Here is a 127003-nt window from a genome sequence, read left to right as displayed (position 1 = left end):
TGTGTTCAAGAAATAAAAAATAAATACAATCTTAAAAACAAAACTAATTTTTAATCTCAATATGATTTTTGCATTATTTAAAATTTGTGAATTAAAAATTATAATTCCGTGTTCAAATATAATAAAAAATTTGAAAAAAAAAATCATTAGGTTGGGGGTCAAAAAATTATTTCATTCAGATTAAGTGATAGTAAGAGTTAATATTTTGTATTGAAATATAATAGTTTAAAATAAATAAAATATGGAAACAAATTATCAAAGAAAATATTTTTAGAATTATTTTGTGTACATCAAAAATTTATATTGTTAATTTTGTGTTTAAATATAGTCTTTACATTAAGACAAAAATTGGAAAAAAAATAATTTTAGATAAGGTGGTAAACGTGAAAAACAGATAAAAAAAAAGTTCTCGATTTGATTTATCTTTATTATAATTAAAAAATTTGTATATTAATGGTATGAACTTACGGAGATATAAGGTTGATTAGATGATTTAGAAAGAAAAAAAGAAGAATAAAAATTTAAGAATTAAATTTCTTCTTACTAAAAAAATTAACAATTAATATTTATCAATAAAAAATTAATAACAAGTTTTGCACTTTGATTGAAGCTGTGGTGACTATAGTTTAAGTCAGCTGCAAGCCTCCACAACGTTTCTTCGGAGTTGTCAACAGCGCGAGCACACGTTGCCAACGACCACCAAATCTCTATGATCAATCAGGTAGCAGCATTCATCAAAATCAAACAACGGGGAGTTGGTGAATTGGTGACCATGACCCTTAAATATATATTGTTATGTTGTCCTTCACACAACATTCTACACCCACGTCCCATTTGTTATCTAAGATGTTATCCAAACACCAATTTCATTGAGATGGAAAATTTTGGCCACTCCATCAAAACAAGATCATAAGCTAACATGTACTCCAGACAATATTAAACAACCATTTAGAACTTAGAATTTTTATCAAAATCAAAACGTAAGACATTTGTGACTCCTTGATAGGCTACTTCACTAAACTTTACAAAATCAAATTGAGAAAAGAGGATTACTCCACCATCATATAAACTATTTTTGTTTTATCACTCATCGACGTGGGATCCTTAACATTAATATAACCAAAAACAATTGTAGTATGCTTCACAAAGCTATGTTCCATTAAACAATTAATCTTCCTCATCCAAAGAGCCAAATTTTCACTGCAGCCCCACCATTAAAAGAACCAGAGCCAGCTGACAGAATTCCCTAGCTGCTCTAATGCACTCAATAGGAAACCCACATCAATCAGAGAAGGAAACACTTTTAACCCCAGTTTTAGTGCATCCAAACTAAATCTAATAAATAATAGAATTCCTCAACAACCACAAATTCCAAACAACGAAATGCCACAACACCATCCATAAATTTAGAGTGATGAGGTCAAAAATAATTGCTGAGAGCACTGCAGAAAGCACACTTAGAGTGATGGAGATATATGTAATAGCCTTTTTATTAAGTTGGTAATCTAAGATTAGTTGTCAAGATAAAGCAAGTGTTTTGTTCGGTGCCCAGCTTCTCCAAAGGCTTCTGAAAATCGAGTGAGGAATATTGTGTGGACTTAAAATAATAACATATTTGGAGATTAAGAACATATTTAAAGTATAAAGTAATTATAATGTTAATATTTCTTGTTCAACAACAACATTCATATGTTAGTTGCCTTTACCAATATAAAATATCTGTGCAAGGAGAATGAAATGTTTCCAAACGAATTTGTATCAGAACCTGTTATCTTTGTTCATTCATATTTCCCCTTTCTATTCATCAAACAATTTCTATCAATTTTCTTTCAAGGCTCTAAATGCAGAATATTTTCCAGCACTAAAACTTACAGTTGCCCGCTTGTTTGTGAACAAAATTCGATTCTGAAGGGCTCATATATTTTTCTTTGTAATATTTGAAGATTCAAAATCAAAACACTAAATCACACAACTACGACTATGCTTAGTTTTCAGTTGCGAGAGACCCAACATTTGTTCAAAAAGTAAAACTGAGAAATCTTTTAGTTTGGTTTTCAGTTAAATTTTATCGTAAACTGAGTTTAGCTTCAGCTTTGTCTTGAAACTCAATTTGAAATGAAAGAAAAGAGAGAGTTGTTTTTGCAAAATGAGATTCATTCAAAGCGTGTTTGGATCCGTGTCTTACAGCCATCAACACATGCATGTCTATCGCATAGTTTTTGTTTGACTCAACAAAGATCATTGCATTTCTGTAAAGATAGTATCCTGGATACAAGTTTGTATACAATCAAAAACCTGGGAGCTAGCATACCCAGCTAAAAGATGAGTGACCAAATTAACTTGCCTGGTCATCACATAGTTGCTTTTGTGTTTCTTTGCAATTTTGATGTAATATTGGCACCAACAATCAACATAGTCCGTGGATGCTGAAACAAACACTGTCGCAAACTCAAGTTTGGAAAGTTTAATGCAAAAAAACATGCACTGCAATTTAAAAGACCCTGTTTTGGTCTTTTGAGAAGTGGTAGTGTTTTTTCTTTGTGGTGTGTCTCAACAACTTAAACTGAGGTTAAGAAGCTCAATGACAAATTCTTGCTTCTCCGTTTCCTCACTTGGAAAGTGTGAAAGCCCGTTTTGGAGGATTAAAATGATAATCCAAATACACACTCAATATATATATTATGACGTCCTCCTTCATTCACTTATTAGTGAAAATTGCTACCATTTATGCAGCAACAAGCTTGACCGTTCGTGCTGCCTCTGCAGAAAAAAAAAAGGCCAAAGACAGAGGAAATGTAGAAATGAAGCAAGATAATGGAAAAATGAAGAAAAGTTATAGAGACATAGAGGTTGCAGGGAGGCCGAAGAGAAGCCAATGTTTAATTCCTCATTGTCTTATGTCCCACATAGCCGAGGAGAAAGAATGTGCGCAAAGGACTTGGCTATAAGTGTCAATAAAGAGAGGATGAGTTGTAGATATCCAAGTACATACTTTAGCAGAAATCCACAGTACATAAATAGTAGTTGGGTATGTTTCGTTTATTATTGTATTATTTTGGGTTTAATATAATTTACATTTTTTTCCAATAAAAAAAATAGTAGTTGGGTCATTTTAAATTGCATATATGGTAGCAGAAAATGTAATGTCTAATAGGACACACAACAACACACAACACTCATACAAGAAAGGGGAAGGAGATGCCTCAGTTTAACTAAAAATAGTGTCGGCTCAGCCGACATGTCCATTTAATGGATACATCTGCAACGTTTTAACGAGGTCTAACGGCAGGGTGTAGACACAAGATTTTTAAAATTATAGGAAGTAACCATGAAGGAAAACTTTAGGGAGCAATAACAAACTTTGGATATATTTTAGGAATCAGAAACATATTTAAATCTTAATTTTATATAGTATTTTTGAGTGAATTCTAGGATGTTTAAGTGGTTAAATTATCAATGTGTTTTCATTTTTTAATTGGTTCTTGTCACGGGTATTTTTAATTTATTAGGTCAAAGATTAATTCTATTTATTGTGATTGTTGTTTTGAGATATGTATTTGTATATATTAAAAATTAAACACGAAATTCTCTATTACATATATATCGGATAGTGTGTTTAATTGAATATTTTTTTTATCCTTTCTTTAAGTTTGGATTATATTATGGTTTTGTAATTTGGCTTTTTGACTAAAATAATATACGGCTGTATTTTGCATAATCAAAGTCAGATAAAAAGAAATGTGTTTAGTTGGCTCATTTTAAATTGCATATAGGTATGGTGGAAGAAAATGTAATGTTTAGTACATCACACACAATATGAGAAACTTCTTTATTATTTCCTTTTTCACTTTCACCATAGAGATAATTTAATTTAGTAAAAAATTAAACAGTAATTTGATATATAATATTTTATTAATCAATCATCAAATATCTTTACTGATTACCCATTGAGTTATTTGTTTTAAGACAATTACAATATAATCCTTAAATGTATTTTCAGTTATTTTGAACGTCACAATAGTCCTTCTTCTCAAATGCACTGATCTATATCATACTTAATTAATTTGACTACTACTAAAAAGGGTAAAATATATCTTAATTAATTTAATTTTAATTTCAAAAAAGATAATCTATATCCCATTTCTCACAGTAATAAGAGCTCTAATTTGATACATGGCCAATATGCGCCATGATGCAGAAGTTCTTTATATTAGATTCTGGGCCTACAAAAGTTTGAATATTAAATAAATAAAAAAAGGGGGGAAAATAGGAAGCGAGTGGAAAAGTAATAACAGAAAAGAAGTCAAATGTTTAGCAAAGATAATATATCCTTACAAACTTAATATCCTGTCATGAAACATTTTGTTGTCATTACTTGAAATAGATGTTGATACTGTGTCTGTAACAATAAACATTTTGTTGTCATTACTAAATACAGTGCCAGATGTATGATTGCTTTTGATTGCTTACTCTTTGGCTCATGAAAAGTTTGAGTTGATGACTGTAATTCTTACGAGCTCTGTTAATCCATAAAAAATGTTGAATAGGTAATGCGTGTGTGCATCAGCTGACAAAAAGAAGAGGAAAGGATTACAGTGAGAATAGAATGGAAGCTTAATAAGTTGATCTAAACGTCTTTTTCTTTGCTTCATTGATTGTAATAGCTAATTAACTTGTTGATATTTTGAGTTTCTGCAGCAGTGATTGAGCAAACAAACTTTCACTTACAATCAAAGCTTCTAAGTGCAATACTAGTGGATACTACAACCCTGAACAAGGATTAAAACAGAAAGCTCAGTTCAAACAACCATGCTCAACTACTTATGTTACTTTGGCTAAGAACCAATTGAGCATGTTAAAATAAAGGAAATATATGACAAATAATTGTTACTTGATACAAAGCATGTTAAAATTTTGAAGTTCAGTCACCACCATAGTTGTTTTCATCTTTATGATTTTGCCAACTCTTTTTACTTTTTAGCCAGTTAATTCCTCATCTCATAATATGACAGTTTCTAACTTTAAGGATTGGTACTGATCTTTGTGATAACTAAACGAAATGAATGGTTAAAAGATTGCTACTTGTTACACCATCGTGATCTATAGAACTCTCCGGAATAAAACCAAAATCACAATTAATTTCAGCAATTGGAATTGGAAAACTAAAGAGGTAAAAGTCATAAGCATAGCATATATATAATTGCACTTTTACATCTAAATTTTGATTCATCAATACATTACTACAACAACAAACTTAATATCACTCATGTATTGTGTACAGGGATATTCCAGAGTGAATAAGATAATATTGTCCCATTTTATTTCTGAATGAAGAGGGATAGACCAGCAAACAATTATGAGCGCTTCTTTGACTCTCTCAACTAGCTAGTGCTCATTTCCCATTAATATTCTTCAATTAGAGCTTCAAAAGAAGACCTGCTCAGCATGTAATTGCATTTGCATCACAATTTAAAAGCAATAGCTAGGCATAATTTTTTACAATAAAGGGTGTTTCCAACTGACAATTTCTATATTTAAAGGACCTATTTAATTTAAGAAAATAGCAACAAATAAGGAGCCTACAGTCAAGGAGTGAAGTTTCATACCGATGAAGTAATCAGAGGAAGATTATTATTTCTGGCTAAGTCCTCCCTCCTCTTGGACGCAGGACCAAGTTGTTCCCAGTCAATGGATTCGCTACTGTTGACCAGCTTTAACCCTGATGCCCACACCCTTTTATATCTTTATCAAAATTCAATCCATGAAGAAAATCCAACCCAAATCTAAATGTCATGTTGCTGAAATGACCATACACTTCACATTTTTTATCATACTTGCTGACATCATTATACCAAAATATCATGTGATCTGAAACTTAAATGTTTGCATCTTGTATCATATATATAACATTTGTCACGGTTGCCTCTATGCCATCTTTAAAGATGGAACAAGAAGTGGTACCTTCCTCGACTGTTTTCAATAGTTACTGAATTCTCTGTTGTACCAAACCTGCACTTGTCCGTGACATGGTCCCCCGGGAAGATGAAATGCTTATCAGGGCAATCCTCTTCGTCCCAATCAGGATGATCCTCATCGCCACTATGAGGATAATCCTCATTATCACAATACTTAGGATTGTTAAGGTATTGTTGGTGTAACAAGTTCTGTAAAACTAGTTGTTGAGTTATCTTTGTATCTAGAGAAATGCAGTTAAAGGCACTCAATCTGAAAGGGGTGGTGGAAGTTCCGGAGAGACACAAGTTTCCAACAATTTCTTAGATCAAGCGCTCTCAAGGATGGTGGAAGCTCTGGCAGAGACACAAGTTTCTTGCATTCATTCAAAGAAAGCTCTTCTAGAGATGGTGAAAGCTTTAGCAGAGACTTGAATTTCTTGCAACCATTCAATGCAAGCTCTTCTATGGATGGTGGAAGCTCTGGTAGAGACACGAGTTTCCAGCAACAATCTAACCGAAGCCTTGGCAGCATTTAAAAGTTTTTGATAATTGAAGGCAAGCTCTCAACTTTAGTTCCTCTTAGGTGTAACTTTTCTAAAGACACTAAGTGCCCAATTGATGATGACAATTCACTTATATTGGTCTCATAAAAATTTGTAAACAAAAGTGCTTGTTCCTTACAAGATCGATACAACATTTCAAATCTTATTTTATCAAATTAAATGAAGGGTAACCATCTTCTTGCCTTTTCTAATGTTTTGGGTTGTGAATTGCTCTTTGGGTCAGGCATTAGTTAAAGTTTTTTTATGAAAAGTTAATGTTGGGGAGTTGCTATTTGGCACTATCGCAATTGCTAATGGTATTACCCATGTGGGAGCTTTTAATTGTATTTAAAAATACCATTAGCAATTAAATTGCATTTTGGCTATTTGGCCACTATCACAATTGCTAATTGTATCGATTAGGTTTGTGTTTTTCGTTGCCTATTTGAAGGGTGAACGGAAACACGACTGGGTGGGGTGGGGTGTGCAAATCTGGACGTATGTGGCGTGGATTGACCACAGGAGTGAGGATGGCGTGAGGGTTTTCGGTGAATGGACAAAATAGGAATTTCACATAGGCTGGTAGTTTAAATAACAAATATGGTAGTGAGAATAGTTGTTTTCCTAATATTGTCATCCCCCATTTTCTCTAAGTTTATGTGACTTTTTTATGTGAAAAAATAATTTTACCTTGGATTATATAGATTCTAGATTATAGAAAAAATACTTTGGTAAGACAGAATCCAAGTATTTTAATTAACTAGAATCTTTATGAATGATACTGTCTAAGTTAAATCCAGCAATTAAGAAAAGAGAAAATAGGACATTAAAAGTTTGCAAAATCATTGACACTTGATTAAAGACGGGGACTTGAATGTGTGGCCAAGGGAAAATAAGGAATAATACCCTCAAGCCTAGTGAATACATCATGAACAAAATATCAATCGACACTTGGATGAAAATTTCATGTCATGTTAAAGAAAGTATATATCCTGTATTTGTTTAGTGGAATTCTTGTAAATTTCATCTAATGATAAATGTATATTAAAAAAAAACGCGTTGTTAACATTGTTCAATATAGAATTGAATTCTGGTCAGCAAAAAAAAAAATACAGTATTGAATTAGAAGATGAGGAGAGATATCATAACCAAAATGCTGATATCACAAGTTAAAATAGGAAAGATGAGGAGATATCATACCCCAGAACTTGTACATCTAGTTCTATACATTGTAAATTCATATATAGATTATAAAAAATACTTGAATTTATATCGTGTTTCCTTTTTCAACATAACTAGCAACAGAACTACAGTGAATTAATTCTGTTTTACCAAATTAAACACAAATTAACTATAAAAGAGCATTAGTCAGAAAACGAAGACTCTTGTAATATACTAGGCAGCAAAGGAAAGACACACTATAATATCTTTCTTCTTGGTAGACCAAACCACATTATTGCAGAGTACCATTTGTTTTTAAGATAAGAGTATGACTTTCTCAAGATTGATTTATGGTGCATTCCTTCCCATGTTGCTCAAGGGTTTAGAAGATCAATGTTCTTCATCGGATATATTATTCTCTGTGTCCGTTTGACAAATACCTAAAATTAATGTCCTCCACCATAGTACACATTCCAATGTAAAATTTATGGTTAAGATTAATTTAGCTATATATCTCGCTTACATTCAATTGTTCAAAACTAATTCTATCAAAATCAATTTTATCTAATTTTTAGTCGTAAAAAAATATAGTGTTTAAAAACTACTAAAAAAAAAAATTGTTTGAAATTGATTTCACAAAACCAAAATTGGCTTTCACAATGTTGATATATACCTTGCATGTATTTTTTTTTTTAAAACTATACTATTCTGGGAATTTTAAAAGCAAAATATACCTATTCTGTAAAAAAAAAAAAAAAAACCTCAACAGATATATTCTTTCTATGTCTTGGCACTGTGGGTTTGCGTAAATGGAGAGAGTACAAACAAAGGTAGGATACTACTAAATCAAGTGTGAAAAATAGTTTAACAATACTTTATTTCTCTTGCAAGCCCAAAAAGATTGCAATTATATATCCCAGTCCACATCAAATTTGATTACCTTTTCCTAACACACTATGAAGAATCTTGTTATAAAATATCACAAACAGAAATTGCCATTGGCTCATAATCACATGCTGCATTGCTAATTGCGTATAAAACATCCAAACACTAGTTGGTCAGGGTGCACTTCACACATGGAATGCACCATTCAACTTCAGAGAATGAGCTCAATCCCATCTCATGCATGTATCATAGAAAACAAATCAACCAATTTTCAAATAACAGCTTAACATGGCTATTTAATTTTTCTTGAGATGCCGTAAGAGAAATAGTAGACACATGGATGGAAGTAGTGAAACATGGAGTGAACTAATTAATGTGATGCCATTAATTTGGCGTTCTTTTTTATTATTTTTATTTCCCAAAAGAAAGGCACGAGTAAATAAATATCCACATGGGTCGTGGTTTGGTTCAGTTTGGCACATCACATGACACGGCACGCTCCTTGTTTGTTAAATTGTTCACTTCTCATCTTTTGCTTCCTTGTGATTCCAAATTGCCAAATTATCCAATTCGTTTCTACTTTTCATCTTTCTTTAGTAAAAGGCTTGGGACTGAAATTGTGTTAACATGTACTATTTCATAACCACTGTGCCACGGGCACAAAGTGACCAAAGTGCATCAAAATTAAAAGAAGAGAAAGAGAGCACGAAATCTTGTATAGTCATTTTTGTTACGTTGAAGTAGACAAAGAATATATGAATACTATTTTCAACATATCTTAATGTGACATAATAAAATACATTATATAAAAGAGAATGTATTGTTTTGATTCCTAGTCAATAGTAATACACGTAAAACTGTTTTCCTCTTTTGATCGTTTCCAAACAGATTGCTTAGCAACTTGCTATAGTAGCTGACCAGGACTGTTTCAAAATGGGGCAAGGTTTGCAAATAGTGTACGGTACGTGTAGATGAAAATGCATAAGAACCTTCTAGGTTTGTACTTTTTTTTAATTAAAAAAATCAACCATTGATCATCTCACTTTCCAAAGAATAAAAAAATAAAATTGATCTCAGCAGAATTTATCTTGTCTAAGGCATTTGTGGGCCTTACATTAAAGTTTGCATGAATGTTTTTCTCTACACGCAATAGACTTACATTAGATAGGTAAATGGAGAGATATGTGATATGTCTATGGTCCCCAAAAGAAAAAGAAAAAAATAGTGAGAGATATATCTCTACAACACAAGATTGTCTTCGAGTAACCTTCATCAATGTAGATGCTTACCTTCTATGTTGATCATGCTATCATGATTGCTTTTAAGCAGAAATTAACAAGCATCTACCCGTTTTTATTCACTTTGCATCTCTTTATAGTCTATGGATCTAAGAGCGTCACGACAGTTTTTAATGAATTTCAATTTTCGAATCATAAAGGATACAATGGATTTCAAGTTTTGCTATCAAATTAATTAGCAAAGAATTTTCTATTTTAAGTTTTATAACAAGTGAAACAAATTAAGAGAGATATTTTCTTAGGCGCATCCGACAAAAGCTTAACGACAAAGCCTTGTTTAGTTTGGTTCTGACACCCTCTAAAAAGTGGCACATTATCAAGGTATTTATCCTTCATTTGTTTTTATCACTAAGGATCACAACTTATTACTATTATGGAAGCAAGACGCAGTCATTTCAGAATCCTTATCTCTACTTTTATTTACAATGGCAAAAAAAGATCCACGCTATATATGGATAATTCTGAAAATGTGATCTTCCAATAAAATGAGATATCTACATTGAACCTAAGAAGGGAAAATCATGGCCTCATTGATGCCAAGTCCCAAGTGGCCATTGGTTATGGGATAGCAAGTATGGCCGCATACACCTCTGGTGTCAGATTAGAGGAGCACATGAACAATGTGATCCTGCGAAAGGCTACTATTTTAGATAATCAAAGCCATTATAATGTCAATAAGGAAAAAAACCTAACCATATAATTTTCATTTACTGGTTTTGATTTGAGAGTAAGCAGCATAATAATTAAACAGTGACAGAGACAGCTCCCTCTAATAAATTCAATTGGATATGCGGGGCACGAATTGTAAATGCTGGTCAGATTTTTCTTTTATCACAATGTCCTTCCTATATTTTTCACTTCCATATTCTCTTTTTTTATATATAAATATGATAACAAGGTATTTAAGATTTTTTATTTGACATTTAATTAATTTTTCTTCTATCAAATTAGTTTATTTTGAGATAAAATGATATATTTAATTACGACATTTTATCAAGTTAAAGATCGAACTCATTCCTTGTTTAAGGAATGCCGAAGCACTTAAAAGTATATTGCTTCTTTCTCATTTGGGAAAAAAAAAAGTAACAAAAAATAAACAACCCCACCCCAGGATAAAAGAAGCAAAATGTCTGCTGTGAATCCACTTAAGCACTTGTTGCCTTTCAAGTGTTTTCTCTAACAAGTAGCAACTGACAGTGAAGCAACAACCCCACAATCCACAAAGATTATGTAAGCTATATATAGCTCAACTAATTGACCATAATAATTACTTACGAACCCATACCAGTAATTTTGAAGAGCACGTCCAAATTGGCACAACAAAACAAAGTAAAATGACTACATCAACCAAATCTGTGCGAGGCAAGATTAAATTTTTGGCCAAACCATTTTCAGCTCTCTATCACTAGCTAACACTCCAAATCCAAAACAAGAGATGCAAACTTCCAACAAACTCGTTCCAGCATGTTGTTGTTAAAGCTCCATCATCGAAAAATCTCTGATTGTGACACCTTAACAGGGTCACCAATCTACGCCATCATTTCAACCCACACACTCCACAAAGTTTTAAGTGTACTAAAAAGAAATATCACTACTTTTTTTTCCATCCATCATTCATCGTCAATTAGCTTTCAACCTTTCATAATAGAATCCTACCTCACATAGAGGCAAGAAACCCGAAACCCCAGAAATTAAATAAAAGACAACGACATCTTCATTCATGTTTATAAATTAAAATTCAAAAGTTAGTATCTAAATCCCTGTCCTTGCTACTATTCATCCATTCAACCCACAATTACCGGCTTTTCCGCTAGTCATAATTAAACTCGTTTGAAACCATAGCAAAAAAAAAACATAAAGACACAAGACAAGTTTCACGCAATCACATTCACTAAGATGTAGTACCAATTTAATTTGACCAACCAATTCTAAGATCAATTTCAAGAAAATTTAAAAAAAAAAAAAAAAAAAAAACAAGATACATCAAAACTGCTACAATTTCATTGCTATCTATATAACCATCACCATATACAAAAATCTGGCTCCAAATCTGTCATCACATTATTACATTATCCGCTTCTCATTTTTTTACATATAATTTTTTTTTCAACATCTGGTTCGACTTCGCCTCCCCAGCCATAACTTTACCTTCTCAGATATCCACTCATATCTTTTTTTTAAAAGAAAAATAACAAAACAGTTCTCGGTGTAATATGTATTTATATTTATAATTATATATATGTAATAATATTTGTCTATTTAGTATGAAAAATAAAAAATCCACGTCAGCATAATCTCCAATCCAAGCGAACTTCGGCGGGGCCATGCACGTGCTGACTGGGCTTCCGGAATGATACGATGTGGCTGCTGACCATGAAGGCGGTTACACGCTCGGAGACTCTCACATCTTCCATCTTCAATTCCTGTAACCGAAGCACGTACTCCGGAACGTGCAGTAGGTCCCACACCACTGCTACTCCGCCGGGCTTCATCACCCTCACCAGCTCCGCCACCGCGCGCATCCTCTCTGCCGCCGCCTCCGCCGTCCGCGCGCCGTACTCCCTCCCGACGGTGTGCACGAACACGCCGGACACCACCACGTCGAAGTAGTTGTCCGGAAACGGCAGCCGCCGCGCGTCGCCCTCGCGGCACGTCACGTACTCGCCGACGCCTTCCATCTTCGCCGCGCGCAGCGTCGACAGCGTCGTCCGCTTCGTGCGGTCGAGGCCGACGACGCGGCCGGAGCTCCCTTCCTTTTTCAGCTGCGTCGCCACCGCGTTCAGGAGGATGCCGCGGCCGCAGCAGCCGAGGTCCAGCGCCAGCTTCACCGACGACCAGTCGTGCACGGCGGAGACGATGCGCTGCGCCATGTCGAAGTGCAGCGGCACCGACGAGTAGAAGAAGTTCGCCGCCGCGAAGAAGAGGCACAGCGCGGAGAGCGCCGTCACCGAGCCGGTAATTCCGGCCGCGAATCTCGCCGTGCCTCCGCCGGCGCCGGAAAAGATCCTCTCGAAAAAGTTACACACAAGATCGAAGTAAAGAAGATACAAAACAGACAACACAGAAAACAGCATCGCCTGACACAAGAGGAAAATTAGGGTCTGCCATTGCTCCATTCCGTAGATCGCGTACATCTGCGTCCAGTCTCTGTTATTATTCGTCGATTTTCCCATCCGCTTCTTCCAGAACCTTCTCTTCACGCTTCGGTTTGTTTAATTCACCGCTTCAGCGAGTCGCTGAATAAAAGAAACCGCAATAATAATTCAGTGCGAGGTTTATGAGAAAACGTGCTTCTCGTTTTCGCTTTCATTGCAAAAAAAAAAAAGTGAATCGTTTGAATGTTTGTCTTGCGAGTGAGAGAATTTGAAGAATTTGAGAATCAGTGAATCAGATCCAAATTGAAAATGAAACAAAAAAATAAACGACGAAGCAGTGACAGTCATGAGCATACCGTCGATGATTTTTCTACTGGTACAGTTGTCAGTTACTCTTTTCTTTCTTTCTTCTGTTATGAACGCGTTTTGCTTCGTCGTTTAGCGGCCTATCAAAAACGGCAAGGCTGTCCTGCGTTTCACTTCCTTCTCTCTTTCATCTTTGTCTCTGAGTATCAGTGCACGGATTTCGAGAGTGGCGAAAGAGGGAGTGGAAAATATGAATGAATGAACTGAAACGCCAATGGTTACGATGCGTCAAGAAATACTTATATAGTGTGTACGGCGCTGAGGACCCTTTGAACTTTGAAAGAGTTTACCGGTTCACCGGCTTAGCTGGTTGTTGCCAACTCGCTAGAATAGTGAGTGAGTGAGTGACTTTTTCGGTTTTGTTGCGTTTTGGTGTGTGAAAAGTGGGAAAGAAGGAACGAAACTGTTTTTTGATTGGGTCCTCTTATAACGTTGGTTTGGTCCTCTGCAGCATCACCTTCCCAGCTTGGTAACTCTTATTAATTAATGCGAATAATTTTCGGGGTCATACAATTAGACTTTTTCTCTTGTGTGTGGGGAAAGAAAGGGAAAAGAAATATAAAAATGAACCTTTCCTTAAGAAGCATCACACTTAATTGGGTGGTAAATTCGTTGTTACTTTTGGGTTCTTAACTCATGAATATTACCATTGTTTGTGTGGGCTTAATTATGGGAGAATATCAGATAAAAATAAAATAAAATTCATTAGCACGTGACTGTTACTCGCTTCTTGCAAAAACTAATTTTTCAGTCTGTAGATTGTTTTGCGACAATTTGGTGCCATGCTTGACTTTGGAATGCAAATAGAAATGCAGATTTACCTAATTAATAAGCAAGACGTTCGGCGAATGGATTTGTCTTCCTAGGAGCTAGCCCGCATTTTTTGTCTTTCTTTCCAGTGTTTTAGTTTAATAAAACTCTCAGATTATTCCCTTTATCTTATTATAATTATTGTGTAAGATAAAAAAATTATATTCAAATAATTATTATTTTAATTTTTTATGTAATATTAATTATCTTTTATCACTTATATCTTTCATAATATTACTGCTAGACAAAAAAATTATAAATGAATTGATGATTATACAATGTTAATTTTATAAATTCTCTATTTTCTTTCTTTTGTTTATTATTTTTTTCTTAATATATATAAAATAATGATAATTATTTTAGAACGAAATATATTAGGTTAATAAAAATATTCAAATTCATCATGTTCTTATTACTTCAATCCACTCGCATAATTATAATAAAATGTGTGCAAATTGCAGACTATATTCCTTCCTTCTCTCTTGTCAGCAAGAAGCTCTTTTAAGTATTTAAAATTTTAAATGGTCAATATTTCCTTAATCACTTTTTACTACCATTTTGATGGCACGATCGCTTCACAATGGTAGTTTTAATTTGTTGCGTTATTCTTGAATTAATCATTTTTTATTTTGTGTGCATATACTAATGCGGAAATTTCCAAAATAACAAAACATAATAAGACAATAATCATTGCATATTTCTTTCCAAATCGAGAGTGATTAATTTCAGATTTTAAAAACTAATATGCATGTTATTTCCGCAAGAGATTATATTTTGTATTTAAATTATGATAACTACTTTATCCCACCAAGCTAGCTTTAATGGACGCTTTGATAGTAATATAACTATTTTTGGGGCCTTAACTCGACTAGAGTGATTTGTAGTAATGTATTGGGGTAGGGTGTTTCCATTCCCCCTCCTTATTTTTTTAACTAACTACTCCACTATTTATGCCCATTAATTCATGATCTGTTTTATTGACTACGTTAATGAACGGACAGTATCAATATATATTAAATGTATTTTATTACAGAAAATATATTAAATTATTTTTTATGTTTTATAATATAAAGTAGTAATTTTTAATGATTGTTCGTATTTTTACTTTTAATAATTGCTCGTATTCTTTTCCATGAGTACGTTTTTTTTTTTTATAAAAATTAATAGAACTTTTACAAGAGTCTCGCGTAGGCTCAGCTTAGGTGGGAAACTATGAATAGGAGAAGAATCAGGTGGAGTCATTAGTGTAAATTATTAGATGGCTTAACTATTAGTGTGTTTGAGCTCGTCATAAACACACGTTCAAGGACCACAATTGTAATTTTTATTTTTTTTTAATATGTTTAGATGTACAGATGTAAAATTGTAAAATCAAGTTTGTTCTTAATTGCATATATTAGAATAAAAGTGGGAAAAAAATATTTCTTGCCGTGGATTGAAAATCTACACTAAAATTTACAATAAGCTTATTTTTTTATATAAACATTTTCAAGCATAAATTACTAAGCTCAGTTTCAACAAAAAAACAAGTTTGATAGTGTCACATGAATTTTGTTCCAATATCCAAGCAAACTCAAGAATCAAAATGTATTTTATCATGGTAAAGCTCGCCAACTTTCATGAGATACTGTTATTTGCTTCAAATTCAAAATAAGTAGTAAACACGTAACCCACTTTATAGATTTTTCTATCGCTCAAATGATCTAGGCGACAAAGATGCCTTATAGTGTCCTTTATTCAAGCTTCACACTTGGCAAATCAAACTTTTTTCTTTTTCTTATTCTCTCTCTTCTTTTTTTCGTGAGAATATTCTGTTATAAGTCGTTTAGCTGGGTAGAAACACGAGAAGTTATGTCCGTCCACATACTCATGCCTTTGAAATTTGGTGAGTAAACACAACGAGGAGTTCCATTTTTGGTGCACTAGCAATAATAAGCCATTTTTAAAAATTAATACTCAATGAACAAGATAATGTCTTACACTTTCTGGTACATTTAACGCACAAAAATTGTACAAGTAACCTGGAAAAATGAAATCCAATCCTAAAACGATTACGACCGAAATCCCATTTTTGGCCGTGCATATATTTTTTTTTTCTATGAAAAGGATTGAATTGTAAATTTTGGTACAGAGTCAATAATTGTGCCGAATGCATCATATTCATTCTTGGACAAAAAAAAAACTCTCAAGTCAAAAGCTGGGTCTAGAGTTTCTTTTTTGTTGGGTGAAAAGTTTGTTTTGACTCAAAGTTGTTGTGAAGATAATATAACATTAAAAAAAATACAGCCGTATTTAAGTGATTTTTTAAAAACCAATGCACCATGAAATAATAGGAAATGAATTAGAGAAAAAAAAAGTTATGTATTGACAATTAAGGTTTTACACCTTGATTTAATCACAATTCATTATGGATAAAAAGTTTGTTATTTTTAAAATAATTATTTTAAATCAATTTAAATAATGATATATAATTGAATGCCAATATAAAATTGATTTACATTATTTTATTTTATATGGTCGGTAAATAAACATTAAACTCAATGAATTATTATACAAATAATTATTACAAATAAAATTTAAAAGGGGTAAAATAGTGCATTAAATCATTCCCAAAAAATAGTACTTTATATATTAGTCTTGAAAAAAAAATCTTGTAGCATTTCATAAATTGAGTGTTTAAAATTTTTATGTGTTTATTCATTTTTGTAAATATTTTAAAATAACTCAAGTTGTCCAAAAACATTGATGAATAAAAATTATAGTTTAATTTTCATGCATTGTTAGTATAATGTTTGTACGCATGTTGTTCGAAATTAAGTATAACTTATAAATTAATTATTATAAAAAATAACAAATTATATAACAAACTATAATTTTAATAGCAGCCTAAAATAAATTTGCATAGTCAGTATATTTTAATTAAATTAAAAACATCATTACTTAAGGTTTATTTTGACTACAATTTAATCGTACGATGTTTAAAAATTGAAACGTGTTATTCTCAGCCTCCCTCCTTTTAATTTTTTAATAGCATATCATTTTTATAGTTTTAAATATTTTTTCTATTGATTTACATTTTTACCTAAATTAATAAATACGTGAACCATGAAAGGAAACTGTGCTATTTTTAAAATAAAAAAAATTGTGTGGAGTGTAAAAATAGAATATGAATTTGTCTTGTTCAACTGACATTAATGTAAATGAAAATGTGTCTTTCTAAATTGTTGCCTAAAATTTTGAATTTGTCTTGGTCTTAACATATTGGACGGTTGAATTTGATCATTAGGTCAAAGAGAGTGAAATTAATAGCAGTATTAGTAGTAATTTGAAAACGAAGGAAACCTTGTGGTTCAGACAACCATGTTATAACATGATTTTTGGTGCCTTTCTTTCGCCATACTCTGCGTGAGGGAAGTGGTATGCTGCTAACTTTTCTCAGAGAACCAGCAAATAAAAATTATAAAAACTCATCATTTTCATATTCATATTGGATCATCTTCATATCCTGGGGAGATCTTTATCACCTTTAGAGTCATAACTGATTCATATGGGATCATTTTCATACAGCAAATTTTATTTGTTTATTTTTAAATAAATTATATATTTAAGTTACTAAAATATATTTTAATTCAAACAATTTATGAAAATTCAAATTCAACTACCAAGCTTACTCTTGGTGGTCCTGACTATTTGTTCTAACAGTTATGAAGAGACCATTTTAAAATAAATGACGTTAATAAATATTAATTATTATTTTATTAATTTTTGCTATCAAAATGATCGAATTTTCAATCTTTTTTTTAATCACATAGTTAATTTTGTATGTCCTTCCATCGCATTATTCATCTTTTTCACACTTTTCTTATCATATCTTCTTATCTTTAATCTTATTGTAAGAACATTATTCCTATATTATAAACTATAATATACAACATGAAGAATGAGAATTTTTCTTTCAAAATAATTTAGTGCGGGGGTTTAAATTCCCGTTAGAAAAACTTTAAATTATTTTTTAAACAAAAACTTGTAGAATTTTTACCTAAAAGTACAATTTATAGATTTGAAATCCAATCAGATTATTAGCATTGTTTTTCAGTTTTTTTTTACTAATGTTAATTTATATACCTGTTTTATTTTTTCATTGCATCATCCAACACACTTATTATGACCCTTTTCTTTTTTTGAAAAAAAAAAGATAATTTTATGTAGTATTCTTATAACTAAAAATGAAAATTAAATATATAATAAAGAAACAATGAATTATACAAAAATATTATAAAAATATATTAATTTTTCTCGTATTCTCTTAACTTGAGTACTAGCCAAGAAATATGAAGAAAAAAATCGATTCCCCAATACTCAACGATCAAAAGGTGAAAACACTATGATGAGATGATTTGACAAGCGCAAAATCATGTTCGTAGATAACTAAAGCCGTACAGCATTTTTTTTTATTAGATTCTTGACCCCGCACCACACTATTAAATGTCCTAATATTCTTTCCACCTCTCACATTCTCACACTCCCTCAACGTCCATGAGTGATTATACTACCAAAAAGTTGTACTCACACTCTATTTTTGGAAGTTTAATCTTAAACCGCAACAAACTATACTGGAAGGTTAGAAGATGATTTGATGTAGTGTGACTTTGGTACCTCCTGTGTCTTTTACCTTAATATACAGTATAGTTTTTTATGGGGGAAAAAGAACATTCTTGGAGTATATGAGTAGAAGATACAATGACAGAGAGAAGAAATCTATTAGGGTTGATTTAGTAATAAGAGTTTTGATAGTATGTTCAAATCTTATTATGGTTGTTATGGGGAAAAAAAACACAGAAAGAACTAATAAAGGAAGATAAAAGATTGATATATATGACAAATACTGTTACAACACAAGATGAAGAGATGAATAGAAAGAAAAAAATGAACTGGAAGTAAGATGAAAAAAAAGGGTAAAAGAATATAATAATTCTTCATACTATGTGTTGATTAGATGGAAAGAAAATGAGGAAGTTGAAAAAAAATGATTTAAAGAAAAGGTGAAAAGAAAAAAAAATATATTTAGAAGTCAATATATTTTTTCATCTTTTTTTTATTTTTTTCTTTAATCAAACAAAAAATATATCCTATTTTATGTTTTTTCCTCTATTTTTTTCAACCAAAGAGATATCAGTTATGCATGCTACTTTACTAACGATACGTGATTTCTTAATCTCGACTTGGCCTACCTCAAATTATGTGAGAATTTATTTACATAATGAATGTGAGATAATTTTAAAAGAACAAGTTTGTGGTATGTATAAAACTGTTAGTTGTGACAGTTGAATTATATATGGAAGTTAGGCTCACACTCATGTATATACACACTTATAAATACCAAGAACTAAAATTAAATAAGTCAATAAGATAGAACTCCATGTAATAAAGTAAAACTATCATATTATTATTTAGGTATTTATAATAAAATAAAAATTATTTATTATTTAAGAAATAAATCATATTTTAAAATTAATTAGTTTATATTTGATAACATTTTTTAAAAATATTATCAGTTAAATATATTTAACATTTAAATATATAGATTTTAAATTTCCTAATTAATTCTAACTTGATTACAGTGGATTTAAAATTGCTTGTGGTTTAGGATTGTGCAGTAATTCTTTATGTAAGCCTCCTTTTTTTATTCAGTATGCAATTGATATCTTGTTTCATAGTATCGCTAGTGCTATTCTTTCATTCCACAACTTAAAAAAAATACTATGATTTATTGATAAAAGTCATTAGTGTTAAACTGTTAATATTTAAGTATGTTTGATAACTTATATTATAATCTTAATAACTGAAATAAATTTTTATGATAGATAATCTTTTGGAACTTGTAATTAAAAGTTAACATTTTATCTTTTTTAGTTAACTATTATTTGTTTATTCTATCTCTAATAATTGATTTTTTAATTAAAATACCAACTATTATAAGTAACTTTATGCTACCATTTTTAGTTTTACAGTATAAGAAAATTATTTTTAGATAATAATGTAATAAAACAAGTTATCTTAAAATTGATTTTACTTATTATATTCAAACATAAAATTTACTTTATAGATTTCGTTATGCTCTTATTAGAGAACATTGCAAGTACTCTCTAGATTCTAATATAAGTAAAATTAATTAACTTTTATGATAATTAAGAAAATTAATTAATATTATTTAATTTTACTTTTCACATTTAAAAATAGTATATTTTTTTTTTCAAAAGTGTCATATATATTGAAATTTCATATAAGAATAAGAATAAGAACGATACATTAAAAATAGAATTCCAGTTAATTAAGGAATATTTTTAAAATATTATCATTAAATAGAAAGAAGGTAGTTAAAAAAAAATTTACATTTGATTGCATTTTTTTGTTGCTTATAATTAAATCTAGAGGGAGTATCTAATTGGATGTAGAAGACTATTGAACTTGTTTAACAGCTTTGTTTTTTTCTTGACAGAAATTTAATAGCTTTGTTATGACAACATAAAAGTAATCAATAAACTTTTGTCATAAAGAAAGGATCAAATATCAAAAAATAAGAAGATTAATGGGCACTATTATTATTGTTAAAGAAATACTTATACACATAGTAATACAGGTTGTCGAACCTTAATTAGTTCAGCCTGAAAGTCACACAGATCAAATAATGCTAAGAGATAATTCGTTTAATTATACATTTAGTTTTTATAATTTTCAAATTTATTATTTTTAATCTTTATAATTATAGTTAATAAATGAATTTTTTAGTTTCTAAAATTTAATAAATAAATTTTTTAATCCTTGAAATTTATATTTTAATTCTCAGAAGATCTATGTCAAATAATTATTTTAATATTAAAGAATTTTAATGGCAGAAAGCATGTGAAAATTAAAATATAATTTGAGAGACTAAAAAATCTATTTATTAATTATAAAAATTAAAGTAAATAAATTTAGAAATCATATGAATTAAATAAGTAATTAAAACTAGTTAATTATTGAGATGTTTTCTTTACCATTAATCTAAACTTGTCTTTAATTTAAACATTGTCTCAAAACCTTGGAAAATTAACGAAACCCCCTGGTTTCTGGCTTTATTTCCAAAAATACCACTGCCGTCGACGCAGCACAATGAGGTGTGAGTTGGCCACCAACTACGCTTGACTTTTATTTCTCTATTTTTATGGGAAATAGGAATAGAAATAAAATACTATTAGCTTTAATAAAAAAAATAATAATACTGTACTAATAAAATATTAGCGATGCGTTAGATACTTATGTTATCTGTTCTTGCTCAATGCCATTGCTTTACATGTCAACGCGGTTCTTACTTTAATTAATTAATTAAACCAATTCTTATAAATGAATTTGTCCTCTTCTATTGGTCCAATTCCAATTATACTATTCACAGATTCTTCAATCATTTAACGAATTTTACATTTAATTTAATGGTCCATTTAACTTACTTGTCAGGGAAATTGGATAAAATGCAGTAAAAAAAATCTATTGAGTAATAAGAATCCACATTATTAAAGAAATGTACAAATATAAATTTCCATCCAAATCCAAATACCATATAAAACTTCTGACATGCTGACATGAAATGCATCTGTTCATGGAAACGTTCATGTCAAAGAAAACCTTAAAGACCATATGGGCAGGCAGAAGCATTGAATCTTTAGTGATTTTATTTTATGTGTGAGACCCTGATTTAGTGTTTTAAAAATAACTTTAAATTTCGATTAATTTAAATTTGAGTCAAATGAACTTACTTAAAAATAAAACTGTTCAATGGTTCAAATACCTAATTTTTTTACAAGACTCAAATCGAATTCTTCTAAAAGAAAAAACAAATTCATCTCATTTAACTAACAGACAATATAATTCATCTTCTAAAAATCAAAATCAAATACCTAATGGACGGTTGAAAAATAATTGCAAGATGATTCTAAGTTGAAAAACTAAACCCCTTCCGTTACAAAATAAATGTCGATTTTTGGAAAGAAAAAAACCTTATTCCAAAATAAGTATCTATTTGATTTTTTTTAATGCAATATTAATTATTCTTTTCACCAATATTTTTAATAAATATCAATTTAGTTTTTGAATCTAATTAATATTAATACTACTCTTTTTTATCTATTTATTTATTAGTTTGTATTGATCTGTATAAAATAACTAAGAACATACTTATTTTAGGACGAATGAGTAATTAAAAAAATAGATCTATTTAATTTTTTTTTCTTGAAAACAACATAAAATGTCATTCAAACTAGAAATAATAAATATAACAAGAAAGTCTACCCATGTAATTATTTTTCAATTATGATAATTGTTTTAACTTCTTTCTCTTAATGTCTGAAATGATTAAGCATTCCCTTCAACAGCAATATATAAATATGAATCTTTTAATTCTACTTTAACTCTTGAGGTAAATGTGAAATTTTACTAAAATGCATAAACATAATGTTTTTGACACAAATTACAGAAAAACAAAGCATACCTTATCCCCTTTTTTTTTTATGTTCAGTTTAAGCAAAGCACCTTCATGAGTCATAAAACTGGTATGTAGGATTTGTCATTCAAATATTGTGCATTTCCCATAAAAGTAAAAGTTAAATTGGTGGGAGAGTGTTTAAGAAAGGGAAGCAAATGGGTCCAGAAAAGGGAGAAGAACGCGGCAATGAGCAAAAGCCAAAAGGGGATTGCGCGTGGATTGGGGCTGCCTGGTTGCCACCCATAAACATAAACATAAACACTACCGTTTGCCACCCTCCAACAACCAACTATAGTGCTAGTATTCCAAATTTCCAACCAAAACGCAACTTTCAAATAGACTAGTCTTTAAGCATTTTCGGAATAATCAAATCAAATACCACTTTTAAATATCTAAAGTTTTTTCTCAAAACATTCAAGAGAAAAACGCTTGTACAAACAAGGAAATTTAACTTTATTGATTAAATAAAATATGTGAATGTTATAAACATATTTTACATTATTATTATTATTATTGGTGCATCATCATTAAACTCAATATTTAATATGTATATAGTGTGACATAATTAATAAATAGGCTTGTGTTGAGTTGACAAAAGTTCAATTTTCATGATTGTATAAAAAATATCTGTTGAATCCATCAACTAACTGGTTGGATTAAAATGTTAAATATGATTATTTTAGTCCTTTTAAACATGATAGTACTTTCTTCTTCTTCTTCTTTTATACTTAAATGGCACTTTATTAAGATGAAGAAAAAGCTGTTTTTTCAAACATGATAATACTTGTTTTAGCCTCTTCACGATGAGGTTTTTCAGGCCATGGAATTTTGATCGGAGGCTAGTACTGCCGAACAATCTAAATCACGAAGTGAATCCAGATGAGGTGGATCTCTCTCCATGCTTATGCTGGAAACCATTTTGTTCTAGTTCAAACATGATAATACTTGTTTTAGTTCCTAACAAATAAATCATTCTTTTGTCTTTTACTTATCGAAATATATCAATATTGTGGCTCTTGACTTTTATATAAAAAAAAACATTTTATTTATGGAAATAGAAAAGAAACCACATAGAATACTTTTTCATAAATTAAGATAAAAAATGAAAAATTATTTTTAATAGATAAAAAACAAATATCTAATTAATTAGGAAGACTAAATATATTTAACCTTATTTATTTAATTTAGCTAACATTTTTTGGGGGAGGGAAGAGGACGGGATAGAAATCATTTTTTTTTTAAGGTTGGCTGCGAGGTTTACAGAATTAGATTTAATATTGCGTATTTGTTTAAAATTTATATTAAAATCTTATTTTATATTTATATTTATACAATATTTATATTTTGAGGTGTTACTATAATTAATGAGATAAAGGGAATTATTTGTCCCGAATGGAGAGAAATAAAAAAGAACTTGAAGAAAATATTCAAAAAAATTCGTGTAGATCTCACACTTTAAATATTTTATATTTAAACATTTTTTTCTTTTTCATTTCACACCGTCAAACCACCCCTTTGATTATAAAAAGACTTCCAAAATATTAGTTTGGTCTGCATGATTAGAGACTGAATTGATTTTAAAAAGATTTTTTTTAAAGAATAAAACGATTGTTTTTTATAATTGTATTATATTAATCTAGTCCAGTTAAACAATGAATTTTAAATTGTTTAATGCAAAAAAGTAGGATTTAATAGCCGAGTTTAATTATGTGATAACTATTTTAAAGGTGTATTATTTCTTTCTTTAGTTTAAACTTTTTTGAATTTTTGTTGTTTTTCTTCAACTTTTTTTTTTATTTTATCCATAAGACTTAATGATATATATATATATATATATCACAATAATTTACATATCATGATCAACTAATTAAATTAAACCTATTCGATTTCTCCTTCTAATCATAATTTTTTTTATCCATAAAATTTAAATTTAATTTTAAAGGATAGAGTCTCAAACAATTTGAACCAATGATTTATTGATTCCAGATATCCTTAATATATACTTTATATACTAAATTAATATTAGTTATATGACGGAATATCATTGCCAAATCAGCTGTTACTTATTAATTTAACTCCTAATATTCATTTTATGATCTCTTAATTAAAACGAAACGACGTCTGAAAACAAATTCTGACTTTACAAATATAATAATTGCAATTTTGTGGACTAAGTCGCACTTTATTAGTTTATAATCATCTTTATTGAATGCCACAATCAATCAAATCTGTGCAAATACACAATCTTATTCTTAACTTTCAACCGTCCATATTTACAAAGACGCGACAAATTTATTCTCTAATAATTTTATATTCTTCTAAGTGCAATATCATTTTTGAAAATTTATAAATAATTTTAATTCCCGTTTTTAATATAAATATCTACTACTATAAAATTAAAATTAGTGACAAAACATATTTTCTATTAATTGAGCATTTTTTTATCAATTTAGGAAATACCTATTAAAAGTAAATTAAGTTCGATTATTTAGTTAAATAGTTATGTCCATAAAAAAGAGTTAAATATTTATAAAAAAATATATATAATTTAAAAAAATAAGAAAAATGAAAACTATTTATATTTAAATATTAAAATTTAAAATAAAAATTAAATACAATTTCTTGTTGCCTTAATTTTTGTTTTAAGTGCACGTTTTTTATGCTATTTAATTTTTGCTTTAAGCAGCATTTGTTATTGATTTTGTCATGCACATGCAATAAGTTACTTATGAAGGATGAATGGAAACTGGATGGTATTCTATTAATGTGAATATTCAGTGCATTATTTAGATTGATTGTTGATTCAATAATTTAGTTTCTTTTAAAAAATAATTTAAGTATGTTTTTATTGTGACAAAATAACATGTGTTGTCAAATAACATCATTTATACAACAATTATTTAAAGATTAAATTGTAATTTTGTTCCTTCTAATTTCTCAAATTCTTGATTTTGGTTCCTCTAATTTTTAATTGTAACATTTAGTCTCCTAATTTTATAAATTAACAATTTTAATTCATTTATTAGATTATTAATTAATAATTAATTATGATTAATAGAGTTATTAAGTTAATTATAAATTAATTTTTTAGTTATTAATAATTTTTAATTCATTTATAATTAACTTTGATAAAAAAAAATAGTTTATAATTAACCTAATAACTCTAATAATCATAACTATTAGTTAATAATAAACAAATGAACCAAATTTGTTAACTTGTAAAACTAAGGAACCAAATATTACATTTTTTTAAAGACCGACATTAATTGTTAATTTGTTAATTCTATGTTAATAAGAGAGATTGGAAGTCATAACCTTTATCTTCTCTTATTCTCTCTTAATCGATCACCTATCAACCTTATAATTTTTTTAAATGTTATAATTAAAAATCAGTAACCAAAATCATAAATTTGAGAAACTAAAAAGAGTAAAATTACACTTTAACCTTATTTAAATAAGCACTTTATTATTATAAGACATAAAAATTTCATAGAGCATTTATTTAAATTAGTGTTGTTAGGTAGCTATCATAATAAGTGTTCTAATGTTAAAGAAAGAAAATGCATTAGAGAATATTTTTTCATTTTGGAGAGGTTACTACCCCTATAAGGTTGAATGTAGTTTCACCTCTAAACCCAAATAAGATTATTTTTCATAGAAGATATATGTGATCTGTTAAAAAAATACTTGGTCAGTTAAAAGAAAAGTCTTATCCATTTACTCTTATATTTTTTGTGTGCCATAGTATAATGTACATATTTTGATATCACATTAGACTTGATTTGAATGTGAAAGAAAGAAAATAAATTAAAATAAACTTTCAAGTTTGGCCTTTAGCAAAAAATACGAGAATGGCGACGACATGAATAAAGTTGAATTTGACTGCAAGCCACGATTATCATGCAGGTGACAAGGATCCAAGTGTGTGTGGAATCTGGAATCATTTGTTTATATGTATATGAAAGAAAACAATTTGTCAAAAACAGGAGGAGGATAAGAGTGAAGGTGATTGCATGGTACCCATAACTACTTCTAAGAAAGCAACCTTGCCAAATGCCTAATGGAGATGACTTTTCATTTTATTTTTTATTACTGATAGTATGAGAATCGGACCAAACATCTTGACTTATGTCCATGGCAGATTAATTTAAGGTGTCCCACTTCTAAATTTTCTGCATAACTGGTCCATAATTAAATCACAGGAAAACTTTTTCCCTCAGCCAATAAAATTAAATCAATAGGATTTTTTATTTTTTGGGGGAAAAATATGAAATATAAAAAAATTATGAAAACTTTTTCCCTCAGTCTTATCTTAATTACAATGGTTATAAAAAAAAGAAAACTAAATATGCCTCAAGATTAAAAACCATTAACATGATATATTACTTAATAACAAAAGCTTTTCATCAATAATAAAATTTAAACGCACGTTCTTATGAAATATAAAACCGATTCCTTAAAAAAAAGTATGATCCTTGTTAAATGGATGAATATAAGCGCAATTAAATCATCAATTGTCATTGGATGAATTAACTAGTTATTAGGACTACATTGGGCTTTTGTTGTATATATAGCCAGCCACTTGATGACGCTTTTCGGCCTAATTTTCAGGTCAGTGGCAAACATAGACTACAACTCCTTAAAATAACAATTAGTACTTACAAACAAGGGCACATTGTTTCCAGCTAGGGTTAAATGGAACTTTGGTGTTTTTATTTTATTTAATCCAGAATTTAGATTCTTATATTTTAAAATAAACATATTTAATTTCTTTATTTTAAAAATTCTACAATTTTAGTTCTCTATTTTAAATATAGAAATATTTGATTCTCTTTAGAAATTTTACCATTTTTGTCAAATCCTCAATTTTGTTTATCTTTTATTTATTTTATTTTGGTCTAATTAAAATTTAGATCTAACGTATTCATTTAAAGTACCATAAATAAATTATTTAATTGATTACAATGTAAGAAATAAAACTCATACAAAATTGAATATTACACTAAAATTACAAAATTTTCAAAATAAGGGATCAAAATTATGAATTTTCTAAAATAAGGAGATCAAATATATTTGTTTTAAAATAGAAGTAAAAAATTATGGATTTTTTAAAATCAGGGTGATCAAATGTGTTTATTTTAAAATAAAATAATAAAATTTATAGATTTTTTAAAAATAAAATAATTAAATGTTTTAATTTTAAAATAAAAGAATGCGTTAGGTGTATTGAATGTGTTGCACACTCACACCTGATGTTTCATTTAGTTTAATTTTAAAATTTTAAGTCACGTTTTAATTTACTCGTTTGTATGAAGAACAATGGTAACAACAGGAAATAAATTATCATATTAAGATTTGATGGAGTGAAAATTTTGTATTTGACTTTTTATTCGTCAAACATTTATAAATTTTTAATAGAGGTAACAAAAAACATTCGCATGATAGATCATATAAATTTAACATGAGATGATCGATTGATTCAATTACATACCAACAACATATTATTTAAAAGTCTTTTTATCATGCTCTTTACCGTCTATACACCTAAATATAAATAAAATAAAATACTTGATTAAAAAAAGTAAGTTAATCTTATTTAAATTTATTGATTTTATATTAAAAACTAAATTTCCTAAATTATTTTTAGTCACATTTATTTGAAATAATACTCACATTTGAATAACTTAAAGAATATTTTAAAAATAATAACACTCCTATTAAATAAGAATTAATTAGTTGACATTATTGTTTGATTATAGTAGATGATTCCACAATCCCTCACCTCCTCCAACAGTTGTGTTAGTCGTTGTCGGAAATTGTCTCCGGACATTCTTTCTTGCCACCTCCACCCTCCTCTATGCAAGAGCAATTGGAGTCGCGTTCCACAATTGGTTTGGTCTATGCTATTCAAGTTTTGCATTCATTCATCGTCAAATGATGCAATTATGCAATTAATATCTAAGTTATTTCTATCGGTCAAACAATGAAAAAAAAAACAAAAATAAATGTACAATAAAAGTATGATTTTGTTGGACATTGTGTAACAAAATCATATTTCTATTATATATTCTTTGCTAATCCTACTTGCATAATAAAATCGTGATTTGTTATATATTTTTTTCACAAACTCAATTACACAATGAAAATACATTTTCATTGCACTAATGTAGGTGAAAAAAAACATGTACAATGGAATTACTATTTTGTTACATAATATTTTCACACCCCCTTGGTGCAACAAAAATATATTTTCATAGTGTGAGAAAGAGTGTTTTTTGAAATTTTGAAAGATGATATAGACCAATAGCAACTCTCAACCATTTTTGAGGCTATCCTAAGACTCGGAAGCCCAAATAAACCCAACTAACTCTAAAGGTCTTTCGCAACTAGGGTAATTACTTCCTGTACCTTAAATTTTATTCCTTGCATCTTTCTAACTTTTTGAAAAGACTAATTTAAAATGTAAAATTACATTTTAGTTAGTGTAATTACATTTTATAAAGGCTAATCCGAAATAAACGACTAACAAATTAGGTGTAGGACCTAATGTATTTAGGTGCAAGAAGCGACTTCCTTTAAATTCGTTTTAGTTCTTACCGCCTAAGGACAAAATTGTAAAGACAAAAATATATTTATTTCCAAGTAAAAAATTTAAAATCACGATTATGCAGAAGTCGGTAAAAAATCACGATTATGCACCAAGTAAAAAATATAGGAAGCAAATTTAAAATTATTTCCAAGTAAAAAATCACGATTATGCAGAAGTCGGTAATTTGCACTAATATAGAGCTTTTGATTAATTATTGCTATAATTTACCCTTTTCGAAACTCAAAAAACATGTATGTATAGGCAGTATAGTGCACATGTACTTGCAATTTTCTTTGATATTTGACAATTTTTTTTTTCCTTATCTCATTGACTACGTATTTGTTTTTCGTTAAACTGTCGATAGTTTTGTCTGTCTAGATAATTAATATCATTGCTTAAAAATATTGGTGAAGACAGCAACACTCACATATTACGTCCTTTTATTAGTCACGAAAAAAGAATTCTGACACGTGTTTGCTTAACACTTAAGAACATTAAAATTTCTCCCACCCCACATGAGTGGTCATTTAGTAACTTTTCGCTCACTGATTTAATTATGTTATGCTAATGTACTTGCCACCAGTGGCATTTCGACAATAGTAGTCCTAGGTAAGCATAAATAGCCTAAATTTATTCTGTATAAAAAAATCAGTACTACATTTTAAATAAAATGTACAAAATATTGATTGGTAGATGGTTCAAACTTATACATTCTTTAAATAAGATTTATAATCGGAAAATATTTCTGGCCGATGAACTAGTCTTACCTTATTGTAGAGGTCAATTCCAGCTCAAATATGGTACTTATAATATTGACAGAAAAGAAGTATAAACTGTGCATATAAAATTTCTAGATCATTAAATTAATAAGTATTAAATAGAGAATTTTCTTTTTTATTTTGAAGGAAAATAGAGTTTTCTTAAAATTAACTCTTGTAAACGCACATGGCAAGATTTAAGTAACAATTTAATTTATAGTACGAAAGTAACAATTTAATTTTGAGTCAAAATCTATATAACAACAATTATTTATGTCGACAAAATGGACTTGGGAAGAGAAGCAATCTCTGTATGAGAAATGTTAGTAAACATTATCTAACATGCTGATCTTTTGAATGCAACTCTCTATTATTAAAAGTCCAATTTTTTGTAGGATTCGTTTCTAAGTCTCTCAGTCTCTCTCATAAATCTTTAATTTTAATTAATATTAATAAAAATGTGTTAAAAAAGAATGTATTAAAAAATATGTTGCTAACTATATCTTCCCTCTCAATATCAAAATAAAATTAGCTACACATTCCTCAGCACCTCAGCAGGTGTGAAGAAAATATCATTTTAAAAAAGTTGAGTTATCGACTTATCGTAAAGTGTACAGCAAAATTAATCAAATTAGGTGTCTGTCCTTTGTGATATCAAGTAGGGTCTTCACGTTCCACTCAAATTTATTATTTATGACAGCTATAACAACGAAAGGTTCTTTGATCTTGATGTAAGCTATCGTAATTAGCAAGCCCTTAATCAGTAGCTAGCAGTTAAGATATTTTGATTGGTGCATGCACAAAATAATTGGATACATGTATTTTTAATTTTGATTAAATAAATAGAGTGGTAAAATCTCCTCACATGTTCGAGTTCGAGGGTGGGGTATGGGATATTATTTTCACATTATATAAAATCTTCTCTATTGCCAACTCCTGCTTTTAACTTTATACAATTGTACCATTCATAGTTGAAATAGTTGTATACTTGTATATTAGTCCAATCTGTGTAGGTCAAATGGGTACCTTTCTTATTAAACCTTTACTCACCAACGGAACAATAAATGCCAATGTTGTTTGGACTAATATTCACCACAAAAAGAGAGTATTTTTACCAATGATTTATTTTTTGGTTACTATTTATTAGTATAGATTTTTTTCTAATTAAAATTAAAATGTTATATGGATTACACTGACGATAAATTATACTAATAAAATTAAAATTACTCATTAGTATAGATTTTTTCTAATTAACATAAATCCACAATGTCTATACTAATGGTTCAATCTCTGTTAGATAAATTTTATTATATATATATATATTTCATATAAATTCTTAATTAGCACAATTCATAAACTTAGTGCTCAAAGTCGAAATAGGATTTGCACCAATCTTAATAACTATTTGTAGAAGTTCTGTAGCATAATGATGTTGGGTGAGAGATATACCATTAGTTAGAGTTTAGAAGAATTTCCACACCAAGAAAATTACCTCAGGTCCTAAAATCCTCGAGTGAAATTTTTTATGCAAGAGCATGCTAAAACTTTTTTATTTATTTATAAAAGTACGACAATTTATTGTGAGAATCAAGTCAACAATGTACCCAAGAAAATAAGAAGTAACTTGTCTTCCTTATAGATGAATATAAAGGTGCTATACTTAGAATTGAAGAATCCATAAGCTATATATTAAAAAATGAAAGTAATTTTTTTTGTCATTATAATATTAGAGTAGAATATTCATTAGTTCGGTTGATCTTTATCATGAAATTTGATTAATCATCTTAAGTGAAGACTCTCTTTTCAATTATAATTTTTTCTATTCATAAGGTTTGAACTCAAAATCTTATTTAAGATGATCAAATTCATGACCACTTGGATCAATGATTTGTTTGTTTAAAAAATGAAGTATTAGGGATATGCTAAGCTCTCTGTAAAAGTTTTTATATAAGGTTATATCAAAAGGATAAATTTAAACAAGCTACATGATCAATTCACCATTGAGATTACACATCACCAATCTCTAATAGGAAACAATCCAAAATGCAAGGAGATTATTAGTACTACTAGACTTGCAATCCTAAAAGAACAATAATGCACTTTTGAATGCTCTGATTAGGATCAATTATGAGATTTTATGGGTTCATGAAAAAATATTAAATAAGGTCCTCTTATATTTAAGTATTTAAAAATAGACACATAATATCATAAAAAATATACATTTTATTTTACTAAACAAATAACATGATTTTAATAAATTTGGAAAGAATATATTATATTTTTTTATTTAAGTTATTCTTATATTATTATTTATTATTCAATTTATATGTGTAAAGAAAATGACATACACATGAATATTTATATATAAAGTAGGCATGACAAAGGAACAAATAAAAAAAGTAGGTTTGACTCTTCTTATTCTATCTGCACAAAAGATAAGAATGATTTAAAAGAGACTATATTATATTTTTAAAACCAATTTATACTCTCATGGATATTTAAAATATCAATTATATTTAAGATTTAATTTATTCTTTATATTTTTATATTTGGTCTTACAAAGAAAATTATCTAACTCCATCATTATCATTTATCATTGACAAAATATCATTTCATATTAAAGTTTATGTATATTTTATTCTTTATGAAAATATTAATTTTAGTTTTATTTCTTTTATAATTTTAATTTTTTGTGTGTTTCTTTAATATGTTGATATACTATAGAGTTGAAAATTCAATCAAAAAAGAATCTTTGGTTGTAAAACATGAGGAAAATTAATGAAAAGAGTGACAGTTTTAATAACATATCACATTTTAATTTGAATAAAAAAGGAGACATAAAATAAACAACAATTTTAATTTGTTTATAAAAACAATATATAATAATATTACAAAACTATAATTTTTTTTTAAAAAATTTGGCTTCTTTTTAGTCATGGTCCAGTGCTGTCTACATCCGGATGATCCTCCACCCTAACTCTAATCATAATATATAGAGTTTCTATGATGCCTTCAATAATTTGATAAATTTTGATACGGTTAATTTTTTAACTAATTGAATCATTATTATTATTTTTTCAAATTAGTCTTTGATTATTATTTTTTAAAATTTAAAATTATAAATTTTTTAAATTAAAAAATATGATTAAAGATAACTTTAAAAATATGAATCCTAAAAAAAAAATTAGTTACTTTCAACACTTTTTTTTTATAAAAACATATGCTTAAGAAACAACAATAAGAAATTTTTAACCCTAAACCGCAAAAGATTCTTATAAAAAATGTTAAAAGTAACTAAAAGAATTTGAGGGTTCAAACTTCTAATTATCTTTAACCATATTTTCTAATTTAAAAAAATTATAATTTTAAAATTTTAAAAAAATAATAATCAAGGAATAATTTTAAAAAAATAATTAATAAAGAAATATACATATAATTTAATTGGTTAAAAAATTAATAATATTAAAATCTCAAAAATTATTGACAGCACAGTAGAAACTCTACTAATCAGAATTCATCATCTCAAAGCATCTGATTCTTTTAATTTTAATTTTTGCTGAATAGCTAGAAGTATCTCATAGTCAGAACTGAGAACAACTCAAGCGTCATTCATTCCTAGCTCTTCTTTACTCTTTCTCACAACCGTAACTTCACGTGGCAAATGTTCACCTGAATATCACTCATCACTATTCACCATGATTGAACCCATCAATAAGTGAAAAAGTTAAGACACGTGTCCTGCATCCATCAACCCTCTTCCACACCCAATCACTTCATATTTCCCATAACCTTACTATAAATAACGATTTTGATTAGACACTTTTTGGGATCATAGCCTTCAGCACAAGCAACCACTAAAGTTTTCTGATTTCTGTCCATTAAAAAAAGCCAACTTTTCTAAACAATACAACGTTTGATCCAGAAGAGACATGGTTTGCTTCTGTTTTCTGGTGGATCAGAGGAGGAAGGTGCGGCGGAGCAAGCCGGCGGCGGGGACGTGCTCGCGGTGCGGCGGCGGAGCCAGCGTGGCTGAGATGATGACACAAACCAGATTTTGCTACGTTCCCTTTTACTCCAAATCGTGGAAAGCTATCATATGCACTTTTTGTGGAGCCACTCTTAAATCTTACAGATGAGCACCATTTTCTACGTATATGATATATACCTTCTAAATCTACTTTTCAGATGCTAATTTCCTTCTACCCTCGAATGTGATAATATTCACATATTAAGAATTTAGATACTAGCGGAGGGATTTACGTTTATAATTAAGGTTTATCGGTTTTATGTTCTTGTGCTGACTCGTGGATATATATACATGCTTATAATGTATATTTGCTTTTTTTTTTTCTTCATTTTTTTAAGGTACTAGTACTTAATATTGAATTCTTCTGTTCTATTTTCTTGTGTGTTCTGTTTGCTTCCTTTTTCTGTTAAAACCTATAAGTTATATGCTTGTTTTATTCTATCAAGCAGTATGATTTGTGTAATTTCAAATATAGTACTTTTTTTTTATCCTTACAGTATTTATTGTCACCTATCTTGGTTCTGATGGCAGATCGAAATTCACTTAATTATATTTTTACTTTTTTTATAGCCTAACATGATTTATTGGTTAAAAAAAATTACTATATTATATATATGTAATATAATTTTTAATGGCAAGTCAAACTATAAGAGCCAAAAAATGCAGGAGGTAATGCAATTGTAGAAATAAAAAAAAACTGAATTTTTTTATTTGGAGCTTGAAAATAGAAAATAGTACGTCTATATGAACTTTTCAACATATTTAAACAAAAAAAGAAAAAAAAAACAAACTTATCAACGAAAAGGAAACAATTTTTTTCCCTTTAAGAAAAATAAAAAAATGAAGTATAAAGACAAAAAAAAAAGAGAAATAATTTGATTGTCTATGTTTTGTTGCTGTTACGAACATAAAGGTATATAAAATTTTCTGGCTATCATGTCACTTTCTTTCTCGATTGTTATTTAAATTCTGATATAGAACTTTTATTGGTCCCATGTTTAGGGATGGATTGTTTTCGCGGACAATTAAATTTGCATGAGTTTTATTGAGTTGACAGCAGGCAGCAATCTACCTCTCCGCTAATAATATATAAATGAAGTATTCCAAATACAATGGTTTAATTTAAGAAATTAGTTTGACCTGGAAAATGTTTTGGACACTACAAAAATGAGATTTTTTTTACTACGGTAAATAATTTACAACTAATTTACTGAAGTAGTGTACTTGGGGAAAAAAAATCTTATTTACACAGATGTTATAATTCTTTTTCTACTTGTTTATACTAATTACCGGGCATACTTAGGTAGAGCATTTGGGCTCACAATGGCCTTTTTGCATTGGCTCTTGTTAATTGTTATTTACACCTCCATTTTTGCATTGGCGCACTGTCGAGAATGAGTTAGCCTTTCCCAACCTAATCTTCGTCTGACGACAAGACCAGGAGTTGTTGTTGTCTTCAAATTAGAAGGCAAAAAGGAATCAGAAGCCATCAAAAGTGGTGTTCACGTACACTTAAAACTTCTTCCACTTTATTTCTCAAACTTAATATTAACATTCAACCAAAAAAAAAAAAAAAACAAAAGCGTTTCAGCTTTACTATTTTGAACCCACAATTTAGATTGCATGACTTGGGATTCTTTTTCTTTTATAACTTTTGTTGATTATAAGATAAAAAATATTATTTAGTACACGTGAAAAATATCAACATGTAATACAACATTAAGACCGTCAACAAAAGTGGCAATCATGTATAAATAAAACTTTTTAAAGTTTTCTATGTGTTTCTTAAAATAAAAGTTTCCTATGTGTTGTAAGCGAATTAGTATTTGTAAATATAAGATAAATGTTTATATTTATATGATTAAATTTTATATATAGGAATATTTTTCTAACAAATATTAAAGAAAACGAAAATTTATAATAAAAAATATTTTTAATATATAAATTATATTTTATATTTATGATAAATAATTTAAATTGTAATATAATATTATTTAGTTATTTAAAAAAAATCATCAAAATTTTATTTAGAGAAAAAAATAAAAATTGTGAATGACATATGTGTCATGTTTGAAAGTCAATGCTGAAACCATAAATGATATTGTATACCTGTTTTTAGAGTTTAATGGTTATGTAAATATATTAAAAAATAATTTTATATTATCATTTAATTATAATTATAAATGATTTTTAATGTTAAATGATTTTCAAGGTATTTATTGAAAATGTCAACAAACTTATCATACATGTTGTGATTGGATTTAGTATATTTTTCATCATCGTAAAATTGAAATGTCCAATTTTAACCTGAAGTTAGATTTTAGTAATTTTGAATATTTGATTATGATTTTTAAATCATGCATATAATTGATGTAAATGTAATGTTTTTTTTTTTTGCATAATTAAGGTAAATGTAACATTTGATACATGTAATAAAGTTATACATGTAGGTTCATATATCCAAACCATGCTCTATGTAAAAAAAGAAATGACATAATTTTAATTTTATGATGACGAAAAATATACTACAAAAATTACAAGGATGAAATCGGAAGATCTCCAATTTTTGAATGATGAAAAATATACTTCAGTTATTATTTTACAATGTAAGTGTATCACCATTTTTTTCTCATCTTTATTAAGTTAGGTAGCTAGCCAAATATTCTAATTTAATTTAAATAGCTGTTATGAACCATCTTATATAATTGTGCAATCTTCTATCATTCTCACATCTTCTCATCAAATTGTACAATCTTCTTCTCTCATTTTCTTTTGTTTCAATCATTCATATACTGGATCCAAACACGGACTTTGATACACTTTGGAAACAAACCATAAATGAACTACATGAGGATAACATCAGAAAAGAAATCACGAGGTTCATACGCGAGAGGCGACAACAAGTTGTCAACTCTTTTAAAAAGAACAAAGATTTTTGCTTCAAATGCATACTCATCATCTTACACAATTATCACCATTGGCTCACCCCAGAAGACAAAGACAACAAAAAAGAAAAACAAAGAAAAAGGAATTGTAATCTCTTCTATCAATGTTGATTTGTCTGGAATGGAAAAAAAAACAAATAAAGAAAAAATGAGGCAAAGGAAATTGAAAACATGCGGCCGTGTAATATGAAATCCTCATGAAAAACATATTTACGGTGTCTCGAAATCAACACTATCATCTTGAATTATATTATAACTTTATTATGCAGAAGTTAGAAAAGTAGTCAAATTTGTAATTTAATTTAAATTAGTCTTTATGTACTAGCTATTATGAAACTAGTCAATATGAAAATTAGTTATTGTGTACTAGTCGTTATGAAACAAATTAGCTGTCGTAGAAATAACCGTTACGAATCCTTCAATATAATGGTGAAGTTTAAAAATTCATTCTCTAAAATAAATTTAGATTAAATATGAACTGAACTATGCCATGACTAATGTGAGTAGTTTACTCATCCAACGAAACAATCCTATATCTTAGGATAGGGGTTTGGAATTGTGGATGTTACTTCTTCCTTGTCAAACCACGAAACCTTCTAAAGCGGCGAGCTCGATAATTTTGTCACCTAATCCAAAAGTTGACTAGAAAAACCACGATAGGTCAAGTTTCAAATAACTAACATTAAATTCGGATGAAGTAATTTTGTCAAAGACAGCCACTTCCTAGGTCATTCTTACCAATACCTTTATTTTATATACATAAAGACAAGTAGTATAAGTTAAACACTTTAATTAGAATATATTACAAGTTTAAGATTTTTCATCATTATTTAATTGTGAATTATTAATTTTGAATTAATTAATAATATAAAAATCTCTACATTAACAGTTTCTCAAAATCAAATTCTAAATTAAATCATCCATAATTAATTAAATATAAAAGTAAACGTGTCCAAGAATTTCCAAAAATTTCTTACACCCAGGATGGATGGATGAATGTGGCTACAAAATTACTGGGTTTGCTGACATTGCTGTGTTAGATAATGAACGTGACAAGATTTTCAGTAGAACAAGACAAATTTTGTTGACCGAGATATTTGCAAATTTTCAAAATTAAAATAAAGAACATGATATGTATAGTGATAACAAAATTTAAGATTAACTCTATCAAATTTTTTTATAAATTTAGTAGATACATAATTAATTATAATATAAATACAATTGATTAAGTTGATCAATCAAAGTTTCACTAATTTATATAACCATTATATGAATAAGATAATTGATTAGGTAGATAATTCAAGATCAAAATGTTCAATTTTAATGACCACATAATCAATAATGCTGCAAGCACAAGATTCTTTGGGATAATTTCTCACAGAGCAAGTGACCAACACAATTTACTTTCTTTGATCTCATTTTGGATTGAAAATTCTACCCATACAACCCAGAAATTTTTTAAAACTTGAAGCCCACATTCAACCCTAACAATCATCCCTAAACCACCTCAATTCAATTGCATCTCAAATTTACCCCATAAACCAAAAACACCCTTAGACATTTAGCCAAGGTGAAAAGCCAACTTAAGTGTGTGTTCAACCCTTAGAGTTTGTTTGATAATTGTTATCAACCCCTAACCCTTCTGCATCTTGAAGCCGCGTTATAGCGGGTCCCATTTATCGTTGAACCCAGCGCAACAACCATTTTCTTCCGATCCATGTTCTTTTGTTTTTCTTCAACCCTTTAGACTTAAAAACTAGTATAATTATTTATTATCATATCATATACCATATATTATATACTTTAAGGAGTTGTAAACCTTAATTCCTAAACTTCCATTCTGTTATTTATTTTGTTCTATTGTTTAAATATTACTACTTTGGTCGCAAAGATTCCGAATTTAGAAAACTCAGAATCTTAAAGTAACAGCTGGTTCTATGGGAGTTTCAACTTTCAAGTTTGAAGTTTTGTTAACACTTTTTTAATTTTAATTTTCTCTTTGTGGGGTCCACTTTTTTCCCACTGTAATTGACAGCCTAATCAACAGCCTGGAAAAGGAGTTTGCTTGCATTGCGGCCACACCAAAAAGCTAAACTTGATGGGATTTCAGTAATGGGGTTCACGTAATCTAAATTGGGTCTTATTTTGTTTCTCTCTTTGAACCGTGTTAATCACTTTGGCAGAAGCAGGTTATTCACCACCAAAAAGGGTAAGTACATAATATAATTCCTGTTAAGATAGTTTGTGTTGTGTCATGTCTCGTGAGTTGTGATGTTAGAATTAGAATCATGGTATTTTGTCTGTTGCTTCTAACGGAAACGTCTGGTTCTGTGCACTGAGTTTGATAGATCCGAGGTTTTGCAGGTTTTTCTGTGGCTTGGGATTGAAAGTTAAGGTTATAGCCTTCAAAGGTTTAAAGGGTATTGCTTACAATTGTTTTATGGATTGGTGAAGACTCGGGGGAACAACAATGGTGATGATGAAACTTGTAAAGTGGGTTTCCTTTGTTTTGGTTGTTTATTTGTTTTTGGTGAATGGTTCATTTGCCACATTCACTCCTCGTGATAATTATCTAATTGCATGTGGTTCCTCCCAAAGCATAACTTCCCAAGACCGCACTTTTGTTCCTGATTCACAACATTCTTCACTAAAGTTGAAAACTGGGAATTCTGTTGTTGCTGGTTCCAATTCTAGTGTCCCTTCCCCAATATATCAATCAGCTAGGATTTTCACTGAGAAAGCTTCTTATAGGTTTCAGGTTGAGGAAGGTAGGCACTGGCTTAGGCTATATTTTTCTCCTCTTCCCAACTCTGCCCATAATTTGACTGCTGCTGCTATAACAGTGGTCACTGATGATTTTGTTCTATTGTGCAACTTCTCCTTTAGGAACTACAATGGTTCTTATATGTTTAGGGAGTATGCCATCAATGTTACCTCTGATACCTTCACTGTCACCTTCATTCCTTCAAATGGTTCAGTAGCCTTTGTCAATGCAATTGAAGTTGTGTCAATGCCAAATGACTTGTTTGTTGATCAGGCATTGGCCCTTAACCCAACTGCAGCATTCAATGGCCTTTCTGAGCTTGCTTTTGAGACCGTTTATCGGTTAAACATAGGAGGTCCGTTGCTCACTCCCCAAAATGACACATTAGGAAGGACTTGGGAGAATGATCAGAAATACCTCCATGTGAATAGTTCAGTCACTAAGGTGTCTGTTAACCCTTCCAGTATTAAGTATCATGCAGGTGTTACGCCTGAGACCGCACCGAATTGGGTCTATGCCACTTCTGAAGTAATGGGGGATGCAAATGTACCTGACTCAAATTTCAACATTACTTGGGTCTTTTCTGTGGATCCAAACTTCTCCTATTTCATCCGGGTGCACTTTTGTGATATTATTAGCAAGTCTCTCAACACTTTAGTGTTCAATTTGTTCATAAACACTGACATAGCTCTTGGAAGCCTTGACCTCTCATCCATAACTAATGACTTGGCTGTGCCTTACTACAAGGACTTTGTTTCCAATGCCTCAGCAGACTCCAACATTTTGACAGTGAGTGTTGGTCCTGATTCAATGGCAGATATTACAAATGCCACTATGAATGGTCTTGAGGTTATGAAGATAAGCAATGCATTCAAGAGCTTGGATGGACTTTCTTCAGTTGCAAGTCTCCTTCCCAGTTCAGCATCAAGCAAAAGCAAGATGGGAATAATAGTTGGTTCTTCTGTTGGGGCTGTGGCTGCCATTGCTTTAGCTGGTTTGTGTTATTGCTGCCTTGGGAGATTCAAATCAAAGTCTACTCAACAGGGCCATTCTTGGCTGCCTTTACCCTTATATGGAAACTCTCAGACCATGACAAAAATGTCAACAACTTCACAGAAGAGTGCAACTGCAAGCATCATTTCTTTAGCTTCATCAAATCTCGGACGGTTGTTCACCTTCCAAGAGATCCTTGATGCAACCAACAAATTTGATGAGAAGCTGCTTCTTGGTGTTGGTGGTTTTGGCAGGGTTTATAAAGGGACTCTTGAAGATGGGACCAATGTGGCTGTTAAAAGGGGGAACCCCAGATCTGAACAAGGTCTTGCTGAATTCCGAACAGAAATTGAGATGTTATCCAAGCTTCGCCATCGCCATCTTGTGTCCCTCATTGGCTATTGCGATGAGAGATCAGAAATGATTCTTGTTTATGAATACATGGCTAATGGACCTCTCAGGAGTCATTTGTATGGAACTGACTTACCACCTCTATCATGGAAGCAGCGGCTTGAAATTTGCATCGGAGCAGCAAGAGGCCTTCATTATCTCCACACAGGAGCATCTCAAAGCATAATTCACCGCGATGTAAAGACAACTAACATCCTCTTAGATGATAACTTTGTTGCTAAGGTTGCTGACTTTGGCCTCTCCAAAACTGGTCCTGCTCTTGATCAGACTCATGTGAGCACTGCTGTTAAAGGTAGTTTCGGTTATCTTGATCCTGAATACTTCAGAAGGCAACAGCTTACAGAGAAATCAGATGTTTATTCATTTGGAGTAGTTTTGATGGAAGTTTTATGCACAAGACCAGCCTTGAACCCCGTCCTTCCAAGGGAGCAGGTTAACATAGCTGAGTGGGCAATGAGCTGGCAGAAGAAAGGAATGCTTGATCAAATCATGGATCAGAATCTGGCGGGGAAAGTCAATCCTGCTTCTCTTAAGAAGTTTGGGGAGACAGCTGAGAAGTGCTTGGCCGAGTATGGGGTGGATCGGCCGTCTATGGGCGATGTCTTGTGGAATCTTGAATATGCTTTGCAGCTTCAGGAGACCTCATCAGCACTCATGGAACCTGAAGATAACAGCACAAACCACATTACTGGAATTCAGTTAACGCGTCTTGAGCCTTTTGATAACACTGTTAGTATGATTGATGGGGGCAACTTTTTCACAGATGATGATGCAGAAGATGCTGCAACAAGTGCAGTGTTCTCACAATTGGTAAATCCTCGCGGCAGATGAATTCTTCTTCTGATGTGTCCTTGATTCTGGCCATGGACCGTTAAGTACAATTACAATGGCTGTCCTGGCCATGGACTCATTAAGAAGTTCTGATTTATGAATGAATGTTATTTCCATTTCATTAATGATTTTGTAATTCTTTTTTTTTTTCCAAAAGCAAGTTACATTTTTATATTTGAGTGGTACTTATGGGTGCCAATTAGCTGGTTAGGAATTGTATGCAAATTATCCGTAAGGTTCTATTGTACTTTTCATAAGGCAACTAGGAGTTCAGCTCCAATAGTTGTTCTTACAAGTTACAATAAAAAGTTCTTTAGAAAATGAATAAACTATGCAACTGGTAAAGTACTGCTTCTGATAAGTTTTATGTTTCCCATTTCTGGTAAATCTCAAAAATCTGTTCTCTTTATAAATGTCTGCCAAATAAACTTTTTGAAAGACTATTTATTTTGTAGTCAATCTAACACCCCAACAAATTGATAATGACAGAAAAATTTTGAGAAGATCTTTAAGATCTTAATTATTATTTATTGGATAATTGACATAAGGAGATAATTAATTTTCTCTATATTGATGTAGAAGCAAAGAAAATGAATCCTGAAGACAAAAGCATGTTTTTTAGTTTAACTAGATCAGTACATTTGTTCTCCTATTGATGAGATATTTCATGTGATATTTTCTGCGGATGAAATAAGTAATGTGGTTCTATATTTATCTTCCCCTCTTACCACTAGCATTGCCACACCTGGCTTTGCTGGATTCTGAAAATCTGGCTGATAAGTCCTGCCAAGAACTCCTTCAACTCTCGAAGATAAACCATAGAATTTGAACAGCACCTCCTAGTGCACGAAACAATTATTATCAGGGATTTGATAGTTGTGTTATTCTACTGTCCTCCTTAGTGACAGGCACAACATTTGACATATATCTCCACAACTTCTGGGAGGGTAGCCATAATGCTGTTCTTGCTTGATGTTCTCTCTACTTAAGTTTGTTTTCCTTGCATTGCCATGTAGAGAGGTAACCTTCTTGGGTGACAAGTTCCTCTCCCTTTTAAGAGAGCTTCAAATGGTCAACTTCTTCATCCCAAATTGCTGATGGGGTGTTCTCAATAGAAAAGTGTGGCAATCAAAGAGGATTCCCAATGCTTGAATCTAAGTATAATCCCTTGATCTCCCTCCTGGCCTAAGGCCAATAAAACGAGCATTGATTTGGGGGTTGGCATCAGATACTAAGCTGAAATGCTTGTCGTGCCTTCCATGGAAGTAGAAAACAATACCATCTGCACCAACAAAGTGGGGGTCCAAGCATGCAGATCCAGGGCCATTGCAGTTTGGTTACAATCTGTTATTATCAAATATAGAATGAAGACATGTTGTAGTTATAATTACACAGCATGGTAACCAAAAGAATGTCACGATTCAAGAATTTTGACATAAAGAACATGCAGTTTATGATATCTGAAGTCATGTCACAACACATAAAAATGATCTTACTTTTGCATTGAGTGTTGCATAAGGGATAGCAGACTTTGGCTTTTAGGTTAGTTGGTGACTTTGAAGGACATTCAGCAGCGCATTGTATTTTCTTGAGAAAACATGGACTCCTACGGTTGGTGCAGGTTTGAGTTTCTGCATTAATATGCATTACAAAGATTGCAAAAAACATGACAAATATTAAGCCATTGCTTCTTGAGACAGCCATGACTTTCGTCTTTGATAGATAGGGAGATCAATGTGGTCTCACCTTACATGCTCACTATGCTAATTGCTAATAGAAAATTTAGCAAGTGGTCATTTTTGTACTACTTTTAACATTTGGTAAACACTTCGTTGTGTAGCTCAATTCCACCAACGTGACTGGGATGAGTCCTTGAATTCTTTTTGGCATCTTTTAAATTGTCCAAACTAGACTACATTAAAGTAATTAAGAGCAAATGGTAGTTGACCTTATGATTTCCAGCCAATGACAATAATCTTCACGAGAAGCTTATATTGAGAGGGCTTTATTGACAAGTTGCCAAGACATGGCTTATTGCGTGTGTGTGCTTGTAATAAAAAAGTTTAGTGTTTGGGAACTCTCCTATTTTTTTAACGGAAAAAAAAAAAAAAACAATGATAGTAAACTTTTACGATGAGATTGTTGATGTCTTGTGATCAATGGATTCATGTAATCAAACTCAAGTGATGTAAACCAATGTGTATTGGTTTGAATGGACGTACGGGGTTGTGATTATTCTGCTTGTGGTCATGGGATTTATGTATATGAAACTTGTTACGAATTTTTGAGAGAAATTAGTCCAACTCTATTATAAGTAATGTATATTGTCGATTGATTTGTTAGTAAGTAGTATAGTTTCGGGATGATTCTGACATTAAGTGTCATATTTTAAGAATCAATTGTTAATATATATTTAAAGGTTGGACAAATTTATGTAATATTTATACATTTATTCATAAATTGATCATTTCGAAAATATTGAACTAAATTTTCAGTATATAAGGAAAATAAATAATGGATTGGCCCAAATTCTAGGTACAGTTGGGCTGTTTTCCTGCTTCCAAGATCCAATTTCCATGTTGTCCCCGTCTCATCAACCATTTTGACTTGTGTTCATCCAAAAAAATAAAATAGCTTATTTTCAAGTTTGGAGAATAGTTTTATAGTTGTAGACAAAACAAAAATTAGAGTATTTTTTTATCATTACAAAAAAAATAGAGTATACTTTAGTGTCCAGCCCAAAAAGATTCAGAATAAGTAAGACAATTTTCCAATTCATCTAATAGAAAAACTAATTGAGCCTTCGAAAACAATACGAATGTTGCAAGAAGCTGTTCAATTCTACAAAGTTGTCACACTCGTGCTAGGACTTACTGATCAGACCTTGATTGAGTAATGGATAGGAAGCATTAACAATTAACAACGACACCAAAATAAGAATTATAATATAAATATCGATGTTATATCACACCACGTATTGTCTACTTTGCACAGGAAAAAAAGTCTGCATAGGAAATATATAAAGAAGTCTTTTGTGGAAATATTCTCTTTTATTTATGCATTGCAGGTTGTAAATCTGCTGTCCCTTGCTGGTGCTTTTAAGACGAAGTACTTTTCATTTACTTTGGTCAATATGGCGCATCAAATACTGCCAGCTGTTATGAAATGTATAGGAACTTAATTAAGGTGCAAAAACTTTGCAATGCATTAAAGAATAATATCATGATATCATGCTACAAAGACTGTAAACCAAAATCCTATTTTAAATAGCATGAGCAATTGAAAGCTAGTATTAATAAGAATTATAGGCTTGTCATTGAAACTTTACAAGTTTAACTGTATATTTTTTAATCTTTAATTTAGATTATGCTGGTTCAACATTATCAGAGATGAGAAATAGTCGTGGTTGAATGTTAGAGCTCTATTAGTTCTAGTGTGGTCACTTAAAAAGATTTACAACCTGCAATGCATAAATAAAAGAGAATATTTCCACGAAAGACTGTTTTATATATTTATTTATAATTTCATATATTTCCTATGCAGACTTTTTTTCCTGTGGAAAGTAGACAATACGTGTAGTGAGAAATAACCATGGTAAAGTATATAGAATTAGAGAGAGTGTACATTTTACTCGTTAGACTTATAAGTTAAAAGTCTATCCCTGATTTAGGATGGATGGTGTTTCTTGTGTGATTGACACCCTAGCTTGAACCAAATTGTTAGATTCGCCAGTGCTTCTTACAAACAATGTCAGGTCATGATCTAGTGCCTGACATCTATACAAGCCTTGTGCATTGTTAAGAAGATTCTCGAGGTGGGTGTTCGTGGAATGGGTTAACTTGTGTCCTTACCGGGTCTGAAATTTCATATTAATTAGAATCAATTTTATGAACTCAAACTCAACTCGATAAAGATAAGGTAGCATTTGGGACAAGAAATGACCAACTTGACTCTTGGCATAATATATTAATCTTCATATTATATATAATTAAATAGTAGAATTAGAATATACAACTAGATTAAGGTATATATATTTTAAAATATGTATTTTAAGGTAAATGATATCAAAATAAATATAATATTATGTTAGAAAAAACATTATTTGTTAAGTTATTAAGTTGTATTATTAAAGCATAATTGCTTAAAATTTATTTTTAACATAATATATTTCATTAGGTTGAGTTGGGATGACCTAAAGTATAACTTGAGCTTGCCGTTAAATATATTGGGTCTAATTTCTTATACCTGAACCCGCCAAGAGAATTGGGTTGTAGTTTGGATAGTATATAAATTTCATCTTTGACGAGAAAATATTTTTTTCATATTTTATTTATTTTTTAGTCGAACTTTGAATTAGTTAAAATCTTTTTTTCTTAATGAATTGGATGATTATAACCAAAAAAAAAAAAATTACTCAAGTATGCCAAGAGTCCATCGAGTCGGACATAGTTGGTGGAGTGGGGTTGTGATCTAATAATGGATAATTAGATTTAATAAAAGTTGGGCCAACATTTTAGTTAATTATTATTTTAACATTAATAAATTTATCTTCTTTATCATTTTTCTTCTACTAAAATCATAAATTAAATTGATTAAATTATTTAAACTTTCTTTTACTCAAAACTTACTAGTTATTATCATAACATTAAATTTCACTCAAAATAAATCTTAATTTTTGTTATTCACATCCTAATCTTACATTCTACAAGATTTTTCAATTTTATCATATTGAATTTAATTAAAATGTATCGATAGTGTAAAGATTTTTATATTGTTTTATAATTACAAATTAATTTTTATGATAAAGATGATTTTTGCTACTTTAGATTTTGTGGTTTGAGGAGTTTTCCTCCGAAATCCGTTCTGATGTAGACCGTGATCCAAGGGCATGTGCTGTCCCTTTTTTTTTTTATATAATAATTAATTTAAAGTCATATTGAAATAATTTTTAATTAAATGACACATAAATTTCTTTATATAAACAATGTATGAAAATTAAGCTCTAAAAAATTGTTGGGTTATTCATTAGTTTTAACTTAATTAATTATTAGTAATTTTTTTTCTCCAAAATACCCTCATCATCTCCCTCCCTACCAAACTGTTATCTTCCTCTAGTTTCTCTTCCCTAGTGTAACCTTCCCTAACCACACGGCTAACACCAACTTCTTTTTCCTTTATATTTTTCTTCATTTGCTCACTCCCCTACCCAGTTGATGTTCCTAAAAGCCAAAGTCCCAAACTTAACTTAACATTGTTACATGAGAGGGTGTCACATAAATAGTTTCAAACAGAGAAAGTTCTTGTGTAATTCGAATAAAACACAAGATGTGTTATTGTAATTTCATCTTTTATTTTATCTAAATCTTGTAAGTTTTCTTATTTTTATATAAATTTTAAGGTTTTGTGATGAATTCATGATATGAAATCATTTTAAAAATTTCGAAATAAGGAATGATGCAAAAATTTGTTAGAGTTAACTTTTAAAATTATTTCATATCATAAATTCATCACAAAAACTTAAATACTTATATAAAAATAAGGGAATTTAAAAGTTTTATATAAATATAATTGACACATGGACTAAATTTGATTTATTGAAGAAAACATTTATAATCTAAATTAAAAGAAATAAAAATAAAATTAATTAATTTTATAAGGAAATTTCATGTCAACCAAAGATGGATTTATGCAAATGAAACATTATCTTAAAGAATAATTAATGTTATATCCTCCTAATATTTTATAAATAAAGTATTAAATATAAAAATATTTTATTTTTATGAACTGTGTTAATGTAAAAAAAATTACACTATTAACCAATAAAAAAAAATATGATATATACACTTTTTAAAATAATTGTTGTAAAAATTAATAAACTTGTTGTGTATAATAATTTATAATTGGATGATCATATGAACTATTTTCTCTGAAAAAAAACACTTTAGAAATGTAAACAATTAAGGAAAATATTATTATCTAATCAATTAAAAATGATTATAATTAATTGACCATATAATTTTTTTTACACTAAAAACACATCCTCATTAAAAACTCATATATTCTAATAACTAGAAAGATTATAAGTACTGTATAGAAAAAATAATTCTGAAGGATTCTATCCAAAAATCTCCTAAATTTCATCTTAATTAGAATTGTGCGAAATTTGGATATTTAAAATATTCAATTCAATCCGTTTTATAAAACTGACTTTATATGAATTGGTTCAATTTTTTTCTGAAATAATTTACTTTAGGTTCAATTTGGTTTGGTTCAATTCGGTTATCCATTTTCTTACCCATATATGAATTGGATTATCCAAAAAATTGAATTGGATTGAAGCAACAGAACAGTTTTTTTTTTCTTTTCAAAAGGATTCGATTCGGTTTTGGATCACTTCGTTCCGGTTTGATTTTCTTGCACACCCATCTGTATCCTATAAATACAACCAGCATGTCTCCATTAACGATACGAGTTCACTAGATTTAAAATCTTGTTCCTAGTATACCGACAATCGGATGCCATGTCATATTCTACATAAATACTTTGATAACTCAATGTTGTCGATAAAGTTTGATTTACTATTATAAAACCTGGCATAATATGAGTCGGTAAGAATGTAAACGCGTAGATTTGATTCAATTTTAAGAAAAATAAAATGAAAGTTATAGGTGTAGAATTGTGACTACTAATCTTACTATTCTATAATTAAATTTGCTAAATTGTCAGATTCTATCAGCTGTAGATATTTGGTCTGGTTTTTCGGGTTCAATGATGTAATCATGTAAAAATAAAATGAAAGTTATAGGTGTAGAATTGTGACTACTAATCTTACTATTCTATAATTAAATTTGCTAAATTGTCAGATTCTATCAGCTGTAGATATTTGGTCTGGTTTTTCGGGTTCAATGATGTAATCATGTATGCCAATAATACCCCTGCCTTCTTGTTTTGTGATATTAATTACGTAGAAATTTCAATGTGGACATACTATATAGTTTGTACACCAAAAAAAGTTGATGATTGTTCGTGGTACTTCACATTTTTCTACAACATGTGAATAGTGCTAGAGATCAGAGAATATGGACTCAAAGAAATGGTTAACTCTACTACCCTTTGACATTCTGTTAATGTGCCAATATGCTATTACTTGATTGCTTGTGACTCACAAAAACATATTGCCTTTGCAGGTCGAACTTTCTATGCCTGATTCACGACATTCATCATTACGTTTGAAAACTAACGATTCTTTTGTTATAAACTTCAATTCTATTACTTTATCTCCAATCTGCTCCAATCTTCACAAGCTTAGCTTCTTACAAGTTTGATATCAAACAAAATCGGACTCTATTACGTCCACTTCCTACCTCAATAACTGTTTTGACTCAACTTTGTTCTACTAATCAACTTCAGCTTTGTGAGCCATATTAATGCCAATCTATATGTTCAAGGAGCATGACATTAATGTAAATGCAAAGATTCATTGACCCTCACCTTTGTTCCTTTCAAAAATTCAGTTGCATTTGTTGATGGCATTTGAATTACCTTCCATTCCAAGCCATGGCTCCACTAGCACAGTTCTATTTGTTATTGCTGTCTCCATCTTGTTAGTGTTATTTGGTTCACTTTGTTATTGCTTGGTAGCTCGCAGGTCCAAGGGAACATATCACAATGACAAGCCATCAAATAGCTCTGTTACTTGTAGAGTGTTCACATTCCAAGAGGTCCAAGAAGCAACCAACAACTTTCAAGAGGATTTTCTTCTTGGCATTGGTGGGTTTGGGAATGTCTACAAGGGAAAACTTGAAAATGGGACAAAAGTAGCAGTTAAAAGAGCCACCCCTCTATCAACACAAGGCTTATCCGAATTCCAAAACGAGATTCAATTGTTATCCAAACTCCAACACCCTCACATCGTGTCTCTTGTTGGCTATTGCCATGAAGGGGAGGAAATGATTCTTGTGTATGAATACATGGCCAATGGACCCTTAAGCAAATGGTTCTATGAACAATGTGAGTCACCACTCTCTTGGAAGCAACGACTTGAAATTTGCATTGGGGCTGCTAAAGGGCTTCACTATCTCCACACTAGTTCAGTTGAAGGCATAATCCATAGAGATGTGAAAACTGCCAACATTCTCCTGGACGAGAATTTTGTGGCCAAAGTAGCAGATTTTGGTATATCAAAGAAAGGGTCTTCTCTTGATGAGAGCCTTGTGGTCACTAGTGTGAAGGGCACTTTTGGTTACATAGATCCTGAGTACTTCAGAACAAGCCATCTAACTGAGAAATCAGATGTGTACTCATTTGGGGTGGTTCTAATAGAAGTAATCTCTGGTAGGCCTGCTTTAGACCATGGTCTTCCCACAGAGAAAATTAATGTAGCAACATGGGCAATGAATTCTGAAGTAAAGGGTCAGTTACATCAGATCATGGACCCAAATATAGTTGGCAAAGCGAGAGTTTCTTCTCTTAACAAGGTTTGGGAGGTGGCTAAAAGGTGCCTGGCTGAGAATAGGATCAATAGACCACCAATTGGTTTTGTCTTGTGTTGTTTGGAAGATGCTTTGCACCTTGAACTCAGCAACATAGCTGACGAGGAAAATTCATTTTTAAATTGTGAAATGTCAGAAGTGAAAGTGAGCTAGTTGCCGTGTTACCAAGTAGTCTTTGAATCACCATCAGGTCAGCAAGTAATGACCAAATCAATGTTTCGGTACACTAAGGTTAAACAGAACTTGGTTTAGAGTTCTCCTAGTTGCACAGTAGACATACTTAAAATGTTTAAATATTTCTTTGTATGTATAAATATGTCATTTTTTAAGTCTATATTTTTTTTATTATTAGTCAGTTTTTTTAGCTCTTTGACATTACTGCTAACATGATGATTGATATTCATAATATTATCATGTGATAATATTATCACGATGTTATTTTTTGCTGATGTGAAACATAATAACATCAACATGACATTATCCTTAACTGTTTTGTAACAGTGATTAATAGTAAAAAAAAAATGAAAAGATTTTAAATTAAAGATTAAAAATGAAATTTCTTTCCAAAAGAAAAATAACCTAACATAAAAGGATCATTTTTAGTATAATGGGAATGCTAGCATCATTTTATGTAACATTTTCTTTTTAACATTCTTGTAATTGACAAAAATTGATTAAAAATCTATCAATTTCAATAAATTTTACTTTTCATTTAATTATTTTCTCTCCTAGATGACTTTGAATAAATTTCAATCATCAATTACTAAAAGAATGTTAGAAAAGAAGTGCATGTTCAATAGAATATTACTATCATTTCTCAGTAAAATTTAATTATTTTTAATAATGTTATTCAATTAAAATTGAAGCTTTACATAATCTGCATATAATATAATAAATATTTGTATTAAAGATTAGCACATATTACCAAAGTAAAACTTTAATTTTATTCGGAGTTGAATATCAAAAGTAGTATGAAACTTGTATATAAGTTGGGTAGAATAGCAAATCATTTAAACTACAAAACACAACATTTTTAAATTCATAGCAGTTAAGTACTGCATTAGTACAAGAGTTTACATTACAATGTGCAACTGAGCATACGACAAGTTCAACTAGTGTGCATAGAATCGCACTTCCCAAAGGCGAGGTTTCAGATTTTTCACCTCAACTACGCATTAGATTATTGTTTCTTAACATACCCAACACAACATATATATAAATTAAGGATAAAAAAAAAAACACAACAGTTCTCATTTCCTGCAAACAATTCCCAACCCATATGAAAACTTGGTGCAATCAAGGGTGCCATATTCCATCACTTGTTGGGGAGTGGTCTCTTTCTCAGTTGAACTTCCCTGTGAGAACACACAAGAACCACAATGAGGAGAGAGCAATGAGTTAGTTCTGTACTTGTCTTCTCCACCAACAACAGGCATAGCCACACCAGGCTTTGCAGGATTCTCAAAATCCAATCTATAAGTCCTTCCAAGCACACCATCAACTTTTTGGGACAAAGCAAAAAACCTGAACTGAACTTCCAAGTGAGCAAAACAGTCATCAGAGGGCACTTGGTAGTTGTGAATTCTGTCATCTTCTTTGGTTATTGGCACAACATTGACCAATATTTCAGCCACATCCTTCAGTGTAACCATGACACTGTTCTTGCTTGCCACTCTCTCCACCTTTATGTCTCTTTCTTCAGTGTACCAAGTGGAGAGAGAACCTTCAGCTAGGGCTACTTGGTTCCCGTTATATGTGAATTTGAAGTGGTCAAGTTCATCATTCCATTGGGGTGTCTTGGTGGCCTCAAGTGAGAAGGTTTTGGAGTTGAAGAGGATTCCAAGGGCTTGGATCCATGTGTAGTCACGGCTTCTTCCTTCAGGCCTGTGTCCGATGAAGCGCGCATTCATCTGAAGGTTGGAATCGGAAACTAAGGTGAAGTGTTCGTTGGTTTTTCCGTGGAAGTAGAAGACTCTACCATCCCCACCAATGAAACGGGGATCGTAGCATCCTGATCCTGGTGCATTGCAGTTTGGCTTGCGACCTAACAAGCAAAAAACGAATTGCGTGTATTGATTGTGTTCCCAGGAGTAAAATCTTATGATTCAATATCATTTTTTTTTTTTTTTATCTAGACCACGGTTATTATTATTTAGTGTGTTTAAATCGGATAGAATTATTGTGAGTTAAAATTTTCTTATAAGTATTTAACACAGATATGTATTTAAAATTTAAATTCAAGATCTAACTTTAATTTAACTAAAACAACTCCACACCAATTAAAGCACTTGCTTGATGATATTTAAGACCATTATGTATATAATTTGGACTAATATTCATATAATATGTTGCCAAATTTACAATTTAAAAAAAAATAGTTGGTAAATTTAATTAGTTGTCATGCAGATATTAACAAAAACTATAAACATATTCAGGATTATATAATAATTTGGAAATGGATGAACACCCATTTGCTACTTTACACTTAAAGAGAGGCAAAGAGAGGCATATGAATGGTAAGGGATATGATATGATAGGAAATGAGAGATAAAAATAAATGAATACTAATAATATTCTTTTAAAGAAGGGATGCTTATATATTATTACACCAATAATTTCTCTTATTCAGTTCTTCTAGGTGTTCACTTTAATTTAGTGTTGAGTTCATAATTTTGTTATTTTAAATCAAATAATATAACGAGAATTTAGTTTTTAACTGAATTCATAATATACTTTTATAATTTATCATTACATATTCCATTAATATTAATGGCTAATGTTAAACATTAAAGTACAAACATTCATGGGGATTTACTATAAAATAAAGATAAAAAGCATTAACAAGTATTTGAGGGCTATATAATATTAATTCAACAAGCATATATAAGAGTAAGAGAAAGGTTTATCTTACTTCTGCAGACTGCCTTGCAAATAGGTTTGTTGCAATCGATTTGGCAAACCTTAGTCTTAGGATTGTTTGTTTCACTGTCGGGGCATTCAGCAGGACATGTGATGTGCTTTCCATAGCATCGGGTTCCTCTGCCGCAGTATAGGTTTTGATATGCCTTGGCATGGATCAAGCTTGAGACAAACACTAGGAAGAATATTAGGAGGGAACTTCTTTTTGTGATCTCCATTCTTCAATAATCTGTGTGTTTGTGAAATATAATAAACACACAGAGAGATGGAGACAATTGATGCAGCAACTATATCTTCCCCGGGTATTTATAGATGTAGCTTCAGGGATGCTTCTATATTATGAAGGTGACTTTTGCAAATTTGAAGTATAATCTATAGCTAAGTTAACTAAACTCAAAGTAAGAACGTGGGGTTCTGCTAATTGAAAACATAAGGATTCATATAATTATTATTTCTTCTTATAGCAGATTACATTACATTGAGGTGATTTCTGATGCCTTCAACCGCAAAATTGGTTGTTGGACCTGTGATAAAATATATAACTAGCTATATTGATATCAAAATCATGATATGAATTATTGGTATGGTACATGCTTATGCATGAGGTAAGGAGCTACATTAAAGTTTGGAATCTTGACAATGAAAAAAGTTATATGACATAGAATGTCTAGCATTTTTTTTCCATATGATGTGTCTCAGGGGCGCGTTAGGCGCTCCGAACCTTTGGGTTACGAGTGATATTGTTTAGATGCCACTGCCATGTACTTGAGGTTGGATAGTATAACACATGTTAGTATATTGTTGCTTCTGTGAAAGGTCAACGCTTTCAACTTTGTTGTAAACTTACGTGACTGTCTCTCCCTTGCCAAACATGAAGTTTTTTGATAAAATAAGTTTTTTATTTATTTCTAACTCTTATTAGTATGTGAAATAAACTTAATCAAGGGGAGGTAATACATGTTTGAGTATCTTTAGATTTTTCAAAAAAAAAACTATTTTCATTGTCAAGATTCCAAACTTTAATGTAGCTCCTTACCTCATGCATAAGCATGTACCATACCAATAATTCATATCATGATTTTGATATCAATATAGCTAGTTATATATTTTATCACAGGTCCAACAACCAATTTTGCGGTTGAAGGCATCAGAAATCACCTCAATGTAATGTAATCTGCTATAAGAAGAAATAATAATTATATGAATCCTTATGTTTTCAATTAGCAGAACCCCACGTTCTTACTTTGAGTTTAGTTAACTTAGCTATAGATTATACTTCAAATTTGCAAAAGTCACCTTCATAATATAGAAGCATCCCTGAAGCTACATCTATAAATACCCGGGGAAGATATAGTTGCTGCATCAATTGTCTCCATCTCTCTGTGTGTTTATTATATTTCACAAACACACAGATTATTGAAGAATGGAGATCACAAAAAGAAGTTCCCTCCTAATATTCTTCCTAGTGTTTGTCTCAAGCTTGATCCATGCCAAGGCATATCAAAACCTATACTGCGGCAGAGGAACCCGATGCTATGGAAAGCACATCACATGTCCTGCTGAATGCCCCGACAGTGAAACAAACAATCCTAAGACTAAGGTTTGCCAAATCGATTGCAACAAACCTATTTGCAAGGCAGTCTGCAGAAGTAAGATAAACCTTTCTCTTACTCTTATATATGCTTGTTGAATTAATATTATATAGCCATCTAATACTTGTTAATGCTTTTTATCTTTATTTTATAGTAAATCCCCATGAATGTTTGTACTTTAATGTTTAACATTAGCCATTTATATTAATGAAATATGTAATGATAAATTATAAAAGTATATTATGGATTCAGTTAAAAACTAAATTCTCGTTATATTATTTGATTTAAAATAACAAAATTATGAACTCAACACTAAATTAAAGTGAACACCTAGAGGAACTGAATAAGAGAAATTATTGGTGTAATAATATATAAGCATCCCTTCTTTAAAAGAATATTTTATTAGTATTCATTTATCTTTATCTCTATTTCCTATCATATCATATCCCTTACCATTCATATGCCTCTCTTTAAGTGTAAAGTAGCAAATGGCTGTTCATCCATTTCCAAATTATTATATAATCCTGAATATGTTTATAGTTTTTGTTAATATCTGCATGACAATAATTAAATTTACCAACTATTTTTTTTTAAAATTGAAAATTTGGCATCATAATATATGAATATTAGTCCAAATTATATACATAATGGTCTTAAATATCATCAGGCAACTACTTTAATTGGTGTGAAGTTGTTTTAGTTTAATTAGAGTTAGGTCTTGAATTTAAATTTTAAATATATAAGTGTGTTAAATATTTAAAAGAAAATTTTTATCTCATAATAATTCTATCCGATTTAAACAAACTAAATAATAATAACCGTGGTCTAGATAAAAAAAAAAAAAAATGATATTGAATCATAAGGTTTTACTCCTGGGAACACAATCAATACACGCAATTCGTTTTTTGCTTGTTAGGTCGCAAGCCAAACTGCAATGCACCAGGATCTGGATGCTATGATCCCCGTTTCATTGGTGGGGATGGTAGAGTCTTCTACTTCCACGGAAAAACCAACGAACACTTCACCTTAGTTTCCGATTCCAACCTTCAGATGAATGCACGCTTCATCGGACACAGGCCTGAAGGAAGAAGCCGAGACTACACATGGATCCAAGCCCTTGGAATCCTCTTCAACTCCAAAACCTTCTCACTTGAGGCCACCAAGACACCCCAATGGAATGATGAACTTGACCACTTCAAATTCACCTATAACGGGAACCAAGTAGCCCTAGCTGAAGGCTCTCTCTCCACTTGGTACACTGAAGAAAAGGACATAAAGGTGGAAAGAGTGGCAAGCAAGAACGGTGTCATGGTTACACTGAAGGATGTGGCTGAAATATTGGTCAATGTTGTGCCAATAACCAAAGAAGATGACAGAATTCACAACTACCAAGTGCCCTCTGATGACTGTTTTGCTCACTTGGAAGTTCAGTTCAGGTTCTTTGCTTTGTCCCAAAAAGTTGATGGTGTGCTTGGAAGGACTTATAGATTGGATTTTGAGAACCCTGCAAAGCCTGGTGTGGCTATGCCTGTTGTTGGTGGAGAAGACAAGTACAGAACTAACTCATTGCTCTCTCCTCATTGTGGTTCTTGTGTGTACTCACAGGGAAGTTCAACTGAGAAAGAGACCACTCCCCAACAAGTGATGGAATATGGCACCCTTGATTGCACCAAGTTTTCATATGGGTTGGGAATTGTTTGCAGGAAATGAGAACTGTTGTGTTTTTTTTTTTTATCCTTAATTTATATATATGTTGTGTTGGGTATGTTAAGAAACAATAATCTAATGCATGGTTGAAGTGAAAAATCTGAAACCTCGCCTTTGGGAAGTGTGATTCTATGCACACTAGTTTGCCTTTGTTGTAATTCAACAAAAAAACAGAAAAAACTTACCTTAATTTGTTGTAATTAAGCTCAGTCGCTCAATGTAATGTGAGCTTCTGTATTAATGCAGTTCTTTCATTCTAAATATTTAACATGTATTTTCATCTTCTTTTTTTTTTTTTTATTGGCCGGATCAAACCCAAGCTCTATGACCAAATTGTAAAAATAAATAGCATCGAACTAAGGATCCCGATTTTCTTCTGTCTCTCTCTTTCTAAAGAATATTAACTAAGGTATATATGTAAAAGATAAATGAAATTAAGATTATATTTGATAAATATAAGTATATAACTGATAAGATAATTAATTGAATGTTAAAAATTAGTTGAAAATAGAAAAAATATATTTTAATGACAATTTGAAATTAATTTATAAATTATAAATATTTAATGAAATCAATTGATAAATTTATTTTTAATAAAATTAAAAGAATTTGCTTATATTAATTTTATAAATTTATTTCATATAAAATTACATTTAGATACTTAGAATTTAAGATTTTTGAAATAACTGTTTTTTGTGAGATTTTTTAATTAACTGTAATGTTAATTAATGATTATGAATAAATAATGTAAAGTTTGTAGTAATAACAATAAACAGTATAATATTAAAATAAATCTGTGCATTAAAAAAACTAAAATAAATCTATTAAACCCCTATTTAAAATAAGAACGAAATTGAACAAAATAGTGAGAGAGAAAAAAGTAATTAAGCATTTAATGTGGTAAATTAAAACATGCTAGACGTTGTATTGTACTAAAAATAATTTTTACTGTCGGAAGGGAACCGATCCTTCTGGTACATAAAAATAGCAACTTTGTCGCATTTTCTATTCGTCTGGCAACTGCAATCTCCATTAATCGGTTTAGTTCAGCTTCAGCACCGAAGCATGGCGGCGTGGACTGTCGCGGCTCGCCGAGCCACCAATATGGCTCAGCTCTCATCACAAACAACGTCTTCACTCCTCCATCGGCGCGGCTTGGCTGGCGCCGCTGGTAATTTCCCCGCTCTTCTTCCATCATGCATGCCTGCTCTGTTCTACGTTCCTTGCCGCAAAAGGGCTTTCCGTATTGATAGTTCATTGCTGAAAAGTTCTAATCTTTGAATCTAACGCTCTACCAAGTAAAATGGGCATTGGAATTTGGAAGGTTGCAATTTTTGCAGTGTAGACCTTTTTGTGTCCAAATTCATTGCTAATTTGCTATGTTGGGATATTCTAAAATAAAATGCATAATTTCATATTCTTGGAATATTATACGAAGTACTGCAGGCATAGTTTGTGGAAATAACAATTTGCTTTTACAATTTGCTGTGTTGTTGAACTATTGATGTGTGATACAATGATAGCTATATGGAATGGCCTTATGATAATGCAAAGATCACTGATTGGTAATTTGCGTGATGTGTTTTCTTAGTTTGTGGAACTTAATGTGCTAAAAATTGGTTTAGATTGAAGTAAGCCACTGTTACATGTGGAGAGTGATTAATGAAGTGAAATATTTTTTGGTTTTTCCCCCTCTTTACTAAAGAACCACTTGTCTATATTACTTTGTTTGACATGTTACTGATCATCATGGACCTCCAAAGGTGAACTTTTGGCAAGACCCGATGAGTCCATCGAAGTGGAAAGAAGAACATGTTAAGTCACTTTAGGATTTTAGAAACTTTCTCATATGCTAGTTCAGGATATTCAGATTGACCACATTTTGATGCTGACTACCGAGTCATTATCGTATTGGCAAGATTATAGTGCTGAAATAGTATCTTCTTTAGAGATTTGCCACTTCTTAACCGTTTTCCGAGGAAGACCTTTGAGTCTGTGATTGAAACCATTCGCCCTGTACAAGTTTATGTTGACATTGAAATTCAAGGGAATTTACCTCAGTAACTCTTGAAGAACAGCATGCACGCAAGCACACACACTTGTGATATAATTCGTCATACTGACACACTCACATAAACTAGTATATATCAAGTCAGGGTCAGAAAGTTGATCTACTATTGAAACTACTAGCTAAGCAGATAGATGGTTGAGTTGAATAACGCCACTGTCATTTGTGAATATTTTGGTCACCTCATGGCTTCTTGTACATGTTTCTCTGATATTTGGTCATGCTAAAACATTGAAATTTTTTGTCATAGAGATTCGACAAAATTTTACGTTGGCTGTCGAAAGCCTAACACAATCCTCTCCTTTTATCCGGGCTTGGAACCGGCTAAGAATAGCAAAGCTAACCTAGGCAGGATTAAGGCGTTGTTGTTGTTGTAAAACATTGAAATTTTACCAAGCCTTCTGTTGTTGCTGTTGCAGTTCGTGATTGTTTCCTTGACTGGATAGGGTGTACTCCTCTATAGCGGTTATAAGTTCTTCACTAGAGGCAAGGGTAAGAATGAAGAGGTACATAAGTTAACATCTATAGGAAAATGTTTGGTATGAATTTTTGGGCTGCTTCTTACACTCCGGAACTTTCTCACGAATTGAAGTTCGCCATGTCTTTCTGCAGACAGTTGGAGAATCAAACAAGGCTTGAGTTTGCTATAACATCTGCCAAGAAGTTGCCCTACTTGACTTCAGCTTTCTCTAGTTGTGATTTTTATCTTTGTAATAATGAGACTAGTTTTAGTAGCAATATATGGTTTGGAATAATCACACCTTTTAGAAACATATCACTGTTATGGTATTCTCTAGCACATCGCCACTGGTAAATGGTAATAAATTCAAGCGTTTTGTGGGATAAAAGCCAGTGTGGGTACTATAACCGAATCGTTCAGTCAATTTATCATAAAACTAAGCTGAATTTACTAAATGACTATTTATTAATTTGTAGACTTGTAGATGTAGTGTAGGCATAAGAGTAAACTGGGGTGCGTGCTCAAATTCAATCGTTTAAAACCACCAAATCATTTTTTATTACTATATTACTATTATATATATATATATATATATATATATATATATATATATATATATATATATATATATGTGTGTGTGTGTGGGGAAAATGCTAATGTCCATCCTAGTTAGTGTGTATTAGTATTTAACACCAAAAATTTTGGACTAAATCCATTTATTATTTTGTTTTCCAAAATTTAATTTAAGGATATTATCATATTTTATCATATAATTTAAAAGATTTTTTTTTCTCCTATCTTTTTTTTTACGTTTCTTTCTTATAATATGGATTTTTTTAAAATTAAATGATAAAGTACCATAACGTTCTTAAATTAAATTTTTAAAAAATAAGAGTTTATGGATTATTATTTTTCTTCTAATTTATTATTTAGTTTCATTTTGATTCTTTAAATTTTAAAATTGATTTATTTTTTGGAAAATATGCATTTTGTGAGGATTTAAAATCACTTAGTGGTAATTTTGAACTGTCTTAAAATGTGATTTCTTATCATATAAAGTGAAGATCAGATTGAATCGATTTAAAAAATTAAATGATCAAATTAAAGATCAGATTGAATCGATTTAAAAAATTAAATGATCAAATTAAATCGAAGAAAAATTAAAAGACCAAATTAAATCTAAAAAATAAATTAAAAGATTAAAATAATAATTTAACCTAGTTTTATTTTGCTTGCAAGTAATATTAAGTAACAATTCCTTATAATTAATAAAAGTGATCATAAGAACTAATGGCATTTCATTACTGCTGTGGGTGCTTGAAACATTTAAGTTGCTTAGGTGTTAAATTATCAAAATCTCATCATCATCAATAAGCAAACTTAATTCCTTATAATATTATTTATTTAAGGGATATAGAAAAGGCAAACTAATCATTAAGCTAGTAAGTTCTTTGAGGAAAATACACAAAACAACTAGACCAAAAGAAAGAGGAAAAATACACTATTTAAAAAATGATGTTTTAATGTAATGTTACAAATAATGTTAAAAAAAATAAAATAAGAATCTAAATAATCTAATCTAATTTAAACACATTTTTATTTGTTTTTTAATTTTATTTGATTGAATCAAAATTGATATTATCTTCAAATTGATCCAAACTGAATCAGACAAGCACACGGAAGAACAACTTTTACATGGTGTTTATTTTACTTTAAAAGTTAGGATTATGACTATATTTGGTAAACCTAGTTGTTTAAAAGTTAGGATTACAACTATATTTGATAAAGCTAACCATAAACTAACTAAAACTTATAAACTATAAGCTAAAAACTAAAAAAAATTAAAAACTTATAAACTAACTAATTTAATTTAATCAAATAGCTTATAAGCTTGTTAAAGGAATTTATAAACACCTCAAAAGTCTTACCAAACATACAAAGCAGAATGTAATTCATAGGACTAGTTTAGTAATTCTTTTGGAATAATATTGTTAACGAGTAGAGTTAAAAAAAAAGTATAAATAACTAAAGGGTATTTGAAAAAGAATATATAGAGATTATTTGAACTCAAAAAAATAAATTATGACTCCTAAGAATATTTTCAACTTATAATTTCAATAGTTTTTTTTTTCAGGTAACTGTTCAAAATAAGTTCATTTTAATTTATTTCAATAAATTTCATGATCAAATTCATGAAATAAACCCTCATATGATAAGAATTTTTTTAATAAACGGTTAATTAAGTGTTTTTGTTAGTTAAAATACAGCCTAAGTTAAGCAATTTATAGTCTGACATTGAAATGACGCATCTTTATTCCTTCTAAGCTTTTTATGTAACAATGAAAGGAAAAAATGAAGCAGGATTTTGGTACACCAAAATAATAGAGGTGTGACCTGAGAAACATTACTGTCAAAACTTATATTACAATTGCAATGTTACTCTGCTCACCACACTCCTCTCTAGAATGTGTTACTTTGCTCATCACACTATTCTCTCTTGAATGTGTGTCATTCATTGTGTCTTCAATACAACGGAAAATGCAAGCCACGGCCTGTTCTTTAACCTAATTAGATTGGTGTTCAGTGTAGTCATCCTGAAAATGCAATGAGAATTTCAGAAAGGTAAATTTAGCAGCCAAAGAGAGAAACAATTATTGGAACCAAAACAGACCCAGAATATAAAATTTACCGAATAATATGACATGCTTAACTATGACTAGGACCCAAGTAGTTAAATATGCAAATTTCTAGCAAAATATCAAAATTAATTTTTAGCCCTTCTAAAATGCATGGACATATTGTGACCATTCCAGACTCTTCATAACTCTGATTTTACAGGAAAATGTTTTTCCCTTGTTCATATAACTATTAAGCCACAGGAGGTCATAGATTCAAATCACAGTGCCACCACTGAAAAAATATAGTTATCTAGTATTCTGAAATTTCATTTACAAACTCTAAATACTAAGGCATCTTTTCATGTCATTAACTAATGCATCCGTATCAAATCAAACTATTCCTCATCCTAAAAGGTTTTTGTAAAGGTGGAAATCGTGCACAGGAAACATCCAAGTGTTCTATCTTCAGGTGAATGTTAAGCATTGCCTGGCAATTTGCAATTCAGTAAAAGTGTTGGTTTAACTGGTACATATGCCAGAAAGTTGGAGGAATGACAAAGATCATGATTCATGATTGATAGGCTTAATTAACTGTATTCGACTCAAAATTTGCTAATTACTTCACACTTACCAACATGTTATAGCTGTGAAGACTCAGTCTACATCTTTAATTTCAGCTTCAACATCAATTGCTTTACCAGAATCTTTTTCTGCCATGACAGAAACAACGGCACCCAGCATCATCAACAAAGATTAAGGATAATAACGAGAGGGGAGATAAGGGAGATCGTTAGTAGTATTTAAACACAATGTACTGTTAAAGGAAACACGCCTTGTGAAGATTACCATTTCTAGAACGGGTGAAATTATTGAATGCTTGTCCAAATGTTGTAGATTGGTTCGAAAACTTCACCGAGTCTTTCACAAACTCATTGCCAACAACTGATATCAAAATAAACTTCAACAGTGAGAAATGTCCACATTGTGATTTTCATAAAGACAGTGAATGATATAAAGCATTCTAATTTACCACTTTCACAGTCGCTCAATGTTAATGTGAGCTTCTGTATTAATGCAGTTCTTTCATTCTAAATATTTAACATGTATTTTCATCTTCTTTTTTTTTTTTTTATTGGCCGGATCAAACCCAAGCTCTATGACCAAATTGTAAAAATAAATAGCATCGAACTAAGGATCCCGATTTTTCTTTCTGTCTCTCTCTTTCTAAAGAATATTAACTAAGGTATATATGTAAAAGATAAATGAAATTAAAGATTTTGATAAATATAAAGTATATAACTGATAAGATAATTAATTGAATGTTAAAAATTAGTTGAAAATAGAAAAAATATATTTTAATGACAATTTGAAATTAATTTATAAATTATAAATATTTAATGAAATCAATTGATAAATTTATTTTTAATAAAATTAAAAGAATTTGCTTATATTAATTTTATAAATTATTTCATATAAAATTACATTTAGATACTTAGAATTTAAGATTTTTGAAATAACTGTTTTTTTGTGAGATTTTTTAATTAACTGTAATGTTAATTAATGATTATGAATAAATAATGTAAAGTTTGTAGTAAATAACAATAAACAGTATAATATTTAAAATAAATCTGTGCTTAAAAAAACTAAAATAAATCTATTAAACCCCTATTTTAAAATAAGAACGAATATTGAACAAATAGTGAGAGAGAAAAAAGTAATTAAGCATTTAATGTGGTAAATTAAATACATGCTAGACTTGTATTGTACTAAAAATAATTTTTACTGTCGGAAGGGAACCGATCCTTCTGGTACATAAAATAGCAACTTTGTCCGCATTTTCTATTCGTCTGGCAACTGCAATCTCCATTAATCGTTTAGTTCAGCTTCAGCACCGAAGCATGGCGGCGTGGACTGTCGCGGCTCGCCGACCACCAATATGGCTCAGCTCTCATCACAAAACAACGTCTTCACTCCTCCATCGGCGCGGCTTGGCTGCGCCGCTGGTAATTTCCCCGCTCTTCTTTCCATCATGCATGCCTGCTCTGTTCTACGTTCCTTGCTCGCAAAAGGGCTTCCGTACTATGAATGTTCAGCATGTAGAATAAGAATCTTTTCTAATCTTTGAATATCTAACGTCTATACTCAAGTAAATGGGCATTGAATTTGGAAGGTTGCAATTTTTTGCAGTGTAGACCTTTTTTGTGTCCAAATTCATTGCTAATTTGCTATGTTGGGATATTTAAAATAAAATGCATAATTCATATTCTTGGAATATATACGAAGTACTGCAGGCATAGTTTGTGGAATAACAATTTGCTTTTACAATTTGCTGTGTTGTTGAACTATTGATGTGTGATACAATGATAGCTATATGAATGGCCTTATGATAATGCAAAGATCACTGATTGGTATTTTGCGTGATGTGTTTTCTTAGTTTGTGGAACTTAATGTGCTAAAAATTGGTTTAGATTGAAGTAAGCCACTGTTACATGTGGAGAGTGATTAATGAAGTGAAATATTTTTTTGGTTTTTCCCCTCTTACTAAAGAACCACTTGTCTATATTACTTTGTTTGACATGTTACTGATCATCATGGACCTCCAAAGGTGACTTTTTGGCTAAGACCGCGATGAGTCCATCGAAGTGGAAAGAAGAACATGTTAGTCACTTTAGGATTTTAGAAACTTTCTCATATGCCTAGTTCAGGATATTCAGATTGACCACATTTTGATGCTGACTACCGAGTCATTATCGTATTGGCAAAGATTATAGTGCTGAATAGTATCTTCTTTAGAGATTTGGCCATTCTTACCGTTTTCCGAGGAGACTTTACTTTGAGTCTGTGTTGAAACCATTCGCCTGTACAAGTTTTATGTTGACATTGAAATTCAGGGAATTTACCTCAGTAAACTCTTGAGAAGACAGCATGCACGCAAGCACACACACTTGTGATATAATTCGTCATACTGACACACTCACATAAACTAGTATATATCAAGTTCAGGGTCAGAAAGTTGATCTACTATATTGAAACTCACTAGTCTAAGCAGATAGATGGTTGAGTTGAATAACGCCACTGTCATTTTGTGATATTTTGGTCACCTCATGGCTTCTTGTACATGTTTCTCTGATATTTGGTCATGCTAAAACATTGAAATTTTTTGTCATAGAAGATTCGACAAAATTTTACGTTGGCTGTCGAAAGCCTAACACACATCCCCTCTCCTTTTATCCGGGCTTGGAACCGGCTAAGAATAGCAAAGCTAACCTAGGCAGGATTAAGGCGTTGTTGTTGTTGTAAAACATTGAAATTTTACCAGCCTTCTGTTGTTGCTGTTGCAGTTCGTGCATTGTTTCCTTGACTGGATAGTGGTGTACTCCTCTATAGCGGTTATAAGTTCTTCACTAGAGGCAAGGGTTAGAATGAACGAGGTACACTAAGTTAACATCTATAGGAAAATGTTTGGTATGAATTTTTGGGCTGCTTCTTACACTCAGGAACTTTCTCACGAATTGAAGTTCGCCATGTCTTTCTGCAGACAGTTGGAGAATCAAACAAGGCTTGAGTTTGCTAACTAACATCTGCCAAGACAGTTGCCCTAACTTGACTTCAGCTTTCTCTAGTTGTGATTTTTATCTTTGTAATAATGAGACTAGTTTAGTAGCAATATATGGTTTGGAATAATCACACCTTTTAGAAACATATCACTGTTTATGGTATTCTCTAGACATCGCCTGGTAAATGGTAATAAATTCAAGCGTTTTGTGGATAAAGGCCAGTGTGGGTACTATAACGAATCGTTCAGTCAATTTATCATAAAACTAAGCTGAATTTACTAAATGACTATTTATTAAATTTGTAGACTTGTAGATGTAGTGTAGGCATAAGAGTAACTGGGGTGGCGTGCTCAATATTCAATCGTTTAAACCACCACAATCATTTTTTATTCTTATATTACTATTATATAATATATATATATATATATATATATATATATATATTATATATATATATATATATGTTGTGTGTGTGGGGAAAATGCTAATGTCCATCCTAGTTGTGTGTATTAGTATTTAACACCAAAAATTTTTGATGAAATCCATTTATTATTTTGTTTTCCAAATTTAATTTAAGAGATTATTATCATATTTTATCATATAATTTAAAAGATTTTTTTTTCTCCTATCTTTTTTTTACGTTTCTTTTCTTATATATGGATTTTTTAAAATTAAATGAAAAAGTACCATAAACGTTCCTTTAAAATTAAATTTTTAAAAATATAAGTTTATGGATTATTATTTTTCTTCTAATTTATTATTTAGTTTCATTTGATTCTTTAAATTTTTAAAAATTGATTTATTTTTTGGAAAATATGCATTTTGTGAGGATTTAAAACACTTAGTGGTAATTTTGAACTGTCTTAAATGTGATTTCTTATCATATAAAGTGAAGATCAGATTGAATCGATTTAAAAAATTAAATGATCAATTAAAGATCAGATTGAATCGATTTAAAAAATTAAATGATCAAATTAAATCCGAAGAAAAATTCCAAACTTTAATGTAGCTCCTTACCTCATGCATAAGCATGTACCATACCAATAATTCATATCATGATTTTGATATCAATATAGCTAGTTATATATTTTATCACAGGTCCAACAACCAATTTTGCGGTTGAAGGCATCAGAAATCACCTCAATGTAATGTAATCTGCTATAAGAAGAAATAATAATTATATGAATCCTTATGTTTTCAATTAGCAGAACCCCACGTTCTTACTTTGAGTTTAGTTAACTTAGCTATAGATTATACTTCAAATTGCAAAAGTCACCTTCATAATATAGAAGCATCCCTGAAGCTACATCTATAAATACCCGGGGAAGATATAGTTGCTGCATCAATTGTCTCCATCTCTCTGTGTGTTTATTATATTTCACAAACACACAGATTATTGAAGAATGGAGATCACAAAAAGAAGTTCCCTCCTAATATTCTTCCTAGTGTTTGTCTCAAGCTTGATCCATGCCAAGGCATATCAAAACTTATACTGCGGCAGAGGAACCCGATGCTATGGAAAGCACATCACATGTCCTGCTGAATGCCCCGACAGTGAAACAAACAATCCTAAGACTAAGGTTTGCCAAATCGATTGCAACAAACCTATTTGCAAGGCAGTCTGCAGAAGTAAGATAAACCTTTCTCTTACTCTTATATATGCTTGTTGAATTAATATTATATAGCCATCTAATACTTGTTAATGCTTTTTATCTTTATTTTATAGTAAATCCCCATGAATGTTTGTACTTTAATGTTTAACATTAGCCATTTATATTAATGAAATATGTAATGATAAATTATAAAAGTATATTATGGATTCAGTTAAAAACTAAATTCTCGTTATATTATTTGATTTAAAATAACAAAATTATGAACTCAACACTAAATTAAAGTGAACACCTAGAGGAACTGAATAAGAGAAATTATTGGTGTAATAATATATAAGCATCCCTTCTTTAAAAGAATATTTTATTAGTATTCATTTATCTTTATCTCTATTTCCTATCATATCATATCCCTTACCATTCATATGCCTCTCTTTAAGTGTAAAGTAGCAAATGGCTGTTCATCCATTTCCAAATTATTATATAATCCTGAATATGTTTATAGTTTTTGTTAATATCTGCATGACAATAATTAAATTTACCAACTATTTTTTTTTAAAATTGAAAATTTGGCATCATAATATATGAATATTAGTCCAAATTATATACATAATGGTCTTAAATATCATCAGGCAACTACTTTAATTGGTGTGAAGTTGTTTTAGTTTAATTAGAGTTAGGTCTTGAATTTAAATTTTAAATATATAAGTGTGTTAAATATTTAAAAGAAAATTTTTATCTCATAATAATTCTATCCGATTTAAACAAACTAAATAATAATAACCGTGGTCTAGATAAAAAAAAAAAAAAATGATATTGAATCATAAGGTTTTACTCCTGGGAACACAATCAATACACGCAATTCGTTTTTTGCTTGTTAGGTCGCAAGCCAAACTGCAATGCACCAGGATCTGGATGCTATGATCCCCGTTTCATTGGTGGGGATGGTAGAGTCTTCTACTTCCACGGAAAAACCAACGAACACTTCACCTTAGTTTCCGATTCCAACCTTCAGATGAATGCACGCTTCATCGGACACAGGCCTGAAGGAAGAAGCCGAGACTACACATGGATCCAAGCCCTTGGAATCCTCTTCAACTCCAAAACCTTCTCACTTGAGGCCACCAAGACACCCCAATGGAATGATGAACTTGACCACTTCAAATTCACCTATAACGGGAACCAAGTAGCCCTAGCTGAAGGCTCTCTCTCCACTTGGTACACTGAAGAAAAGGACATAAAGGTGGAAAGAGTGGCAAGCAAGAACGGTGTCATGGTTACACTGAAGGATGTGGCTGAAATATTGGTCAATGTTGTGCCAATAACCAAAGAAGATGACAGAATTCACAACTACCAAGTGCCCTCTGATGACTGTTTTGCTCACTTGGAAGTTCAGTTCAGGTTCTTTGCTTTGTCCCAAAAAGTTGATGGTGTGCTTGGAAGGACTTATAGATTGGATTTTGAGAACCCTGCAAAGCCTGGTGTGGCTATGCCTGTTGTTGGTGGAGAAGACAAGTACAGAACTAACTCATTGCTCTCTCCTCATTGTGGTTCTTGTGTGTACTCACAGGGAAGTTCAACTGAGAAAGAGACCACTCCCCAACAAGTGATGGAATATGGCACCCTTGATTGCACCAAGTTTTCATATGGGTTGGGAATTGTTTGCAGGAAATGAGAACTGTTGTGTTTTTTTTTTTTATCCTTAATTTATATATATGTTGTGTTGGGTATGTTAAGAAACAATAATCTAATGCATGGTTGAAGTGAAAAATCTGAAACCTCGCCTTTGGGAAGTGTGATTCTATGCACACTAGTTTGCCTTTGTTGTAATTCAACAAAAAAACAGAAAAAACTTACCTTAATTTGTTGTAATTAAGCTCAGTCGCTCAATGTAATGTGAGCTTCTGTATTAATGCAGTTCTTTCATTCTAAATATTTAACATGTATTTTCATCTTCTTTTTTTTTTTTTATTGGCCGGATCAAACCCAAGCTCTATGACCAAATTGTAAAAATAAATAGCATCGAACTAAGGATCCCGATTTTCTTCTGTCTCTCTCTTTCTAAAGAATATTAACTAAGGTATATATGTAAAAGATAAATGAAATTAAGATTATATTTGATAAATATAAGTATATAACTGATAAGATAATTAATTGAATGTTAAAAATTAGTTGAAAATAGAAAAAATATATTTTAATGACAATTTGAAATTAATTTATAAATTATAAATATTTAATGAAATCAATTGATAAATTTATTTTTAATAAAATTAAAAGAATTTGCTTATATTAATTTTATAAATTTATTTCATATAAAATTACATTTAGATACTTAGAATTTAAGATTTTTGAAATAACTGTTTTTTGTGAGATTTTTTAATTAACTGTAATGTTAATTAATGATTATGAATAAATAATGTAAAGTTTGTAGTAATAACAATAAACAGTATAATATTAAAATAAATCTGTGCATTAAAAAAACTAAAATAAATCTATTAAACCCCTATTTAAAATAAGAACGAAATTGAACAAAATAGTGAGAGAGAAAAAAGTAATTAAGCATTTAATGTGGTAAATTAAAACATGCTAGACGTTGTATTGTACTAAAAATAATTTTTACTGTCGGAAGGGAACCGATCCTTCTGGTACATAAAAATAGCAACTTTGTCGCATTTTCTATTCGTCTGGCAACTGCAATCTCCATTAATCGGTTTAGTTCAGCTTCAGCACCGAAGCATGGCGGCGTGGACTGTCGCGGCTCGCCGAGCCACCAATATGGCTCAGCTCTCATCACAAACAACGTCTTCACTCCTCCATCGGCGCGGCTTGGCTGGCGCCGCTGGTAATTTCCCCGCTCTTCTTCCATCATGCATGCCTGCTCTGTTCTACGTTCCTTGCCGCAAAAGGGCTTTCCGTATTGATAGTTCATTGCTGAAAAGTTCTAATCTTTGAATCTAACGCTCTACCAAGTAAAATGGGCATTGGAATTTGGAAGGTTGCAATTTTTGCAGTGTAGACCTTTTTGTGTCCAAATTCATTGCTAATTTGCTATGTTGGGATATTCTAAAATAAAATGCATAATTTCATATTCTTGGAATATTATACGAAGTACTGCAGGCATAGTTTGTGGAAATAACAATTTGCTTTTACAATTTGCTGTGTTGTTGAACTATTGATGTGTGATACAATGATAGCTATATGGAATGGCCTTATGATAATGCAAAGATCACTGATTGGTAATTTGCGTGATGTGTTTTCTTAGTTTGTGGAACTTAATGTGCTAAAAATTGGTTTAGATTGAAGTAAGCCACTGTTACATGTGGAGAGTGATTAATGAAGTGAAATATTTTTTGGTTTTTCCCCCTCTTTACTAAAGAACCACTTGTCTATATTACTTTGTTTGACATGTTACTGATCATCATGGACCTCCAAAGGTGAACTTTTGGCAAGACCCGATGAGTCCATCGAAGTGGAAAGAAGAACATGTTAAGTCACTTTAGGATTTTAGAAACTTTCTCATATGCTAGTTCAGGATATTCAGATTGACCACATTTTGATGCTGACTACCGAGTCATTATCGTATTGGCAAGATTATAGTGCTGAAATAGTATCTTCTTTAGAGATTTGCCACTTCTTAACCGTTTTCCGAGGAAGACCTTTGAGTCTGTGATTGAAACCATTCGCCCTGTACAAGTTTATGTTGACATTGAAATTCAAGGGAATTTACCTCAGTAACTCTTGAAGAACAGCATGCACGCAAGCACACACACTTGTGATATAATTCGTCATACTGACACACTCACATAAACTAGTATATATCAAGTCAGGGTCAGAAAGTTGATCTACTATTGAAACTACTAGCTAAGCAGATAGATGGTTGAGTTGAATAACGCCACTGTCATTTGTGAATATTTTGGTCACCTCATGGCTTCTTGTACATGTTTCTCTGATATTTGGTCATGCTAAAACATTGAAATTTTTTGTCATAGAGATTCGACAAAATTTTACGTTGGCTGTCGAAAGCCTAACACAATCCTCTCCTTTTATCCGGGCTTGGAACCGGCTAAGAATAGCAAAGCTAACCTAGGCAGGATTAAGGCGTTGTTGTTGTTGTAAAACATTGAAATTTTACCAAGCCTTCTGTTGTTGCTGTTGCAGTTCGTGATTGTTTCCTTGACTGGATAGGGTGTACTCCTCTATAGCGGTTATAAGTTCTTCACTAGAGGCAAGGGTAAGAATGAAGAGGTACATAAGTTAACATCTATAGGAAAATGTTTGGTATGAATTTTTGGGCTGCTTCTTACACTCCGGAACTTTCTCACGAATTGAAGTTCGCCATGTCTTTCTGCAGACAGTTGGAGAATCAAACAAGGCTTGAGTTTGCTATAACATCTGCCAAGAAGTTGCCCTACTTGACTTCAGCTTTCTCTAGTTGTGATTTTTATCTTTGTAATAATGAGACTAGTTTTAGTAGCAATATATGGTTTGGAATAATCACACCTTTTAGAAACATATCACTGTTATGGTATTCTCTAGCACATCGCCACTGGTAAATGGTAATAAATTCAAGCGTTTTGTGGGATAAAAGCCAGTGTGGGTACTATAACCGAATCGTTCAGTCAATTTATCATAAAACTAAGCTGAATTTACTAAATGACTATTTATTAATTTGTAGACTTGTAGATGTAGTGTAGGCATAAGAGTAAACTGGGGTGCGTGCTCAAATTCAATCGTTTAAAACCACCAAATCATTTTTTATTACTATATTACTATTATATATATATATATATATATATATATATATATATATATATATATATATATATATATGTGTGTGTGTGTGGGGAAAATGCTAATGTCCATCCTAGTTAGTGTGTATTAGTATTTAACACCAAAAATTTTGGACTAAATCCATTTATTATTTTGTTTTCCAAAATTTAATTTAAGGATATTATCATATTTTATCATATAATTTAAAAGATTTTTTTTTCTCCTATCTTTTTTTTTACGTTTCTTTCTTATAATATGGATTTTTTTAAAATTAAATGATAAAGTACCATAACGTTCTTAAATTAAATTTTTAAAAAATAAGAGTTTATGGATTATTATTTTTCTTCTAATTTATTATTTAGTTTCATTTTGATTCTTTAAATTTTAAAATTGATTTATTTTTTGGAAAATATGCATTTTGTGAGGATTTAAAATCACTTAGTGGTAATTTTGAACTGTCTTAAAATGTGATTTCTTATCATATAAAGTGAAGATCAGATTGAATCGATTTAAAAAATTAAATGATCAAATTAAAGATCAGATTGAATCGATTTAAAAAATTAAATGATCAAATTAAATCGAAGAAAAATTAAAAGACCAAATTAAATCTAAAAAATAAATTAAAAGATTAAAATAATAATTTAACCTAGTTTTATTTTGCTTGCAAGTAATATTAAGTAACAATTCCTTATAATTAATAAAAGTGATCATAAGAACTAATGGCATTTCATTACTGCTGTGGGTGCTTGAAACATTTAAGTTGCTTAGGTGTTAAATTATCAAAATCTCATCATCATCAATAAGCAAACTTAATTCCTTATAATATTATTTATTTAAGGGATATAGAAAAGGCAAACTAATCATTAAGCTAGTAAGTTCTTTGAGGAAAATACACAAAACAACTAGACCAAAAGAAAGAGGAAAAATACACTATTTAAAAAATGATGTTTTAATGTAATGTTACAAATAATGTTAAAAAAAATAAAATAAGAATCTAAATAATCTAATCTAATTTAAACACATTTTTATTTGTTTTTTAATTTTATTTGATTGAATCAAAATTGATATTATCTTCAAATTGATCCAAACTGAATCAGACAAGCACACGGAAGAACAACTTTTACATGGTGTTTATTTTACTTTAAAAGTTAGGATTATGACTATATTTGGTAAACCTAGTTGTTTAAAAGTTAGGATTACAACTATATTTGATAAAGCTAACCATAAACTAACTAAAACTTATAAACTATAAGCTAAAAACTAAAAAAAATTAAAAACTTATAAACTAACTAATTTAATTTAATCAAATAGCTTATAAGCTTGTTAAAGGAATTTATAAACACCTCAAAAGTCTTACCAAACATACAAAGCAGAATGTAATTCATAGGACTAGTTTAGTAATTCTTTTGGAATAATATTGTTAACGAGTAGAGTTAAAAAAAAAGTATAAATAACTAAAGGGTATTTGAAAAAGAATATATAGAGATTATTTGAACTCAAAAAAATAAATTATGACTCCTAAGAATATTTTCAACTTATAATTTCAATAGTTTTTTTTTTCAGGTAACTGTTCAAAATAAGTTCATTTTAATTTATTTCAATAAATTTCATGATCAAATTCATGAAATAAACCCTCATATGATAAGAATTTTTTTAATAAACGGTTAATTAAGTGTTTTTGTTAGTTAAAATACAGCCTAAGTTAAGCAATTTATAGTCTGACATTGAAATGACGCATCTTTATTCCTTCTAAGCTTTTTATGTAACAATGAAAGGAAAAAATGAAGCAGGATTTTGGTACACCAAAATAATAGAGGTGTGACCTGAGAAACATTACTGTCAAAACTTATATTACAATTGCAATGTTACTCTGCTCACCACACTCCTCTCTAGAATGTGTTACTTTGCTCATCACACTATTCTCTCTTGAATGTGTGTCATTCATTGTGTCTTCAATACAACGGAAAATGCAAGCCACGGCCTGTTCTTTAACCTAATTAGATTGGTGTTCAGTGTAGTCATCCTGAAAATGCAATGAGAATTTCAGAAAGGTAAAATTTAGCAGCCAAAGAGAGAAACAATTATTGGAACCAAAACAGACCCAGAATATAAAATTTACCGAATAATATGACATGCTTAACTATGACTAGGACCCAAGTAGTTAAATATGCAAATTTCTAGCAAAATATCAAAATTAATTTTTAGCCCTTCTAAAATGCATGGACATATTGTGACCATTCCAGACTCTTCATAACTCTGATTTTACAGGAAAATGTTTTTCCCTTGTTCATATAACTATTAAGCCACAGGAGGTCATAGATTCAAATCACAGTGCCACCACTGAAAAAATATAGTTATCTAGTATTCTGAAATTTCATTTACAAACTCTAAATACTAAGGCATCTTTTCATGTCATTAACTAATGCATCCGTATCAAATCAAACTATTCCTCATCCTAAAAGGTTTTTGTAAAGGTGGAAATCGTGCACAGGAAACATCCAAGTGTTCTATCTTCAGGTGAATGTTAAGCATTGCCTGGCAATTTGCAATTCAGTAAAAGTGTTGGTTTAACTGGTACATATGCCAGAAAGTTGGAGGAATGACAAAGATCATGATTCATGATTGATAGGCTTAATTAACTGTATTCGACTCAAAATTTGCTAATTACTTCACACTTACCAACATGTTATAGCTGTGAAGACTCAGTCTACATCTTTAATTTCAGCTTCAACATCAATTGCTTTACCAGAATCTTTTTCTGCCATGACAGAAACAACGGCACCCAGCATCATCAACAAAGATTAAGGATAATAACGAGAGGGGAGATAAGGGAGATCGTTAGTAGTATTTAAACACAATGTACTGTTAAAGGAAACACGCCTTGTGAAGATTACCATTTCTAGAACGGGTGAAATTATTGAATGCTTGTCCAAATGTTGTAGATTGGTTCGAAAACTTCACCGAGTCTTTCACAAACTCATTGCCAACAACTGATATCAAAATAAACTTCAACAGTGAGAAATGTCCACATTGTGATTTTCATAAAGACAGTGAATGATATAAAGCATTCTAATTTACCACTTTCAGAACACCACATGAAAATTAAACTAAGTATCATAAAAATAGGTGGTGGGCATCTCTATGAATCAAAAGGATTATCTCAGAAAAGACCATCATTATCTTCCAGGAAATTAAAGCCATCAGAACATTAAAAGATAATGAACTAAAACAACATATCAGTTTATAGTTCGAAACACTAACACTGGCTAATCATTCATCTTATTTTAGGATGGCAAGTCTGCTGCAACCTGAAGATTTTTCAATTTCATTTGACAAAAACACAGGGCTAAAAAGACAAAGTTACCACAAGATGTGGTTCGACATGTTTAAAGACAAAAGGAAAAATAAAGTGGGAAGAAATCCACAATTGTCAGTGTTAAGCAGCTAAATTGTACTTTGGAGGTCAGATCAAAACTAAGTTGCATGGATGCAGGTGAAGTACCGATACCCAATACAAATACAGAATATGACAAAGGAAGTTCCAAAAATGTTTTTAAGAATAAAAAAGTCACAACATATGTAGAATGGTCGCTAACAGTCTTGACTAAAAAAATCTATAATAAAACTTGCTCCAGTTAATTTTATAATCAAAGCTAGAAACAGTTCAGTGTAATACTTACAGAACACGATTGAAAGAATTTAAAGACATGCAAGCAAAATAATCCATTCTTACCAGAAAAAGGTTGACCACAAAAAGGGCATAGCTGCAAATCATCATTCAGAGAGGATCTGAAACAGATAATTCGACATTATAAAGTAAAGGTGGTTAGTTGAATTACAACAACAACAACAAAGCCTTATCTCACTAGGTGAGGTCGGCTACATGGATCACATGAAGTCATTCGGCACAGTTAAAAGCCAAAGTTTCAAGAATATAACTAGCTTAACAATATGTGTCAAACAAATCTTACTTGAAAACCTGAAAATCATTTCCACAATTTGGACACTGCATATACAACGAAGAAAAACCCAGTCAGTACAGTTTACAACTTACTAGTCACCTTAGAATAAACTACTTCTCAATACTCTCAGCACTCACAATAACTGGATAGCATAAAATCAAGAAATTGACATCAAAATAATAAAAAGGCTGGTTTGATATAAGATAACTAAAACATTTAACTTTTCTCCTTAAATTTTCTTAAACATACAAATTCGTCAGTTGGGGAAAAATGACTTCATGCTTAAACATTGAAGTATGTAAAAGCAACTGTATGCAATATAACTCAATTTATAAAGTATAAGTTAAAAGAGCATGAAGTTTCAGAGTTAAATTTTGAAGAATCCTCACAGTGCCTTGCATTATGTCTCGTCCTGCCCACAAGAGGAAAGCACCAAGACCTACTATTGGTATCAACACTGCAATGAGCTGCAAATGAAAAAGAAAAGGAGAAGAAAAATCAAATCAGTCAGTTGATCAATTTACATGTACTAATTTAGGAGAAACAAGTTTATTGGAAGACATTAATGGCCTCCAAGGAATGAAAGGACAATTCTTTTAAAAATAATTTATATTCAACAAGAAGAATTTACATCACACTATTTTTTGTGAAATACTAACAATAATGGTGCTTTTTTTTTCTATACATGTGAAATTAAAGAAATGAAATAAAAGCAGGCAACAAGAGATTATCCCCACGTCACCGAACAGGTAGTCTGGACGTGCATTGGAGCACAAAGTCTGTCTCAGTCAACCTAGACTTAGATGTGGAAACCTTTTTAAGCATTTTGCTGTCCAAAGTTATAATAACCAAGAAGACTAATCACAAATATAAGAACCTATTTAAGCTTTTCACAGACTGAAAATTTAATTCTTTTTTTCTAGCTAAACACTTAACAAGGTTTGATCTGCTCATGCAACACTTCTACCAGGGTAACTGCCAATTCTGACCACAAAAAACACAAATAGTCTAAAAGCATAGAGTTTTTATTTAGTAGGCCGGTGCACCTAACAAGTTATTGGAAATTATCCTTCACCTGTTTTTAATTCAATTGCCTATCCAAAAAACAAAGAACAAAGAAACTGCCACACTGAAGTCTATCTTTTTATTGCCTTTGTTTGGATATGTTAGACTAAAACAGGATTTATAACAAACTACAATTAGAAGATGGGAAGAATGGTGTAATAGGGAAGCACCAGGAGAGTGGAAGATTCTACTGAGAAGTGTAATAAGGTTCTATTAGGAAAACCTATTCGATAATGATAGACTCTGCCATAATAAATTATACATTTAATTAAGTACTCTCATATTTGGTTCCTCTGTGAATCCGCTTTTATTCTATCTTGTTGTTTTCTTCTTCTAAAGTGGTGTACTAAGTGAATTTCATATAGCAAAAAAAATCCATATATTGCATGATGATAGCAAGAGGATGAACTATGGCACAAGCTTAAGGTTGCTACTCCTACTCATATGAATTTCATAATAGCATCTACTACACAAAAAAGACCGAGTGCCAACCATCAATGAAATAGCTTAAATGTGGACTCAACTAAAACTAAAAGTACTAAACCACTCAGCACAGAAAGCTGGATAACTAAAAAGCAAGATGGAAATGAAGTATATAGCATATACAGAACTAATATGAACTTCCAATATATCAATAAAATTATGCTGATTAAGCTAAATATGACACAATTAAAGCAAACCAAGAGAGGGAATATTGAACAATACCCAAATGGACACAATAGCATCCAAAATCCAACCAAGTTGTCCAGTCATAGAAAGGTAAGTCAATCCAATAGCTAAAGCAAGGTTTCCCAAAATCCTAGCAGTGGCACCATCATCTCTTCCACCACCACCTCCTCCATTGAAGCCAAACCCTTGATTATTCTTCACCAACACCGCCCTCTTTTCCCTCTTGCACCCCTTCTCTTCCCCATTTTTAAACACTGCACCTCCCAAGAAGCACAAGCTCTCCCTGCCTACTCTCAGTTTCAAGCTATTCCCGTTAAAAGAACCAAACTTTGTTTCTATCCGAGAGAAAGAGCAAGTGGGTCTCTTGTATATGCCATGGTGAAAGAAGTTGTGCTTCAAGTTCGAACCTTTGATAGAGAATTGCACGAGTGTGGTCATGGGAAACATAAGAGAAAGGAAATCTAGTATAATGGACTTAGAAAAGGTGTAGACATGGCATTGGAACCTTGTAGATGATATTATTGTTCAGTTTCAAGACTCAAGTCCAAGTTGAGTTGTATGATGTATCACTGTTGGATTTTCCTTCACAAGTTCTCTCTCCAAATCCAAAGATGCGTTGCCACGTTAGCTTCAAGTGACCCCTCTAACAACATTATCTTCTTTGGTTACTAGAGATCCGTACGAAATTAAAACATGTTTTCATGATTTTTAATAGTTTGAATTTTAAGTTCACTTTATGGTTATTTCAAATTTTAAATTTTTCTAACTTATCATAAATTTAAAATATAATTTATATATTTAAAAATATTTTTTATTAGAATCTTTTAATTATAATATAATTTATACATTTAAAAATATGTATTTATTATAAATTTTAGTTATATAAAATAAATTTTTATCATGGTACATTATACATGCTAAAATGTTATATTTTAACTAATTTTGTTATTGATTAATTTTCCACACTTAATCCAAGCCCACAAAGCTTTGTGTTTGGCTGTTTGAGCATAACTTTGCCATTGCCATTACCCCTAAACTTCTTTATGAATGGATAATTTGTTCTTCCTAGCAACCCTTTTCTAGCATAATCCATCCCTCCCTTCCCTATTCATGAGTATAGGGTGTTTCTTGCGGTATTAGCCCCGATTTTGCATACCAAAATTACGAGAATTTGAAATTAATTTTGAATGTTACATTTTTATGTTATCTCTGTGCCCTCCTCGTATTTTGTCCAACCTTGTCCAGTTTTCAAACTTCTAAGGGTTAATTGTTGATTTTTTTGTCTATAATATGAATGATCCAATACCTTAGGCTGGAATGCTCTTTGCTTTACTCGGTCACATTTATTCCTTGTGTTACTTGGTTACATTCCAGAGTTTTCTTAACATTTTCTGTTTGTGGTTCTACTTTTCTTTTTGATCAATGCAGTTTCTATCGCTTTCCAAAGCCAAGGGATCATCCATGGCTGGGGAAGTAATAATTGAGGTTCCTTACTTTTATAATGTGTGGATTTAATTTTTGTGGTGTTTCTCGATTCAGACATTGATCATACTTTCTTTGCCTTTTCTTTTTCTGCTTTCAAATCGAAGTTGCCTGTTACAAGTTACAACCTTGTGAATCTCAATCATCAATGGCATGATCAAATTAAAATTGACGAGCACCTATATGATAAAAGTATACTGACTCTTCCTTTTGTAGAAACTATAAAATGTAGTATGTTTCATCATTTCTAAGTTCAAGTCCTGATTAAATTTTATTGATTTTATTTCTTGATATGATGGCAGGAATGGAGCTAGTATGCATCATGTATCAAGTTAGCTCCAGAGTTTTTCGTAAGGTTCTGAGTTCTTATACCTTTCTCTTTTTAACCATTTATGCAAAACAATAGCAGCACAAAAGCCACATCAAAACTACCCCGAAGGGCAAAAAGCAAAAAGAGGGATCTAGTAGGAGTAAATGATGCTCAAGTAGCAGAAACTCCTTCAGAATTCTCATTTGCTGTAGCCAAAATTGCGGTTGCTCAGGTTTGCCACTCAGTTGGATTCAAAACCTTCAAATGCAATGCTCTTAAAACCTTAACTAATGTTTCCACAAGATATCTGGAAACCATTGTGAGATCAGCTGCCTCTTTTGCTAATGCCTCCAATCGTACCAACTCCAACCTATTTGACATCATCAATGGCATTCATGATCTGTGTTCTGCTCAAGGATTTCCTGGTGGCTCAGTGATGCACAAAGTTAACTTGCTGAGGTCTTCAGCTCTAAAAGATATTATGAATTTTGTCAACCTCTCTAATAAAGTTCCATTTGCTAAGCCAATTCCATTCAGAAATGTTTTTCAAGTTAATGTGTTTCTTTAAGCAAGAGAAAACTCACATACCAAGATTGCTCCCGCATTTTCCTAAGGAAAACAGTGATCAGGTTTTGGTAAAGGAGAGGAAATGTGGTGAGAAACTGTGGGAAACATTCACTTGCTAGGGAGGAAAACAATGGCTTATTACAGATCAATGACATTAAGAGAAATAGAGAGAAAGACACAAGGATGGAATTGCCAAAGGGAAGAGAAAGAATGAAGTTTTAAATTGGAGGGGAGGAGGAGAAGCACATTGGATTCGACGTGAATACGATGAATGGGGGTTGTAAAGGAAGGAAACTAGTGTATCGGAATGACTGTATTGTTGAGGAAAATGAAGATGAAAAAAGATAGCATGATTATTATGGAAATGAAATGATGTTTTTTACTTAGTCATACAGACTAAACTTCAGATAATAAACACTCTGTTGCTTGTTACTAACAGTGACCATAGTTAATTATTTTAATGTTGTTTCAATGTCAGTGACTAGTGAAATCTACTTGTTTTGCTGTTAGAGGAACGGTAGCTGTTTCCCAAAAGCTCTTGGATGTGACTTTTGACAAACTATTGTTAGCATATTTGCATACTACTCTTATAGGATAGTACAGTTTCTGTTGTAAAAGAGAAACCTCATGATTTTGTTATCATAGTGACATGCATTTAGTTTTAGTAGCCAAGAATCATGCCTCCACAATGCTGGCAATGGGAAGATAAAGGAATGGTAGCTTGCTAGTTGCAGACTGCAATACATCAGTAGCAATTCTATTTGTAAACTTAAAGCTTGCATCTGGTTTCAAGTTAAGTTTGCAGATTCTGATGAAACTTCACCATGGTTGGACCATACAAAGATCCTTTAGAATGGCAATTGCTCAAGCTTACGGTGATTTTCTATAACTCTGCTCTCTGTTCTTTGTAGCATTTCCCACATCACTTGTACACATCTTGATATCCACAAGTCTTTGAAGCTTGAACAGTCCTGCTCCTGCAGCTAAAAAAACAGGTTCATGTTACTATGTTAGTGCACCTTATTATAGAAAAACAGTCTCAATAATGTCTTTGAGATGCATGTATGATGTATACTATTATAAATTGACCAACACTTCAATACGATTTTCTGATAGGCCAGATACTATTTTAGATGCATTTCATTTATATCAAGTATTGTCAATTAAGCCTATGATGTTACAACTAGCTAATATTGGTTCTGTCCCTAAACTTTGGCTGTGGATCACAAGACACTTTTTTTAGGTCATTTCTTGTTGTAAAATAATGGTCACTATAAATATTAATAACTTTTTTAAATTGGACAATCGGTTGAATGTTATATAGTTTTTGTAGTTAAATCGTATTTAAACCGATATTAACAAAATAATAATTACATAATACACAAAATAATATTAAAGAAATGTAATTTTATAATTTTATAACACTAAAAATTGAAAATGTTATTTTATATGTTCTTAACTTTAAAGTACACTTAGAAGTTCAAATCAAAGTATGCCATAGTAGTATTTAGGTCTAAGTTTTAACAATGCACAATAATTTATTAACAATAGCAAGTTTACATTTGGAATAAAAAATACAAATATTTTAGGTTCATTTTCATTTTTCTTAAAAAAATAAAATGATGTTTTTGTTAAGTATTTTCATGGAGTTGCATTGAACGCTTTTGTGCCAATTTTTTTTTATCGGTTATTTGGTTCTTTGACCAATTTCTTTTCATATCAGTTTTCTGGTTCATTTGATTTGAGCTCTTGACCAGTTTACCAGTTTTTCAATTAAACGTTGATTTTGTTTCCATTCCACCACTAATATATACTCACATGTGCATGCACACATTCAAATACATATATACTAACATATATTTTTGTCACATTAAAAAACAATAAACAAATATATTGAAAAATTACAATAATATAAAATTATAAATCAAAAACTTAATATCCATGTAGGGGATATTGGCCGTGGACTAGTTGTTTGTAAATTAAATGGTGTCTTGATTCTATTTAGATCAAGAGAAACAGAAAGTAGTATAAAATAAACAAACAGAACAATAAAGGCGAAGAAAGAAACATTGCCCAAAATAATTAATCTTTCTTTACAGCTATTATTAAAATAAATTAGTTAAATGATTAGATTGAGGAATGACAGAAACCCATTATAGTAACTTCATTAGCAATACCTAAACATTGGTTATAAAAACAATCAAAATAGAATATTAGTCTAATGATTAAGACTGGCTAACTGAATAGAATATTAGTCTAAATGGGCATTTTTTTCTATATACTTAGGCAAATAAAATCAGAGAGCGCAGAACACGCCAAGAGAAGCGAGCCAAATGGATGTCACATGGCCATTAAGTGACTTCTAAGTTTTCAGTTTTATCCCATTCCACTCGTTATTAGGTGGACTAATATATTCATTTTTTTTTATTTCAATAAATGGTTGAAGGATCGCAGTGTTCAAAAGAGTTTAGTTATTAGTATTATTATGCTGTGCCAATATTTTAGTTTACTTGTCACTCTTCTCCTTCAATTTAACTTCAAGTTTGAATTATAGAAACTGGATCCAAATTATTTTTATAACGGGTTTAAATTACATTTTAGATTATTTCAATCTAGTTTAGTGTCCTATATTCTTTTATAAAATATTATATTTTTAATTTTGTATATTAATCATAAAAAATTATTTAATAAATAATATTTATATGATATGATATTATATTTATTTTGATATTTATTATTTTGAAATATATACGTAAATTAAATCTTAGTTTTATACTTATTTTATTCTATTGTTTTTTATGAAATTTTATTCTACTATTTAATTTTAAATAATGTCAATATTGATTTATGTTAATAAATTAGAACGATTTAGTCTTGTCGTCATGCATTATCAAGTATAAATCTTGTTAAAATAAATAATCCTATCAAAATTTTGAATAGGCTAGATATTAAAATGAAAATTTCTCAACTTTTCATATGGACACTCTTAACCGCCTCAACTAATAAGTGTACATTTTGATTTGAGTATCATATTTTAAATAAGGTGTTATTAAAATAAAAATTTATATTAAATTATGTTTATTAATTAATATTATATATTTTTTAATTTATATTTATTTTCTTATTTTGTTTAGGGTTTATTGTAATATTATATTTGTAATGATAAAATATAGGAAATAAAAATAAATTATATTTTGGATAAATAAATTTATAATATTTTTTCAGTTTGAAAAACTAAAATTTAAATTTTTATTTTTAAAAAAATTATAAATTCTACACATTGATGAATAAAAATAACCATTTATCTTAAATTATATATACTTTACCCCAATGAAATTGCGGACACAGATTCCATTACGATAATATAATAATAATAATAATAAAAAGGGCGTCTCGGTGGCGACGTTTTCTTCTTCGCATTTTCACTTTTTGGTCGCATATTAATAATCGGAGACGGGGAGTGTAGTTTTAGAGAGAGAAAGATTGAGAGAGAGGAAGGAGCGTGAAAAGACCAAATTGACCTTGGACTTCGTCTTTCCTCTCTCTCCCTGTGAACTCTCGTTCCGATTCGTTTTCGTTGGTATTCTAGAAGCTTCTTCCACCATGAACAGCAAGGCCAACGTTTCCAAAGAGCTCAACGCCAAGCACAAGAAGGTTTCTCTCTCCGCGCTTTTTCTTTTTATTATTATTTCAATTTCGATTTGCGAATCCTGCATTCGCTGATTAGTTAATTGCCTCGGATCATTGATCGGAACTTGTTCTTGGATTTGAATCCATCACTGTCCGATATATGCATATCGCGAAGTTTTGAAAGTGAGAAAGTTTCGATTCTTTTTTTTTTTTAATGCGAATGTGTGTGGCGTAATTACGATTTTGCAGGCAAATGACTGAGTGAGTGAATGCTAGGTTAGTTTTGATCTGATTGCTATGATGTTCAGTTACTGATGGCTGCTAGGTTCATCGATCTTTCGTTTTTCGATATTTTTGGGGATTAATCAATCTGAATATTGTGGTTTGGTAGTTTGGATCCTTTTTTCTGATGCTTGCTTAGTTTTGGATATTTCTTTTGAGGTGTCTTGGTGCTATTTACATGCTCAATGAGAGAGTATGAAGCTATTAGAAGCTTTGCTGATGTGATTCTTCAAAATCTATGTCTTTATTTTAAAGAATAGTGCAACTTGTTCTTTTAGGTGTTTTTAGTTGTTTGTTTGAGCAATTGTAGATTTTTAATTTTAAGGAGGATTTAATCTGTGATGACTAAAGAGGTGGATTTGAGTCATGAAAAGACACTTGGGTTTTTTAAAAATTTATGGTGTTTATTCAGCTTATATTTTGAGTGAAAAAAGAACAAACTTAATTTGTATCTCAAATGTTGAAAAAGTTTCCTAGTTGGTTTTTCCCAATGTGAAGATGGATCATGTTCAGTTGATTAGGGAGGAGTTTTCCCTTCAGTCACAAGTGTGATATTTGTTTGTGAGTAATATTTGTTTGAGATCCTTAATGTTTTTTCAACATATGAACTTTAATTTGGGTTTTCATCTTTATTGAATGTGCTTGTGTTTAAGATTTGTCTCATTTTCTGCTTTCCTTCTCATTACATTCTTTACTCTAAATGTGCAGATACTGGAAGGGCTTCTTAAATTACCAGAGAATAGGGGATGTGCTGACTGCAAAGCTAAGTATGTATTTGGCTGGATCTGAATGATTTTATCTGGATTTTATGTCAGTAGTAAATCAAGCAAAGAGATACTAATTGTGGACTGTCCCTGTATTATGCATTTTCTGGATATATAATTATTATCATTATTGTTGTTGTTCACTCAACTTTTTATGATAATTTACTTTGCAGAGGTCCAAGATGGGCTAGTGTAAATCTTGGCATCTTTATATGCATGCAGTGTTCAGGAATACATCGAAGTTTGGGGGTACATATATCAAAGGTGATGTTATGTTCCTTGGTATGATGAGTCTGTATAACAGTGAATATACAAATATAAGCGATTAAGATCTGTGGCTTCTCTTATACTGCTGATAGCCTGATACTAAAAGGTTTTAGGTAGATCTATAAAAAAAAAAATCCTGAGAAGGAAAATGTATATATGTTGGCATGCAGAAATAGGGACTTTCAATTTGATAATATAAAGTATGTTTCCCTGCTCTGCATGTGTCGTAGCAATTTTAATGTGGCTAATTGAATGTTTCATTTTGAAAAATACTGCATTTAGTGTATGCTTATTTAACACCCTTGCTAGTAATGAGTGATAACAAACAAAAGGTTTCTGAACAAGTAACATCAATAGTTCCTTCCTTAAATGGAAATTGAAATCTATTTTTTATTTTTATTCTGAAAAGTGCTAGGCTGATAAATTTGGTTGACTGAAGTTTTCAATTTGATTTGTTACTTTTCCTTTTAAAATTCATGTAATAGTACTGACTGAATTTGATGCAGGAATAACTGAAAAATGGCTCCTAAGTCCGAAATGTAGGAATTTTGAAGTATCTAAAGACTCTCTTAACCACTTATGCAATCTTATATACTTAATGACTTCCCTTGCAGGTTCGTTCTGCAACCCTGGACACTTGGCTTCCAGATCAAGTTGCATTCATCCAATGTAAGAAAATCTGAATGGTCATGAGTTTGTTGCTGTTTTGAATTTTTCTGATGTGCATTAATTATGTAATAACTCCTTATATTGTTTTGATCCTGTACAGCAATGGGAAACGAAAAAGCAAATAGTTTCTGGGAAGCAGAATTACCTCCAAATTATGACAGAGTTGGAATTGAGAATTTCATTCGTGCAAAGTATGTCTGATGATAAACTCCTTGAATCATGCTAAATCTAAATTTTTATCCTTGTACTATTTGAAGTGTATGCATTTTGTTTTGTGCACCCGGTTTCAATCGTTGCATATATTTAAAGGTATGACGAGAAGAGATGGATTCCAAGAGATGGGAATTCAAAAACACCTTCTGGATTGAGGGAAGAGAAAAGTCCTTCACATTGGCAGAGGCCTGTGGAGAGAAGTGGTTATGCTGCTGTTTCTGAAAATAAATTTGAGGAAAGGAAGAAAATCCAACCATCAGATGCAATTTCTACCACAAGAATTAATGTTCCTGCTCCTCCCAGAGCATCTGAGCAGGTAATCTATTTCCCCCCTCTTTATTCTATTACTGTTTTTTGAACATTTTTTTCCTGTTGTTGTTTGACATCTTTTGTTGCACTACATGTGGTATTGCACTTGTATGTCTGTTCTTCTGCAATTAGTTTCATGAGTTACTACTGTTATACAAAGAATTTTGCATATTTGCAATAAAATGATTAGTTTTGCTTTTAGAGCAATTAGCATAGATGATTCCCCCCTTTTTAGTATAAAATTAAATAAATTATTTCCTTGTTCTTCTCTAAATTTTGGAAATTATTTTTGTTTATAGTGGTATGAAATAATCCATTTGTGAACAGGTAACTCCTATTACCAAACCTCAGCATGTGGAGAAAGTGGAACCAGTAGCACCACAACCACGAGCTCCCTCACCACCAGCTTCCCAACCACAAGCTGAAACATCAAAGCAGGCTACAGACACAGTTCAAAATATCCCTCCAAAAGTTGACTATGCTACAGACCTTTTCAACATGTTGTCTATGGATGGCCCTAATGAAAATGGCTCTGAGGCAGCTGGTACAACTACTGATGATAATCACTGGGCAGGTTTTCAGTGTATGTTTGTGTCCTTATTAAAAAATGGCACTATGAAAACCCAATTGAAAGTGTTGCTAGATTGTTTTGGAAGATTTGAAGTTGCTTCTATTATTTTGGGTAGAACTTTAGGTTGTAATTTTGTTGCTATAACTGTTTCAGCTGCTGCAGAGGTGTCAACAGCTGAGAAGACTAGTCCGCTGAAAGCAGCTGATAGTACTCCCGTGTCTGCATCTGGAATTGAGGATCTTTTCAAAGATTTATCTCCTGTGACTCCAAGCTTGACTCCAGAAAAACCACAAAAAGATGTGAAAAATGATATCATGCGCCTCTTTGAGAAGGTACTAGCCAATTCTTCTGTAGGTTTGTGTAAGATTGTGGAGTTACTTCTTTGACTTGATTTGCTTACTCATATTTATTGAATATGTAAATTCTTCTATTATTAGTTGAGTTTTTGTTCCCACCATGCCCTATATGTAAGATAATATTGAAGACTATATTACAACAAGAATTGATTTGTTGCACTTTATCATCAGGTGCTTTCTCTCTGGTAAAAATGCTTCTACCTGACCAGTGATTTGGATATCTGCAGGCCAATATAGTGTCTCCATTTTCTATGCATCAACAGCAGCTTGGCATGCTAGCACACCAACAGTCTCTTCTAATGGCTGCTGCAGCTAAATCTACTGGTGGGGATCCCAGGTATGCTGCTAACATACAACAACCTAGGCCACCAAATGTTCCTATCCAAAGTTGGCCAGCTACTGGCTACTCAATTCCTGGAGTAATGCCCATGGGTGGTCAGGGAGACCTGCAAAAACTTATGCAGGTTAGGACTGAAGTAATCCAAATGTTAATTGATGAATGCTTAGCTTTGTCCAGCAACTAACTTGTTTCTCCCCTTTCAGGGTCAGCCTAGGAACATGACCCCAGCACACTTTGCAGGGAGCTCTGTTCAATATCCACCATCCAGGTATGTCATTGGTTTGCATGCTTAACACCAAATTAATATGTTCAATAACTTGTAGGAATTTTTTACTGGAATATTACCTGATGTTGGTCCAAAGAAATTCTGAATAATCCTAGGTTTGATAATTGGTTACAATCAAATTTGGTCCCACCAGCCAAAACAAATTAGAGTATAGACTGTTGTACGAAAAGGCTATTTTTGAGGGTTCTGTTTCCATTACCACTTTGACTGTCCACGATTGATCCTCTGTTCATTAAGTATTTTCATTTTGTAATTGAGGGTGGTGCCATTAGCATTGAAAAATTAATCACATAAATCAAAGTCGTACGTGATGCTATCAATTTATACATATGTTTGGATCTTATTAGCATTGAAAAATTAATCACATAAATCAAATTTATACTATTTCATTATTTTTAGTCATCTATATTTGATTTTATACATTATCCACCATGCTCTTGTTCACCAAAGGGAACACACAAACTTGTTTTCACCATTGATTCCCTAGTATTCTTTTCTTTATGTCTTTGCATCTTGTTACCTCCCAACTTGGTTCAAGCTTTTAATGCATTTTCTGTCAATAGCCCTCTTTTTTGTTGTTGACCAAGTTGACATTTGATGCACAGTTTCTATGGTATGGGTCAAGTTGCTCCTCCAGTTAACGGTATGATGACGACAATGGGAGTGAATAAACCTCAGTCAGGAGCTCCTGCAGTGTCATCTAGCCCTACACAGTCTGCGAAGGATTATGATTTTTCCTCCTTAACACAGGGGATGTTTACGAAACAGTGATTGGTCTTTTTTGTTGGGCAATGCCAGCAATGTCATATACCATAGAAGATTAGTTAAAATTACAGCAAGTGCGCTTTCTTTTCTCATTTTTCCCTTGAGCTGTCATTGGGGTTGTAACCCATTTGTAGAGAGCTAGTTCAGGTTTTTCCTCGTTCATTTCAGGTGATTGCTTCATTTGTATCCGTAGTTGTATTCAGTATTTATACTTATTTATTCACAATAAAAAGTTAGTGATCTTTACTATATATTCCTTCCTTTGCTTCTATATCGTTTTGATGTTTGGTACATATCATCATACAATGAAAATTTCATTCTAAAATAGCGGCGAGGTAAACATTTTATGCTAAAGATAGTTTGGTCTATCATTCCTAGAAAATTATCATTTATAATAATTATTTGATATATTTATTATGATTTTTTATTAATTGGTAGTATAATTTTTTTTACGAATATATTAAATGAGTACTAATGGTTAAAAAATAAATTAAATACAAAGTAGATTGTTTAAACTTTTGAAGTAATAAATGTCTTATAAAGGATTTTTATTTTTTTAATCCATAAAAATTGAAGATAAGATAGAGGGATTTATAACAACTTATGGACTTTATTCAATCTTTTATACCGAATCCCCTCATTCTATAAAGGAATTGTTTAAACTTTTATTTTTTTACTCTTTATTAATCGGTTTTATAATGTTTATTAGTAGGAATTTTTTTCCATAAAAATTCAGTAATACACCTTTTTTTTTCTGTTGAAGTCTTTTTAATTCTCAAGAAGTTATAATTGTATGAAATAATGCCAACTGATCGTAACTGTAGCCTTTGCCCTGCAGCTGTGTCTGGAATATACTTTTTATGGTAGTTTTAGGTATGGGTAAAATTTAGAAATACTATTTTGGTGTTATTTTTTAAACTAAAATTTGAGTTTTATTTTGATAATTTATGGTCATCATTAAAAATGAATCTTATTTACTAGGTAAATCTTTAATTTTAATTAAAATGTAACATTCAAAAATGTTTAATGTACTTTATTATAATTGTGTACTTATTTGGGAGACTAAGATCTCACTCCTAGATTAACTCATTTTTCTTTTTATATTCTTTCTCATTCCTAATTATATAGGGATTTTCACAAAATTGTAAGAAAAGTTGATTCGTTAAGATTTTGCATTTTGTTTTTAAATTTTGATTATCATTATTATGGGTGTGTTATTATATTCAAATTTAAATTATAGTAATTATTAATTTTTAAAAAATTATATTGTATTATTATTATGTTATCGTTCTTAAATTCTAATTAAATTAATTTTATTGTAAGCTCTAATATATTTTATTATCTTTAACATGTTATTGTTTTAATTATAATATTATCTTTAATTTAAATCAAATTATATGTTATTTCATATTTTCATGTTAATTTGATTTATTCAAAGAATACAACAAAGTAAATTTAATTTATATAATTAAATAATTGCGTAAATAATAGTTATCGGCAAGTATTTCCAAGAATTAAAGGCTAGCTACCTTTAATTTTATTCTCATTCTATTATTATTATATTATTTTTTTCTGATGTATGGTAAGAAAATATCGTCTCGTAATGCACTATCCAAAATTTGAGTCCGTCAACTTTTTCACATTTATATAGATAATAGAATAGTGTTGGTGAATAACATGACAAAAAGTGTGCTCACGAGGGGATATTTGTATGAACAAATAATACATACGTTCACGATATAAAGTATAATAATTATCCAATAACACGTTATCAAGATAATTTTATTTTGAATAAAAAAATCAAGATTTTTTTATTTTTATAATAATTATCTTAAAATTTATATTAAAAATACTTTTTTCATTGTATATGCATTATATGACAAAACAACACAAATAAAAGTTTTATAAATATGAATAAATATGTAGATAACCATGGGAATTTAATTTAGCATCGATGAAGATGAAACACTTATTGGGGTCCGGGAGACCGCTTCAACCTATTGATGTGAAACACAATGCAAGAAATAAAAAAAAAAAGAGCATAAAGAGCAAGGAAAATCCTTTATATATAATTCATAAAGAACTAACTTGGTGATTCTCACTCTTTCCAGAAAACACAATATCTCTAATAAGCAAAAAATTGCAGAGCTTGGGGAAGCTCCCTTTCAGCCAAAGTTGATGGCATGAAACGGTGGAAAAGTTGCTAGAAGGCGCAGCTTCAAAACCAATCAGATATCAGGCTGCAAGTTATGAAAAATTATTATATGATATAGTATTATCAATTTATCATAGTCCTAATTAGAATTTACATAGTACAAACTTGAGTGTTATTAAATTTTTTATAATTTTTTTTTAAAATCACATAAACATTGACTAAGATCATAAATATATAATAATTCCATACACTCTAATAATTTTTCCCTTAATACGGGTTTCAAGGTAACAAGGCAGGCACATATAGATTTGAATCGAGGACACTGGAGATACTCTTTTTTCTTTTGTACATAGTTTATTTTGATCAAATTAAATAGCTTATAAGTTAGTAAAAGAAAGTTCTAAACTCCCAAAAGACTTATCAAACACACTAATCTTTATTTTTTCATTTTCATACCAAAACCATAATGTGTCTGATTCTCATCATTTGTTTGGGATATTATCGCATTCAGGCTTTTATATGTTGTATCCACAATGAAGTTTACTAACATAAAGTTCAGTTAACTGTTATACTAGCCGGTGTTTGGATACTTGCGCCAAGTAATTAATAAAAAATGAAATTAAAAGTATAATAATTAAACAAAGAAGAATTGAAAATTTTCGCGGTACTCCTGATATTGGAGATGCCCTAATTGACCAATGTAACGGTACTCCACATAAGCTAATGGTCATATTAATATCATCACTCACCAACAAAATATGACCACGTAATTCTTGCCTATTCCTCTTCTTGGACTTGGACGATAACAAAGTGAAATAATACTACCACCAACAGAAATTTTTTATGTTGATTTGATTTCTTTAAAGTGTTATATTTCTTTATATATTTTTAATGTTTAGTTTCATTGCCTCAAACAAATACAAAATAATGTATTAATATTGATGATATGCATGCATATCTGACATTATATAACATATATAGTTTTAGGTGAAATAGTTAACCAGTTCCATAATATATATATATATATATATATATATATATATATATATATATATATATATATATGTATGTATGTATCACGTTTCAAAACTAAAACATTAACCATACATTTCGATTAATGATTAGGTCATATGTGAAGTGGCACATCACAGGTGCCACCTATGATAACTACACATAAGTGTTAATGCATGTGAATGTGTATAAAAGTTTTTCCAATAAGTAAACTGTTTTTTATCCTAATTTTAAAGATATCCGTATGTTGTATGATATATTTACCAGTTGCAATATTATACTGTTTTGTTGACATTATTTCTATGTTAAGGATGTAAGAGTAGTATTTTTATTTTATTTCTATAACTTTAATATACTCTTTTTGTATTTGTTCGTTAAAATTTTTTACAGAAAGTAAAGAATATAATTGGAGCCTCTAGATTTTAAGCCAAATGCTTAGCCTGAGCCTACAATTACTTGACCTTTTGGTCAAACTAATTTACAAGTTAGACAAAGTAGTTTATAAATTACTAAAATGGCTTATCAAACATTACCTTAATGATGTTCTCTTATATATAGAGAGAGACTGACCCACACATTCCAAATGAGAAAAGATAAACATAATTATGAATCTCAAACAATGTCAAGCTTTGAGACTAACCTAGCTTTAGAACTTGACATTGATTGAAACAATTACATAAAATATATATTATAGCATTTATTATTATCTTTCCCATTATGATAAGTGTTTAAAGCATTTAGAATTTACATTAAAAAAAAAGATATAAGTAAAAAGATAATAATTAACTACTATTATGTTGAAGTTTTTTTTTTTGTGTGTGCATGTTGAAGTTCTAAATAAACATATACTTCCTCCGGTCTGGTTTATAAGAGAAACAAAGCTATTTTATGTTTATTAAAAAAATAGTTAATTTCATTTAATTGTGTTAATTTTAATTAAAAATAATTTTTTTAACTTTTCATTTGTCTGATTAAATAAGATAAAAGTAGTTCAAATTTGTTTATGCGTTAAGACCAAGATACTATGATTTTTTTTCTTATAAATAAGACTGGAAAGTGTAAATAAAAATAAAAATCTTTTAAAAATAGGTAAATAACTTAAAATAAACAAAAGAACATTAGTATTAAGAAGTGGTGCATGTTAAAAAAATCGATAATTATAAACATCATAGTGTCGTGTGAATAATATTATCACCCATTCTCAATGAAAATAAACCACAAGTGCAAGCGGTCGTGTTCTCAGTCACTGCTCATGCATAGTTTTTTTCATTAATTGTCTTTACGTGCCCATTCCGTCTAGCATTTGTTGAATTCTTCTTCATTCGTTGACATTTTCAATAGATAACAATATCTGACTTTGGTGCATTGGAAATCTAATTCACAGCCATAACTCATATATGATCATCATGATCTCGTCGTAGACTCACCTTAGTGTTCTCTCATTTTGTTATATAAAGGCAAAGCCAAATTTCCAACTATTTGGTTAAGGTTGGTGCTTGCATGATGATACACACAACCCAAATCAAATACAGCCACATATGTGTGTATAAATGTCTACAAATGCGTCGTATTCGATCAAGTTGATTGGTGTCTTGTTTTGGGGAGTGAAGTAGCAAAATTATTTTCTATCGTAGGCATTTAGGAAGGATTATTATCGACCACTTACGAAACACGCTGCATATCTATCGTGTTTTGACCGTAAAAGTAGATCATGTATATCAGTTTGTGTACCTTTTTAATATAAGGGGTCAGATTAGGAATGACTTTCATCGTCAAAATTCAACAACATTGTGTGTTCCAAAACTTGGTTGATCTATGTATAAATCCATTTACAAGAGGAAAAGAAGTTTCCCACTTTGCGGGATATATATTTTAGATTAAAATATATTTCTAGTCCTTAGAAATATAAAAATATTTGATTTCTATTTCAGTAAAAATTTTAACTTATTTTTCGTCCTCATATTTTATAAATGTATCATTTTTTTTCGAGTCAAGTTCCCTTATATCCAATTCTAAGTGACATTATTTTCTATTTTAAAATTTTAAATACGAGTTATGTGAGTCAAAAGCCGCTACAAGTTATATAAAAAATAAAAAATAAAAAATACAATGATATAGTTTGTGGCGTTTTTTAACCGCCACAGATTGTAAATAAATATAAAAAATAAACCACAACCTCAACCATCACCACGACACTTGAACCACCACACCTGAACCAAACAACCACCCCCTCCAACCGCCCACCATCTTTAAGTAGCTAACCCAAATCCTAACTCCCAAATCAGAAATTCCCACCCCCAAATCAGAAATCTCCAATTTTCCAACTTAACATCTCTCATTCACCTCCTATAGGTACAATCCTAACTCGCATTGGAATGATTCACAAATGAAATGAATTTCAAAGGCACCGGCAATTGGCGACCAATTTGCGTGGCAGGTTCCTTCATGGTGTGGTTGTGCGAATTGAAACTGCGGGATGAGAAGAAGGGCACGAAGAAGGCCTGGGCATGGAGAGTGTCAGTGTTGCAAGGGTTGGTGCTGAGGTGGTCTTCGAGGACCTTCTCAGCTTTGTCCTCAGTGAGGGCAGGGTCGGTATTGGCAACAGGGGGAGTGAGCGGGCCGGCAATGATGATGTAGGTGGTTTCGACGACGGGGGAGATGAATTAGTTTAGGGTTTGGAGGAGCGGGATTCATTTTGGGAGGTAATTAATTTGAATAACAAATATCTAAGTTTGGACTCAAGTACTAAATGTAGCTTAAGAGACGAGGATTAATTATCTCTTTAATTACTTACTATACGTTATTTTGTATATATCACGTATGTACTTCTCAAGCCAATGTTTCAACATATCGAGTATGAAGCTAGTAAGATTGAATATTTGCAAACTCTAATATCATCTTAAAATTTAAGTTCTAAATTAATATAATTATAAAAGTTAACTCATAGAAATAAGAATTATCCTCTACCTATATATATATACATCATTTTGTTCATGTCTGATGTTGATATCCAGCAAAAAGCATGCTTGTTTTAGAGGTTATTGACTATTGTAAACACAAGAGCAAGAGAAATTAATTATGAACGTATTTCAGATTTCGTTTCAAGTAATTTGGATCCTTAATTTTGTATCTCGGATTATGTTATCAAGAGAATCCTTAAAAAGAACATATTAAGCTATTTCATAATGTTCATGGAAAACATTAAATAAGAGTTATATATGTTGAATAAATACTAGATAGGCATATTAAGTAAGAAAATAATTTTCATATTATAAGAAATGAGAAGACCATACATAATTATATATAGATAATTCAAATTTAAAGTCACATGATGATCACTTGAAAAGGCCATATAACTTTTAAAAGAATTCTTATATTCTACTTATGTATTTCAGATCCATTTAAATAAATAATTTAATTAAGATTTTATTGAATAACATTTGGTTTAGATAATTTTTTTTCATAAAACACTTATAAGATAAGAAAATAAGAAAAAAAATGTAATATTTTATGACCCAATTTTTAAAAAATGTCAATTTTTTATATCACGGGAATAAATATTTTATGCTTTTCAAACACATATATATTCTTATTTCATTTACACTAAAATTAACAAATTTAATTGAAATGTATTTTGTATTCTTTCACTCAATTGTAAATTATTATTATGAATTATGAATGATAAACTTTTCTTTTTTACAGAATTAATGATAAACTTATAAATTTTTATGATAATTATTTTAAAATACACCTATAATAATTTTTTATTAATTGAGAATGTAAAAAACATTAACTACATAAAGAATTAAATTCAGTTAATTATTAGCGACAAATCCTGTTTGAATGTTATAATTATTTATTTTAAAACTGGAAAATGTGGTTAATTAATTTAGTGGGCAATGTACTAGGAGTAATTGCATTATTTTTTGTCTTGGAGTGTTGCATTCAAGAGGGAGAGAGTGAGAGAGAGGCCCCTGAGAGTCCAGCCTCCGGGTTTAACGGTCATATTCTTTTTAGCCGTTGAGCTTCCCTTTTTTTAAATTATCCCCATTCAAATGCCTCCTTCCTATCACTAAAGTCTCTTATTTCAGAAATTAAATGAAAAAAATATAAAATTATCATAAATAAAGTAATTTTATGTATCTTTTTCTTTTAATTCCTTGACAAATACATTAAAGATGCCAGTTAACATTTATTTCCTCGTTATTATAACCTTGAAAAGTACCTAAATACCACTAATCACTTCATCATCACCGTTCACTAATAAATTGAGATTAAGATATTGTCTCCAAACATCATCCCCAAATGTTGCTTTTGTTTACGTAGCTCAACAGCATAGCGACACTACTCTATCTAATTAATAACCCTCCATGCATTGCCCACTTTAATTACTGATTTTTCTCTAGTTTTCCGCGGATGCTAACTATTTTATACACTAATTTTGCTTATCATCATAATCACTTTCTTTATTAACAATCAAATACTAGAATACTTTGAAAAATATTTTTTTTTTCTTCAAAAGTATTTCTATTCGAAACACGATATGTGAATATTTCTTTTACGAAAATTTGAATCTTTATTTACCATGAAATATTAGTTCTTTTTGTGAGATCCAACCTAATAAATAATATACAAAAAAAAAAAAACCAAAGTAATAGTGTGATAGTATGAGTTACAGCTTTAGAGGACTAATTAAAAAAGACACTTTAGTGAGGGCAAAGGCCAATAGTCGTTCAACGCTTTCCCACAAGTTGATCAAACGGTCCACATCGCATCAGAAATACAAGTATAAATAGTCTCCTTTCTCTCTTTTCCTAAACTTCTGAGCTTGTTTGTGTTTGATAGAGAAGAAAAAGAAAAGAATGGGTTATGTTTCTGTGAAAGTGGTTGTAATCTCCACCGGGGTTTTATCGATGGCAATGGGTTTGAAACTCACACTCCCTTTGCTCTCGCATTTCCTCCTCAACCAAGCCCCGCACCTGTGGACCCTCCTCCTCACGTGCTTCACTCCTCCTTACCTCTACATCTTCCTCAATTTCATCATCCTCACCATCGTCGCTTCCTCCAAACTCAACAACCACCATCACTCTCCGCCTGATACCACCCTCCTCCCCGCCATCTACGACGGGCCACCCGCCTCCGTCCAGATCCCCGCTCCCGCCGCCGCTGTACAATCGGACTACAACGCCGTTTCCTCTGACAAATACCTCTACGAAACGAAACCGACGCTCAGCTACGATTCCGTTGCGGGAGGTAACGGCTCTGCCGGTTACGTTTACGACGAGAACACGCCGGTGAAAGCGGCGGTTAACAACAACGACGACGACGACGACGAAGCAGTTGGCGTTGGCGTTCTCTCTCCGAGCCTGCAGAGGAAAGACTCCTCGGACTTCGCGTTCGCAGATGAGAACGAGAAACCGCTGGTTTCCGCCAGATTCAGCCACCGCAAATCCGTTAGAGCCAGTCCCGAAGGTATCGTCACTATAACAACCGTATTACTATTTCTTTATTCATTTGTTTTTTTTTTAAAAAAGATTGAAATTGAAAAATAATCCGAATAAGAAAAGGAGAACTGAAACTGATTTGAGAAATGTTTAACAAAGCATAAGTTCATTAAATGATATATGTTTTAAAAAAAATGAAATTGAAAAATAATCAGAATAATAAAAGTTTATATAAATTTAGATTTATACACAGGCATGAGATGTAATAAATGATGTGATTGAAATAAATAGAGATGAAAATATTGATATTGATGAGTGGATGAGAAATCTGAAATGGTGATGATGTAGGGGGAAAGGTGGTGGCGTTGGGAGTGGCGAAGGCGAAGAAGCAGGAAACGTTGGAGAACACGTGGAGGACGATAAGGGAGGGGAGAGCGATGCCTTTAACGCGGCATCTGAAGAAGGCGGAGACGTGGGAGACGACGCAGCAGGGGACACCGTTACGGGACTTGAACGGCAGCGGAGGGCCGGTGATGAAGAAGTCGGAGACGTTCGCGGGGAGGGAGAAGAACGCGTCGGCGAGGCTACTGAGGAAGGAGCCGTCGCTGAGTCAGGACGAGTTGAACCGCCGAGTGGAAGCGTTCATCAACAAGTTCAACGCGGATATGAGGCTGCAGAGGCAGGAGTCGCTGAGACAGTACAAGGAGATGATGATGAATCGAGGAGCTCACTGAGAGACACGCGCACGCACACACACACAACACATTTGCTCTCTTGCTTCTTCACTCCAATAATCAAATTGGGCGGAAAAGAAAGAAAACGATGCCATTTGGGTGAAAACAAACACAGTGTGATTAAAAAAAAGGTTTTGTTGTGCTGCATTGATTTTTTTGTTTCAGGCAAAGGATGAACGAAACACAGTTTGGGATATAGGGAAAGTTTTAGTTTAGTCATTAGTGTATGGAGAAAATGTGTAGGGGGATATTTTTATTTCCATGAATTGGTTTTTTTTTTTCTTCTTTTGGTTGTTTATTTTGTTAATAGTGTTAATGCAGTCTTCCTATTGTCGGAGGAATTTTTTTTTGTTTGCTGGTATTTTCGATCTTTTTGGTTCTTTATTATGTTAATAGTGTTACATCTCATACCAATGATTTTTTTTTTTGTTTGCTGGTATTTTTAATCTTTTTGGTTCTTTTTGGCGGAGGAATTGGAATGCATGAATGAATAATTATTAGTGTTACATCTCACTGTGTTGGAAACCGTTGGAAGGTGAGAAATCGTATCAATAACTATTAGTTTCCCTAAACATTTAAGGGTAATTCCAATTAGAGGTGTTCTGTGCTCTTCAAATACCACCGTGGGAGTACTTCTAAGAGCAACACAACCACATTTGGAGAACACCATATTTTTGCCACATTAGGAAGGAGGTCGAACCATAGTTATTTACTTTTGTAGGGTTCCACATTTTTTAATTGTATGAAATAAGTAGTGGAGTCTTGTGTCAAAAAAAAATAGTGGAGTCTGTTTTCATATTTTTTAGTTGATATAATAGAATTAAAAATTAATCAAGTTGGTTGAAATAGTAAAAATGTTATTATGAAAAAAGTTTGAAAGATAATATAAGATTATTTATAGCAACTTATAAAAGTTGTTCCATTTAAGTTGCCCCCTAAAGCACCCATAATCTTGGAGACAGTTTTTGGGGAAGGGAGGAGGGGTTCTTCTTAAATAGGTTTTTTTATACATTATTCATGTCTTTTTTTTATAATTTAAGTAACTCAAAAATTCTAATAAATAACTTTCACATCCTTACTATTTATCAACTCTAATTTAAGCAACTCTAGGATAACTTTCATCAACAATTTTTTTTATTAAGTCATTATTATTTAAAATAATAAAATATATTCTATTTTCATTAATTAAATTTTATTTAAAATGATAAAAAATAGTTAAAATTAAAATGTTCATGTTAATTTGTCCCAAGGACACGGGTTAAAAGATGAATAAATATAATGTTTAATTGAAGATTTAGAGTTGTATTAGAAATTATGAGAAAATATACTATTACACTTTCAAATAATTTTTATTATTTTTTATTTCTTAACCAATATCTTTAGGTATGGGTTAATATTTTTCAAATACACCAATCAGAGTTGACAAAAGTGGTAGCAAAAATAATCAAATTAAAATAATACATATTTAAAATCAGACTTGGTTCTTATTTAAAATAAAAAGTTATCAGTTTATTAAAAATAAAAGCTATAAAAGTTGGAAAAAGGTTATACAGGTTTTTTTTTGTTTTGACAGATCTATATTCTAGGCAGCTTATTAAACAAGAGAACTTTTGTAACATAAAAACTAGCTACAAGTGTTAGTTTTTATTTATTTTATTTTTACACAAAAGCTTACGTATGCTATTAACTAAGCGATTGGTGCTTATAAAAGCACCTGATACTTATTAAGACTGTACCTAAATGATAGGTTCTTATTTAGATATGATGCTTAATAAAAAGAAGAAGAAGAAAAAAGTGGGATAAGCACTCTAAACATGAAAAACTAGGGCCAAGCACACTCTTAATTGAAATGTATGAATAGTGAGTAATTTTTCGTGGGTAGGAGGAAGGTAGCGTGTCCCATGAAGGAATTTGTATAATTCATTTTATGATGAGACAACTCTGTTTACCAAAAGCCATGTCCCCATAATAGCAATTATCTAACAATGACTAGAAATTCCTTCATGTGACAGAAGATAAATATACACAGAAGATATATATGGCCAAGGAGCATATCTGATAATGCATGGTTTCAAAGTAGTCATAACCTCTAAAAATATTTGCCTTTTCTCATCCGTGAATTCAGTTTTTCAATGTCTCATGGAAAAGAAAGGAGTAAAACTGTAAGCAGAAAACTACTAGATTAGCCTCTTGGCTAGATTATAAAAGCAATTGCACACAAACACAAGCAGCCGCATACATTCCTTACTTTGTGGGAGATCAACAAAGAAGCTTCCCCATTATTCCATAATGAAACTGGTTCTCATAAGTCAACATTGACATCATAATGAAACATCACATTATGGATGCACCCAATAAAACACGACCGAAAAAATTATAAATATGTGCAATGATGTTATCTTGTTTTTGTGAGTATAATATTTATATGAAATAATTCTGCTGAAAACAGTGATTAATTTTTTTTTCTCTCTCACTAAGTGTTGGATTATTTGGAATATGTAATATATTTATCCTTTTAATATAGAGATTGAAAATCAAGACACTATCATAGACATATTGAATCAAGACTTATATCATATAATTTAATTTATTTTATATAAATTAATTATTAAATATAAAACACATTAGTAATTTTTAGTTCACATAATTTACTAAATTAAAACACCCATAACTTTTTTTAAGTTGTTTTTATCGCTGTCTTGATTTTGTTTATGTTTTCGTATGTTAATATCATATTTTATTATAAAAATATTATATTAACATTAAAATCATTAATTATATTAGTCAAATATTTTTATAATTTAGTATATTTTAAGTGTATTTAGTTATTATATACTTACTCAACTTTAGACAAAAACATATTATTGTTCTATATTAAAAAAAACATTTTATAAATATTGAGATCCAATTAATCCAATCAGTTTATGATTGGATTGGACTCGTAATAAAAAATTACACAGATACAGCCCAACCAAACAGATTTAGTCAAACTAAATCCATGAACACTCTCACTTTATACAAGAAACAAAGAATAAGTGCATTTTTTTAATCTCAATTATAAAAGTAGGCCGACTTTGAGATTGATTAATTGCTAATTTTCTTTTATATTCTTAATTTATTGTGAAATTTATTCATGAAACACCAACTCATTTTTTAGGTAAGTAGATAAATTCATTGATTTATCAACAATATAAGTCATATTTATTTGTAAAAAAACTATCATTTGAACTACGTGCAGTGAGGGACGAATCTAAGGAGTGGCATGTAGAGACTTTGATCCCTCTCTGTGGACCCTTTATGAATATATGAATAAAATAGAAAAATTAAAAATATTAGTGAAAGAAAATTATAAAAAAAATGATTTTTGAGTTAATATTTACTTAATTTTTTTCTACTAATAGATCATATCTCTAATTTTATACAATAAATTAATAATAAATATTTTTGTCAAACTTATTATTTATTAAATGATTATTTATTAGAAGTTAGATATTTAAATTATGTAAAAAAAATTGGATCCCTTTGATGCACTCTTGGATATGTCCCTCCTTGCAGTGTTATTAAATATAATTACTCCTTAACTCACTTAATTTTATAGATATTTCTAAAACAAAATTTAAATACATAACATCATTATAATTAAATTAATTTCATTAGTCTTATTAAGTTAATTAATTATATTTTATATAAAAGAACCGATGCAATATACGAATATCATCTTATTATTTATTTGCATGCATGTAGTTTTCATATCACAAAGGGTACACTCACCTTTCCTACTACCAGCAAATTCCATACTGTTTATTTGCTCGTTTGAAGAGAACCCACTTCCTATCGCAGGTGGTAATTACTAATCATAGTGGCCAAATAACGGCAGCCACCCATAATATAAATTTAAATTATATAACGCATTAGTGCACTTTTCTTGTTTAGGAAGCATGTGGAATTTTTTTTTCACCACAGTGGAGCACTCTCTTGGGAGGTGGTGTGCATAATTTCTTCTATCTAGTATTTGCAGATAGAAAAATTCAGATGATTTATTGCATACTAGAAGCTGTTTCAAAATCTCACTTGTTAATTACTTGGTAGTCTTTTTTGCAGTTTTTTTCTTCTTTCTTAAACTTCATTGTAGTCATTTATCTAAATCTTGAAAATTTAGAAAAATGAAAATTATTTTTAAAATATAAAAACACAAAAAGAAAACTTTTTTTTAAAAAAAACCAAACAGAGATTTACTCATCAGCAAAAGCTTTTTTTCATTTCCATATCCGTAAGACGGTTCGCAAACTACTGAAAATCGATTCATTATGTCTGATCTTAGAATGTTGCAATATTGTATGGGGAAAGCCGCAATTTTAGATAAGATCACTTTGCCTAGCTAGCTTAGTTCTCATTTCTCGAATTGCACAGTGCTGTGTCCTGAGAGAAAAATACCCATATTTTATATGCTTACAGTCTCTAACAAAAATTAATCACTATCTTTAGCAGAGTTATTTCATACAAATACCATGCTCACCAAAAACAAGATAACATCATTGCCCATATTTATAATTTTTTCGGTCGTGCTTTTATTGGGTACATCCATAATGTGATGTTTCATTATGATGTCAATGTTGACAATGAGAACCAATTAATTCAAAATGTTCCCATCTTACCTTGTTGCAAGATACACAATCTCTCCATCCATCAGATTTCCCTTGAAATGCCTCACAAAAGGTTCCATTTTCATAAAGAGAGCTACATTTTCAAGGGTCAAACCAATTTATGTAAGGAAATTATGGAGATGAATCAGATCCTAAACGATTTAAATTAATAAAGAATCTATGTGTAAGTGTCAAATAAAACAAATATTTTGAATAAAGCAAACCATGTTAGCAACTTGTTCAACTGCTTCTAGATTGAGCATGAAGTTTCTCGTGACTGGAAAGCAAGAAGAAAACACAGGGAATGTCCCATAACAATCTGTCATTATATAAAATTATCTTTGGTAATAATATAAATATATGATCATGCGCTGATACTGATATTCAAAACCATATAATTTGACAAGTTTATACAAGTTTGTGGTCAATACCCTTGTAGTAATCTTCAAACACACAATCACTGCCGGAATTACTGACTTAATGATCTTTAGGTGGCATATCGCATACCACATAAAATTATAGAAATTTGGATGTAAAAACTTCGATAAATTGATACCGTGTTTTCAAGCCTAGAAAAGTAGAGCAATGCCATAATCATTCATTTTCAGATGTTCTATAAAAGTACAGAATTAAACTGTGGAGGAGAGAGCACATGGAACAAGAAGAATGTATGATTGTTTGTGACCAGGAAAATGTACAATACAGGTCCAATATCCTCCATCAAGAGCACTAATCAAACAACCTTGCTAATCTTCTGTTGTTTCAAATACTTTCTCAACTTCTACGATGGTGTTCCGAGCTTCATCAATCTCAGGACTGGCCTTCTCATCCGACTCCTCCAACTCAGCCTGAAAATGGGAAATAAAAATAAATAAATAACAAGGTATCGAAATTACAATCCCATTTCAAGAAAATGCAAAAATTAAACTTATTTTTAAATCAGCAAAAACACCTCAATACAGAATTAAAGATATGGACCAAAACTTATGGGGATAAAAGGTATAGATTTCTTTTCCATGAATGAAAATAAATTGATGTGTTTTAAAGAAACCCTGCTTCATACTACACAAATGCGTTCTTAAAAAAAGGAGAACAAAAAAGTTGCAGAACATAATCAATAACAAATATTAAAAAAATAATTAAATATTACAGAAGTCCTTTTAGTTGCAAGTTGCAACTTTCACTTATTTCAAATCACCACTACCCCCTCTCCTGGGTTTGGAAAAAGATTTTAGTTATCAATTTTATTTTTGCATCTGTTAGACTCTTATTAAATCAAGATGCAACAATCCCCAACCAGTCAAACAATTCTATAATTTTCACATTAAGGTTATAAATAGATAAAGAAGAGGAATTGAAAATAGGAAGTTGCAGGAATATATTGAGAAAATATAGCATGAACTGGCTGAAGGCAATCACCTTGTCCCAGAGCATAGTAAAACTGTAGGAACTAGGAAACTCAATTCTGTATAAAACCTTGAACTAACAGGGTCAGGATAAGTAAGATAACTATATTCTTATCCCAATCAGTTATGATTAACCATCTTCCACTGGATCAGTGTTATTAATGGCGGATGGTGGGAACATGGCAGAAGGCCAAAATTCCGCCATATAAACACGCCATGGCGGGTTTTCCTTCACAAATTACCTATGGCGGCGGTTGGCAAAAAAAACCACCACGCCATTCTGCTATGGCGCCACCATGGCCGCTATATAACAACACTGCATTGGATAAATTACGAGTTGAGATTAAGAAGCTACAATAGTGATTTTAATAGAGAAAAGGCAACAAATAATGAGGCATGTCAAAGTGGTTAAAACATGACAGCAGAAAAGCGAGAGAAACAGTACCAATAATCCTTTCAAGTCTGCCAAAGCGGCCTCAAGGCGCTTGCGGCAGTCAGGAATCATCATCCTAGACTCAGCCAAGACATTTTCCTGTCAAAATTTGTTTTGAACAGAGAAAAGTAAATAAGAGATAACCTGAAAGCACAGTGATTAAAGAATGGAGATATACCTGTTGCTTGAGATCATAGGGATCGGCTCCTTTTTCCTTCATATCAGCTGTTTTGGCAGCTTCTCTCTCAACTTCCTTCTCATAAGAATGCAGCTCCTTCACTATACGTTTGCACGTACTTGTCTTTATCTTCAGACTTCTCACTGTTGTTGCCATTCTAAACCACAACGAAGCTTTTCAACATTAATTCAAAAAACAAAACATAGCCATTGTTAAAGAATGCAGCAAGCAGCAATTATTACATGCAACGACGGTACCTCTCCCCCTCAAATCTGAGATCAAAACGCTGCGTTTGTTGATCGCAAGAGCCTGAAGCCGTTCTTGCAATTTTCGGCTAATCGAGATCTTCAGCCGCAGCACCCAGATTCTAAAGCAACACAAACAGCAGATCCCTAAACCTAATGAGAAGGGCAATTTGGGATTTTCATAAAATTGAAACTTATTTATTTTTTACTGCATTTTTTTTAAATAACTAACTGAACCTAAATAGGACGATTTTTGGTTGGTGAGAAATTTTTTATTTCTGATAATCATATATTAAGTAACTTAATTTTTTATGTTTGGTGTGTATTTTAAAAAATAACATATCATTCCATGAAAACTTTCTAATAAAAAGTGTGGGAATCTTATTTTTAAGTTTAATTTTTTTTTTCTATTACACTAAAAACATTATATTATTCTTTATTTAATTATATAATGTGATAAATAATTAAAATAATTGATAAAAATATTCTTAATCTTTTTATTCTTAAAAAATTTATCTAAAGATTTTCATGAGAGTACAAGAAGCAACATCCTTGTTTGTTTGTTTTTTTATGAGATAAAGAAACCTCTAATAGCATCAAAGAATAATCAGTGATAGAAATTTAATGATCAATGTTAACCCTATCATTTAATTAGAAAGGAATTACATAGTGGCTTAAACTCTATGCTAGGGAAGCCAAGCTGTTAAAGGGAGCACTCATGAAAGGCACCACTATCACCATACATAACCAGAAGTTAAGTGTTGTAGATGTGGGCTTGGATGATGATGATGATGAACTCATGCTAATCAAAGAGAGGGTTGCTATCGACCAGTACAAGATGAGGGAAACCTAGGACCAAAAAGTTTTAGTTAGAGAAAATTCGTGAAGAAACTAAACTGAAATTATGATCATGTCATATCATACGATTTTTTTTTCTAGAATAATGATGGAAAGATCAGAAAACATCTCATGCAAGTACCAATCTTTTTTTTTTCTTGAATCCAGTTATATCATAGAATTGAGCTTATAGACTGTAGCATATACTATACAAGTCTACAATTACAAAAAGCCAGAAAATTATTCATCTTCGAATAAGATATTTCTTTGCACAATCCATGCAACAAACTTCTCCACGATCCAGCAAGTAAATTTTATTCTTTGACACAATGTATCCACAGTGCAACATCTTAGAGATTGAAAATCAAGACACTATGGATTGTAGGCATATTGAATATCTTATCTAGCCAAGATATAAAATGAACAAAACAAAAAGTTCCAATCTTACCTTGTAGCAAGCTACACAATCTCTCCATCCATCAGATTCCTTGTGAAATGCCTTACAAAAGGTTCCATTTTCATAAAGAGAGCTACATTTTCAAGGATCAAACCAGCTATGTAAGGAAATTATGGAGATGAATCAAATCCCAAATGATTTAAATAAAGAAACTATGTGTAAGTGTCAAATAAGTATTTTGGATAAAGCAAACCATAACCCTGGGTTAGCAACTTGTTCAATTGTTTCTAGCTATTGAGCATGAAGTTTCTTGTGACTGAAAAGGAAGAAGCAAATACATAAGAAATGATCCATAACAATCTGTCATTATATAAATTTATATTTGCTAACAATATATTGATCATGCACTGATTCTGATATTCAAAGCCACATAAGTTTACAAACTTCAACTTGCAATAGTTTTGAGGAAAAAAGAAGGAACTTAACATGAGAGAGCAGATGTAAGGGTGAAGTTTTAGCAATTTCTTTGGTGAACACCCACATATTTCCATAGTTAAACATGCAACCTCATTAAATAATTTTACTGCATAGAACCGGACAAAAATAATTTTTCACGATAAGCTTAGAACAACAATCAATGTAGCAATATAACAAATACACAAACAGCCTCTTAAAATGAATTGCAGGCAGAGTATTACAATAATTTGAACAAAAACTTGTCATAAAATTAACCTAAACACTATTCATAACAACAACAGGGATGTAGATGTAAAGAAATATCTGTGGTACCCTTGAACATTAGAATTTTGGTACAATTTATTTCTAGAATCATAAATATTCATTTATTTTCTCATCCATCTTATTTTCTTCTTATGCCTCCTTTTTCTTTCCCATGATTATTTATCACATCTCTGATCTCTTACTATGTCTCTTTTCCTTTTCTTTTTTCTTTTTTCTTTATATTTTTTCCTTCCACTTAGGGCACCCCATTTACCTTTATCAGCATCCTAAAAAGAGAGACATTTCGAATAAGAAAACAAAGAAACATCAAACAGTCCAAAAACAAAAAAGATCAAAAGAGATGCAGCAACCATCAACCATACAACCCAAGATTCATGTAAAATAATAAAAATAATGATGATAACATGATACCCAAGATTAATATACAGAATAGGTCTCATAAATCTATCAAGTACTTATAAAGATTAGTAATAAATATAAAATCATCAAGGCATGCATCTATAATAAATTGTACATTAGTTGAAAAAACTAACCCAAGAAACAAAGAAAAACAATAAAATTATGAAGAAAAAAGAAGAGAAGAGAGGACAAAGAAAACACACCCGCAGTTTTGACAGAGCAGAGCTAAACCGCCACTTCGAAGCTGCCATCCATTAATGAAGGTTGGTGTCTTGGACTTGCAGTGAAAGCAGAAGAGAATGCTGTCATTGCCTTTGTAAGAAGAAGAGCCAACACCAGCCATTGAACTCGCAGCAAGACAAACCACCCTCAAAGAATTACTGTGAGAGAGAAATATTTCCTAATAATTCTTTCAGAGTGCATTGTCTCGCAGAGAGCTAACAAAAACGTTTCTCAAAGGTCTCATGCAGCGTGCCCATATGTTTGGTAAAGACTATGCAGAAGAGCTTGTTAATTTTTTTATTAAAATTCATGAACTCTATAGTCTACATATGGAGGTAAAGTGAAACACAAATTCAAATACATTAACATCATCCTAATCTTAAAATCAAATTAAAAACAATCTAAATCTAATCTTAAGAATAATATCTTTATCTAAACATCATCCAAAAAAGATACAAAACATAATAAAAATTATTAAAAACTAAATTGTCTATTTTCAAAGTATGGATATTTAAGAATATTTTCAACAATTGTACAAGCCATGCAGAATATTATGCAATTTGAAATTATATATATATATATATATATATATATATGTGTGTGTGTGTGTGTGTCTCTCTCTAATTTTAAGAATAATATCTTTGTCTTTATCTAATTAAACATTATCCCAAAAATTCAAACCTTAATAAAAATTCCTAAAAACTAAATTAGCTATTTTTAAATTACAATATTTAAGCACATTTTCAACCATGTATAAGCCATCCAGAATATTATACAATTTGAAATTAAAATCAATAATTATAATAAAAATATTAGTAATGTATTATTCATTACATTGTTTATTAGTGAGTTAAATTAATACTAGACTCGTTAAACTATTTGAGTCACTTTTTATTTAATGAAACAAATCTATTTTAATAACAAAAGTATGTAAAGTAGAGTGTATCGATGACATTTGACAATTGGTTGCAAATTGTTTTCATAAAATTAAAGATTTTCCATTTAAGTATATGATATTATTTAGAGATTCAAAGATGATTGTCTTAGAAGATTTACTACTCAGTGGTGGCCCTGAACATATTTGAGGTAAACAACCGCCCTTGGACCTCAATTTTAGATGGACACCAGCTTTTTTTCTCATTCAGTCTATATGATACACAATAAAAATTTATATAATTAAAATTAAAAAATATATTATAAAAATTAACTTATATGTATAATGATATACTTTATATCATTAAATTATATAATTAAATAACAATTGACATATACGATACTCATTCTCAGCACCTAAAAAAGAGACAAAACAGCAGCCAAAAAATACAATACTCGTTCTGGCTTGCTTCACTATATTGGGCTGTCAATGAACTTGTATGTTTAATGGTATACTTTATCCATAGTTATGACGTTGATAGGTGAAACAGAGCTATGACTTTTCCTTAATATCATTGAGACAATAGAATAAAAGTACATAAAATAATAAATCAAAATTACCATAAGGATTCAACAAAAAAGGAGCTTCATTCTTAAAAACAACTCTTCGCCTAATAATTAATTAAATTTAGCTAAATTAAATTACAAAATGCGTATACTCCGCTCTTGCAAGATGAAGTATCAAATTTTTCCAAGTGATGATGATATGAGGCATTTAACCATTCATTCATAGAGTGTTTTTGCAGATTGTACTCTACTTTTTTTGCTTTCATTCTTCGACAGTTTCTCAATTGACTTCTCATTAGCGGATAAAGCCTTTGCTATTGCTTTCATCTTTCGGACATTTTTTGATCTCTTCATAGGCCTTCCTTTCTGCTTCATCTTCCTGTTTTACAAAATGTCAAGTTAAAAGGTAGCAGTTTAGAACAAGTAGATATTAAAGGAGCAGACACTTCTATATAAGAAAGCAAATAGAATGCAGTCCTAATGGTTAGAGAGAATTAATCTTGCATGTAAATAAATTCACTCTCGAGGTATAAAACTGTTTTATCGAGTTAAGATCTCTACCATACTTGAGGACATAGGTAACAATTAACACATGACCCACATCAAAACGGGAGCCAACAGAGCAGAAATATCAAAGAAAGGAGAATGTTAACAAATGTTTTTATGACACTGGTTAAGGAAACAAAAATAGAAACAGTTAATGGAAAAAAAAAACATTTATTATACTTAAAGCACAAATCATTTAATACTTACTTTTTTTAAGTAATCGAGAGCTAATAAAATCTACTACATGCTTCTTAAGCATTGTTCTTAGAACAGTTGGCAAGACTCTCAGAAAACATCAGTCACACAACGTTAAGCAATATACACAATCCATCAATGCACCAAACTGGCATGAAGTTTAGAACTTACACTGTTTTGTTGAACAAAGCATTGAAATCACTAACCACATATTTTCCATTAGTAAATGATTCATTTTCTAATGATTAATATAGAAGACAATTATAAAAGTAATTTAGCAACAGAAAAACAAGATGTGTTCATCTATGTACTCACAATTCACAAACATCTATGTTCTTGCAGCTATAATAAAATAGAGGGGAAGGCAGCACATGTTGCCTTGAGTTTGATACATTACAAATAAATGGTATATGCAAGAAGGAAACTGCATTATATGAACTGCTGGAAATGAGAAGATATGGAATTCAACTCAGAGTCCACCAAACCCTATCATGTTCAGAAAGAAAATGAACAAAGACCCTTCAGAGCTGACAACTATTACAACCTGACATGCCTAGCCTATTTTCCCCCACCAACTCTCACTAAAACCAAGTATACCCTGTCCAGATGAGAGAAAATGTAACTAAAAAATCCAATGTGCTGTGATTGTAGAAAGAAACAAGAGGAAAAATGGAAACGAATTTTGCTACTAAGACCATTAAATATTCCTCTTGGCTTTCTCTCTCCTCCCAAAGTGGAGAGGACTAAATGTGGTACTTTCAGTTCATTACCTTTTCATTTTATAACTATCCAATTTATTTTCTTCTGATATTCTGAAAATTTTCATCTCTAAAGTCTCTATTACTGATTAAACATGCAATGTTATGCCTTTCTTGTAACAATAATCAAGTCAAATACCAATTGTTAGTAGATAAAATTTCAACCTAACCCGCTTAACTTCGTAAACACCCTCAACCTAACAAACAGGCACCTCTCTTGCTAAGTAACTAGATCAGATTTGATACTTCTATCTTCCAGATTCCATAGTCTATGGATGATAAAATCTCCATTTTTCAAAAAATTACTTCAAAAACATTCCAGAGCTATCCATTATTCCCTTCCTTAATAAAATTATAATACATAATACTGAATTGAATTTGTATTTATAAAGTTGAAATGAAACCCTAATTGCACGGCCAATATTAACAAAGCTTCACCTTACAGTGCACCAAGTGGATGCTTTTAGAATCCACTTTTCCAAGTAATTGAAACAAACACTTAATTGAAATTTTTGCAACATTCGCAAGGTCCACCAATGACCAAAGCTTCAAAACCAGACAGTGATTAATCTCTCTACAGGGGCAGTAAAGTAAAATCCACTATCTACCTCTCATCGGTCATCACTGTGAAGGCAATTCGTTACTTACATATTGGTAGCACCAGAAGCCGTGTTTAGAACTCCTGACTCTGATGTATCCATTGCTGAAAGTTAAACAAAATTCAATTTTAAACCAAACCAAGAAAGTAGTAACCAAAAAGTTAAAATTAAAGGAAAACAGGGGTTTAATAAGAGTCGAAAAACAAGAATAGTTAAAGTTGCAGTGAAAGATTAAAAGAAATAAAATTTGGATGTTTTCATTGTTGAATTCAACGAAAAGCATAGAAAGTAAAAGGGTGAAAGGGAGGGGTGTAAAGCAGGTACCTTGAGATTGTTCCGAAACGGATGCGTCGGTGGTATCCATTGAAACGACACCGTTTCTCTTCTTCTTGTTGTTCCTGTTTTTCGCCATGGTCCCTGCGAACGAAGAGGAGGTGGCGGCGGAGCAGAAAGTCTAACTGCGGCCCAAACGCAGAGTTATATATTATTATAATGTTTGTTTTGTTTAAAAAAAATACTTTAAATGATAAAAAGTTGTTATCTTTAAGGAAAAAAACAAAAATATATTTTCTAAAGATTAAAACGGAAAAAGAAATTTGAGAAACAAAAATAAAAATAATACTAAATTACAAAATTTCAAAAAAAAAATCAACCTAAAGTAAAATATGTATAAATAAAGATCTTAACATGTTTTTTTCTTTACCTAAGATGAAATTTTGATATCTTATACTCGGTAATTATGGGATAAAACTCAGAAAATCCAATTTATTAACATTATCTATATCCAGTAAAAAAATTATCTATAGTTAAATTATAGAATAAAAACATAAACATAAAACTTAAACCCAGATATATTTTACGTTATATATTTCAAAATAAATCATATTCATCGCAAATACAATATAATATCATGTTATATGAAATATTATATATTAAATAAATAAAATTATTATTAATATACCATTAATCAAAATAATTATACTTTCTAAATAATATAAGACAGCCAATCTAGTTTAAAATAAATCAAATTTAATTTCTAAAACTCAAATCTATCAAAATCAACTTTAAACTGGTTTAGTAACTTTTTAGACAAAGAAACCTTGATAATGGGGTGAGGAAATGGAAGGCAATACATATCTACTCGAAAATATATATAATAGGTTGAATGAGTTATTTTGAAAATAAAATGAAAAAATCGTTATAAAAAAACATTTTTTTTATTTTCTTTTGTCGGCGCTCATCTCATTTATGATTCACTATAATAATATTTAGAGTCACAGCCAAAATGGTATCATTTGGAGTCACCTTAGAATCATGGGTCATTCTCCTACCTATGTTTGTTTGAGGGTCATTATTTAAAGTTTTTTTTTTTTTTTTGAATTTCATTATGTCAATTATTTTTAAGACTTTTTCATTTTTTTACTTTAATAATATATCTGATTTTGAGATCTTAAATTATTTTTTTAATATCTCATAACAAATTCTCCTTTTAATATTTATTTATAATTAGTTATATATTTTTAAACCGAAAGTTTTCAAGGACTAGTTTAGTAATAGTTAGTTTTTAACCATTAGTCTTTAACAACTAGTTTAGTGACCGGCTACATTTTAACGCATGTTAATTAACAAATAACTTATCTAAATAAAAACAAATTTCAACATCCAACTAATTAAAATTGTGTTACAACAAAATGACTAATAACTTAAGGCATAAAAACTTCCATAATTAAAAACAAACTTCAACATGCAACTAATTAACAAAAACTTAAGACATGAAAATTAACTATTGAACTTCTTTAAAATATAATTATAAGCGATTTTATGTTTGTTGTGTTTTTCTTCATTTATGTTAGTTGTTAGCTTCCTAAAAATGTTGTACCACTTATTAATGTCATCAGACTTCATTGCCTCTGTTATTTTTTTTACACTGCATTTATTTTCTTATTATTTCTTTCATAAGAGCTAAGTCTACAATCGGTATAAAAGAATATGCTCCTTTTTCCATGATCTTCCTTTTGGCTGTCTTTTGTCCCATTAAACGAGAGATTTATGATGGTGTCTTAATTTCTGAAACCTCAATTGGTGTCTCCGGACTAGATGACAATGAGTAATTCCCAAAAGCAAAAAGCTTTGTTCTTTTTGAACAAATTTATGTGCATTGTTTGTAACCATTTAGGCTTATCTTTTAGTAGCCGCCTTGCATGCTCTAAACTAAAATTGTTTCCCTCATCTTCCTTCCAAATGACATATGCACGAATCATATGACATCAGTATCTGTGTATCCACTTTTCTTCAAATCAACAGCTTACTTGTAATGATCCTTGAACTTTTGAATGCATGCATTAATTTTTAGTCATCAAGGTTTCACTTGATTCAATATTTTCTCTCAGACACGAAAGTTGTTACAATTTTTTGTTACTCTCAACCAAAAGTGAACTCTTTGTGATTATCACTCACAATTGAATCCATTGAGACATTAAGCCATGAACCAATGAGATGTGTATCATCTTCAATTGAAAAGTAAAGTCATGATTTCTTTTTTTGTAGAATTATCTCATATTTCTTCTAGTGTGATATTTTTTAGCCCAACTAGGATAGAAAATTGTAAAAACCGCGTTTCAACTTTATCATTGAAAGGAGTTTATGGATTACTATAACTATTTGGAGGCTTACAAAATATGGTGGAATTCTTTTTTGGCATTGACAAAAAAAGTTTGAGAACTTTGAGAATTTTCGATGGAAGGAAATTGATTATTTTGAATATAATTCATTGGTGATAGTGGTGACATGTAAGGAAAGAGCGGAGAAGGGTTTTGAGAATTTTTGGTAAAAAGGGACTAATTATTTTGCATATAATTCATTGGTGGTAATGGTGGCATCTAATGAAAAAACGAAGAAGGATTTTGAGAATTTTCGGTAAAAATGGACTAATTATTTTACATATAATTTATTGGTGGTGGTGATAACATATAGGGGAAAAACAAAAGAGGATTTTAAAAATTTTCATTCGAATGAGCCATTTGATAATTTTACAATAAATTATAAAAAGCTTACTAATGAAATTGATTTAGATCCATTAAGAATGTCACTAATACAAGAGATTGAGATTGTAAAATAGAGATTGAAAAAATAAGGTTGAGAATGAGAATTGATATACAAAATGTGGTCACTAATGAAACTATTTATAGTATTTTTAATGTTTAAATTTTACAAAAGTTCAATGTAAAAAATTATAAAATAAATAAATAAATATAATATGCTACAAATGTAAGAAACAGAAAGAAAAAAAAAATTCTACCAGGTATATGAAATGTCCACTAACCTACTCATGATTGACAAGCAATATTCTAAAATTCTCGAGTAATGGTAACAAAAAATTACACCAGATTTCCCTTTCTTCTTTCTTTCTCTTCACACGACCAAACCTTTCTTCTTTCTGTCTCTTCTCTTTCTTCCTCATTTTCTTTTCTCTCTACCAAAGATAGGGTTAGTCTCTTTGGTAACTAATAACAATCCAGCAAGCGTGCTCAGTGATCTACATTCTACAGTTTTTGTTTTTAACTTTTTTTCTGATGCACTGCAATATCACATGGATTGGGCTTTTTATTGTTTCAGGACCCATTTCTTTTCTCTGCTTCTGTATCACTCTTATTATGACTTTATCTACCCGAAGAAAAATCAACAACTTACTTTAACCTAACAATCAAACTCAATTGCGTAATCCTATCTGAATTAGCAGTTATACTCTTCCTATATATTTTCTGTGTTATGGTCAAGTAATACTCAAAATCTAATTAACTTGAGTACACTTCTAATTTATCCTTTCGATTCGTTCAAAAATTAAAACTATACTGTATTATTCACTCTGAAATTATAAAAAAAGTATATTAAAAAGTAGAGCTATAAAAATGGACTGGACTGGCAACCAGGAGTTGAGTTAAATGAGTTGGTTCATCAATCCATCTAAAATATAATAAAAATATTTGTTTTTAAAAAAAAATCAACAAAAAAACTATTTTTTAAAGAAAATATTAATTAAATTAAATCTTTCATTATTTACACATCACAATTAGACATATTAAGTTATAAATCTAGAATTATAACAATAAAAATTTTAAAAATAATCCTAAACAAAATACTAAATAAAAAATATTAAACAATATTATAAAAATGTATTTTATGTGAGTTTTTCTATATTTAGTTAAATGAAGAAACATATTAAAGTCTTACAAAAATATTATAAAGTAGTAATAAGTTATATTTTTAGGTGGATGTAACGAGTGTACAATAGGTTCAATTGGGATGGACGGATCTAAGTAGATGAAGTCAAATTTTACAACTAATAACAAGATTTTCTCCCCTTTTAAATCCGACCCGACCTAAACGCGTGATGGACCAAATTAATATGGGTTTAGACTATCTTCACAGCTCTATTAAAAATATCCTTAACAATATTTTTTCAATCGCACGCATCTTCACTGCTAAGCCAACCATTTAGGAGTCTACTTCACATTACATACCAGACAAATGGTAAAGACAAGGAAAAGAAAAGTTGAAGGAAACGAATTATCCCACTACAAGACAATACTTTCATCTGTTAGAATTATGTGCAATGATAAGGCATCTCACTATCTCAGTCAGCATCTCACAAGATATGTTTTATATATCATAAAAATTACAATATATGGTAGAAGTAAAGGCAATAAAAAGAATAAAGCAGCAAGAACTATTTTATGATTCATAAGTGGTGTTTGATTTTATTGTTTTCTATTTTCATTTTCATTGAAAACAGAAAACGGTGATGAAAATGTGTTTGGTTGAATTTCTGAAAATATTTTTAGTGAAAATGAAAACATGAAACAACCAGAAAATGAAAACAATAAATTCTCGTTTTCAGTGTTTTCAGTTGAAAATAAAAATCTCATTTCGGGTAAAATGAAATTGCGGTGACAATGAATGTAATTTTAAGCAAATATAAAAATACAAAAAGACAAGAAGTCAATATATCATAAATTTTTAATATTTTTATTTCATGAAAACAGAAAATAATCAAACATGTTTTTAAAATTTTAATCTTTTAAAAATGAAAACAGTTTCAAAAAATGAAAACAAAAAATAAAAATAAAAATCAAACAAACCCTAATATTTTTTATTATGAAATTGATGTAGAGTAATTATCAGACTAATTTTTATCATAGAACTTAATTGGATACTTAAAATCTCACTTTTAATCATATTTTTTCATCCAAAATTCAAATAGAGATTTTAATTAAAGAGATTGAGTTTAATTTCATTCAACCAAAGACTTAAATGACTATGGTTCATAATAATTTTATAGATTATCACACCTTAAAAGATATATTATATGTCACAAAATGAAAAAAAGAAAAAGAAAAGAAAGAACAGTCAAAACACTGTCGGTACATTTGATTACAAGTGGTATGGTATGGAGCTCAGGATCCTGTCTCTGTTTCAGTGCGGGATATTCCACGTTTTCATTCTTTTTTCTTTACAAGAGGCTTAGTGAGATATTGATTGGTTAAATAATATTTTGGCAAATTAATAAGGACTAAAGAAGCAGGAAAGTAGAAGTGGCCTAATAATCATTCCCAAATGTGATTAACTGAGTAATAATTGAATTATTATCACAAGTGCGTGAGGGATGATTTGTCTCCCTTTGGATGGGTGAAAAATCATTGCTAATGCTAAAGTTTTCATACATTAGGTGACTGAAGTTCACGGAATGCCGAAGATTAATTGCTTTTTCCAAACAAGTTTTATGTGCTTGCCATTTTATATGGCACTAAGTTACTTAAGTATCCAGTTGTGCAATAAAATAAAAGTGAATTAAGATAAAAGTTTTAAATTAAATAAAATGTAAAAATATGAGTTGTATATTATTTTATTGTTTATTTTATTCTTTTTCATCCTCTTTTTATGTAACCAAACGGATTTTAATATGATATATGATAAATGTTAATCAATGTTCTTAAGATATTAATTAAGAAACTAAAAAAATCTTTAAAATATGTAAAATTATATTATTTATGACTTTTTATGCTCTTTTATAATTTTTACAATAAATATATTTTACTTATTAATTTTTTAAAGAATGTCCTAATAATACTTATTAACAAAATCCTATGAATTAATATTACTTTTCTCAATATGATAACACTCAATGACAACTTATGCCACAGTCAACTTTGATAATGACTTTGATGCTCTATCTCTCTTTCTTTTTTTTTTTTCTTCAAAATAAAGTTAGAATGTGGGATAAAGTACTCTTTATATTTTAAGGTTAATACAAAACGTTAATTTTAGCGAAAATTTATGATGAAAATGCAACTTATATATCAAAAGTCATAATTATGTCATTGACGAATTATCTCACACAATCCTATATATCACGTATTATATATGATTTTATTTTAACTAAGTAATAAAAGTTTTTTGGACCTGATATGCGAATAATTATAAATAAATTCTTTTTTTATTATAATAGAATTATAGAAATAGTAAAGAAACTAAAGCTGGAACATAAGAGACCGGATTCGAGTCCGTGATACACACGTAAACATGGAACATCATGTTTTTTAAATAATATATTAAAACAACCATTGATGTTGCATAACGCAAACATCTGAAGTATTGTTTGTGAAAATAATGATGATATTAAACCATTATTTAGACGATCTATGGTTGGTTACTTGGTTATCGCTTTCGCAATATTTAAAAATTTAGATTGTTTTTCCGTAAAAAAAATGTAGATTGTTTTTTCATTCAGATAAGAGAGGATTTGGCTTTTTACAACCCATAAATATCAAAACAGCAACGCACTTGTGAGTTTATTAACATTATTCGATGACATCATTAATTAAAACCTTTTCATCCAAACTACATCATATTATAATTTATAATCATCACACTATTTCTCCATTGATTGCAGAATATTCGTCTCATAATCATAAATATGGATGATGATATATCTTGTCATTATGCATGTAGCTAGCTCTCAGCTTTTTTTAATATTGTTCTAAAAAATAATTGTTGTAGCACATCGCATGGAGTTTGTTCATTACAGTGCAAGATCTACATGGAGGATAATGGAGTAATTGTTGGCATAAGATAAATTTTTAATGAAATGAATGTAAATAGTTGTATAGGATAAAAGAGAAAATAAATTGATATTAATTTTATTTGTTTTATTCTTTTAAATTTTACTGTTTTTTATTTTTTATTATCATTTTTAATAAAACATATTTTTTTGTTTGAAAAAATATTAAATTATTTTTTGTCCCATTGAAAAAAACTTCTAGATCCATCATAGGCTCATGGATTCTTTCTCTTCTTTTCGGTTCAAACAAGGTGCGTTGCCAACAAACCAAACACATATCTCATTCCATGGATTCTTTCTCTTCGTTTATATTCACTTTTATATAAAAGTCGTTAAAAAATCTTTTATTTAAAAAATTAAAAATATAGTTAAGCTACAGAGAAAGATAAAAACAATAATAAAAAATGTTATAAATTTAAATATAAGTTAGAATATCATTACTTTAAAATTCGAAGACATGCATAAAAAATTTATAGACTCCATAACTTATAAGAAATTACACCTTTTCAATACACATAATATAAATTCTTAAATCAAATCTCTAGCTAACCAATGATACGTACCTTATCATCTGTATGCAGCTAAATAGTGCAAATGGGATCTCAATGGATTAGCAATGCAATATACAATTATGCGTGGCATAAAATCAAGGCAGTGTTAAAGGGAAAAGAACAAGCATTAGATCCAGAATGGCCAGATGGAATTAGTTATGGTTGCTAGTTCAGACCCACATGATGAGATGAAGTTGAATATGAACAGATCCATTGCATCTATAGACTGCATCGTCCTCTTCTGACTTGTATCAATGCAATTGAATTGATTAGTGGGTGTAAGGAGTATCATTGCTTTATTGATTCCATAAATCACTTGATATCAGCAAGCTTTGAAGTTTGAACCACTCTCCTAATCAACAATTCTACCAAAAACAAAAAACAAAATATATATACCAATTAAAAATAAAAAGACTAATTGGTTCAATATAAATTATTGATAGGACTTATATCTAGAAGGAGACTAGTCTCACAAGTCACAGTATGAAGAATTGAGGTTCAGATTCTTGTTAAAAAAAAATACTTTATATACTTCTATTAGTAATGTTATTAAACTTGAACCGATCATCAATTTAATTTGCATGTTTTTCGAAGCAATACAATAAACTAGAAACATAACAAGTACAAAGAAGACAATCACAAAAAATTGTAACGAAGGAAAAGATAGGAATTTGATACAAATAAAACAAAGGAAAACATAACATTCTTAGTCCTATTCAAATCATGAAAAACATAATAAAAAACAAAAGCATAACAAACTGTAATGAAACAAAAAAATCAAGATCACCGATCACTGAAAGTGATTTATCATTTTCTAGGGGCTTCATCAATAGGCACTGGAAAGTAGCTATAGATAGAGCAAAGAGTGCATTAAAATGGTGATTTGGGGGTTGCGACTACGGCTGGTTGGTGGAGACCAAGAGCGGCAGAATGAGAATGTTAGATTGTGAGAATAAAGCATTGTGACTTAATGACTTTAGGGTTCCATGTTTTTGCTCATTATAATAATAATAATAATAATTATTATAATGTTATATAAAAATAAACAAGTATCTAATGGGCTTTTTTAAAGGATTGAATCTGGTCTTTTTTTTAACAAGTTTTTCAAAAAGCCTTAACCTAACCAACTTATGAATTTTCTTTGTGAAGTGTTATTAATAAAGTAGAAAACATTTTAATACGGTCAATGATAGTTAATTAACTAAATAGTTAATATTTTAATAATATCATACAACTAAATGCTTAAAATCATTCACAAGAGAGGATATTACAAAAACTTACATTGAATTTATGTATTTAAATATTAATTTTATTTTGGCCCCTCCAATTATTTTTTATGCTTCTCCATTGAACAAATGATCAATTAACATATGAACTAAAACTACTTAATTTAATAGGGATGGGGGTGTGGAGGTACGAGAGGGTGAATGATCAACTAACAAATGAAACAAAATTTCCCTAAAAAAAAATTAAACAAATCTGTTTCATTTAAAAACAAATGGTGGACTAAATTTGCATAGTTAAAAAATTGGAAACCAAAATGACAAATTAAAAATGATAGTTTGAACAAAGTTAAAATTAAAACTATTAAATATTAGTTGTCACATCACCTCACTAAGAGCCAACATTTAATCCAAATGCTCAATAAATCTATACTATTAATAAAGGGAATATTCCTTTTTTCTATATACAAATTTTAGACAATTTTATTTTTATCACTTTTTAAACTTTTATTATTCTCTCTTAATAATTATTCATTACTCTCACATTGTTAGTTACTTTTAAATATTTTTTATTTAAAATATGTAAAGAGTCACAAAATCCCTCTATTGTCTTAATAAAATTTAATGATGATACCAAAATTATAAAATTTTAAAATCAAAAGACACGCACACACGCGCACACACAGTGTACAATTGAACTAATCACACAAAGTTATTAATGCTATTCAAATAATATAACTCATTATTATATATATTTTTATTTTAAATAAAAGGATAAATGACCAATTGGTCCTAAAATGAATCTTCTAACAATTTGATCCCTCAAAAATGAAAATACCAATTTAATCCACAAATGTATAAATATTGTGACAAATTGGTCCAGCTATTAAATCTGATTTGTTTTTGTTACCCCTTGTGCGCACGTGGCACCTTCACGAGGTCAAGTGACAAGAAGCGTCTGATGCACACCATTTTGGATGCAAATGTCACCTAATGTTTGGCTCCTCATAGCATACCATTTTGCTCTTGTTAGGGTTTGGTGGGGTAAGGCTGGCAGTGACCTTGTTGCCACCCTCGAGCATCTCCAGTGACAATTTAAAGGCAATGTTGGAGAAGCATCAATGTCAGCTTGGTGCTTGAGGGAATGGACCCCAACGGAGGGTCAGATTTTGACACCAAGGATCTTGTTCTTAGTGTCAATGGCAGAGTGGATCATCTTGGCGATGCACTTGTTGTGCATGGTTGCGAACATGGAGGTCGAGGCCGAGGGCCATGTAGATCTCGACATACTTGTTGTCGAGCTTCTCTGGTGTCATATCGACACCGCAACAAGTCATGACGATTACACTAACAACCTGGTTGACGATCTAGATGCACTCGAAGACATTGCCAGAGTTGTCATGTTATGTGACAGTGATGCTGAGGATGTAGGTGTCGTTCACCAGGTGGACTAATTGTCAATGTGGTCCAAAATGGTGTACTTTGAGGAGCCAAATATTAGGTGACAATTTGGTCCAAAACAATGTGCATTAGATGTGTCTTGTCATTTGACATTATGGAGGTGCTATGTAAGTGACATTTGTGCTACATGTGCACGAGGGTTAATGGAAACAAAGAAGACTTAATGATTGTACCAATTTGTCACAATATTTATACATTTGAAGACTAAGTTGGTTATTTTCATCTTTCATGATAAAATTGTCTTCTAATACATCTTTCAGGAACCAAAATTAATCATTTATCCTAAATAAAATCAAGTTCATAATCTAATAAAGAAAACATGAACCTATTCAAAACTCCCTGCAATGTATGAATGTCAACATCACAATAAATTTTGACTCCCATTTTCTTATAAAAAGATATTTACAACGTAAAAAAAGATGTCTAGAATCTAGGTTGATCTACATATACTATCCTCTTATGTGAGGTGTGAATTGAAATTCATAATTTATGGTCAAGTTGCGCCTACGGGGCTCCTCAAAGGAGTTTAAAAGTGTTTACAAACAAGAGTTGTGTTCAATTAGTCATATCCTTTATACTAGGAATGTTGATAGTACACTTTGATTTGATTATTAGATAAAAAGTTATTTGAATTAAATATAAAACAAAGATATAATTTGATTTAAATATAACATCAAATTCAAATCAAATCAAATGAATCTTTTATGGTTTACTTTGGTTTAACTTGATGGCTTTCCATTTTTTAATCTATCATCATAGTTTAGAATCTATCCACTAAGTTTACATAATTATTATGATATATTATATTAAAAATATTTTTTTTATTAAATTATGTTTAACATATTTTAGTTAAAAATTATTATTTTGACTTTTATTTAGTATTATTATAAAATGATATTAACAACTCTTATTGTAACATAATAATAATTTGTGTATAATTTGATATTTAATATTTTTTTAACATATTGATACACCTTTCTTTTAACATATGAAAATAAAATATGCATATTAACTATAAAGCAAAGGAAATATAATAAATTATTCAATACTTATTATTAGTTACTGCAACAAAAATAATATATTATAAACTTATCATAGAAAGAAGTACACTGTAAATCACATACTATAATCATTATAAATTTAAAATAATATTAATTGTATAATTCTAAACATCCATTAAAAAACAATATAATTATAATATGCAGTATGATTTGATTTTGATAATAACATCTAAAAATCAAACGAGACTGAAAAAATGTATATGTTTTTAGATTTTTTATTTTTGTAATTTTCAATTTAAGTAATTTTTATTTTTTTATTTAACGATTTACGAATGATTTAGTTCGATTGAATATCCTTATTTCCTATGTGTCCAAGTGTAGGTTAATTTTTTTGTTGGGGTGTGTAGTTAATTTTTGGTCAAGAACTGATAATTATTACTTAATTTATTTTAAAAATTCTCTAAGAAAATTATTTAAGAAATTGATATTTTTTAATTTTTTCTATATATACAGACATGAGAATAAAATACTAATCACATAATAAAAGATAAAATTATTTGTAAATCGTATCTTACCATGTTAGTTACTCCATATCGTTAATCTTATATCCCGTTTAAAGTTGTTCATATGTCCTAATAACACTGTCAACTATTTTACCATTTGGGATTATTCAATGCAAGTGGGGCTACTATTATTATGATGCAGCCATGGATAGGACCACATATATCCCCTTGCCATAACGTTGCTGCTTGTCTTAGGCTACAAAGCACCTTTATTGACGTGATATTCAGGTAACAAATTAAAGGAATGGGAATACAAGCTATTTTTTGGCTAAGCATGCTTGTCCTCAATATTAATTAGTAATGTTTTACGCTGAATGTAATATTCGTGTACGATCACAAAAACTGATTGTAATCTTAAAGGTTCTAAAAGTGTTAATCAACTAGTTACCTTTAGTTTGAACTCAATAAATAAACCATAACTGCCAAAGAGTCAATATTTAACATTATAGCAAACAATTGGTCTAAGCTTTCACACTCATTGTCTAGTTTTAAGCCGTGTTTTGATAAATAGTTTAATTTAGTACTTATTTAAGTTTTTATTACAGAAAATTTATCTAATAAAATAAATTAATAAATGCGATTCATAATTTTTTTTTTAAATTCAAATAAATTTCACAAAACTTTTTTTTCTTTCTAATGACTCTAATAAGTTTTGAATTTTTTTAAAAAAGGTTTTCTTATTGTTAGTGTATTTTTTTTTTACATACACATTAGTTTTTTTTTTTACAAAACATATATATTTGATAAAAAATCATCTTATTCGATAACAAGATGTGCGTATTCTTATTATATATCTATATAATTTTTTTTCTTCCATTGATAATACATATACATTAAACTTTTAATATTTAACTATAAATCATTTTAAATACAAAATATGCTGATCTAAATACAACATGAAAGTAGTGTATATAGTGATAAAAAAAAGAGTAAATATATAATCCTTCTATTTTTTATATGATAAGTAGTATTAAATAAGTTTTATAGTTCCAAAAGATTAAATAAACACTTTATTCCATTATTTAATATTTTTTCATGAGGTAATAGAGAGAATTGATAGAAAGATATATAAGCAATGTAAAAGGTGATAGGTTGAAGTTTTAATTTTAGTCATAAAAAAGGTTGACGCTTTAATATACCATTGCTATAAAAAGATTAATTAGTCAAACTCTTTATCTAATTAGTAATTATCATTTAAACTCACAATCAACTTACTTAACTCCCATTCTTTACGAATGGTCTTGTAAATCTTACTATTCACTTTTATTTCTTAAGCATGCAATTAAATTTCCCATTTATTCATAGTTCATAGCCATGCAATTTGCCATTCACTTATGGCAAGGGATTTCCGACATAAATGATTCATTTTGGGTTTGCCTCGCTTGGCGTCAAGGTGAAAGCAGAAATCCATTATGGTCTGAATCAGAATCGGGGATGCAAATTGCAAAGTGAAGCAGAAGAGATGCAGTGCAATTTTAAATAGAAAGAAAAAAAAGTTAAATTTTTGTTTTTAAAAATTATTTTTTCTCTTATTTTTTTCTTAAACCAAAAAAAAGAAATATACTATTACTCTTCACGTTTTATTTCTTCTTTTTTTCCCCTTCCCTCAAAACACGTCATAGGAAAGTTATAAAAAAAAATACTTGTCATAGGGAAATAACATTAGTGCAAGTGCAATTGAATAAAATTATTTTCACCGTACAACGTAATTATCCCGTTTGTTTTAGGTTGAAGGTAGAGTTAAAAAGAAATAATTCTGAAAAAGTTGAAACACCATAAGTTGTTAAACAAAATACATTTAAGATATTAAAAATTGTTAAACACCATATAACAAATCAACAAGTGCATTAAAAACATTAGTCAATATAAAATTAAAATTGTTAAACAAAATACATTCAAAACATTAAATTTGTTCAAAATATAAATTTAATCTTAGTATTTTGTTTTTAAATAATTAAAATTCAAATATTAAATATTTGAATTAATTAATTAACTAACTAATTTCCAAAGTGGTAAATTGAATTGAAACTTCAGTCCATTTAAGTAATATACCTGGAAGCATACTGTCAGACTTTTCCCACGTTCCCGCACTCACATCCATACTCATTTTGAATAAACACATCACCATCATTTCAAAATCCACAACTTTTTTTTATGTTCAATTTAATATTATTAATTAATAATTAACTATACTATTTTCTCATTTTATTTTGGTAGGTTCAAATAAATAACTTTATAATATTCTTTTCCCTGTAAGATCCAAACGGTTGCCCGAAGGAACGAATTAAGAATATTGCAAGAGTAGTTAGTTGCGTCGCCAACTCATCGGAAAAATTTGAAAATTTCTGGGGAAAAAAAAGCCATCATCACCACCAACAGCGACAACAAGGACAAAGTTAAAAGTTCCTGTTCTGTTTTCAGGAACATACAGCAACGTTGAACGTTCGTTTTTTTTTGTTTTTGTTTTGCAAAGAACAGAGCAGAAAAAAAACAGAACAACACTCACAACAGGAATTTTCCCAAATTGTTGGTGTTCGTAACCATTTTTTTTTCTTTCCTATCACTTTCTCTCTCCTCTCTGTTTTTTTTTTGGGTTTCTCTTTCTCTCTCTTTGAGACTCTCTGAGGAGGTTTGTTTTTGTTTCTCGTTCGCAACAACCTCAACCTCCTCATTCAAACCTCGGAAGTTTCGCTTTCAGCAATGGAAACCCGCGACTTTCCTCGATTTGGCAAATGCACCTCTGGAGTTTGGTGTCGAAGGTTGCGTTGATTCCTCCAACGACCCTTTTCGACCTTATCTCTTTCAAACCTCCCCCAGAAGAAAAGAAAAAAAAAGAAACTATTTTTTCATTTTTGTTTCCATTTTCCGCGTTGATTCCGAAATGGGTCGTCGGAATCAGGAAATGGGGTGTTGAAAATTGAAAAATTCTCGAGCTGGGTATGAGAATTTGAGGGAAAAGCTGTGAAATTCGGGTGAATTTTGTTGATTGAAGTTTTGAAGATGATGATATCAGCTTCCATGTCTTCTCTAACGAGGAGTTCGCTGGAGGAGATGCTTGAATCGCTTCGCCGGAGAGACGAGGAGGAGAAGCCGAAGGACTTGCCGCCGGCATTGCCGTCGCGGCCGCCGTCGAGGGCGCGGTTGCCGCCGGGGAGGAGGTCGCTGCCTAACAACTTCAAGGTGGATGGTGAGAATGGTGTGATGGGGCACAGAAGGAAGGGCAGTTTTGGGACCAAGAAGGTCAAGTTGAATGTTGAATCCCCTTATGAAGTCAAATCAGAAGAGATAGTGAGTGAACAATCATCACCACGTCCGGTTTTTACATCCAATGATGCTTCTGCTGAGTGTGAAGCTCCTCCTCCGACCGGGGAATTGGAGGATGATAATGTTGTTTATTTCATCAAAAAGGTAATTTGGGACTTGAAAATGCATAAAAACTTATGTACAATTCTTTTAAGAGCTTTTGGTGCTGTTCTCTAATCAGAATTGAAGTTTTACCTTGGTATTTTATGTTGACCTTTAATGTAAACCTTTATTATGTGGATTACTGAGGTGAAACCCCAATTCTGATTGGTAAACAATACCAAAAATACCTAAGAAACTGCATCTAAGTTTTATCGGTTGATTAATGGATTGGGGTTTTAACAGTAGTTCTTAGTGTTTTGAAACTCTCAGCTTGTTTTCAGTTAATCTGCCTCATTTTGTGTTGCATGTTTTTTAGTTAGAAAATGATAAGTTTTTGGTGTTTGGGTGAAAGCAATCAGCTTCAATGAAATGTGGAAGTTGGTGTTTAAAAAAGGTGTGATTGTGACAGTGTAGCATAACACTTTCAGAATTGTTTAAAAAAGATGTGATTGTGACACTGTAGCATAACGTTTTCAGAAAATAGAGATAAGTTTAACCTATGTTAATTAGATTAGAAAGCTGCTTGGTTATGTTAAAATTTTTAATTCTAAAGATATTGTAATACCTTCTTGGCTTGCTATTTATTGACTGACATTTTGATTCAGGGCTTTTATTTGTTTGATGTTTCATATTGGCACCAATTTTGTTCTTCAGTAGGTTAATATTACACAGATAAATTGTTTGTGGCATGTGTAGCTTACAGGCAGCTCAATTTTCTTTCTGTTTGTTGTTTCCCTAAGTCTTCCTATTTGTTGATCATATAAAAGATTTTTATTGAAAAATATCAGAGTTGCTTTTAACTTTTTACTTTAGGAGAATGTTTGTTGGGGGCTTTTATCTATTTATATATCAGGATTGAGACATTGTTTATGGCATGTTTGTGTCTGTTAAATTCATTTCTGTTTTTGGTTGTTTCCACAGAAACTTCATGTTTGGTGTAGGCAACCGAAAGGGAAGTGGGAGCTGGGAACAATACAGTCAACTTCAGGAGAGGAAGCATCTGTTTCACTCTCAAATGGAAACGTGAATTTCTAAGCCTTTTCTGTTTTTCAAAG

At 30.5% G+C, this 127003-nt stretch overlaps 13 protein-coding genes, 3 long non-coding RNA genes and 2 pseudogenes across 19 annotated transcripts in view; 11 read left to right on the top strand and 7 right to left on the bottom strand.

Annotated features, from left to right (window-relative positions):
- Nucleotides 1-11819: 11819 nt before the first annotated feature.
- LOC114377979 lies at nt 11820-13678 on the bottom strand. Of its 2 annotated transcripts, none has more exons than XM_028336469.1 (2): nt 13292-13678; nt 11820-13143 (listed from the first exon to the last, which is right to left on the bottom strand). In XM_028336469.1, exon 2 carries the CDS (start codon nt 13011-13013, stop codon nt 12126-12128), a length of 888 nt encoding a protein of 295 aa, XP_028192270.1. In that variant the 5' UTR covers nt 13014-13143; nt 13292-13678; the 3' UTR covers nt 11820-12125. The 2 variants fall into 2 exon arrangements, with proteins under 2 accessions (XP_028192270.1, XP_028192269.1); XM_028336468.1 differs by having other exon boundaries at nt 11820-13076; nt 13292-13676.
- Nucleotides 13679-33814: 20136 nt separating this feature from the next.
- On the top strand, nt 33815-34390 carry LOC114377988. The gene has a single exon (XM_028336481.1). It carries the CDS (start codon nt 33906-33908, stop codon nt 34110-34112), a length of 207 nt encoding a protein of 68 aa, XP_028192282.1. The 5' UTR covers nt 33815-33905; the 3' UTR covers nt 34113-34390.
- Nucleotides 34391-38333: 3943 nt separating this feature from the next.
- On the top strand, nt 38334-42308 carry LOC114380182 (receptor-like protein kinase THESEUS 1). The gene is made up of 2 exons (XM_028339134.1): nt 38334-39157; nt 39313-42308. The coding sequence occupies exon 2, from the start codon at nt 39419-39421 to the stop codon at nt 41945-41947; it is 2529 nt and encodes an 842-aa protein (XP_028194935.1). The 5' UTR covers nt 38334-39157; nt 39313-39418; the 3' UTR covers nt 41948-42308.
- Nucleotides 42309-42566: 258 nt separating this feature from the next.
- On the bottom strand, nt 42567-43281 carry LOC114379043 (annotated as a pseudogene).
- A 6192-nt stretch (nt 43282-49473) lies between these two features.
- LOC114379042 (receptor-like protein kinase THESEUS 1) lies at nt 49474-50701 on the top strand. The gene has a single exon (XM_028337599.1). The coding sequence runs from the start codon at nt 49474-49476 to the stop codon at nt 50590-50592; it is 1119 nt and encodes a 372-aa protein (XP_028193400.1). The 3' UTR covers nt 50593-50701.
- Nucleotides 50702-51448: 747 nt separating this feature from the next.
- On the bottom strand, nt 51449-53621 carry LOC114379566. The gene is made up of 2 exons (XM_028338244.1): nt 53351-53621; nt 51449-52483 (listed from the first exon to the last, which is right to left on the bottom strand). Exons 1-2 carry the CDS (start codon nt 53574-53576, stop codon nt 51690-51692), a joined length of 1020 nt encoding a protein of 339 aa, XP_028194045.1. The 5' UTR covers nt 53577-53621; the 3' UTR covers nt 51449-51689.
- Nucleotides 53622-54736: 1115 nt separating this feature from the next.
- LOC114379567 lies at nt 54737-56909 on the top strand. Its single transcript, XM_028338245.1, has 2 exons — nt 54737-55007; nt 55867-56909. Exons 1-2 carry the CDS (start codon nt 54782-54784, stop codon nt 56658-56660), a joined length of 1020 nt encoding a protein of 339 aa, XP_028194046.1. The 5' UTR covers nt 54737-54781; the 3' UTR covers nt 56661-56909.
- Nucleotides 56910-57619: 710 nt separating this feature from the next.
- Nucleotides 57620-59598, top strand: LOC114378144. The gene is made up of 3 exons (XR_003659263.1): nt 57620-57828; nt 59145-59231; nt 59338-59598. It is a non-coding gene; the product is annotated as an uncharacterized LOC114378144 (long non-coding RNA).
- Nucleotides 59599-61475: 1877 nt separating this feature from the next.
- Nucleotides 61476-62829, bottom strand: LOC114380108. The gene is made up of 3 exons (XR_003659651.1): nt 62650-62829; nt 62435-62513; nt 61476-61779 (listed from the first exon to the last, which is right to left on the bottom strand). It is a non-coding gene; the product is annotated as an uncharacterized LOC114380108 (long non-coding RNA).
- A 3889-nt stretch (nt 62830-66718) lies between these two features.
- LOC114380105 lies at nt 66719-68891 on the top strand. The gene is made up of 2 exons (XM_028339040.1): nt 66719-66989; nt 67849-68891. Exons 1-2 carry the CDS (start codon nt 66764-66766, stop codon nt 68640-68642), a joined length of 1020 nt encoding a protein of 339 aa, XP_028194841.1. The 5' UTR covers nt 66719-66763; the 3' UTR covers nt 68643-68891.
- A 709-nt stretch (nt 68892-69600) lies between these two features.
- Nucleotides 69601-71579, top strand: LOC114380109. Its single transcript, XR_003659652.1, has 3 exons — nt 69601-69809; nt 71126-71212; nt 71319-71579. It is a non-coding gene; the product is annotated as an uncharacterized LOC114380109 (long non-coding RNA).
- A 1877-nt stretch (nt 71580-73456) lies between these two features.
- Nucleotides 73457-77988, bottom strand: LOC114380106. The gene is made up of 7 exons (XM_028339041.1): nt 77470-77988; nt 76089-76166; nt 75709-75743; nt 75471-75526; nt 74632-74727; nt 74417-74495; nt 73457-73760 (listed from the first exon to the last, which is right to left on the bottom strand). The coding sequence occupies exons 1-6, from the start codon at nt 77878-77880 to the stop codon at nt 74440-74442; spliced, it is 732 nt and encodes a 243-aa protein (XP_028194842.1). The 5' UTR covers nt 77881-77988; the 3' UTR covers nt 73457-73760; nt 74417-74439.
- Nucleotides 77989-79223: 1235 nt separating this feature from the next.
- LOC114379329 lies at nt 79224-80219 on the top strand (annotated as a pseudogene).
- A 3004-nt stretch (nt 80220-83223) lies between these two features.
- Nucleotides 83224-88495, top strand: LOC114380112 (ADP-ribosylation factor GTPase-activating protein AGD5-like). The gene is made up of 11 exons (XM_028339046.1): nt 83224-83446; nt 84413-84471; nt 84642-84732; nt 85350-85404; nt 85505-85595; nt 85714-85933; nt 86254-86509; nt 86651-86829; nt 87081-87317; nt 87397-87461; nt 88085-88495. The coding sequence occupies exons 1-11, from the start codon at nt 83396-83398 to the stop codon at nt 88248-88250; spliced, it is 1470 nt and encodes a 489-aa protein (XP_028194847.1). The 5' UTR covers nt 83224-83395; the 3' UTR covers nt 88251-88495.
- Nucleotides 88496-96218: 7723 nt separating this feature from the next.
- Nucleotides 96219-97996, top strand: LOC114378622. Its single transcript, XM_028337268.1, has 2 exons — nt 96219-96882; nt 97203-97996. Exons 1-2 carry the CDS (start codon nt 96273-96275, stop codon nt 97586-97588), a joined length of 996 nt encoding a protein of 331 aa, XP_028193069.1. The 5' UTR covers nt 96219-96272; the 3' UTR covers nt 97589-97996.
- A 4716-nt stretch (nt 97997-102712) lies between these two features.
- LOC114378238 (tubulin-folding cofactor A-like) lies at nt 102713-104666 on the bottom strand. 2 transcript variants are annotated; one of them, XM_028336796.1, is made up of 4 exons: nt 104506-104666; nt 104249-104405; nt 104083-104169; nt 102713-103079 (listed from the first exon to the last, which is right to left on the bottom strand). In XM_028336796.1, the coding sequence occupies exons 2-4, from the start codon at nt 104402-104404 to the stop codon at nt 102978-102980; spliced, it is 345 nt and encodes a 114-aa protein (XP_028192597.1). In that variant the 5' UTR covers nt 104405; nt 104506-104666; the 3' UTR covers nt 102713-102977. The 2 variants fall into 2 exon arrangements, with proteins under 2 accessions (XP_028192597.1, XP_028192598.1); XM_028336797.1 differs by having other exon boundaries at nt 104491-104655.
- Nucleotides 104667-108497: 3831 nt separating this feature from the next.
- Nucleotides 108498-111111, bottom strand: LOC114378356. The gene is made up of 3 exons (XM_028336937.1): nt 110952-111111; nt 110677-110731; nt 108498-108908 (listed from the first exon to the last, which is right to left on the bottom strand). Exons 1-3 carry the CDS (start codon nt 111037-111039, stop codon nt 108746-108748), a joined length of 306 nt encoding a protein of 101 aa, XP_028192738.1. The 5' UTR covers nt 111040-111111; the 3' UTR covers nt 108498-108745.
- A 13699-nt stretch (nt 111112-124810) lies between these two features.
- The window catches only part of LOC114380214 (myosin-2-like), an 11713-nt gene continuing 9520 nt past the window's right edge, over nt 124811-127003 (top strand). For both annotated transcript variants that reach the window (XM_028339201.1, XM_028339200.1), the window contains exons 1-2: nt 124811-125951; nt 126870-126971. In XM_028339201.1, the coding sequence (XP_028195002.1) occupies nt 125544-125951; nt 126870-126971 (510 nt within the window). In that variant the 5' untranslated portion in view covers nt 124811-125543. The remainder of the gene's footprint in view (nt 125952-126869; nt 126972-127003) is intronic.

The sequence above is a fragment of the Glycine soja genome, chromosome 12, assembly GCF_004193775.1.
Source record: "Glycine soja cultivar W05 chromosome 12, ASM419377v2, whole genome shotgun sequence".
Lineage (NCBI taxonomy): Eukaryota > Viridiplantae > Streptophyta > Magnoliopsida > Fabales > Fabaceae > Glycine > Glycine soja.
Note: the sequence above shows the minus strand (reverse complement) of the source record. Positions and strands in the feature narration are given on the sequence as shown.

What these genes read in the sequence shown, in the direction of transcription:
- LOC114377979 (XM_028336469.1), bottom strand. Translation starts at nt 13,013, where the DNA reads ATGGGAAAATCGACGAATAATAACAGAGACTGGACGCAGATGTACGCG.
- LOC114377988 (XM_028336481.1), top strand. Translation starts at nt 33,906, where the DNA reads ATGGTTTGCTTCTGTTTTCTGGTGGATCAGAGGAGGAAGGTGCGGCGG.
- LOC114380182 (XM_028339134.1), top strand. Translation starts at nt 39,419, where the DNA reads ATGGTGATGATGAAACTTGTAAAGTGGGTTTCCTTTGTTTTGGTTGTT.
- LOC114379042 (XM_028337599.1), top strand. Translation starts at nt 49,474, where the DNA reads ATGGCATTTGAATTACCTTCCATTCCAAGCCATGGCTCCACTAGCACA.
- LOC114379566 (XM_028338244.1), bottom strand. Translation starts at nt 53,576, where the DNA reads ATGGAGATCACAAAAAGAAGTTCCCTCCTAATATTCTTCCTAGTGTTT. An exon ending in TTGCAAGGCAGTCTGCAGAA is followed by an intron (nt 52,484 to 53,350) that starts GTAAGATAAACC and finishes TTTGCTTGTTAG; the next exon opens with GTCGCAAGCCAAACTGCAAT.
- LOC114379567 (XM_028338245.1), top strand. Translation starts at nt 54,782, where the DNA reads ATGGAGATCACAAAAAGAAGTTCCCTCCTAATATTCTTCCTAGTGTTT. An exon ending in TTGCAAGGCAGTCTGCAGAA is followed by an intron (nt 55,008 to 55,866) that starts GTAAGATAAACC and finishes TTTGCTTGTTAG; the next exon opens with GTCGCAAGCCAAACTGCAAT.
- LOC114380105 (XM_028339040.1), top strand. Translation starts at nt 66,764, where the DNA reads ATGGAGATCACAAAAAGAAGTTCCCTCCTAATATTCTTCCTAGTGTTT. An exon ending in TTGCAAGGCAGTCTGCAGAA is followed by an intron (nt 66,990 to 67,848) that starts GTAAGATAAACC and finishes TTTGCTTGTTAG; the next exon opens with GTCGCAAGCCAAACTGCAAT.
- LOC114380106 (XM_028339041.1), bottom strand. Translation starts at nt 77,880, where the DNA reads ATGTTTCCCATGACCACACTCGTGCAATTCTCTATCAAAGGTTCGAAC. An exon ending in TTGTGGTCAACCTTTTTCTG is followed by an intron (nt 74,728 to 75,470) that starts GTAAGAATGGAT and finishes TTTTGATATCAG; the next exon opens with TTGTTGGCAATGAGTTTGTG. An exon ending in TTTCACCCGTTCTAGAAATG is followed by an intron (nt 74,496 to 74,631) that starts GTAATCTTCACA and finishes CTGTCATGGCAG; the next exon opens with AAAAAGATTCTGGTAAAGCA.
- LOC114380112 (XM_028339046.1), top strand. Translation starts at nt 83,396, where the DNA reads ATGAACAGCAAGGCCAACGTTTCCAAAGAGCTCAACGCCAAGCACAAG. An exon ending in TCAACGCCAAGCACAAGAAG is followed by an intron (nt 83,447 to 84,412) that starts GTTTCTCTCTCC and finishes CTAAATGTGCAG; the next exon opens with ATACTGGAAGGGCTTCTTAA. An exon ending in TCAAGTTGCATTCATCCAAT is followed by an intron (nt 85,405 to 85,504) that starts GTAAGAAAATCT and finishes GATCCTGTACAG; the next exon opens with CAATGGGAAACGAAAAAGCA.
- LOC114378622 (XM_028337268.1), top strand. Translation starts at nt 96,273, where the DNA reads ATGGGTTATGTTTCTGTGAAAGTGGTTGTAATCTCCACCGGGGTTTTA. An exon ending in CGTTAGAGCCAGTCCCGAAG is followed by an intron (nt 96,883 to 97,202) that starts GTATCGTCACTA and finishes GTGATGATGTAG; the next exon opens with GGGGAAAGGTGGTGGCGTTG.
- LOC114378238 (XM_028336796.1), bottom strand. Translation starts at nt 104,404, where the DNA reads ATGGCAACAACAGTGAGAAGTCTGAAGATAAAGACAAGTACGTGCAAA. An exon ending in CCTATGATCTCAAGCAACAG is followed by an intron (nt 104,170 to 104,248) that starts GTATATCTCCAT and finishes AAATTTTGACAG; the next exon opens with GAAAATGTCTTGGCTGAGTC. An exon ending in CAGACTTGAAAGGATTATTG is followed by an intron (nt 103,080 to 104,082) that starts GTACTGTTTCTC and finishes TCCCATTTTCAG; the next exon opens with GCTGAGTTGGAGGAGTCGGA.
- LOC114378356 (XM_028336937.1), bottom strand. Translation starts at nt 111,039, where the DNA reads ATGGCGAAAAACAGGAACAACAAGAAGAAGAGAAACGGTGTCGTTTCA. An exon ending in CGTTTCGGAACAATCTCAAG is followed by an intron (nt 110,732 to 110,951) that starts GTACCTGCTTTA and finishes TTTAACTTTCAG; the next exon opens with CAATGGATACATCAGAGTCA. An exon ending in GCTTCTGGTGCTACCAATAT is followed by an intron (nt 108,909 to 110,676) that starts GTAAGTAACGAA and finishes TTTGTAAAACAG; the next exon opens with GAAGATGAAGCAGAAAGGAA.